Genomic DNA, 106160 nt, shown 5'->3' on the forward strand with positions numbered 1-106160 from the left:
CTGTATAACCTTCTGATTCATCCTTTCAGATATTCACATACACCAAAGGAGAAAGGGGTTAGTTTTTGTTTTTAAAGTCTTTTTATTTAAAAACAAAAACAAAAAAGAAAACCAAATCAAAATATTTCTCATTGGAGGCTATTTCTCTCTTTTTTTGTCTTTTAAAAATTTTATTACACAAATATCTCCCACTCCCAAGTGTCAGAAGAAAGACATCTTTGCTCTTTCTAAAACCAAGTGGGGAACTTTTAGAAAACAAAGCCCAACTAGCTTCCTTTCTTCCCTGACCCAAAATAATGCCAATGTGTCAGCTGGTAGCTAAGACTCGTTCCCTTAATGCTTACATTTAATTTAAAAATCTTAGCACAACATTGGAGATTGACTCTAAATAAGCAACAAAAAAATATATATTTACAATATTTCTCCCCCCAAAAAACAAACCCTTTAAACATAGTGACTTTAGGAGTTTTATTTATTGAGCAGTTATTTTTTAATCACCAAGTGATTTTATATTATATATATATAGTTATATATATATATATAATTTTCTTCCTTTCCTTTGTGGTTTTTTGCCCCAATATGTGGAAAGATGAAGGCAGAGGTCTGATCCTACAGTCTGAAGAGGCCAGGCTCTGGCAAGACCACAGCTAAGAGTAGATGCAGGACTATGAACGTACATGTTCTTGCCCCCAGAGACACTTCTCTCCTTTGCAAGGACCAACCCTCACCTCTAAAAGCCATTCTCCCTCATAGTTCTAAAGAAAAGAAAGACCCAACAGGGCATCAGTCCATCTGCTGCCATCCTGAGCTCCCTTTTCAGCTGACGAATTTCTGTGTGGTAAAACATTTGCTTTTTCCAAACCTAAATGCAAAGACCAAAACCCCAGACAAGCCATCAGCTTAGAAATTTCTGTGGATGAACTGTCCCAAAGGTCAGAGGCACTCTCCCGGCACAATCCCTGCTCTGAAGGGGTCTCTCCACCTCCCCTTTTATAAAAAGACGACAAACAAAACTTAGTAATTTTAGTATTTTCCACAGGAGCAACCAAAAAGAAAAAAAAAAAAAGAAAAAAAAAAGAGGCAGGAAGCTTCTAATTATAGGTCATTAATAATATTAATAAGGTTTTGCTCAACACCCAGGGTTCTTTACAGAAGTTCCCCTAATTGAGGCACTCTGGAATAAGTCACTGGCGTTTCCTCAACATTTCAGCCCCAGAATCCTGGGTCCTGAAGACCAATGGAATGGCAGAGGGTCATGGAGGCAGACTGCTGTTTTTTTAGGTGCAGCCAAGAGAATCAGCAGATTGGAAGAAACAATGCCACCCCTTGCCAGAACCCAGTTTTCCTGGAAAAACAACTGGTTAATACCAGGGTCAAAGCTCTGCTAAGTGGCAAAGGTGTGTGTGGGGGTGCTTCTGCCTCTATTGCTTTGGCAGTGGCAAGGGTGCAGTTAGCATCTCTCATTGGGCGGTTCACACTTCAGACTCATGGTGCCTGGGCTCTGTCCCCTCCTGATGGAGTTTAGGAAAGCCTGAGGCTGGATTACAGGAAATAGGGTGGGAAGGGGTATGGCTAGGGGAAGAGAAGGCGGGATAAGGCTGTGCTATCAATCTCCTACAGATGGGGAGCAGAGTGCAAATTTGCATGTATCACTGATAAACTCTGGCCACAGGCCTCTGCTGAGCATCTCCTCACACTCTAAATATTGACCCAGAATAATTCCGACCATTTTTTTTTCTTTTTTAAAGTGCAAAAAGCTCTCTGCTGCCCTAGAGAGAGGATCTTTGGACAGGCCGTTCAATGCAAAGTAAAAGGGGGCAGCTGATGGGGCTTGGAAAAGGGTGGTGGAGTGGGAGACACCATGCTCCCCTCCTTCCCTGCACACACGTGCAGCACACTCAGCCAGACACACAGAGGCACATGCACACACACTTCCAAGGCTGCAGGCAGAGGGCAGGAAACTGGCTTCCAATCAGGACTCCCCTTAAAAGGCATCAGGTCAGTGAGCTGCTAGGCTGTACACAGGCCTGGTCTCAGAGGGCTATACTAAACCAGAGGCCTAGAGGAACCTGGCCTGGAGGCAGGTGGGGACTTAACCAGTCCACTGTTTCCCAAACCTGAGGAAACAGGCTGCTCCTTCTGAGGACATGCATTCTAGGAAAGTCCTGTTTAGGCAGGAAAGAGGACAAGGGCAGTTGGTGGAGGGCTTTGGGAGTGGGGAGGGGAGATGATGCCTGTCTTAGAATATGCCTGGGTGGCAATGAAATGGAGGAGCATTTCTGGGGGTACAGTTCTAGCTCCTTGGAAGAGCTTTTAATAACCCCAGTAAGTGCAACAATAAACTCAGAGACTAGTGGGAAAGTTTAGGGGGTGGTGGCAGAATGGGGACTATATTATGTGAATGAGCATGAGTGTTGGACAGCATCAAGCCCAGGGAAAAGAAAAGGGGCTAGCACAGACATGGAACAACGCTTCAGACACCTCACAGCACCATTGAGACCTGCCAGGCCTGGTGTTCCTAGGGCTATTGGCCCCTCCTGCAGAAGCTGGGAGAGTATAACGGAGGAGAGACACGCAACGGACACCATGAGGAGAACCTGGCCAGGGAGACAAGGCCACCTTTCTCCCTGGAGTTTGCTCAGACCTTCCTCCTTAGAGTTTGCTCAGAACCAGGCACTGCTGGGGGACCATGGGTGAGAAGGAAGGGCTCTTGGCCCAGTGCAGGTGAAAATGCACAAATTCCCCCAAACTGAGAGTCCAGCTTCTCAGCTGGCAGACGAGCAAGCAAGCAGGCACTGGGACAGCACAGCCTGTGCTTTCTCCTTGATCGACCTCTCCTCTCTTTTCCTTGGGAGAAAGAGGAGCAAGCAAGTGACCTTGGTGTCCACCATCCTCTCTGCCCCACCTGTGGGAGAAGGGCTCAGAGAAAAGAGAGCAGAGAGGGAGTGTGTCATTGGCCTCAGAACCTGCGCAGGGAGAGACTCTCCTTGGTGGGAAGGCAGGGGAAGATTTTCCTGTTCAGTCCGGGCTGAGCATGTCTTAGCTAATCTTCTGTATCAGTTTCTCATCAGACAGGCAGTAGAGGCTGTTGATGGATAAGTCTGAGATGAAGTGCTCACAGGCTTTTCTAGTGATCTGTTTGCATCCTCGAAGGTCAATCAAGGTGACATTAGCAATTCGCCTTAGGAAGAACAGGGTCTGGTCTGTCAATTTATTGCAACCTGTGGGCAACATGTCCAAGAGAAGAAAGATCACAAACATGCAGCCGCAGATGCCCATCTCTGTCATTCAGTTCTACTTTTCTCCAAAATGCTAAATCAAAGTCCATTTTGTCACATGCTGAGAGAGCACAGGTGCCATAAGCACTGTGGCTCTTGCTGCCTTCCTGCAAGCACCATGGGCGAGTGAGCAACATAAGGGCCACTGGCTAACCAGACTACAGCTGGATGGCAGCCATACATGCAGGCATCTGAGTTTATTACCTGCCTTTGAGATCTTTTGGTTAAAAAGGAAAAGAAGTCTCTTGTTCTCCTGCAGATGCAAACCTTTTATTGTTGTTTTGAGACAGGGCTTCTCTGTGTAGACCTAGCCTAGCTGTTGTGGAACTCACTCTGTAGACCAAGCTGACTTCAAATTCAGAGATTTGCCTGCCTTGTCTCTGAAGAGCATTTTACCACCAAAACCTGGCCAAGATGTACATTCTCAAAATTTATTATTTATTTTTCTGAGAAAAGGTCTCATTATGTAAACCTCGATGACCTCACACTCAAGAAATATACCCTCCTCTGCTTCCCAAATACTGGGATTGAAGGTGTGTGCCACCATGCCCAGCTGTTTTTGTGTGTATGCCAATGTGTGTGTAGGTGCTCAAAGACTAGAAGGTGTCTGATCCTCAGAAGCTAGAGTTACAAGTGGTTGTGAACCACATGACATGGGGACCACTGAGGCACCTCTCTAACCCCATGCAGATATGAATCAATAAGCAAACATGGTTTTAGTTCAGAAAGCAAAGAAACCACCTAATATCCCAAGCATAAAGACCACAGCATACCTGCCATATTGAGCTCTGTGAGGGAGTATCGAGTGGAAGACCCGACAGCAGTGAGTAGGTTGGAGGACTGATCTGTAAGGTGGCTGCAGTGACTGAGGTCGAGTCTAGACAAGAGGGGCATGTGGCGAATGATGAGTCGGAGAGTGGCATCTGTGATGTCAAGGCCTGCCAGCCGGAAGTCAGTCATGTTCCGGAGCTTGCTTCGATTGTCCTGACCTGCACAGGCAAGAAAAGAAGTTTATGCCAGCCAGGCGGTGGTGGCGCACGCCTTTAATCCCAGCACTCGGGAGGCAGAGGCAGACGGATCTCTGTGAGTTCAAGGCTAGCCTGGTCTACAAGAGCTAGTTCCAGGACAGGAACCAAAAGCTACGGAGAAACCCTGTCTCGAAAATTAAAAAAAAAAAAAAAAAAGTTTATGCCAGGTGGTAGTGGCACACACCTTTAATCTCAGCATTTAGGAGGCAGACACAGGTGGATCTTTGTGAGTTCAAGGCGAGCCTAATCTACAGCATGAATTCCAGGACAGGCTCCAAAAAGCTACAGGGAAATCCTGTCTCAAAAATCAAACCAAACCAAACCAAAATCTTAGATCAAAACTTTTAATTCTCTACCAAAGCCCTAGGTAGCAGTAGCTATATGCTTGCTTGGACCCCCCTTGATAGGGTTAAGCAGAACTGCCACACTTAACCCTTCCCATAGGGAGTAAACAATGTTTCTAGAAAATAATGTTACGTTTTCTGTCTTCTCAGTGTCAGATTGTATGCCCCACTTCCAAGGTGATGTGTGAAATGGGCCTATGCTCTTCACAGTCCAGCATACAATTCAATTTCCTACTCTGACCCAGAAGACTTACAAGACTTTCTCAGATTTATGCTCTCTGGGTCTGAACTAAATGCATAGAATGAACTGCCTCCTGTTTGTGGGAGTTATCTGCTTGTATATAACCTCTGTATTTTAGCCTTAGTTTTAAGGTCTGTCCAAAAAGAAAGCTACACCAAGACAGATACAGATAGGCAGGCCCAAATCATACCTGGTTTATCTGTGGGTGGAGTCAGCAAGTCCCGAATTTGAGGGTCTTTAATTCCTACTGCCCACCGAAGATCAAGGGTCCTGAGAAGGGGGCAGCTGGAGCTGCTGAGGGCAGAGACTGCAGACCAGGAACAGCCTGCTAGGAGGAGGTCTTTCAGTCCTGCAACAAATGGAAACAGACACACAACATATTCTACATTTAGAGAATTCACAGTCTCAGTTACCAGCTGTTCTGGGCAAAAGAAATGGATCTCTAGTCTTAAAGGAAGGACTGTGTTCTAGCTCTAGTAACCAAGTCTAAAGATTGCCATGATGTCTAGGCCTCCAAGTTACAGCTTTTACTTTGGTGTTAAAATGAACTGATGGAAAGCTGGGTGGTGGTGGTGGTGAGTTCCTTTAATCCCAGCAAGGCAGGAGGATCTCTGAGTTCCAGGACAGCGAGGATTACAAAGAAAAACCTCGTCTTGAAGGAAAAAACAAACACAAAACAAAACAAACAATAATTGCTAGAGCGGGGTTAAGAGCATTGCCTGCTCTTCCAAAGGTCCTGCGTTCAATTCCCAGCAACCACATGGTGGCTCACAACCATCTGTAATGGGGTCTGGTGCCCTCTTCTGGCCTGCAGGCATACAGACAGAACATTGTATACATAATAAATAAATATTTAAAAAAAAATTGCTAGAGCGAGGTGTGGTAGCACACACTTTCAATCCCAGCACTTAGAGGCATAGGCAGACTGATCTCTGTTGAGTTCATCATAGGTTAAGAACACAAAGTGAGACCATCTCAAAATAAAACAAACAAATGAACACACAAACAAAAAACTCAATTGCTGGAGTGGGGTGAGGTTAGAGAGATGGCTAAGTACTTACCATTCAAATAAGACCAGAATTCATATTCCCAGAAACCACATAAATGCCAAGTGGACATGACAGTCTGCTAGTAATTACAGCATTGAAAAGAGATGGGATCTCCACAAACTGTATATCAAAAACTAGCTACATGACATGCAAGCTGCGGGATGTGACTGACAGATCCTGCCTCAAGTGGGAGAGTGATTCAAGGTTCCTGATATCAACTTCTAACATGTACGTACACACAAATGTACACCCACCCACATCCATATACAAGGAAAGTAAACACCCAACTGCTTAGTTTCTATTGGAGCAATAGATGCTGTGTGGCTTCTGTCCTTCTGGGATCTCAAAATGCTGAAGGGTTAACAAGGGCAAAATCAGACCCAAGTTTCTTCTTCTATGCTCAGGAAATGTGCTGGGCTGGCAGCAGCAACCCAATCATTCTCTGCATCTAGTGCAGTCACCAATCCAGCAATGCCTTAGAGACTAGCAGGCTCAGTCTCAAACTACACTGCATTAGTTTAAAGCAGTGCTGACAACAGCCTAATAACCCCTCTGCTGGTCCTCTGCTCACCTACCTGGCAGCCTATTGACCAGCCACGTCAGCTGCTTTTTGGAGATGTTAGTCCAACTAAGGTCGAGGCTTACTGGCTGGCGCTTGATGATGCCACTGAGAGCTTGGGGTACGATGGCCTTACACCTACTCAAGTCAATTTTTGTCCAAAGTCGTTTATCACAGCACCTGTAAGAGAGAAGAGAATTTAACCAACTTGATATTCCTGTCAAAGGCACTCTCTAGAAGGCTTCTGGTAAAGGCAGAATACCTGAAGGCCATTCCTCTACCTTCTATAGAAAACCAAGGATCACTCATTTTGTGCCACAGAATCAGGTAAAAACTGCCTTGTTTTTTTTTACAACTAGACATCTTGCAAATCAAGGTTAAGCTAGTCCCACAATAGTATACTGTGTTCCCTTCTTTTGTACTAAAACAGTATGACTTTTGTTGAAAGATGTACAGGAACATTTAATCAATTTTAAAAAATGCTTTAATTTTTAAAAATAATTTATTTAAATTTATTTTATGTGCATTGCTGTGAAGGTATCAGATCCCCTGAAACTCAAGTTACAGACAGTTGTGAGCTGCCATGTGGGTGCTGGGAATTGAACCTGGATCCTCTGGAAGAGCCGTGAGTGCTCTTAACCGCTGAGCCATTTCTCTAGCCCCCCAAAATACTTTAATTTTTAAATTTCTTAATTTCTTACTGCTCAGAATGCCTTGGCTTGCTTCTTTCCCTTGTTACTTACAGCTGAGGGAGATCAAGAATGCTACTGAGCAACACTACTTCGCATCTTGCTTTGAGCCTATTACTGTCTTGGGCCAAATAAGGCTCTCTATCAGTCTAGACAGACCTCTTCCATACTCAGGAATCTGCTTCCCTGCTACCTTGATATCTAGTCAGACCAGTCTAAAACTGAAAGGCAGAGGCCTTTCTACTGCAGTCTACAGATAGTCCTTAAATAAATAAATATGCAACATGTCAGAACACACTGCTAGACCTATCTGATTCAACAGGCATGGGAACTGTTTTCCTCCCCCAGACCACTTTTTTGCTTCTGTCTCCTGAATGCTGGGGTTACATGTATATACTACTGCACTCTAAAAAGCTCCCAGATATATACTTTAGTCAGAACACCAAATTTGGGAACAACAGTAATAGAGTGTGACCAAAATAAAAAATATACACCCATATGAAAAGCCTCACAATGTTCCATAGCAATTTAATCAATCATTAGCTCTAGAAATTGTCCCCACTAACTGTCTAACTGGAGACAGGGCCATTAGGAAGGATAATTAAGTATCAGCTTCAGAACTGGGTTCTGCTTGTTGAAGGAATAAGAATTCAAGTTTAGGGGAATAATTCAAACTGGAAGCTGAACTTAGAGGTGGAGACACTAATGAATACCAAAACTGGAAGATTTGAGCGCCTTCAAGTTCATTTTGCAAAGTCTGTCCATTCCTCCTGGTGCAATCCTGTCATTAAACACTGGCCCACTACCTAACATGTCATACTCCCAAGCAGCACATGGTTAAGTTAGGGGAGGGAAGACAGGCTTACAACCTCTATGGCCCTACATTTTAGAACAAGTCACCTCTTATCAGTTTGCCTTTCCCCAGCAGAGAGAGAAGGAAACAGGGTCAAATTCTACTAACATCTGCAGGTACAATGGACTACATCTTTAACAGCACCCACAAACTAGGTCCCTTTACTAATACAGAAGACCTGCCACCTACTCCCCTGCCCCTATTCCTGACCCCCTGTATCCCTGCTCACCATTTATACCACGTCTTGCACACTCGCATACATTCACAAAGTTCTCTGCGGCTGAGGTAGCGGAAGACAGACATCCAGACCTCCCGCTGCATCCAGCTTTCGTCTCCATCCTGAGCCCAACTGCCCCGGCCATTCAGCCTGGCTGCACCCCCCTCCTCTGCACTGTCATCTTCCTCCTCCTCCTCTTCCTCCTCCTCTCCCCCTAGCCCCTCCTCATCCCCATGCTGGGGGTTTCGGGCTCGGCAGTGCTGCATCAGCACACGGGGGTTTGGGCGAAGGTTGGCAGAGGAAGCTGTGATGGCCTGCAGCTTGGGCACAATGGAAGTCCCGTGGAGCTCTTTGGTGGGCCTCTGTAGCGTGACAGTGAGGTACGATCCCCGGATCTTGGCTTTCTCAACTTCAGACAGCTCCTTTTTGCCGCTGGGATTGTTCTCCTTTTCCCGTACCATGGTGCGCTCTGTGGCTTGCAGTCGCAGCAACTGCCGCCGTTTGAAGCGCTCATCACGGCTGGCACTGTGGTGGTCACTGGGGCCAGCCCCAGGGGATGACCGAGTCACCACACCCCGAGGAGAAACAGGGTCATGGATGAGCTGCAGCATGGAAGTAGGTGAGTGAGGCGGGGGTGTTAGGGGCTCCTCGCAGCTCCTCAGGGGCCGTAGGACTTTGGCTTGCACAGCTTCTTCATCACTCTCTTCTATTTTCCGCTTCTGTAAAATGCCCAGAAAAGAAATACCAGTGCTTCCTTTTTTCTAAACCTTCTAAAGTTAATAAGGAGAACCTAAGAGAAGCCAAGTCACTGCTGCCTAAGGGAGCCATTTCCTCAGAGCCTGTGATTCAGCCTACCAAGATCAGCAACTGAACTCACAATCAGGCCATAGAATGCTGATTTCAGAACACAAAATCCTTATATGGTCACTCAGGAAACAGATCTGTGAGAAAAGGTTTGTGTCAAGTACAGAGAACTAAAATCTAGAACACAAGGTTTCTTGATTCTCTACCCTACTTTATTCATTGCACCTCAACTTTTGGTTATGTCTTTGGGTAAAAAACTATTTTAGCATTACAACTCTACCTTTGTGTAACTTTGTGTCTCTAATTTAGCTCTTTCACAATCAAGTGACGCATCCATGTTGATAAGAGAAAAATTGCTCATCTAATCATGGACAAAGAAGTACCAGACTTTACTCCTTCTCAGCTGTCAACTCTACAGCACCTCAATTCAGCTGTCCATGAGGAAACCTGCCACTACAGAGATCTGCCTATGATTATGGTGAAGAATCCCGAATCCCACGAGGCCCAGATGTCATGCTGTAGTACCCGGGCTTTCCAGATGCCTGTCTGTTCCTACAATTATGGTTTCTATCATGGCTATGCTGTGACAAAAATCAGTCAAGATATGCCATTAAATACCCTATTAATAAATCGGATTTTCCATAAGGAGACACTATATTGCCAGCAAAAGTCCTGATCTATATTTCTTTTGCTCTTTACATTCTTGGTCACTAGGGGAGGAAATGACCACCTTTGTTCTGGAGCTATTTTTCACAAAAAATGCAATAGGAACAGCATTTGCCACCCTCAACTGCACTAGTGAAGACAAATTCAAAAGCTCCATGTTCAAGAACATGGAATGAGAACTTTAGGAGTAGTCAGCTCCACAAACCCTTACTCTTAAAAATATTTCAACTAGCCTGGCATGATATACACACCTTTAATCTCAGCACTGGAGAGGCAGATGGTTCTCTGTGAGTTCAAAGCCAGCCTGATCTACATTGTTGAGTTCCAGACCAGCAAAGGTTACACAGTGAAACCTTGTCTCAACATACCAAATCAACAAAAAATATTGACTAAAATTTCAACTGCCCCAGAGCCCAAGTGGAAGAAATAAAAAGGCAAGCAATTTCCTTCATGCTTCTTGCTCATGCCTGTGCAGGGTCCTTGAAGAACTGACAGTAAGTAGTCATCACCTGCAGTCTGTGCCCTCAACAGGTCCAGCCTTGCCAGTATGAATAACCAGAGTCCTTTTGGCTCTATGATGTTAGTGGTGACCATTAGGGCAACAACCTTAGCTGCCCTGGGCTAAGGTCATGAAGCTAGCTCCACTCTCTGTAGTGGAGTGGCTTTGGAATTGCTTCTGAAGTGCATGTTTGGGCACATGGGGCAGGTAAGAACAAAGAGGTAAAGATGAGGGGAAAAAAAAAGTAAACCTGCTTAACCGGAAACTCTAGTGTATGAATCTAGTATATAACAGCACCACAGGCCAGCCTGCCTCCTCCACTAGTTACATTCCTCAGGACAAAGTTGCATACCTAATTCTCCAACTCAATAACCCAGGGATGGTTCCTGCCTTTCTAGTACCCTACAGAATAAAAAGGACATCAGGAATCCCTACTGGAACAGTACCTAGTAATACAAAAAGCAAAAAACTAAAAGAAAAAACCCCAAGAACACTAGCAAAACCCCAAAACCAAAACAAAATAAAAACACAAACCAAAACAAAAAACAAACAAAAAAAGCAAAAACCAAACCAAACCAAAAACCCCCACAAACAAACAGGAAAAAAAAAGAAATTTTGAATCAGAGAAAGCCCATGCTAACTGTAAAGTCCAGCGAGTGCACAGCAACCTACCAGACTCAACATTTCCTTTACCTGGGCTTTCTCCGAGCTGTCTTCCTGGTAACACTTTGGACACTCCCAGCAATTTGGCAATTCCTCGTTAAGTAACCCCTCTCCATCCATCTACAGGCATATAGAGATGTTAAAAGAAAGTTAGTCTCCTCTGCCTTCTACTATTTCTATACATACTGGTCTACATGGGAATTAAAGACTAAGACTACTGAGCAACAAACAATACTAACACCCACTGCCAGTCACTGGTACACTGATTCTAGGCTCCCTGCAGAGATTTTTCAGGGACTGGGCCAGTTCGGAGTTAAGTTTCCTCTCCTAAACATCTCGTGTCAATGGCACCAGCCCTGACCGCTATCTGTGCAAACTAATGACTACTGAGATTCAGAGACCAATAGTTTAGTCTCTGTAACTCAGGGTTCTCCACTGTAAAATCTAGATACAATGCATCAACTTAATTGCTTGAGTTAAAATAAATCTTGGCTTGTGGTAAGAACTAAATTCAAAATGTTTATGGCTGGATATGGTGGCATTTGCCCGGATTTCAGCAATTGTGAGAGAGGCAGAGGCAGGATGATCTCAGAAAACACAAGGTCAGCCTAATCTACAAAGTAAACTCTGACCAAATATAACTACACAGTGAGGATGTCTCAAAACAAAAGGAAAGCTCTTCAGAGGTGCTTGGTACTCAACTCTCTACTAACGATTTGTCACAGGCAGGTACTACTTTACCATTTCTTTTCTTTTTTTCTCCCATGCCCTCTTGAGTCAGAGTCTCTATAGTAGTATAGTAGCTCAGGCTACCTTAAATTTAGAATATTTCTGCCTGAACCTACCAAATACAGGGATTGCAGGTATGTGCCACTTACATCTAGCTTTTAGCAATTCAACACACATATTTTTCTTTTCTTTTTTTGTTTTTCAAGACAGGGTTTCTCTGTGTAGCCCTAGCTGTCCTGGAACTCACAAAGTTCCACCTGCCTCTGCCTCCCAAGTGCTGGGATTAAAGGTGTAAGCCACCATCACCAAGTTATTTTTCACATTTTAATCTTTCTGAAATTGTGCAGATGACCATCACTGACAATGTCTCATAATCACTAAGTGGAAGTCCTTAATTGTTGATACTTTCTGTCAAACCCAATGCATATCCATCTACCCACCCACTTATCCACCTACCCAATTTTGACACGGGGGTCTGTGTTACCAAAAATGACCCCAAATTCATAGGCTAAAGTCATTTCTTCACCTCAGAGTAACTGAGACTATAGGTGTATGTTACCACACCAGTTACTCATAAACATGAAACCTACATTTGACAGATACAATTTCATAGACTTGTCATAAAGATTTAGGAAAAAAAAAAATCCATGTAAAGCATGCCTTCTCTTCTTTGGCTACATACCAGAACCACCCGGGGACACTCTGGGAATATAAAATTTAAGCTAGCTCAAATAATTCCATCTTTGAGACTGAGTTCTAACTAAATCTCCATTACCATGGGCTCCAAACAAGGGCACATCCAGAGATATAAAGGACATAGCAGAGATGTCTGGGGGATTGAAGCATCCTCAAACAAATCTGGTTTCACTGTTCACTGGGACATGAACTAGTCTACTTTGTATTCTATCCTCAAACTATCACACAGTCTGATACAAAGTAGACATACAAAGAACAAGGGGCTAATGTTAAATGATTCTCCTCTGTGACAGGGAGCTGAAAGTCCACAGTAGAGATGGTAACAGCCTCAACTGAGAGGTGTCTTACCCTTCTGTCAAGGGCCTTTAGGCATCTCTTTACCTGGAGGCAGCCAGGATGAACTATCTCATTGCAGATGCAGCATTCCATGAGTTTCTTTTCGAAGTCTTGTGTCTCTTCATTCTGATCCACTTCTCCACAGAGAGAACACGTAACTGAATGAGGCAGTCTGGGCTACAAGAGAACAAACATCAGGAGACCAGATTCAGAATTTTTAAATTTCATGTTTCCTTTAAATGAACATGGAGACTTGGTTCACCTGGGATGCACAGGGCAAGGTACTAAGAAAAGACCAGCAGAGGCAATTAATTCATTCTTTGGGGGCTTGCCTTTGGCCTCACAGGTCCTTTCTTATTAAGGAGGGGACAGAAAACAGTGAATTGTTCTTCAAATGCTGGGGCTGTTTCAACATTAGATGAGCACAGCCAAAATATTAGATTATTTTCCCTACTAGATACCTTCCTTCTGAACTCAGGGAGAGAGGAACTCCATCTCTATTGAGTCTCTCTGACTTTATGCATTACACAGTTCCTCTAGCACCAGCACCACTACTGAAAACTGTTTTACCCAGAAGATCACTTACTGCTAAGCACTGTCGGAGGACACAGGATTGCTTCATGCGTCCAGGCCCACCAAACTTCTTCATGTCCCTGCAGTAGTGGCAGACACCACATTCTCCTTGGACACATGCTTTGCATTTCCTACAGCGCACTCTTCTCCGCCTGGCTCCAGACACAATAGGGGAGGCAGCAGCAGGCCTCACAGGTGTTAAGCGTGGAGCTGGCTTCATGGTGTGAGGCTTTGTGATGGGAATGGTAGGAACCCTTACTTTTGGCCTGGTAGGGAATTTCAGCTGGAAAAAAAATGCTGGGAGGTTAACCATATTCAGACAGAATATTTACATGGCAGTGTACCTGGCCTAGGATTTGGCAAACTCTTTTCTGTAGGCAACTCTATTTTTAAAAATAAATTTTTACTGGAACACAGCTATATTCATTTATTTTTGTATATTTCCAAATGTTACAGAACTATGACATCATGACTGTTTGCTACATCAACCTACAGAATTTCAACATTGACAGAAAGATTTGTCAACCCCTGTCCTAATGCTCCGATACCCCTTTTCAATTTGGAGAGCCCTGCCCCTCTCTAAAGCTTTTGGGGTTAAGTGCCTTGTACTGAAGTCACCAAAAGACCCCAAATTCCCATAGTTCTTTATAACTCAGAATATGCTCAAACAGGGTGGCAAAGTCTGGAAGGTCAAACTAGTCTAATTTATCACTCCAAATGGCATCACACAACTTGTTATACTGCATCTAATAACATTTAAGAGTGGAATAAATGCCAATGTTTGTAATTTTAGCACTTGTGTTTAGTTACCTTGCTAGGGACCTTTCCAACGGTAAGAAGCATATCTTCTACATCAATTCTTAACAATTTTCTAACATTACTCCTATATTAAGAAAGAGATATCTTTCTCTCTTTTTGTTTTTTTCGAGACAGGGTTTCTTTGTAGCTTTGGAGCCTGTCCTGGAACTAGTTCTTGTAGACCAGGCTGGCCTCGAACTCACAGAGATCCACCTGCCTCTGCCTCCTAAGTGCTGGGATTAACGGCATGTGCCACCACCGCCGGGATGAGAGAGGTGTCTCTTTAACATTATTTAATCCCAGAGTTTTAACACTTTGCCTAAACACCCCTGGAATGTTATCTTTGCAACTGCCAGCTAGGAAACACTAAGAAGAGGCTTAATTTGGCTCATGGACAGACAGAATACGCCAACTCTATCACAGACATTAAGGTAAAAAAAAATTATGTAAGATGTAAGCTACAAGGGCACACACACACACGACAATTAACTGATGGAAATTCCTTTTAATCTTAGCTGGGTATAATGGTAACGTACCTGTAATCCCAGACCATAGGAGGCAGAGGCAGGCCATGAGTTCAAGGACAGCTTTGTATACTCTGTGAGACCCCCATTTGCAAAAAGAGGAAGATGGTAAATTGTTGGGGTCACGATCTTACCACAACAAAAAGAACCTTCTAGTCTGCCTGGCAGTGGTGGCACATACCAATTAATCCCAGCACTTGGGGAGGCAGAGGTAGGCGGATGTGAGTTTAAGGCCAGCCTCGTCTGTAGAGTTCCAGGATAGCCAGTGCTACACAAAAATACCCTGTCTCAAAACCAACCAACCAACCAACCAACCAACCAACCACTTTCCAGTGTTGGATACATATATACTGATTTAAATTAGTGTTAAACCATATTTAGCTGAATTTCTGGGTTTGAAGAATAGGAAATATCTACTGAAGTCAACCAATGTATACCAAAGTCTCTGAATCTGGAGAGAGGGCCAATTACCTTGAACTATGAGTCAGAACAGAACCAAGTAATGATTGACTACAAGTTATTTATTTATTTGCTCATTCATTAAGACAGGGTCTTGCTATGTAGCCCTGATTGGCCTAGAACTTACTGAACTCCTTTTCCCTCTATTTTCTGAGTGGGGGATCAAACAGGCCTATCAGGGTTTTGTTGTTTTTTTGTGAGAAAGGGTCTCACTATGTAGCTCTGGCTGTCCTAAAGTCACAACGCAGACCAGGTTGGCCTCAGACTCAGAGAGATCCACCAGTCAGTCTCTGTGCCACCTTGCCCAACTCTACCAAGGCATTGAATCCCATCTAGCTCTAGTTGTCTTTTCTTTTCAGAATGGATGGTAATGATCAAGACGCAATAAACTTAAGTGGCTTGAAGATCAAAAGGAAGTCTCTTACCTTATCCCTTTTTGGCCACTGCACTATAGGGACTCCAGTGAGGGCTAACTTGGGATCACTACTGGCAAGTTCCTCCAGCAAAATCTAAGGGTCAAAGAAAAGGAAAAAGCTGAGTATGGTGAACGCAAAGCCATGTGCTCTCAATAGCATTTAGATCCAGTCTTACCCCTGCCCCCTTCAGCACCACAAAGAAGAGGAGTAGGTTGGCTGCATTTTGCCTGCTACAGGCTATAGCAAATCAAGTAAACAACAATGAAAGAGAACCTCGGACTGCTATCAAGACTTTAACCTTGGTTGGCTGTACAGCCATGAGCCAGTAATTCTAGGTCTCAGGAAGTAGATCTACAGATCAAGTTCCAGAGAAGCAAGATAAAGACTTCTTTTGCTCAACACCACATCTTAATATTTTCTAATACACGGAAGCAAGTAGTTCCTACAGTGTTACAGTGCTACTTGTCAAGCAGTTCTATACAGGACAGTAAAACTTTACATTACCCCCCCCCCCCCCAAAGACAGGGTTTCTCAGAAGCTATGGAAGCCAGTACTGGAACTTGCTCTGTAAACCAGGCTGGCCTCAAACTCACTGAGATCCACCTGCCTCTGCACCCCCCACTGCCTGGCTATTTTTACACTTTTCTGTAGCAGCAATTATTACTAGTTTTGTCTTTAAATTGTAGATGTGAGGAAAGGGGCATCAAAATGAGTGGCTAATATTGAATTAGCAAGACAACATAACCTTAATGTACTAGTTCAATAGAAGACTTGTTTTTTTGGGTAGAAGAGGGAGTCGAAATGGAGATTGAACCCACAATTTCACACATGCACATTCTAGGCTGATTCTCAACCACTGAGCCATGTCCCCAGACACAGACTTGTTCTAAGACTGATTACAGCTGCATGTCCTCTGGGAGTTCACAGAGTGCACACACAGACACACAAACATGCAAGTAGAGTCTGCTTTGCATTTATTACTATTAAGGGGAAAGGAACAGTTTTAGACCAATGGTTTTTATGACTTTTAATAAAGTTTGGATGGCTCAGAAATAACTGACAGTAACAAACTGTCACTTATGTGAATAACACTGGTTGACTTCATTTTGAGACAAATCATTTATATCTTTGAAACAGACTCTGAATAACAACCCCCCCCCCAGCAGAATAGATACCCCTTTTGATGACATGAACCACAAAGCAATGCTATAGCAAAAGAATATAAGTCTAGGTTACCCTTGTCTTAAGTGCACATAGGCTGTTTCAGCAAAAATCAAACTTTGACCTAGAAGGATCAACATACTTGGATCATCTTGAACAAGCATTTTCATAATCAGAACTTTTAATTATTTTCATGCTTAACCTAAATATTAAGCTCCAAATTACAGAATTATGGCTCATAAAACCTGTTTATATTCTGAAAGGTTCCTCTACTAAGCTCTCCCTTTGCCATATCTCCAGATGCCTTACAGTAACCTTCCCCCAATCAGATCTCATTTTCAGACATTTTATTTACTTCAAGTTGCTATGGCACCCTATTCCAGAGCCTCATGTTAGCACCATACTGTGTGGGGGTGAAGAGGCAGGGTGTGGTACCACGTGGGACAAGGTTCTGGTCCCAGCTCCTAATCTCCCTAGGTTGAAAAATTCAGGTCCATTCAAAATGTGCACTGAGGAGTGCATGGCTCCCCTCCCCCACTTTGCATAGGGGAGGAGTAGGACTCTGCCCATTTCCTCTGCGGGAGAGAACTGAGCTGTCCACAAACAGGGACTTTCCACTTTCAGCAAAGCAGACTGCACAGAAAGACCTATGATTAAGAGAGTAGAAAAGGAACTTAAGTTCACTGAAACAGCCTAATTCTACCTGTGAGACTTTTGTGGGGGGCACAGGGAAGGCTCAAGAGACAAACTCTGTGGGCTGCACTGGGTGGGGGCAGTTAACAGACACACCACTCAATTACTGGGGTATGTGTGGGTGTGGAGGGAAATGCAGATTTCCTTCCCAGCTTAAATTTGCTGGGGCCAAGTCTGCAATGCTTTCATGAAAAAGAAAAAAAAAAAAGACTCTAGCTGAGGCCCTATGAGAAACCATAAAAAAGCCACCACCCCTGCCAGTGGGGATTTAGGATCAAGGAGCGGGGGTGGGGGTGGGTGGAGTGCGGAAAGACTGCTGCCTATCTAGGTTCCAGGCATTTGGGAAAACATTCAAATACAGGCCCACACCCCACAGAACACAGGAAGAGAAAGAAAACTGGGGGTTCCTTGTCAAGGAGTAAGTATCTCCCCCAAACCAAGCAACCCAGTTCCAAAGCACATCCCACCAGCTAGAGAACAAGTGTTAACAACGGCTCAAGAAACACAAGTAACACAAGCATTGTCCTGGACTCGCCCAGCAGGCAGTTCTGCCTCTTCCAAGAGACAAAGTCTCCACAGTTACACACACCCAAACCAGAAAGGGTTTGCCAACCGACCGCCTGACCTTGCATTTCTTGTCGCTCTGGAGCTGCAGAGGCTCTTGGGTGAAGTTTCCCCAGCGCCTTTGTTTTGTTTTCTGTGTTGGAAGTTGTGCGGAAGGAGTTAGCTTTTCTGTTTCTAGGAAAATCCTGATTTACTTGAAATCCTCAATCTCCCAGAGCAGGTAAAGCAGGGCAGTCCTGCTGTAACCCTTCAGGCTACCCAGAGCAGCGTGCAGCACTCTGAGATCCTTCTAAAGCCCTTCAGCTCAGCCGCGGCTTCCTGTGCCTGCGAACAATGCTGCTGCGTCACCCACATGCAGCTCCCAGAAATGCTTTGCAACGGAAGATGGCAGGAGGGGGAGCTTAGCTCGAGTGAGCCAGCCAGGCAGAGGGCCTGGCCGTTCTGCTGCAGCACCCGGAGGGGGTGTGTTTGGCAGCCACTCGCCTCCTTGTGATTGGAGGAAGCACAACCGGGGAGGGAACTCGGCCAGCCCCTGCCCCAGCTCCTTCCCTCCAACACTGCAACAGGAGAACCCAGAGCCAGCCCCCAGAGTGCTCTTGGTAGCTGACTTTGGGAGGCACCAGTGGAAGAGGACGCTTAAGGCAGCTTAACCCAGTGCGAGTGTACCATGCATGACCCCCACCATTCCCCTCGGGGTCACTTACTGTTCTAACTAGAGCTCTCACAATGGTACACAGATTTCTCTCCTCTATGGGATCCCATCAAGAGTCCAGCCTTTGAGGAGGAAGCTGGCAGGAGGTTATGATATTCCCCAGCTCTTCCTGAGTCACCGGTCTGCTTCACACCTGTCCACACTCACATAGCACTCCCCACCAGCAAGTATTACTATCAACACTTTCAGAAATTACAGGCAACACTGTTCCCATCAACCATACATATACCTACTTCCAGTTTGGGCAAGGTCACCACTAGCATACTAGAATTGTATATGCAGCAATCTTTTAGCAGTTCCACTGTGACCAAATCAAGGTACTCAGGTGCAATTTAAGATCAGAACACTTTATTCTCTTGCCTCTATACAAGGTACAGTGTCAGGAAATGGGTCCCCCCCCACCAACTGCAACAATTTCCTCTGCCTATCAGAATGCCTCATCCTCTAGATACCATTTTCAGATTTCTTCTAAATCAGCTCTGCCTGCCTCATTCACAAACCTACTGCCTCAGCTTTCCTACTGCTGGAATTATAGACATAACTATCCTCTTAATAGTCCATGAATCCAAACAGTCCTGCATCCTATTGATACTTCAATGACACCTTCTACACTGTCTAGGGGTCCTGGAGCCAGGGTGAAGCTCAAAATTTGTTCATATACTCTCACTGGGCTATGGCAGAAAGGGAAGGTTCACATAGGCCAGAGTCCTACACACTGTATATCAACATGGGAGGAGAAGCTGGGCAGGAAAAGAAGGCTAAGGAGCGGCCTTATTTGGATTTAAATTTGTGTTTCCCAGATCCTCGTAACTGTCATTGCTACTTTGACATAAACATCTAGCTCTCACTACCATCCCCCCCTTCAATTATATTTACTTATTTGTGTGTGTGTAGGTCAGAGGACAACTTCTATCATGTGGGTCTCTGAATGGATGTTGTTAGGCTTTGCAGTAAGCACTATCACCATGGAAATACTTTATTGTCCCCTCCTCAAGAATAGTTATTTTAGTGCTTTTCTGGAATAGATTTTTGGGGCCTAATAGGCTTCCTAGGATCTGGGCCGGTGTCAAAAGTTGTGTTTGTGAATACACTATTTTTCGAGACATGTTTTCTCTTTGTAGCCTGGCTGTCCTAGAACAACCTATTTAGAACAGGCTGGTCTCGAACTCACATAGATCTGCCTGCCTCCACCTTCCGAGTGCTGTTGTTTAAAGGCATGTGCCACCACTGCCAGCCTGCGAGTATACTTTCTGCCAGACAGTTTCCCTCTCTGTGTTGCCTGCCCAGAATCAGCTCCAGTCCTTGGGAACTCTAGTGATCATCCTAGATTCTCCCAGTAGCTGGGATCCGGCATATGCTGCATGTGCTTATTTTCACAGTAGCTTACAGAATGAAAGAGGCACTTCTGTGTTTTTCATTGAGTTCTTCCAGGAAATGCTTATATGGTCATCCTGAACTCACTTTTGAACTTCCATTTTAAGACTTAAAGACAAAGTACATGCAGTTTATTTCACAAGGAAGGTTTTTATAACAATAATCTAGCTACTCAGAGGTTTTCTTAGAAAATGCTTATCTAGCTATCCTAGAGAGATGATAAAGTACTTTAGAAAAACATATTTTGAGCTTCAAGAAAAACTGGCTATAGCAAAATCTACCAGAAAAGCTGAGAAACAAAAACGCCCCTAACAAATTCACTCCAAGTAAATTTTCAAATTACGTTTTTTTTTCTTTTCCCCTTCTTTCCTTCCTTCCCTCCTTCCTTTCTTCTTTGTTTTTTTGGGACAGGGTTTCTCTGTATAACAGATTTGGATGTCTTGGAAATAGTTTTGTAGACCAGGCTGGCCTCAAACTCACAGAGATCCGCCTGCCTCTGCCTCCCAAGTGCTCGGATTAAAGGCATGCGCCACCACCACCTGGCTCAAATGATATCTAACAGGCCCAATTTTCCCCTCCTCTGCAATTAACAATCAAAAATGGCCAACAAAGATTGCCTAAACTGGGCACGGTGGCACACATCTGTAACCCCAGCACTCAGGAAGGTAAAGTAAAAGGATGCAACTTCAGGACCAACTCAGGCTGGACAGGGAGACCCCCATCTCCAGGGGCCAAGGAGGACAAACACGGCCTTTTATGACACAGGAAACTTGAAAAAACTTATACTTTTTTCCCCCCCAAGACAGGGTTTCTCTATAGTTTTGGGGCCTGTTCTGGAACTAGCTCTTGTAGATCAGGCTGGCTTTGAACTCACAAGTCTTAGTATTTTTGTGTGCTACCACTGCCTGGATGAAAAAACTTGTACTTTCAAATGCAACCATATTTGACTTAAAACTGAGTTATTTAAAATTTTCTATCATGCAGTAAGAATGTGTAAATTATTAAATTCTGGAGAAATGAGTGAGCAACCGAGAATACTATTCAGAGGACTAAGCCTGATTAGCAGCTTGCAACTACTTGTAGTAACCCTAGTTCCAGCTGGTTATGGTACCCTCTTTTGATTTTTGAGAGTACCCTTAGACATACAGGAGATACATACATAAACACAAACACACAAGCATAAGTAAAAATAAAAAGAAGACAGGCACAGAGGTGTACACCTTTGATTTTAGCATTCAGAAAGCAAAGACAGATCAGTCTTTATGATCTGCATGGACAGCCTGGTTTACATAGCAAGTTTCAGGACAGTCAACAAGACCCGGACTCAACAGCTAAACAAAATAAATAAGTAACAAAATAACCTAATAATACTAGAGACGGGGCAATAAAGTGTCTGCCTTGCAAGTATTAACACTCAATTTCCGTTTCCAGTACCCATGTGGAGTAGCTTACTCCAGTTCCAGAGGACCTGATGCCTCTGGCTGTTCTCCCATTACAACATAGCCACACACATACACTTACTTTAAAAAATAATCTTTGCTGGGTGGTGGCAATGCTCACTTTTAATCCCAGCACTCAGGAGGTAGAGGCAGGAAGATCTCTGGGAGGTCAAGGTCAGCTTGGTCTACAGAGCAAGTTCTAGAACAGTCGGGGCTACACAGACAAACCCTGTCTCAAAAAACCCAAAACAAACAAACAAACAGAAAACAAAGTTTTAACAATTTCAGAAAGCTATTTTATAAAGAAAGAACTAGTTTTCATGTCTCTAGTAACTTAATGCCACGAAGTATGATTGGCAAGTTGATCAAAAAGCTTCTTTCATATATACATTGGAAATTCTTTTTCAGTAAAATAGACCAAAATAGATACAGACAAAGCAATAAAGTTCAATTAAATTCTTCCAGTTGACAGTCATCACGTACAGATTTTCCTATTTAAAACAGCTTAGGGTGTACCTCTCAAGAACCCTTTGCAGTTAGCATACTTTGCTTCTATTAATGGACCTATACCATACACACTGCATCATGTTCTGCCTTTCATTCAATATATATTAAGTTGCAACTCTTCTACTTTAGAAACTAAGGGTATCTTACAGTAGAAGAGCTTCTTTCTACCTTTATTACATTTCCTCAAGCAGTCGAGGTAACTCACACATTCTCCAGTTTTATCCGTGTTGATTTACTTTATCAATAAGTCAATATTCTTTTTTTTCCGAGACAGGGTTTCTCTGTAGCTTTGAAGCCTATCCTGGAACTAGCTCTTGTATGATGTGGGAGTGTCATATATCAATCTGTTGATTTCATTGGCTAAGCAATAAAGAAACTGCTAGGCCCATTGGATAGGCCCACCCTTAGGTGGGTGGAGTAAACAGAACAGAATGCCGGGAGGAAGAGGAAGTGAGGTCAGACTCCACAGCTCTCCTCTCCGGAGCAGACACAGCAGTGACGCCATGCTACCTGCTCCAGGGAAGACGCACACTATGAAGCTCCGACCCAGGATGGACTTAGGCTAGAATCTTCCCAGTAAGCGCACCTAGGGGCGCTACACAGATGATTAGAAATGGGCCAGAGCAGTGTTTAAAAGAATACAGTGTCCGTGTAATTATTTGGGGCATAAGCTAGCCGAGCCAGGCAGGTGGCTGGGGTGTTTGGGGACGCAACCCTGCCGCCGCTCCATATTACTACACTTGTAGACCAGGCTGGCCTCGGACTCACAGAGATCCACCTGCCTCTATCTCTCGAGTTGGGATTAAAAGTGTGCACCACGATCGCCGGGTCCGTCAATATTCTCTAAATGCTCTTTTTCGCCCATGTAATCCCATTCTAATTCTGTATTCTATGATTTTCTTCAACACTGTAAAACTTAACATTTCAGAGCACTTTATCGCAGGCCGAAAATGGACTTTTCTTCGAGGAAATATATAATTATGGCTATCCTATCTCATCATTTTTCCGTTTTTCTCTCCTACTCCCTGTATTTCTGATAAGCAGATGGACTATAACAGGATATAATTCCTTTCTGAATAAAGAGTAAGAGTATGCTGCTTCCTTTTGTCCCTCCCACTATAACCAGCTATGCTGTCACAGAGTCCCCAAGTGTCTTAATAATTTGACACCTACCAAACCTAATTTTTCTAATGGTTTTTGCTTTTTTGTTTGTTTTTAAGACAGGGTCTCTCACTCCATAGCCCAGGCTGGCCTCAAACTCAGCCTTGTTTCAGCTTTCTGTGAGCCACTGCTTAGCCTTAAAAAAAAAAAGAAAAAGAAAAAAAAAAGTATGGACATGAGAGCAGGTATTACAGAGTCCAGCCCAGATCTGCTGGAGCTAGTCAGGATGTGGAGCAAGCCAAACAACATGGTTGTTAACAACCCAATATTTGGATTGTCTTGCAAAAGTAGCAAAGTAGCAAGTGCTCTTAACTGCTGGGCCACCACTCCAGCCACTTATAATGCCTTAACAACAATTGGTAGAGTCTTACTTTGTAGCCCTGACTGGACTGAATTCTGCAATGAAGAATGGGCCAGTCTTGAACTCAAAGAAATTGATCTGGCTCAATACTTTTTTAGGTGATGCTCAGAGCCCTGAACTTAGTAAATTTCTCATTACACATAACTCATAGAATACAGGATTAACCCATTTCCTTCTCTTAAATGAAACTACCACTTTCTGAACTCTAAATCTGCCATTTTCTGACACGGCTTAAGTATTTTCTTTTTACTTTTGAAAGGGGCCCTGTTGTCTTGCCAGGCCTGAAACGCCTAGGCTTAACTGGTCCCTTTACCTCTATCTCTTGAGTAGCTGTTATTACAGAGAAACAATAATGTCCAGCACTAGAGGCTGCATTCTGACATCTCTTGTTAGACATAAACAAGAGACAGTGTAGACGAAATTCTGAAAGAATCCAAACACTATCAGTCTAATTAGTCTTCTCATAGGCCACTAGAATCCTCATGTTCCAACGTGTACCACCATGTTTTAGCCAGTGTCGATAGCTATACTTCCTAGTGATCCTTGATAAACAGAAAGAAGCTCTGCATTTTTCACATGGTTGAAGACCTTTGGATGTCAACCCTTAACTTATTCACCTGCCTTTCTGCTGCTTCAAATTTATTTTTTCTGCATTCTCACCTGGTATACTACTGGACCATTATTTCCTTCATTCTCTGTACTTAAGCTGGTATATACTTGTAATCAATCCTAGTACCTGGGAGGCCCAAGTAGGAAGATTTCTAATTTGAGGTCAGTCTGGGCTCTCCAGCAAGACTCTGCCTAAAAACCAAACCAAACCAAATCAATTTTTCGTATTTAGCTACTTTAAATACTTGTTTAAGCCAATCAAGACCTGTGACCTTGAATAATAGAATGCTAGAGTATAATATAGCTTTCTATAACTGGATTTAGTAAAATTAGAATATAGTAGAGTCAAAATGATTCACTCTTTTTTGTTTTGTTTTTTTTTTGAGATTGGGTTTTTTCTTTGTAGCTTTGTAGCTTGTCCTTGAACTCACTCTGTAGAGCAGGCTGGTCTCGAACTCTCAGAGAGTAGGATGCAAGGCCTGCACCAGGACCACCCGGCCTAAGATATTTTATAAACGAGAAATACATACACCAAAAGAATGTTATAAGACAATCTTAGGAATTGTTTCTTGCACTTATGATGGAATAGCTATATAAAATGAGGATGTTGTAGAAAACAATAATGTTATGTTATAGTCAATCACCACAAAGGAAAATAAAGCTGGACCTGGTGACACACTTTTAATCCCTGACTGGTAGAGACAGGCTCTCTCCGAGTTCCATGATAACCTGGTCTATATAGTGAGTTCTAGACCAGCTAGGGTTACAGAGACCCTGCCCAAAAAACTAGATAGGTAGATAAGCAGACAGATAGATAGGCAGACTCGCCACAATGGAAAATAAAAAATCCAAATTGCCTTTGCTTACTCAAGGTATAAAGTGAATTGCAATTTGAGAGCCAATAAAAGGATGTCTATATTTCCTTTGCTATACACTAGCAATTTTAGAAATAGGATCACACCAACTTGAAAGCCTCGTTATTTTACTTCCTTATATATGAGCCGCAATAGCACCTCCTTTTCCTAAACAACAATATTTTTTAATTCCTATTTGAAACATAGTGTTATTCTATAGCCCAGGCCTGAAATCTATTTTGTAGCCTAAATTAGTACTAAATTTGCAGCATTCCTCTTACCTTAGCCTCCCGAATGTTGGATTACAGCCATATACCGCCATGTCTAGCTTAAAAGGAAATCCCCCCACCCCCTGCGCTTTGGTTTTTCAAGACAGGGTTTCTTTATATACTTGGGATGCAGAGGCAGGCATGATCCCTGTGAGTTCCAGGACAGCCTGGGCTATATAAAGAGACCCTGTGTCCCCCCCCCCCCAAAAAAAAAGGAAAAAAGAAAAGAAACATGGGATGAAAGAGATTTACTATTTATAGTAACAACAAAAAAACTGGATGGTCCTAGCATAAAAACTGACCCATAGACCAATGATATAAATCCATACAGGTACGGTACGATGCCCTAATTATTGACAAAGATACCAAAACATGGGAAAAGGGCCAGTAAGATGGCTCAATGGAAAAAGGGCACCTGCTGCTAAACCTGGGGATCTGAGTTTGATCCCTGGAATTCATGTGGTAGAAACAGAAAACCGATTCCTACTAGTTGTCTTTGGATCTCTACATGTGTGCAGTGACACATTTGACCACACTCCCACCCACCCACCAAACAGTATGCTTAAAAAAAAAAAAAAAGAACTTAGAGGGCTGCAGAGATGGCTCAGAGGTTAAGAGCACTGGTTTTTCTTCCAGAGATCCTGAGTTCAAGTCCCAGCAACCAAACACATGGTGGCTCATAATCATCTATAATGAGATCTGGTGCCCTCTTCTGGCATGTAAGCATACATGCACGCAGAATACTGCATGTATAACAAAAGAACAAACAAAGAAATAGAGCTTGGAAGCTGAGTGTAGTGGCACATACCTTTAATTCCAGCACTCAGAAGAAAGAGGTAGTGTGGCTATCAGTGAATTTGAGGCCAGTCTGGTATATATAATGAGTTCTAGGAGAGTCAGGGCTACATAGAGATCCTTTCTCAAAACAAAACAAAAGGCATCAATGGTGAGGCGGGGGTGACTGGGGCTGGTGAAATGGCTCAGTGGTTAGGAGCACCTGTGGCTCTTTCAGAGGACTGCAGTACACTGACTGGACAACTCAGAAACACCTGTAACTCTATTTTCTTTTCTTTTTTTTTTAATATTTATTTACTTATTATGTATACAATAGTCTGTCTGCAGGCCAGAAGAGGGCACCAGACCTCATTACAGATGGTTGTGAGCCACCATGTGGTTGCTGGGATTTGAACTCAGGACCTTTGGAAGAACAAGTAATGCTCTTAACCACTGAGCCATCTCTCCAGCCCTACCTGTAACTCTAGCTCCAGGGATCTAACACTTTCCTCTGGCTTCAAAAGGCACACACGTGTACAATAAATAAAATTTTATAAAAAATTTAAAAATAAAAAAATATACAACACTACAAGATATATTGATATGCCATTTTCTAGCATACCTGGCATAAGAGTACCTTTAATCCCAACAACTCAAGAGGCAAAGGAAGAAGTGTATTTGTGAGTTTGAGGCCAGCTTGGTTTACATAGGGAGTTCCAGGACAGCCAGGGCTATATAAAAAACCTTTGTCTCAAATAACAAAGAGGTAGAGAGAGATGGTTCATTGGCTAAGAGCATGTACCGCTCTTCCAGAGAACCAGAGTACAATTCTCAGCACCTTTATCAGACAGCACACAAACACAAAAACTTCGTTTCTAAGAGAATCTGACATCTTTGTGCGCGCGTGTGCGTGCGCGCACACACACACACGCTATTTATTAAAAAAAAAAAATCAAGCAGTGGTGGCATACACCTTTAATCCCAGAACTAGGGAGGCAGAGGGAAGTGATTATTTGTGAGTTCAAAGTCAGTCTGGTATACAGAACAGGATCTAGGACAGCCAGGGCTACATACAGAATCTTGTCTCAATAAAACAAACCAACAAAAATCTAAAAAAACTAAAACAACAGCAACAACAACAACAAAACCAAACAAAAAAACCCCCCAAACAAACAAAATAACAAAACAAAACAAACCCAACAAAACAAAACAAAAGAATATAGGCAAGGACTTTTTGAAGAGGACTCAAATAACAAAGGAAATAATCCTACAAAATAACAAATGAAAGTTTATAAGAAATTAAAAAGTTTCTATACAGCAAAGGAAACATGCACCTAGAATAAAAAAGCAGCTTACAAAGTGGGAAATTGACACATCAAACAGGATTAATATAAAAAATACGTATTAAGAGCTATAAAAATTAAACAAAGGAAATAGAAATGGCTGGGTATGGTGATGCATAGCTTTAATCTCAGCACTTGGGAGGCAGAGGCAGGAAGATCTCTGTGAGTGTCAGTCAGTCTGGTCTACACAGAGAATTCCAGAAAGTCATAACCACATAGAGACCCAGTCACAAAAAACAAAACAAAAATAAATACAAATGAGTTCAATGAATATCTGAAAAGTTGTCCAAATTCTCAGTCATCAATACAAAGTAAATTAAAGCTGCTCTGAGATTTTATCTCAACCCAGTCAAAATAGTTACCAAAAACAAAACAACCCCCCCAAAACCCCAAGAGAACAACAACAAAAAAAAACTACCCAATGACCAGAGCTGACTGCAGAAAAGTGCCTATCATGAATCCAATTCCTACTTCACAGCCACGCATGTGCTCCCCTCCTACAACAAATCATCCAAAAAAGCAAAACCAAAAACCAAACCAAATCAAACAAAAAAACCAATGACAATATATGCCAGTGAGGACCTATGAAAAAGTAATTCTTATATGTTGTTGGTGGGACTGTAAATTGGCACAGCTATTATGGACGTCAGTATGGGAGTTCCTCAGAAGCTAAAAATAGAGGTATTATATAACCCAGCTATTTCACTGAGTGTATACCTGAAAGGCTCCAAGTCACCATAGCATAGATACTTAGATATATATTTTTATTGTGGTACTATTCACAATAGCTAAAAAAAAATGAAACCAGCTTAGATACCTATCAAGAGGTAAATGGATAATGAAAATGTGGCACATAATTACATAATGAAGTTTTACCAACTGTAATGAAAAATAAAATCATGGCATTTCAGAAAAATCGATAGAACTGCAGAATATTATGTGGAATCTATATTTGTGTGGGAAGATGAGGTAGAAAGGTAACCATGAGAGGGGAGGAAAAGAGAAAGGGGAAAAAAAACACAGGGTAGTGAAATATATGTGACATGAAAGCAGAAAGGTAGGAAGGAAAACACAGGATATGGTGAGAAGGAAGAAATCAGTTTCTGGCCAGTTTGCCTATGTCTGCCTCCCATTTCACCATAGGCATGTACAAGTACAAATGGGCTCTAGGAATTGAACCAAGGTCCTCACACTTGTGAATTTACCTGCTGCACCATCTCCTCAGGTCCCAGATGACCTTATGTTCACTACATTTTTGTTTATCTACTGTGTGTGAAACAACAGTTTGCAAGAGCTGATTCACCCCTTTCACCATGTAGGTTCTAGGAATTATATTCAGGTCATTGGTTCTACTCACTGAGCCAACTCACCTGGCTCTCTACAGTATCTCTAATAAGCCTCAAGTTTTTAACACTAAATTTAAGTCAACATTGAAAACACAAATGTTCTCATGTTCAAAATGGTGACTTCCTATCACTCTAGAAATAGAAACACTGAGCAGCATTAACACTGGCACACATTAACTTCCCAGTACTTGAGGCATCCTTAATCCTAATACTTTCTCCCTCCAAATCCAGAAAGAACTCTCCTAGACAGGTCAAAAGCTGCTTACCTTTACGTCAGCAATCAGAGCATCTTCGTCTTCTATCCCTGTGGGGACGCACTTCTTGTGCAGTGGCAGTGACTCTAGCTTATCTACAAGACAGCGAAGACCTTCAAGCTCAAAGTGGGTCAGATGCACTTGCCTATCCTTTCTAGGGCTACCCTGGGGATCCCAAACTTGGCCATTTTGGGATCCTCGGCTAGAGTCTGAGGATGAGTCTCCTGACAAAGTTTTCTTCAGACTTGGAAGACTTCGGCAGGTTTTGCCCAGTCCATCATAATCCAGGTTGACTCCATTAGCAACAGGACTGGTAAGCACAGATCGCTTACTGTTCAAGCGTCGGGCTTCTCTGTCCACCCCTTCCTCGTCACCATTTCCAGACTCCAACTCATTTAATTCCATATCTACCGATGCAAAGGAAACAAATGCCAGTTGGCTAGATGATTAACAAGAAAAATTACACAGTACACCCAAGTTATAAATGACAAAGTCACTGCTGAAACCACAGTTACAAATAGAAAAACCCTGTAGCAGTTTACAAGTGGTAATGTACGCCTTTATTCCCAGTGTACTAAAAAGCAGAAGCAGGAGGATCTCTGTGAGTTCCAGGCTACCCTGATCTACATAGTGATTCCCAGGCCAGTTAGAATGAGTCCCTGCCTCAAAAATACAAAACAAAATGAAAATTAAAAATGTATACGGAAACTACCATGCCGGGGCTAGAGAGGTGGCTCAGCAATTAAGAGAACTTGTGGCTATTACAAAGGCTCCAGGTTCAATTCTCAGTACCCACATAATGGTTTATAACTATTTAGAACTCTAGTTCCATGAGATCTGATACTATCTTCTGACCACTACAAGCACCAACCAACCACTTATATGGTACAAATACATACACTCACACATAAATCTAATAATGTTTTGTAAAAAAAAGCCAAGTAAAAAAGAAACTACCATTCATCCAATTAAGCATTTCTCTTGATATTGAGAAAATGTTAAAGCACAGGGGTTAAAAATAAAGATATTAGAGTCTTATCAGTCTAGTTCAAGGTATGGCTATTCTACTTATTAACTGTAGTATCATAAAAAGTATAAAAATCTTGAGAGTTAAAATTCTAATTTATGCTGGGTGGTGGTGGTACACACCTTTAGTCCCAGCACTCAGGAGGCAGAGGCAGGAAGATCTCTGAATTCAAAGCCAATCTGTTCTACAGAGTGAGTTTCATAACAGCTAGGACTACAGAGAAACTTGTATCTCGAAATAAAGCAAAACTCCAAAACAAATTAAATAACCCCCCCCCCCCAATTCTTATTTGTAAAACCAGGTTAATTATACCTACCACACAGGTATATACTTATATTACATACACATATAATATATAATAAGAATTTAAACTATAAAAGTGACAAGAATAGACTGTGACCATCTATATGTAATAAATATATTTAACTAGTCAAAGGGTTGAATGTTCAACCCTATGGGACATCTATTTATCACTTCCTCCAAAAGAATAAAATGGCTAGAGAAAGGGATGGTGTGTTATTAAATAATACATTCCAGAACTGACATGATATCTTGAACTGTCAGTGGCTGTGATTATTATACACAATAACTATACAAGACTAGGCCACCAACTTCCATCATGGGTAGGAGGAGATCACAAGGCCCCATCCTCCCATAAGATCTACAGACAGTCAAGTATTGCTAGGGGCTCATAAGCCCCTTTCCTCCCTGAAGATCTTTTGGTAATTTGGTAGTTCATGGTTGTGGGGGAAAGGAGAGACATTTTCTTGATTGGTTCCCCAAGCATCTGTAACTAATCCTTCACACCGGCTTCTACAGTAAGTCTAATCATATTAGTTAGTACTCCCTACTCCACCCAGGGGCTGAAGATTGACTCGGCTGTTAAAAACACTGGATGCTCTTTCAGAGTATCCAGGGTCAATACCCACAAGGCAGCTGAGAGGTCTTAAATCCAGTTCCAAGATCTCCAATACCCGTACATACACATACATGCAGGCAAAACACCAGTGCATATAAAATAAAAAAATAATTAAACTCTCTTTAAAAAAGAAAAGAAAAGGGGGCTGGAGAGATGGCTCAGTGGTTAAGAGCATTGCCTGCTCTTCCAAAGGTCCTGAGTTCAATTCCCGGCAACCACTTGGTGGCTCACAACCATCTGTAAAGAGGTCTGGTGCCCTCTTCTGGCACCAGAATATTGTATATAATAAATAAATAAATATAAAAAAAAAAGAAAAGAAAAATCCCCTTTAAAAAATTATAGTAGAAGGGGACTAGCTAGGAAGAGGAAAGTAGATCTGTAGGTGGAGGAAACAAGACATGGGGGTAATGAGGGACAGCACATGCATGAAGACATCATAATGAAACCCATTAGTATAACTAATATATTTTAATAAAAACAAAACCAGACAATGTATCACTTATCTTAAGAAGATGAATATAGCAACTCAGGCAAAGTGCAGACCCACAATATTTCATTCAGTCTGGTAATTCATATGTAGTTGTGTATTTAGTGCTCAAATGCAGCAATTTGGAATTTTCAAACTGACAAATACAAAAGTCAATCCCTGCCAGCCCCCTAAACTGTAACTACTAAGTGACAGTATATTTCTCAGCTCAAGTGTGTCTTTAGTGCTCACAGGGTCAACACTTACCCATGTTGAGGGATTCTTTCTGAAATTCCTTAGTTAGGTGGGAGCGGTTGGTTATGCAGTATACATATCGTTCCAACACATACCAACACATTTCGTAGTAAAATGGGTAACGGAATTTATTTGGAACCTATACAGGAAAAGAACCATGAGAAAAGGCAGTGACAATTTTCAAGGTAAGAAAATAAGAAAGACAATCTTGATCTCTGCAGTAATTATTAGCCCAGGAAAAATTCTTGCCAACCTATAAATTTAAGCTGGCATCTGAAGTAAGAACTTAAGTCAATTTTCAGAATGTTGATTTAGAACTAGGCAAGCAGGCCAGGTGGTGGTGACACATGCCTTTAATCCCAACAGAGGCAGGCAGATCTCTGTGAATTTGAGGCCAGCCTGGTCTACAAGAGCTAGTTCCAGGACAGGCCCCAAAGCTACACAGACAAACCCTGTTTCGAAAAACCAAAAACCAAACCAAACCAACAAACGAAAAAGGCAAGGTAGTTTGTATCTGCAACCCCAGTACTCAAGAGGTTGAGACAAAAAAAAAAAAAAGTTCAGGGCCAGCCTGGACTACAGAGTGAGACTCTGTCAAAATAGAAAAAAATCGAGGGTAGAGGAGGTTAAGGGTATGTGAATAAATAAAAATAAGGACTAAGGATGTAGATTAGTTGGCAGATTGTGTGCCTAACATACATAAAGGCCTGGGTTGGAAGGAACTATATAGGACTGTATAAAACTGGGTACCACGATCTACACTTATATGCTCACCACTTTGAAAGTAGGAGGAGGATCAGAAATTAAAGGCCAGCCTGGGCTACATAAAACCCTATCTTAAAACCTGACACCAAACAAAAACAAAACACAATTTAAAAAAAAAATGCTGTTTTACAGAAACAATCACTAGAGACAAAAAGGATTTGCAAAAAACCATTTAGAATCACTAAGAAGCTAACATGGCTAAGTGGGAAATAAAAAAAGGAATTCTAAGGTTTGATTCAAGGGATGCTATAATAAGACACAATAACTAGGTGTTGGGCACAGCCATCTGTAATTTCTGCTCTCAGGAGATAAGAGGCGAGTGAAAAAGAAGAAAGGTATAGGAGCATGAAGAGATGGTAAAAGGTGCTATTATTTGCAAAATTATTTTAGGCCAGTATAGTGATCCATGCCTTTAATCCTAGCACTCAAGAGGCAGAGGCAGGCCAGCCTGGCCTACACAGAGAGTTCCAAGATAGTCAAGGCTACACAGAAAGACCCTGTCTCATAACTAACACACGCACATGCGCACACATACACAAAACACCCTGATTTAGAGTATAAAGGTATTCCAAGCATTTTTGTTTGGCCCCAGTTTTTTGTTTGTTTTCCTGAATCTGAAGCGCATAGGACAAAGAATCTAATGAAAGCTAGGCAGAAGTTATACACTTATAGTAAGACATTATACGCATAAAAGTATAATTTTAAACTTATTCTCAAGCTCTGTATTGTTTAGAAGGCAAGATTGAGCCTCTGTCCAACATCTACCCTCAGCTTTCCTGTCTTGCGCTTTGTAGTATACCCACCTATAAGATTAATAATTTGTGTGGTTTTATTGGTCGCTATTTTGGTAGCATTCATCGTTTTTACATTCAGAGCATTTCAAAAATTATTTCAGAAATATAATGGTATATCCTTAGGTATACCGTTGTCAAGAAAAAGATGAATTAAAATTACTATCAATCAATGAACAAGGAAGATAAGTGTCAGGTACCATTCTAAATGTATCTGCTGTTTAATCCCAGTACCCAGGAGGCAGTGACAGATAATCTTTGTGAATTTGAGGCCAGCCTGGTCTACATACTGAGTTTCAGAACAGCCAGAGCTAGATAGTGAGTGAGACCCTATCTAAAAAAATAAAATTAAAGCCAGGCGTGGTGATACATGCCTTTAATCCCAGCACTTGGGAGGCAGAGACAGGCAGATTCTAGTCCAGCCTGGTCTACAAAGCAAGTTTCAGGACAGCCAGGGATACACAGAGAAGCCCTGTCTCAAAAACCCAACAAATAAGTAGATAAATAAAATTGAGCCAGATGTGGTGGCACACACCTTTAATCCCAGCACTCAGGAGGTGAGGCAGTGTATCTCTGTGAGTTCTACGCCAGTCTGGTCTACAGAGAGAGAGTTCTAAGATAGCTAGGATTGGATCCCCCTACCCCCCAGACAGGGTTTCTCTGCGTAGTTTTGGCTGTCCTGGAACTCGATCTGTAGACCAGGCTGGATATACAGAGAAACTCTATCTCACAAAACAAAAACTTAAATTAATATATATAACACCTTCTTTATAGAAGTTGCAATTCAAGGCCAAATAGCCCACCTATGATGTCCAGATGTCTTCATAATTGAAAATGAAAAGAGAATTCCTTTTCAAAGCTTTCATCAGGTCACAGGTATTATTATAAAATAAGGAAATCACTTTCTGGTCATCAGACAAGAGGCATACAACTAATGAAGAATATAACAAGATTGAAACCTACATCTTTTATGTGATTATGGAGTTAACCAGAAGTTTCTTCTCTCTCACTTAAAAGCCAATTTATTTCTGGCAAGAAGAAAGAGCAGGGAGCTAAGAACTAATAGGTATTATGTCTTTTTAAACTAAGTACAACACCCTTATGCTTCTCTATTAGTATTTGAAGTGCATTAATATTTTTTGGGAAAGTTCTTCAGTTCAGGACAAGTATAAATTCTAAAACTGTCAATAAATTTGATGAGAGCTGACTAATACTGACATTTTTTGATGGAGAGGGAAGGGCCCAATAAGATGGGTAAAGGTACTTGCTGCCAAGCCAGATGACCTCAATTAGTTTTCTGGGACATAGTGACAATAAAGAGCTGACTTCTATAAGTTGCCTTTTGACCTTCACTCATATGTCTTGGCATAGGAACCCAACATACATGACAAAATAAATAAAATTTAATTTTAAAAAGGTATTTATAAGCTAGGCAATGGTGGTGCATACCTTTAATCCTAGCATTTGAAAGGCAGAGGTAGGTAGATTTCTGTGAGTTCGAAGCCAGCCTGGTTTACAGAGCTAGATCCAGGAAAGCTAGGGCTGTAACACAGAGAAACCCTCCCTGTCTGGGGGTAGTGGGTGTTAAAATGGGAAAGGGAAAGAGGGGAGAGCTGGTAGTAAAAGTAAAGTCAGATTGAGTGGTGGTGGCACACACCTTTAATTCCAGCACTCGAGAGGCAGAGGCATGCAGATCTCTGAGTCTGAGGCCAGAACAGGCTTCAAAGCTTCAAAGACAGTGAAACTCCGTCTTGAAAAACCAAAAAGAAAAACTCAAAGTTGTAAAATTTGAATCGATCATCCCATTCCATAAATTATTCATGAGCATAAAAATGAAAAACATGGCTCAAAAGATTAGGACAAATATCCATATGAAGAACTTTAGAGTTAAAAGTCCTACAAAAAACAAAAGACCAGTAAAATCTGATATATCCTCAAAGTATGTTGAAACTTCTTTTTAATGCAAAGAAAATCTAAAAAATTGACAAATTATCCAGGAATCCCTTTCTGGTTCATTTACTGTATTGGGGGAAAGAGGATGGCAGTATATGCAGATGAAGGTTAGAAGGCAACATGCAGTTGTTGGTTCTAGCTTTGTATTGTATGTGTTCTGGGTTTGTTATCAAGCTTAGTATTGAGTATCTTTACCTGATAAGCCATCTCACCCCATAAATCTCTTTTCATTTGTCTTTTTCTTTGATACACGGTCTTGCTACACAGTCCAAGCTGGCCTCAAACTCACAATCTTCCTGTCCCTGAGTGCTACAAAGATTAGAGGCAGTCGGGCATTGGTGGCACATGCCTTTAATTCTAGCACTTGGGAGGTATAGGCAGGTGGATCTCTGTGAGTTTGAGGTCAGTCTGGTCTACAGAGCAAGTGCCAAGACAGGTTCCAAAATACACAGGGCAAAAAAGAGACATGTGTTACCATGCTCACCAAACATCTGTCACATATAATTGTTAATATGATTAACTATTAATAATGATCAAATTACTCACCCGTGTCCGATCTTCAATGCTGTATATTTTTAATTGCATGGGGATATTGAAGCTATGTAAAAAATTGCCTCCAAACACTAATGTGTCTGTAGGAGTATACACAGCATGAATCCAACCTGGAAGATAAAAAATGGAGGCAGGACTGAATGCACATACTATAATATGGTTTCTGGTTTATATTCTTCTCTCTTTTTGGAAACAAGACCTTGATGCATAACCCAGGCTTCTTTAATAATTGGTCAATTTACTTATCTCTCAAAGCATCAATATTCTATTTAAAACTAGAACATATTTTACTTCATATGGCGGTGAGTATTAAATGAGAATATGTATCTAAGAAACAGGTTTTACTTATTTTAAAGATAAGGTCTTAAATGCTGCTCTTGCTAGTTACAAACACACAAATAGCTAGGACTACGGGGTGTGATCCAATACTCAGCATAAGATGTGTTTTTGTTTTTGTTTTTTTTAATTCCTAGAGATATAACACAGGGTATTATGCAAGTTAAGTACTCTACCATTAAGTTATTTCCCCAGTGCAAGAAACCTTTAATAAATACTGCTTCCATTTATAAACCACCAACTATGCATCAGCTATGTGTAAGATAGTTTATTAATAATCTCATGTATTCTTCTCAACAAAAACCAAACTTAAGTATTTGCCAAAGTAGTACTGAGTCTCAAACAGATCAGGGACCCCAAAATTTGTACTCTTTATATGCATTTATTTTAGAATAAGTAATACAATTAAAATACCCCACTCAGGTAGGGAAAGGTGGCTCTTCACTAGAGAGGACACTCCATGTGTAAAGATTCTGAATTACTGGGCTTAATATGTAATCTAAACATGTATATCTTTTGGGAAGCCACCACTGGCTTTAATCACTGCTTTTATTTTATTTATTTATTTGTTTTAAAATACATTCTCTCTGCCAGGCAGTGGTGGCACCCTTTTTTAATTCCAGCACCTGGAAGGCAGAGGCAGGCGATCTCTGTGAGTTCAAGGCCAGCCTGATCTTCAAAGTGAGTTCTAGGACACGCTCCAAAACTACAGAGAAACCCTGTCTCTAAAAACCAAAAAACCCCACAAAAAACGAAAAACAACATTCTATGTATTCCATAAAAACAGACAAGCACTCTATTGTTTGCTGCTGACTGTACAAAGGGGCTAAGTGCTAGAAAACAACATACTTTCCCCACTTTGCTTACCTGAGGGAATGACGAAGGTATAGCCCTGCTTGAGCTCAATTCGTTGGCAATCTGACACCCGGTCACCCAGAAAGATGTCTCCCTGTTTCCCTGACAGCAGCCAATTCTCGTACAGCTCCAGGTTGTGGGCTGTAGGGGGGATGAGCCAGAAGACCTGTGAGTTAAAAAACTTCAGTCTGTTAACAGCCATTGACATGATCCAGTCGTCTCCCTCAAATGATAAACAGAGACAAAGAAGACTGGAAGGTAGAAGACAGACAAACAATTCTCCCAGCCTATAGACTCAACTATCTGGGTAACTCAGGACCTAACCAAACAGATCTGGTCTGACACCATCTGGATTTCCTGGGATTATGGCTATAGAAGTAAGAATGCAGAACCTATCTACAATGCCAAGAGAAAAGGAAAAATGGGCTTATTACCTCGGTAATTTCTTAAAAACTCTGGCTATAAGGCTTAAGCAGCCCCATTCTTTAGGTGTAATTAATAACTCTAAGAGACCGACCCGACACTGCCCTATCCCAATATAGTAATTAAAATCAACAGAACAAAACTTACGACCCATCTACACAAATGTAAATAAACAAAAGGATTTTGGATATAGACCCAGATGTCCTAGGTTAAATTCTTGTATACTTTTTTAAATTCCAGTTCTGCTAATAAATGAATGAAGTCACTCCAACTGGAAGAAAGGCTAATACTACAAACCTCAGCTATTAACTCTAGATTTCAATTCTGAAATTAACATTTAGAAAAACTTGTGAAAAGATATATTTTATTATTATTAGAATAAAAGACTTAATATTTCCTTTGGTCACATTTCAGACCAATATCTTTAGATAGGGAGAGCTGGCTGAATCCTAACTTACTGGATTTTTTTTTGCCAATATATCTAAAATTTATGTTCCCTTTCTCTACACTACTTTTCTTCTAGGTAAAAAAATGATATTGTCCTCCAAGAATTACCTTTTTAATTTCACCTGGGGAATTCTGCTCTGCAGTCTAGAAATAGTACTACTGAGATTTCTCCAAGTACTGTGCAAATACTGGTGGAATGACACTGGCCTACATAAATACTAAAACTCCAATGGACTAGCCACCAAAGGAAACTGTATCTATAATTCTCTTCCAATATGAATGGGAATGTTTCCTAATAGACTGATTCCCAGATTATATATATTAAGCATGCAAGTCATATAGTCTGTTTCTAATTCCAATCCCAACCATGACCATACCTTTCCACCTTGGTGGATGTGATACCAAACAGAAGTACCACCAAAGTCCACATGGAAGTCAGTATAGCAGCCTCGAACACTCATTAGACAGTACCTGCCCCCAAAGAGAAGGAGCAATATTAGTATCCTGATAAAGAGAAACCAGTCACCAAAATGACATTCTCCTTCCTAATGAATTCTACTTTGCATCCAATAAACTACTAGTAGGTTTTCTTTCTTTTCATTTTTGTTTTAAGGTCTTTATGCTTCTTGGCTGTCCTGGAACTTGCTACTTAGACCAGGCTGGCCTTGAAACTCAGGAGCTCTAGCTGACTCTGCCTCAGGGCATGAGCCATGATATTCTGTTAAAGAAATGCAGTTCAAAGTCACATTTCTAGGACATACAGCTTTTCCCATTATTCATGAGATCATGTGCTATGTAATTCCTCACATACTCTTGATACTATAAAGTCCACTGTTTAAATAATCTACTGATTTGATGATTTAGCACAGAGCAAAGCTTGAAAGGGACAGACTATCTTCCTTGCTATCAACACTTAAGAAAGTACACAAGAGTGAATAACTTACTTTTGCACCTTAGGGTACTGCATCTCTAAAATGGCATTTGTTGATTCAGTCTGACTTTCTTTCAAGTGCCTTGGCCACATGTTATCTACCCAGTCAATGAAATCCACCTTTAAAAAGGAAGAAACATTTAAGAGGTGGGGTTACAGAGAATGTTAAAGTCAAGGAAAAAAACTCCTTTAAATATACAGAGCACAAAAGAATATTTAAACATCTGTGACCCTTAGAGACAAAAGACAGACGTTCTGGAAATACATAAAGAAGAGAACAAAGACTAATGGTTCCATTACTGTGACTGTAAAGCAAGCATTGGACAAAATGGATTTAAAACAATAGATTATAACTTCTGTCAATACTGGTATAGCAGGTTGAAACTGTGAATTATAAACTTTTTAAAGGGTAGTCTTTGATGGTAACTGTACACTCACTGTTACAGTAGCTAAAATATAAAAAGATCTGGGCTGGAGAAGTTGGTGTAGAAATAAAAGCACATGCCACCAAGCAGAATAGCATCAGTTTGACCCTGGGTCTCACACAGTGGAAAGAGACAACCAAGTCCCTTATATGTGTACCACGATGTGCACGTGCACACACTTATATAAAAATGTTTTTTTGTTTTGTTCTTGGCATTCCTAAAACTCAATTTGTAGATGTGACTGGCCTTAAAAATCCTGGAACTCACTCTGAAGATTTGACTGGCCTTGGGCGGGGTGTGTGTGTGTGTGTGTGTGTGTGTATATGTGTGTATCACTAGGCAGTGGTGGCACGTGCTTTTTTTTTTTAAATAATTTATTTAACTTTATCTTATGCGCATTGGTGTGAAGGTATCATATCCCCTGGAACTGGAGCTACAGACCGCTGTGAACTACTATGTGGGTGCTGAGAATTGAACCCAGGTCTATCTGGAAGAGCAGCCAGTGCTCTTAACCACTGAGCCATCTCTCCAGCCCGGTGGCACGTGCTTTTAATCCCAGCATCTGGAAAGGTAGAAGCAAGTAGATCTCTGAGCTCAAGGCCAGCCTGGTCTACAGAGCATGTTCCAGGACAGCTAGGGCTATACAGAGAAACCCCGTTTCAAAAAACAAACAACATAAAAACTAATAATAATAATAGAATATAAAAAAGAAAAAAATTCAGTATGTGATATAGAAACTATTGGGTTAGCAAGTTAGCAATAAACTCCTAATTTAACTAAGTTTTGATATCAAAGCGAGAGTGTGATGATTAACTGTAGACAAATATTAAAATCTTTGAAATAGTTAGGCATGTTAGCGCACGCCTTTAATCCCAGTGCTTGTGAGGCAGAGGCAGGCATGTTTCTGGGAGTTCGAGGCCAAGCCTGGTGGTCTACAGGTCAAGTTCCAGGATAGCCAGGACTACACAAAGAAATCCTGTCTCATACATGCATCCCTTAAGGAAGGGGAAGTAAACAAGATCTCTTTAGTAATGTGGCAGGAGAGGGTGGTAAGGGAGTGGGAAGGGAAGAAGGGGACAGGGGAGGGGAGAAGGGGAACAGGGAGGAGAACATGAGGGATTGGGAAGATTGAGCTCTGAGAGGACAGAGAGGGAAAGCATGTAAAGAGGTATCTTGAAAGAGTGAGTCATTATGGGGTTAGCAAGAAACCAGGCACTGGGTAAAATCCCCAGGAATCCACAGGATAAACCCAGCTAAGAATCTAAGCAATACTTTTTTTCTTTCTATGTCGATATTGCACCCGCCAACATGGTGATTGTTCCTAAGGCCCGCCGGACATTCTGCAAGAAATGTGGCAAGCGCCAACCCCACAAAGTGACACGATACAAGGTCAAAGACAGGAAACAGAGTGGCTATGGTGGGCAGACTAAGCCTATTTTCCGCAAAAAGGCTAAAACTACAAAAAAGATTGTGCTGAGACTGGAATGTGTTGAGCCCAACGGCAGATCTAAGAGGATGCTAGCTATTAAGAGATGCAAGCATTTGAACTGGGAGGTGGTAAGAAGAGATAGGGCCAAGTGATCCAGTTCTAAGCTTATCTTGTTATGAAGACAATAAAATCATGAGCTTTCACTCAAAAAAAAAAAAAAAGATTCTAAGCAATAGTGGGAAGGGTACCGAAAATGCCTTTCCCATGTAATCAGATTGATGACAAACTTACTTGTCATCATAGAACTTCATCCAGTAACTGACGGAAGTAGACACAAAGATCCACAGCTAAGCACTGGGCCAAACTCCTAGAGTCCAGTTACAGACAGGGAGGAGTGTTATTACAAGCAAAGGGTTTGCCAAGACCATGAAGGGCAAACCCACAGAAACAGCTGACCTGAGCTAGTGGGACTGACAGCTAGAGAACCTGCGTAAGACCGAACCAGGTCCTCTGAATATGGCTGACAGTTGTGTGGCTTGGGCAGTTTGTGGGGCCACTAGCAGTGGAACCAATATTTATCCCTAGTGCATGACCTGGCTCTTTGGAGCCCATTCCCTATGGAGGGATACCTTGCTCAGCCTAGATACAGGGGGTAGGGCCTTGGTCCTGCCTCAAGTGATGTGACAGACTTTGTTGACTCCTTAGTAGAGGCCTCATCCTTTCTGAGGAGTGGATGTGGGTGGGAATAGGGGGAGTGTGAGGACAGGAGTGAGATGGAACTGAAATTGGTATGTAAAATAAGATTGTTTTAAAAATAAAATTAAAAAAAAAGAAAAGAAATCCCGTCTTGAAAAAAACTGAAAGACAAAATAAAAAAATTAAAACTAGGGACAAAACACCCAGGATACTACAAAGCAGGCTTCGTGTATAAAGGTTTCTAATTCTAGCTGGGCAGGAGCTAATTCTAGCGCGTGCAGGAGGCAGAGGAAGGAGGATCTCTGTGAGTTCAAGGCCAGCCTGGTCTACAAGAGCTAATTCCAGGACAGGCTCCAAAGCTACAGAAAAACCCTGTCTCAAAACAAAAAACAAACAAGCAAACAAAACAACAACAACAAAAAACAAAAAAAACCCCACCAAAACAATTGTTTCTAATTCTAACAATCAAGTTTTATATTTAAAACCATAATCTTTAAATCACAATTCTAGAAGTATTAAAGAAATACATTTATAAGCAATGCTACTATAATTCTCAACATTGTTTTCTATTGTTTTTGAGATAGAAGCTTACTCTGTAGCCCAGGCAACCCTCCTGTCTCCACCTAAATGCTAGGATTACAGGCATGGACCACCATGCTTTGGTTTCATGCTTCCTTTTTACTGAATGCTTTATTAAAAATGATTAGTAGAACACACCATTAATCTGAGCACTTGGGGGCAAAGGCAGGTGTTAAGCCAGGCTATACAGTGGAACCCAACCTCAAAAATAAATGAATGAATGGTAAGAGGTTGATTCCACTGCTGATAGCCTATTCATCAAAGAAGTTTTCTTTGTCAATCTTCTTTCAAACCCAAACAGGACAGCCAGGACTACATAAAGAACTGTCATAGGGCTACATAGACCCTAGCACCAATAAAACTACAGTGATAATACTGCAAATTATTAGAAAGTATGTATCTATATAAAGACATTACATGTTTTTAACAAAATCTCAATTGTTTGATCTTACCAATATAGACCTGGGAACCAGATGCTGGGGTGAAAACCTGCTAACTCAGAGGCAGAGAAAGCACACAGCTGACATCCAAGAAGCCTGTCTTCAACAAGCCCCCTCAAACTGGATATTCCTCCCTTCTCCCCGTCTATTTCTCTCTCTCCCTGACTCCTTACTCTATTTTTTTTCTTAATAATTCTTGTTTATTTCCTGTCAACTGGTTCCTTGCTCTGTCTCTTGACCTGTGGTTGACTTTATTTAATATTATTTATAATATTCAAGCAGAAAACTCTTGGATTAAAGGTACAATGTACTAGGGCAGAACCACACAACTAGAAACAGGTTTTTCCAGTAAGTAACACAATATTGGGATTCACAGTGTGATCAAATATTCTGTAACAATTTTTGTTTGTTTGTTTTTGAGAAGGGGTCTCATCCAGCTGAAGATGACCTTGAACCCCTGATCCTCCTGCCTCCAGCTCATGCTGGGATTGGACTACAAGTTTGCATCCCTCTGCCCAGCTATTTTTGTTTTTTAGTCAAAGGCCTACAAATAGCTACATTCTAAAAGTGAAGTCAATTCCACTTCTTATACAGTTTTCCCAATAGTGAATAGATAGCCACTATTTTACCAAAAGATAGGTAAAATAAAAATTAACTTCAGGGGCTGGAGAGATGGCTCAGTGGTTAGGAACACTGGCTGCTCTTCCAGAGGTCCTGAGTTCAATTCCCAACAACCACATGGTGGCTTACAAACATCTGTAATAAGATCTGGTGCCCTCTGTGTGCAGGCATATATGCAGGCAGAACACTATATACATAATAAATAAACCTTTAAAAATTAACTTCAGGAAAGTAGAATATCAAAAACAAATGAAAGCAACTCATGTATCACTACCAGTTTACTACTTGAACAACTTGTTACTTACCTGGAGAAGTGGATAGTTTGGGGGTACAAAATTTACCTTGCTCTAAACCAGTTTTCCCTTAGCTGCTCTTTTTATGGAGACAGATTCTATATTATGCAGCACATGCTATCCTAGAATTTCCAATGCAGACCAGACTGGACTCAAACCCACAGAGATTCACCTGCCTCTGTTTCTTGTGCACTATGACTGAAGGCTTATGCCACCACACATGGCACAACCCCTACCCCCAACCCAATAATTTCCTTAAGTTTCTTAGCAAACACAAGACAGAAATTCCTTAGGCAGATTTTCCAGTAACATTTTAAGATTCTTCTTATCACGGAAAGGACAAGTTCCCAAATTAATTTCTTGGGGATATAAATAAGAATGATTCTAATAAAAATTAATTGATTTTGGAAAATGAAGTCTTTTAAAAATGAAAGTTACTATTATCCAATACTCTTTTCCACATTTAGCTTAATCTTGGCATGTGCAAAGTTATAAAAATTCTCCCACTATCAAGACCTTCTGGTGAAAATGAGAATGTGGGAAAATGATAATTGTTGGGGAATATTTTCAGGTGTGTGCCTTTGGTTTATGCTTTACTTAACTCTGTGAAGCTGTTACTGTGCCTGTCTAAAACACCGGATGGTCCTAATAAAGAGATGAATAGACAATAGTGAGGCAGGAGGAAGGATGGAGGGGAAAACAGGCAAAGAGTATAAACAGGAGGAGAAATCTGAGAGGAGGGAGAACAGGAGCAAAAGAACAAGGAGGAGAGGACATCAGGGGCCAGCCAGTCACCCAGCCAGTCACAGACTAAGAAGGAAAGAAAGGTATACAAAAAAAAAGATAAAAGTCCATAGGCAAAGGTAGCCAGGAAAATTTAAGAAAAGTTGACAAGAAACAAGCCAAGCTAAGGCCAGGCACTCATTATTAAGAATAAGCCTCTGTATGTGATTTATCTGGGAGCTGGTTGGTGGGCCCCTCAAAAACCTGAAAGAGAAAATATCACACAACAGATAATGACTAACCGTGGAAGGTCGCTGTACCATGTTCTCAAGCCTGGTGTGGCTAAACTCTAGGCTAATGACATTATAGAGCTTCTCTCGCTCCTCCTCTGGGGTCTCATAGTATCGTGTCCATTGAGCCATGGTCATTTCAATGCCCTTCTGTGTGTTCACATCCATGACATCAACCATCCGACGACTCCCTACATGAAAGAAACCCTATTAAGTTAAAATTACTCTGAAGTATAGTAAGCATACAATACATACATCAAAATAAACTATGCTTTCTTACTTAAGGTAATTAGTAATACACAAGGAGATTACTTGGTCACAACCACAGAAATTGAAAAGGACAATGGGCACAGCTAAAAATACCCATCATTCCCTATGCCACTGTCAAGTGCTAAATCTTTTATTCAATATCTCACATAACCCTAAAATTATACATGAAAAATGTCAATATTTATTTCATAAAAGATAAAACGGGGATTGGGTAACTTTCAAGACAAAAGATTTATTAAAATACACTGTTTCAATGAAGGTTTAAAGACTGACTTAATCTGTCTCAAGAATGTCAGTTAAGAGCTAGGTGTAGTGGTCTTTAATCCTAGTATTCAGTCAGCAGGCAGAGGCAGGTTGATCTCTGAGTTCCAGGCCAGCCTGGTCTACAAAGCGAAGTCCCAAGACAGCCAGGATTGTTACACAGAAAAACCTTGGCTCAAAACCCCCAAAAAGAATGAAGTACTAATCCACCCTATCAAACAAATAAACCTGGCAAGTACACCACGTGAGAAGTCATAGATGAAAGGCTACATATCATATAATTCCACTTATATGAAATACACATATTAGATAAACCCAGATCTAGAAAGCATCAGATCAGTAGTTGTCCAGGAGCCTCAGGGAAGAGAACGAGAAATGATTGCTTAACGGACTTTTATTTTAGGCAATGAGAACGTTCTGCAAGGAAATAGTGATAGTAGCTGCTCAATGAATAGATACAATGACACTGACTGTACTTTAGTGATTACAATGGCAATTTTCATGCTATACTTAATCACAATAAAAAAAAATCAGATGGGAGAGATGGCGCAGAGGTCAAGAGAGTGTACTGCTCTTGCAGAGACCTAAATTCAAATTCCAACACCTTCTATCAAGGGTAGCTCACAGATGCCTGTACCTCCAGTTCAAGGGGATCTGATGTCTCTAGCCTTCTTGGGCGCATACATTTTCTCTCTCTCTCTCTTTTAAAGATAAAAGTGAACGTCTTCCTTCAAGAACTCTCTGGGCACAACAAAAACAGTTTTATTTTTTCAGTGTTACCAGAGCAAAACAGTTTTATTCTCTGTGCTACCAGAGCATTCAGAACTATGATGTATGATCATTTAGGTGAAGAATAGGAATCGTGAACGAAGTCATCTTAGAATGCGGTGTTTTGACAGATACTGTTTCTGTTTCTTTCTTCCCCCAACCCCAATTTATATATTTTATTTTATGTGTATGAGCATTTGCCTGTATGTGTCTGTGTACTACATGTGTTTGATGCTTTTGACCTTGTCTGATGCTTGTGGAAGTCAGAACAGGGTGTCAAATGACCTGGTACTGGAGTTACAGATGGTTATGTGCTGCCATACAGGTGCTGGGAACCAAACCCAGATTCTTTGCAAGAGCAGCAAGTGCTTTTAAACAAAATGAGATATCACTCAAGCCCCAGACACTGTTTCTATGTATTTTACATTTAAGATACATGAACCACCACAACATTTTTAACTTATTTGAATCTGTGGAAATTCAACGAGTTTCTTGAAAGCATATAGAACTGTTTTGTTTGTTTTTAAAATCTACTCTGCCAATATTTACCTTCTAATTCAAGATTTTGATTCATTAAACTTCAAAGGAAGAATATATTGTCATTCTAATTTATGGCATATGCCTTAGAGCATTTTTTTTTTTGGTATTCTCTTTCTAGACAAGGTTTTTCTGTGTATCTCTGGCTACCCTAGAACTCTATCTATAGACCAGGCTGGCCTTGAACTCACAGATATCCACCTGCCTCTGCCTCCGGAGTGTTGGGATTAAAGACATGTTGGCACTGGCTCACATCTCACTGAGGAACAACTTTGCATGAAGAGCAACATTGATGGAGGAAGGTCATTGGTTAATTGACTTGGCCCTGATAGGTTAGAACATAGGTGGGTGGAGTAAACAGAACAGAATGCTGGGAGGAAGAGGAAGTGAGAGAGATGCCAGGCTGCTCCCCTCTCCAAGGCAGATGCGATGAAGCTCCAACCCAGGATGGATGTAGGCTAGAATCTTCCTGGTAAGCGTACCTTGGTGCTACACACATTAATAGAAATGGGCCAGGCAGTGTTTAAATGAATACAGTTTGTGTGTTGTTATTTCGGGGTATAAGCTAGCCAGGCGGCTGGGAGCAGGCCAGCAGGAATGCAACCTGCAGCTCTTACTACAAGAGTTTTGTCTTTAGCTTTTACAATGTTTGATTTTAACATGTCTCTGTGAGGGTCTTTGAGATCACTGTGCATTTTGGATACTTTTAATCATGTCTTTCAAAAATATAAAGTTTTCAGGATTTCTTCAAATATTTTTTGTCCCTTTCTCTTCTAATATTACCACAGTATACAGCTGTCTGCTTGATGCTGTCCTACATGCTTCATCTTTATCTGTTTTATACTGCTATAACAGAATATTTGATAGTCATGTAGCCCAGGTTGCCTGGAACTCATGTTCATTTTGCCTCTCAAATGCTGGAATTACAAGTGTGCAAACCACAATTGGTTTGCGCATATTTAAGACAACTGTTTTTTTATCTTATTATTTTCTGTGTATGGATGTTTTCCTTACATGTATATCGGTGTGCCATGTATACTATTTTTGTTTTTAATTCTTGAAAGCGCTTTACAAAGTCTAAACTTATGTTTTTGTTTTTTTGAGCTTGCATTTCCTTCTAAACATGTGTGGTCAACATGTAACTTTCTCCATGAATACAACTGCTTTTGAGTATCTAGTCTTGAATGTTTGCTTAGGGGAAGGCATCTATCAGCCTTTTTTCTTCTTTTTGTTTTGTTTTTGTTTGAGACTGGGTTTCTCTGTATAGACCTGGCTGTCCTGGAACTCCCTTTGTTGACCAGTCTTGTCTCAGAGATCTGCCTGCCTCTGCCTCCTAAGCGCTGGGATTAAAGGTGTGCAGCGCCACCACCACAACAGTTTTGAGACAGGGTCTCTCTATTATGTCCTCTTTGTGCCATCACACCTGGCCTTCTATCAGCCTTTTAAATCCTATAGAAGTAACCGGGGTCAAACATAAGGGTATTGTAACAGTTTAGAGGTAGACAAACAGCAATCTGTGACAACAGCACAAGTTTCCAATATTTCAATGACAAGACCTTTCTTACCCATCCTGGCTCCTATAAATCTTTATGCTGTGCTTTTTGAAAATATGCATAATTGCTTCATGGGTTATGGCTGGTGAGGATTGGGGGATGTGCAAATGCAGAAATTAACCTTACCGTCTAAATCTTTCCCTGGAAGTTGTAAGCCTTCAACCAAATTCCAAAATAGTTAAAACAGATGGACACACTCTATCAAGGCAATAATCACGTAGGTGGAGAAGGCTCTTGCCATATTCCCAGAAACCTCCCTAAGCTTGTACTTTATCCCAGATGATTTTTTTTTAAAGATTTATTTATTTATTATGCCTCGATGTATGCCCGCACGCCAGAGCAGGGCACCAGATCTCAGTACAGATGGTTGTGAGCCACCATGTTGCTGGGATTGAACTCAGGACCTCTGGAAGAGCAGCCAGTGTTCTTAACCTCTGAGCCATCTCTCCAGCCCTCCCAGATGATTCTTGTGGAGGTCATTTGTGAAGGACAACCATGAGAATATCTATGCAAGGGGCTAGAGAGTTTCAGCAGTAAAGAGCAGGGGCTACATTTCAAAAGACCCTAGTACTATTCTCAGTACCCATGTTAGGTGGCTCACAACTACCTGCATCTCCAGAGGATTCAGTGCCTCTTACCTCTGTGAGCACCTGCACTAATGGACACCACACACATATACACCACTAAAAAATAACAATCAGCTAGGTTGGTGGAACATGCCTTTAGTCCTATCACTTGGGAGGCAGAGGTAGGCAGATCTCTGAGTTTGACGTCAGTCTGCCAAGACAGCTAGGGCTACTTTTGAGAGACCCTGACTTAAATAAATAAACAGAAATCTTAAAAGTCAACACAGAAAAACTATGGATGCCTATTGCCTTACTTTCCTAAAGGTTGACTAAGAAAGAAATAAGATGAGCTGGAGAGATAACTCAGTGGTTAAGAGCACTGGCTGTTCTTCCAGAGGACCCAGGTTCAATTCCTAGCACCCACATAGCACCTTAGAACAGTCTGTAACTCCAGTTCCAGGGTGCTTGACACCCTTATGCAGGCAAAACACTAATGCACATGAATTGAAAGAAAGAAAGAAAGAAAGAAAGAAAGAAAGAAAGAAAGAGAAAGGAAGGAAGGAAGGAAGGCAGGAAGGAAGGCAGGAAGGAAGGAAAGGCTGAAGATACTCAGTTGCTGAAAGAATGCTCATCTAGCATGAACAAAGCCCTGAATTTGATCCCCAGCTCCAAATAATCTGGGTAAGGTAGCAAATGCCTATAACTGCAGCACTCAAAAGGTAGGATAGGTAGGTAATTAGTTTAAGGCCATCCGTGGCTACATGGTGACTCTGAGATTAGCCTAGTATACATAAACCACTCTGCCTAAGATAACAAAAATAAAAAGAGATAATGGTGAGTATTCACACAGAGTATATAAGCCTTCTAAAGGAGCTGTGTTTGAAAGGAATGGTAAGAATATTGATCACTCAACAGATTTAATGAGCACTTGGTCCACAAGTTCTGCTAGGTACCAGGAAATGCATGGGTGACAGATGCTTAGAATAACACAGAGCATTAGGACACGAATAATGCAGGGATCAAAGAAATTTGGGCTGTGACTTTCACCTCTCAGATGAAGCAAGTTTACCTAGCAGTCTAACAAGAGTCTAAGTGGCTATAGGTACTGCTAAAATATTTAATTTCCAAACTAAGAAATAGCACTATCATATACCACAAAATAGCAAGAGTCAGAAGAATTCCATTTTCCATCTATGTTAGTTGGAAATATGAAAGACTTTATACCGTTTTATTGCCTTATCACAGAATATAACAGTTATCATCCATGTCTAGATTTTAGAAGAACTAAATTTAAAAACTTTTGTCTTTGAAGAAAAGTTCCCCTAAATATGTATATTTACTTTCTAACTTTCTCCATTTATACTTGTTTTATTATTATTATTTTTTAAATAAACTTTGGTATTCCTTTGAGAGAATAGTTCTTTTTTTCTTTTTGGTTTTTTAAGACAGGGTTTCTCTGTGGAACCTTGGCTGTCTTGAAACTCTAGTCTGTTTAGACCAGGCTGGCCTTCAACTCACAGGGATCTGTTTGCCTCTGCTTCCCCAAGTGCTGGGATTAAAGGCATGTGCCACCACTGCCCAGCTCAAATAGTTCTTTCTAATGAAATATATACTTTGATATTCCTAAACCTCAAAGATGAAGAGGCCAAAAGTTTGTCACTTACCCACACACATTTTGACATCATTCACTGTGAAGTCTGGATCTGGCATCCTAAGAAATAAACACCAGTAAATGGGAAGCACTACTTCTCTAATCAGTATGGATCTGTTCTTAAAAGAATGGAGAACTCTACAAAAATATCAATCTTCATATTTAGTATTAAAACATAAACAAATATATATTTATATAGAAAGAAAAACGAAAATGTTAGCAGCAATTATTTAAAAGTTATGGAGTCAAGAGACTTAAGTTTCTTTAAGCTCATCTACACTTTTCATTTCCAGGTATATTACTTTTGAAACAAGAGACATACTTCACAAAGCAACTGATAAGTTACTTTGAAATACCTACTGCTCTGGGTTCTCAACATTGCCACTGTCTGAATTCCTGGGTTTAACAGTCATTTTGTGGCCATCTCAGGCCAACAACAGAGCACTTACTTTATTCCAAGTCCATCAGAATTCTTGAAAATCAGAGGGTCTCTCAAGCCACCCCGCTGGATATACTCTACATTAAAATCTGAAAGCATATAGGGGAAAACCATTAGAGAGGAATCACTGAAAAGAGGAAAAAAGAGTATAAAATAATTTTTTTGTTATTTGTTTTTTTGAGACAGAGTTTCTCTGTGTAACAGTCCTGGCTGTCTGGAACTTGCTTTGGAGACTAGGCTCCCTCTGACTACCAAGTGCTGGGATTAAAGGCATGTACCACCACATCCGGTTTATAAGAGAAATTTTTAGCCAAGCAGTAGTGGTGCACGCCTTTAATTTCAGTACTTGAGAGGCAGGCAGATCTCTTCTGATCTATAAGAGCTGTACCTTTCTCCCTCTCACCAAGGTTTCATGTAAACCAAGCTAGCCTTTAACCATTCCTGATCCTTCTGTCTCTACCTCACAAGTGTTAGGATTATAGGCATGTGCCACCACGTCTGTACTATTTTTAATTAAACTCAAGCCAAAGGGGGAGGGGGGGAGAGAGGGGAGAGGAGAGAGAGAGAGGAGAGAGTGGAGAGAGAGAAAGGCCTTGTCCCCGGAAGCATTCTAATTCTAGTAGGCACGCCTTTAATCCCAGCACTCAGGAGGCAGAGGCAGGCGGATCTCTGAATTCGAGGCCAGCCTGGTCTACAAGAGCTAGTTCCAGGACAGGCTCTAAAGCTACACAGAGAAACCCTGTCTCGAAAAAACAAAAAACAAAACAAACAAACAAAAAAACCTACTTCAAATCTAGCAGAATGAGCACTCAGACAAAATAAATATATACTCAACAGGCAGTATTTTTAAAGTTGTACAGATGTTAAAGCCACAGTTCTTAGAGTCAATGACTTCCCATCAAGGGGCTCTAGATCCGAACCAAAATGATACTGACCTTTTCCCTCCATAAAAGTAACAAAATTGGCATTGTATTTGTTAGTGTGGAGCTTCTCTTCCAAGTCAAAAGTTCTTTTCCCTTCAATTTCATCATCTGAAATGCCATCATCTTCATAGCGACGTCGCATGGTACCACGCTGTAAAAGGAAGGATACAAAGATGAAATTATGTACTTTTCCTTCCTCTCTACCAAGCAGTCACTGCTCCCTAGATGTAGAGTACGACTTCCAGTTTTAGTTGTTAGTTTAAATCATCCACTTTTCTTTCTCCAAGCTCAAGATTAACGGATATTCTCAGAATGCACAAAATAGAATAAGGTTTTAATCAGGCACTGGGTTTCCAACCTGTGAAATTTACATTTTGTTTTAAGACAGGATTTCTCTGTGTAGTCCAGTCTATCCTGCACTCACTCTGAAGTCCACAGTGGTCTCAAACTCAAAGGTCAGCCTCCCTCTGCCTCTGAGATCAAAGGTGTGAGCCATGACATCCAGTTGAATTTTATTTCTGCTATCTCTTTAAGCCTAAAGAAGTAAATTCACTAAAAAAACAACCAATTCAGACCTAATATCTATCATGGCTTTTGAGAGTGTGAACATTTAAAGACATTCAAACAAGGGCTGCAGAGATGACTCAATGCTTAGCTGCATACTACTTTCAGAGGACGTTAATTCAGTTCCTACTACTTATGTCTGACAGCTCAATTCCAGCTCCAGAGGATCTAATACCTGTTTGTCTGTCCTCATTCACCAGCACTCACATGCACAAATTCATATGCAGACACACAAACCTCCATAATTAAAAATAAATGAATACACGATTTAAAAGACATTAAAATATACAGACAAAATTTTTCACTGACAATAAATTTACCTAAAATTAAATTTGTAAAACAATCTAATTAGGGGCAAGAAGGATGGCTCAACAGTTAAGAGGAATCACTGTTATTTTTTTTTTTTGTCCAGAGGATACAAATTCAGTTCCCAGCACCCCAACAGGAAGCTAACAACTACCTGTGTAACTCTAGTAGCCAGGGTATTCTAATGGCATGTGCCAAAACGCATGCACATATATACTTAATTAAAAATAAAACCTTTTGCCTGGTGGTGTTGGCGCATGCCATTAACTCAACAGGCAGTTCAATCAGCCAGCCTGGTGTACAAAGCAAATTCTAGAACAGCCAGAGCTGTTACACAGAGAAACTCTGTTATCAGAAAAACCAACCAACCAACCAAACAAACGAACAATCCCTGAGATTTCTGAAATTTTATGTCCAGAAGTAGAAGCCTTAGAAGGAAATGATGTAAGATCAAGATCTGCATTTAAAATATACCTCCAAACCCACATACTCCTATACCTCTCACCTCTCATCAGGGTTCTAGTCAAGCTCAGTCTCCTTCCAAGCATTTATGTCACCCCATTTATACCACCTAAAGCAAAAATGGAGAAAAACCTATGGCTAAACGGACCTAAGAACTTTTTAAATTTTTGTTTTGTCTCTGAAATAAGGTTTCATCTGGCTGGCCTACAACTCCTGGAACCTAAAATCCTAGATTCTGTCTCTTACTGTCAGTAAGATACTTAATAATCATGATTAAATGAGGGAAACCAATGTAAAAAAAAAGCAAAACATATATGGGCTAGAGATTGGTTCAGTTAGGAAAGTACTTGCCTAGCATGATTGAAACATGGGTTCCATCTCCAGAACCAAGTAAAACCAATCCAGAACTTGGGAGGTAGAGAAAGGAGAATCAGGATTCTTGGCTACAGAGAACAAGGTTATATAAAACCTTATTCCCAACGTTCAAATATATTAGCAACTGTTGTTCTAAACATGAGTCAATACTGTACCTCACTTCTATTTGCAAAAATAACAGCTTAAGGGGGAGGGAAATGGGAGGCGGCAGAAATTAAAAAACAAACAAACAAAAAACAGCTTACCTGTCTAAAGACAAGACCTACATTATCTTTTCTTTAAATAGCAGGAAAGTTTCCCATTCTCCCAGTAGGCCTCTGATATTTCTAAGTTGAAGCCTTACCTTCTGTGAAGGGCCTTTTTATATTTTTACTTTATGCGCATTGGTGTTTTGCCTGCATGTATGTCTGTGTGATGGTGTTGGATCCCCTGGAACTAGAGTTACAGTTGTGAGCTGCCAAGTGGGTGCTGGGAATTGAACCTTGGTCATCTGGAAGAACAGCCAGTGCTCTTAGCTATTGAACCATTTCTCCAGCCCCATGAAGCTGCAACTTAAAAGTATCCTTATACCATGTCTAATCATAAAATCTACCAAATGCAATTTAATATGAAGTGGTCATTCTGATAAGGTGTTTAAAAAGCCTTTGCTTTATGGGGTAGAATTGCTGAAGAAGAAGAGGTATACCTAACAAAAATGAAAAGATTCAAACATTTTATAACCCACCTTTAAAGATAATTGATATATGCTTGCACATGCTGCTGTAAATCTCAGAAATTATTTCAGAAGTAATAACGCCTTTAATCCTAGCAGTCAGGAGGCAGAGGCAGGCAGATTCCTGTGAGTTCAAGGATAGCCTGGTCTACAAGAGCTAGTTTCGGGACAGGTTCCAAAACTACAGAGAAACCCTGTCTCGAAAAACCAAACAACAAAACAACAACAACAAAACAACGAAACCAGGAAACGGTATAGGTAAACACTATTTCTGGAAATTTTTATTACAGCTAAGTCTATCTATGTGTTATGAATGTTAAATGCATTTCCAGGCTGGGTGTGACTCAATGCTAGAGTAGAGAGTTCCTCTAACTTGGGCATGGTCCTGAGTTCCATCCTAAGCACCACTTGGGGACAAAAAAAGCTTTTGTTACTACAAATCAGTAAAAAACACTGTAATGCAACATACTAATCTTCCTAATCTATAACCTATGTAAAAATTACATACAATCTATAATCTACAGACTGAAAACTAAGCATTGAAGGAGTCAATTCAACTTATCATATTATCATGCTGTTACTACAGTGAGCACTGAATCTTTTCTGCCACCATCTCACCTACAGCCAATTCAGGCATAAAGAAAGGCAAATGAGAAGCTGGGTGATGGTGGCCCTTTAATCCCAACACTCGGGAGGCAGAGGCAGGCAGATCTCTGTGAGTTCGAGAAGTTCCAGGACAGGCTCCAAAGCCACAGAGAAACCATCTCGAAAAAACCAAAAACCAAACCAAAAGAAAAACAAAAAACAAAAACAAAAAAAACCCCAAAACCCAAAATAGGCAAATGAGGTCATCCAAACCACCACCTACAGACACAGGTATTCATTCTTCCCCTCCAAACAGATCACCATAATGCTCATTCCATACATGAAGCGCCTGCCTTACCAGCAAACTGGTCAACTATTCATTTTGGAGTTGTCATTAGGATTACTGTTTCCATCCTGATCTTACAGAATTTCCTGGGTCAAAGCAACAATTAAGTAAGGCCAGGCCTGGCATAACATGTGAATAATCAACCCCCAGCCTTTTGTAGAGAGAGCATATCAAGTTTGAGGACAACCTGGACAACATGATACTAGGATAGCCAGATATACATAATAAGACCCCTGCCTCCTCTTTTTTTTTTTTTTAAGGTAACATTTAAACAGTGGTTCAAGTAAGTTGTAGATCTGTTACTCTCTTGTCAGAAATAAGTAAGCCCACATCAGGAGAAAACTGCAACAAACAGAAACTGTACATGGTCTAAGGCAAAGCCTGTCTTCACCAGCAGTTGAATCTTCACAAATAGCTTTGGGCATAATTTATGATACTACGAGAACTCAACAACAGTCTCCCTTTGAGACTAACAAAACAGATTCTACTGGTGGAAAAAGGCTGATAAAAACCTGAGAAAAGACAGTGAGACAGGATCATAGTTAGCAATACACCACAGAGGCAAACATTTGTTATGTGGACAATTCAACAGTATTTGGTACACTCACACTGTAATGCAACCACCACCACCACCCACATCCACAGCTTTTCATGCAAGACATGGTAGTTGCAAGCCTATAATGGTAGTAAAGCCACAGCACTGGGACTCAAATTTGAATCCAGCTGGGCTAAGTAGTGAGAATCTCTCAAAAACCTAAATATAACCTAAAAATATTTGTATCACCCCACATTGAAAATTGTACTAACATGTATGTTTTCACTTTCATTTTATTATTTACTTAGTTTTTTTTTTTTTTCAAGACAGGGTTTCTCTGTATAACAGCCCTAGCTGTCCTGGAACTCCTCTGCAGACAAGGCTGCCTACGGATTCACAAAGATCTGCCTGCCTCTGCCTCCCGAGTGCTGGGATTAAAGTTATGTGCCACCACTGCCCAGCCAATCTTTTTATTTTTATATTGTGTGTATGTGCAGGAGCATACTGCATAGCATGAGAGTGAGAGAGAAAGAGTGTGAGTGTGTGCGTGTGCATGTGCGCACGCCTGTCATTCAACTTATGGAAGTCAGAGGACAACTAGCAAAACTGGTTCCTTCTTCTACCCTATAGGTTTCCAAGATGGAATTCAGGTGGTCAGGCTTGGCAGCATGTTCCCTTAAGTGTTGAACCATCTTACCAGTCCTTCATAGCTCCTCTTCTGATAACATAATCTAAAATGCACATGTTCAACCCTTAAGGATAAACACATACTCAAAACTGACTTCAATGAAGGAAAGGGGCACGTTCTATGAGAACAAAAATACATTTTTCATCTCAGTCTCTTCTGGACTCAACTTTGAATTTAAAAGGAAACTATCAGAAAATGGTGAGCTCTTCAATGAGGAAATGAGAATGTGTAAAGTAATTATCACCCATGCAAGGACAGTCTACTGATCTTTGGCAAATAGCCAAAGGAAATTCAATACAGAAAGGCCAGTGTTTTCAACAAATGGTGCAAGAAAAATTCAAAATTTATATGCAAACAAATAAAGATACACTAACTGTATGTTATCTGGAAGCAATGGTTCATAAACCTAAATGTATACTATAAAAATATGCAACTTTTTTTAGCCAGGCTTAGGTGGCACACACCTTTAATCCCAACACTCCGGGAGGCAGAGGCAGGCAAATCTCTGTGAGTTGGAGGCCAGATTAGTCAACAGAGTGAGTTCCAGGACAGCTAGAGATACATATAGAAGCCATGTCTCGAAAAAGCAATAAATAAATAAAATGGGACTTTTAAAAGATAATATAGGAGAAAACCTATGTTTGGCAGTGAGGAATTTGGGTTTTACTTGTGAGAAAGGTATCACGTAACCCACTGTCTCACACCTGTTTTGTATCCGTCCAAGGGTCACCTTGAACTCCTGATTCTTCTGTCTCTACCTCCTTCAGTGCTCTAATTACAGATGTACCACCATTTTTTTTCAAGACAGGGTTTCTCTGTAGCTTTGGAGACTGTCCTGGAACTCACTTGGTAGACCAGGCTGGCCTCGAACTTACAGAGATTCACCTGTCTCTGTCCCCCAAATGCTGGGATTAAAGGCGTGAGCCACCACCATACTCTCAATTCCAATACTTGGAAAGCAAAAGGAGGTGGATTTTAGTGAGTTAGAGGCCACCCTGGTCTACAGAGGAAGCTCAAGGCCATTTAGAACTACGTGAGACCCTTTGTCTAGAAGGGAGGGAGGGAGGAAGAAATGAAGGAAAAGAAAAGAAAAACTATAGATTTAAAAAGACACATAGTTGCTGATAGAAAAAGGAAGGGAAATGCATAGCAGATTTGTAGGGAGTGAAATGCATTGTACTATAGTAATACATTTGTCAAATGCCACAGAACTGTAGAACAGAGTGAATACTTACTGTGAACTTGAGTTAGCAGGGTGGGGGAGATAGTCCAGCTGGTAAAATGTGTACTGCTTAATGAAGACTGAAGTCAAAAATACACAGAGAGAGAGGCAGAGTGGTGTAAACTTGTAATTTCAGCAACATGGAAGTCAGTGACAGGTGGATCCCTGGAGCTATTCACCTAGTCAGTCCAGGCCAGTGAGGAACTCTTGTCTCAAATAACAAAATGGATGACCCTGAAGAGTAACAACCAGGGGAAATTTCTGACCTCTACACATAAGCATATACCATCCCACACAAATGGGAACACACACACACACACAAACACACACACAAGTTATCCTTATTGACCCACTGATTCTAACACACATACCACACTAACTCAAGAATGTTACTTGGGAAAACAGAGTGGAAAAACTGTACTTCCCACTCCATTATTCAACATACCTATAATTCCAGCATTTAGAGGCTAAAGCAGGAAGATTAAGAGTTCAAAGCCAGAGGCTGTCATCTAGAGGACCTGGGTTTAAATCCCAGCACCTACATGCCAGTTAACAATTGTCTATAACTCCAGTTCCAGGAAATGTGACACCCTCTTCTAGCCTCCTCAGGTATCATATATGCAGAATATATAGATACGTAAAAGCAAGCAAAATAGCCATAAATATAAAAAAAATTTAATTAAAAAAAGTAAGTTACACTAAAAATCAGAAACCAATTTAAGAGCTTGAAGAAATGAGTTGATGGTATACTAACTTGCATACCATGCACAAGGCCCTGGGTTCCATTACAAACAACACAAAAAAGAGTTAATTAATTTGAAAAAGTCAATGCCACCAGATGGTGGTACATCTTTAATCCCAGCACTTGGAGGCAGAGCTCTGTGAGTTCAAGGTCAGCCTGGTCTACAGACCAAGTTCCAGGACAGGTTCCAAAGCTACAGAGAAACCCTGTCTCAATGATCCTCTCCCTTCCTCCAAAAAAGTCAATGCCAAGGGAAGGAGACACAAGTAGAAAACATTTTAAACTTAACAGCCTATGTACTATCTATCATAATACTGCAATTCAGTCACTGAACCAAGAAAGTAAAGCAGCACAGACAACATATAAATGAAAGAGCATAGTTTTTATTTACGGCTGTTGAAATTTCAATCTTGGTTAGTTTTCATGCCACAATACTGATCTTTTCTTTCCAACCATTTCAAAACCTAAAAAAGGATTCAAATACATATTCACACACATTCATGGTGGCATTAAACACAATCAAAAAGTAAACCATTCAAACGTCCACCAATGTATACACGAATAAACAAGATGTGGTTTAGCTGTATAGAAAGTGTTTAGTCACCAAAAAAGGAACGAAACTCAGACATGAACCACAAACTCCTGCTATGTCAAAGAATCCAGACACTAAAGATAATATATGATCCTACTGATAAGAAACATCCACAATGAGTAAAATCCTTACAGACACAGAAATTAATCAAAATAGGTTTCAGAGGCTAGGGAGTTATGGGGAGCAAGTCCTTAATGAATACTAAGTTTCTTTTTAAGATGCTTAAAAATTTGGAAAATTCAGACCATTTGTCATTAAAAAATGACAATTTCCTTGGTTATGAAAATATATTTCTGGTAAGATCATGTTCTTATTCTCTGGCAAGATAGCCAGGCATAGTGGTATACATCTGTAACACCACCCCTTGGGAGGCTAAGGGATGGGATCAAAAGCTATCAGGCAGGGCCAGATGGCGGTTGCACAAACCTTTAATCCCAATTTACAGGAGGCAGAAGTAGGTGAATCTCTGTGAGTTCAAGGCCAGACTGCTCTAAAACAGCCAGAGCAGTTACACAGGGAATCTTGTCTATTTAAAAAAAAGTTAGCAGGTGGAAACTTGAGAAATGGCTCAGTGGTTAAAGGGGGGGGGGGTTGTTGCTGCTTTGCTGAGGACCTGAGTTTGGTCCCCACACCAACGTGGAAGCTTACAGTCATCTGTAACTATAGTTCCAGGTGACCCAGAACATTAAGCATGGACAAAGTGCACTTACAAACATGTAGACAAAACATTCATATACATAAATAAAAAACAAAGACTTCCAGTCATGTTATGATACTACCTCAAAATTTTAATAAGTAAATAAAACCTAGAGAAATTTATTTTTCATTTTATGTGTATGAATGTTTTGCCTACATATATATCTTTACATAACGTTTGTACCTTGTGTCTGTAGAGGTCAGAAGAAGGGACAAATGGTTTTGAGGCACTATGTGGGAACTAGAAACTGAACCCCAGGTCTTAGACAAAAGCAAAAGTGCTCTTAACTGCTGAACCATCTCTCCAACCCCCAATCTACAGAAATTTTAAGTGCTAAAATAATTAGAGACACTGTATCATGATGTTAAAATTAGAAGCAAATAATTCAGTCAACAGTAATATGCCAGGTGGTGGTGATGCATGCCTTTAATTCCGGTAATTGGGAGGCAGAGGCAGATGGATCTCTGCGAGTCTGAGGCCAGCCTGGTCCACAGAGTTCCAGGACAGGCTCCAAAGCTACAGAGAACTCCTGTCTTGAAAAACAAAAAACCAAACAAACAAACAAAAAAGAAACAAAAAGAAAAACAAAAAAAGTAATATATAGTTAGTTAGGTGTGGTGGTACATACCTTTAATCATACAACTTGGGAAGCAGACAGACAGACAGACTAAGGTATTTATCAACCACACAGGATAAGTACATCCTTGATCCCTGATCTGAACCAACAAAAGCAGCAATTGGAGAGATGTGAGCAACGTAAATATTTTAAACTATTCTTTGTTTTTCAGTAAGAATTGTTTAAAAATAAATTTTTAATTTTTTTTTAATGTGTATGAGTGCTTCACTGCATGTATACCATGTGTGCTCTGGGTACCCTGCCCTGGAACCATAGTTACAGGTGGTTGTGAGCCACTGTGTGGGTTCTAGAAATAGAGCCCAGGTCCTCTGCAAGAGCAGTCAAGAGCTCTTAACTTCTAAGCCATCCCTACAGCCTTTTGTTTTGCTTTGTTTTTCTAGTCAGGGTTTCTCTCTGTAGCTCTGACTGTCCTGGAACTCCCTCTGTAGATGAGACCTTCCTCTGCTCCTTGAGTGCTGAATTGTACTTTTTTTTTTCCCCAGTAAAGCAGAGAGGGGTTTATTTGAAGAGCTTAAAAAAGATTTAAGCACAAGAATCAACAGAGTGCTTAGTGTGGGTAAAGTCATCTCAGAATAGTTATTTGATTATGCTATTAACTTACCCCCACATACACCATTTTTTTTCTTTTGATTAAAAACCAGAAATGGAGATGGCTCAATGGCTAAGAGCTAGCTGTGCAATCATGAGGACCAGTGTGGATTGCAGCAATTTTGGCTGGATGTGATGGCACCACCTGTAATCACAGCACTGGTGAGACAGAGACAGAAGGATGAGAAGTTGTAGGCCAGCCTAGGTTACATGAGATCCTATCTCAAAAAGAAAAAAAATAAAAATAAAAAACTAATTCTATATTACTACTGGTTAATATATAGTCTTTAAAATTTAGCAATAAACAAAAAGAATTGTATCTAAACTAAAGGAATTTTCCTCAGAAACTGAACAGTGGCTAACACACCTAAGACAGTGCTACTTATTTTCAATCTGATGACAAAGAACCTATCTCTTGTGTAATCAAGAGATTTTTATTTCAAAGGGACATATATCAGAGGTCACCATTCTATACATAAAAATCAATGAATTTCATTAATAGGCTAGGCACACAAAAACCATTCAAATGATTATTAGATCAGAATGAGACCAAAAAAAAAATTTAGACACTAGTTCTGCTTTAAGATGTTTCTAAAATTGTCTCTTCCCAAGTGAAGGGTATGAAGAAACACAATTTAGAAAAGAAAAAAAATTCTATGAAAAAGGAAGATGTCTATTTTTTTGTAGATATTTAAAATTTTTATGCATATGTATGTCTGTGTGGTTATGTGGTCATGAATGTGCAGAGGGATTGTGGTGTCCATGAGCTCATCAGGCTTTACTCCCACCCCTATACCACCCCCAGGCACACCCTGCAAAGATGTAGTTATAGCCTTATCTACTGTGCTGGGAACTTAACTTAGGTCCTCTACAATAGCAGTAAATGCTCTTAACCACTGAACAACTCTCCAGCCAAGGCTCCTATGCATACACAGGACAGACAGACTGATAGCTTCTGAGATCTAAACCATCAACATGCTGCAGTTATTAACAGTACCCAAGACATGGAAGCAGCTGAAGTTATCTATCAACACATGAACAAACAAGAAAATGAGACATATAAACATCTCTTTCAGCTATAAAACAATAAATTATAATACTGACAGGAAAAGAAAATAAGACTCAGAAAGACAAAAATCTCATGTTTTCTCTCATTTCTGGGATTTAATATTTACATTAGAGGCAAGATAAAACAGCATAAAAGTAGAAAGACAACCAGGTGTACACCTTTATCCTTTAATCTCAGCACTTGGAAGGTAGAGGCAGGTGCATCTCTGAGTTGCAGCACAGCCAGGACTATTAAGCTAGGCAGAGAAACCCTATTTTGAAAAATCATAAAAAAAAAAAAGAGCAAGTAAGCATATCTTGAAAAGATATGAGCAAATACATGCATGAAAATTTCACAAGGAAAGTCACTTCTTTATGGAAAACAAAAAATAAAAGGGATGGATATGGTGATTCATGTTTTAATTCCAGCACCTAGAAGGTAAAGGCAGGCCGATCTCTGAGTTCATGACCAGCCTGGTTAACAGAAAAGTTTCCCAACAGCCAAGGCTAAACAAAAAACCCTGTCTCAGCTGGGCAAGGTGGTGCAGGACTTTAATCCCAGCACTCAGGGAGGCGGAGGCAGAGGCAGGTGGATCTTTATGAGTTTAAGGCCAGCCTGATCTACAAGAGCTAGTTCCAGGACAGGCTCCAAAGCTACAGAGAAACAGCCTCGAAAAACAAAACAAACAAACAAAAACCTGTCTCAAACAACAATAAATAATAATAAAAAGCACAACCAGTAAAATAATAAAACCAACAATAACACTTGACTTAATTTTTTTTTTTTGAGTCAGAGTTTCACATATCCCAAACTGGTCTTGAAATCACTATTTAGCCAAGGATACCCTGAACTCCTGCTCCTATGGCCTTCATCTCCCAATTACTGAGATTACAGGCTGTATTATATTCCCTGTTCCAAAACTTTTGTTTTGAGATTTGTATTGCTAAAAACACATCAGGCTGGCCTCACAAGGAACTCAGGTAATGAAGTTTGGTGGCAAGTACCTGTTGAACCATCTAACTGGCTTTTGTTTTTTAAAATCCCCCCTCTTCTTTTTTTCTCCCTTCTCATAGCATCTCCACAAATTCATATGGCCTAGATAGGCCTCAAATATTGTTCTTTGGCCTCTACCTACTCCCAGGGGCTAGGACTATAAGTATGTGACATTATACTCAGCTATTTTCAATATGTGGTCCCTGACCCCATTATCTGGGAAATAGGTAGAAATAGAATGCTCAAATCTTGTGCTAGACTTAATCAGAAATTCTGGGAATGGGGATCCAGCAATCTGGCTCAGGTTGCTTATAGATGGTTGGGTTTTTTTTATAATTATATATAAGTTATATCACCTAAATATTTCCCTTATTATAGAATTATGCTAATAATATATTCAAAAAAGTCTCTACTTATGTCTGTGCTATCCTGGGTTAAACTGGAACTTTCAAGAACTCACAGTGGTAATGAACCAAGGAACTCCACAATGTGGCCCAAAACTAGCTGTTAACTCCAATTCCAGCGTATCCAACACCCTCTTCTGGCCTCTACAAGCATATGGAGGCAAAATACCACATACTTTAAATACTTTTTAAAATGTTTATTGAAGGCAAGGTCAGGCAGTGATGGTCTACAGAGTGAGTTCCAGGATAGCCAAGGCTACAAAGAGAAACCCTGTCTAGAAAAACAAAACAAAACAAAACAAAACGTTTATTAATGTAGAATTCAGGCAGGCATGGTAGCTCATGCCTATGATTCTAGCACCAAGGAAGTTAAAACAGGAAAATTACCACGAGTTTTAGGCCAGCTTGTGCTATTGAGAGAGCTCTTATTTTAAGACTGAAAAAAGGCAATTAGGTGTGATGGTGCTGAGTGCCTTTAATCCCAGAACTCCTTAGAGCTGGAGAGAAAACAATGTTAAAAGCACTGTTCTGGCAGATGACCTTAGTTTGTTTATCAGCACCCATGTTGAGTGGCTCACAAGCACCTGTAACTTCAGCTCCAGAGGGATTTGACACCTCTGGATGATGGCTTCATCTATGGGCTCCTGAAGTCACATGCACATATACATAATTAAAAATAAATTTTCTAAACAAAAGCAATCTGCAGATTCAACTTAATGCCCATCAAAATCCCAGCAAAATTCTTCAAAGACCTTGAAATAATGGTTCTCAACTTCATTTGGAAAAGCAAAAAACCCAGGATAGCCAAAACAATCCTGGACAATAAAAAAACTTCTGGAGGCATCACAATCCCTGACTTCAAACTCTACTACAGAGCTACAGTACTGAAAACAGCCTGGTACTGGTATAAGAACAGACAGGAGGACCAATGGAACCAAATACAAGACTCGGATATCAATCCACACATCTTCGAACACCTGATCTTTGATAAAACAAAAAATATCAAATGGAAAAAAGAAAGCATATTTTAGAAGTGGTGCTGGCATAACTGGATATCAACATGTAGATGACTGAAAATAGACCCATATCTATCACCATGCACAAAACTCAAGTCCAAATGGATCAAACACCTCAACATAAAGCCAGCCACACCGCACCTTATAGAAGAGAAAGTGGAAAGTACACTTGAACGCATGGCACAGGGAACCACTTCCTAAATAGAACCCCAGCAGCACAGACACTGAAACAATTAATAAATTGGACCTCCTGAAACTGAAAGCTTCTGTAAAGCAAAGGACACAGTCAACAAGACAAAAAGACTGCCTACAGAATGTGAAAAGATCTTCACTAACCTCACATCAGACAGAGAGGGCTGATATACAAAATATACAAAGAATTCAAGAAATTGGACATCAAAAGATCACATAATCCAATAAAAAATGGAGTACACACCTAAACAGAGAACTCTCAACAGAGGAATCTAAAATGGCTGAAAGACACTTAAGGAAATGTTCAACATCCTTAGTCATCAGAGAAATGCAAATCAAAACAACTCTGAGATTCCATCTTACACCTGTAAGAATGGCCAAAATCAAAATCATGATGACAACTTATGCTGGAGAGGTTGTGGGGAAAAGAAATTGATTTCTGCATTGCTGGTGGGAATGCAAGCTGGTACAGCCCCTTTGGATGTCAGTGTGGTGATTTCTCAGAAAATTAGGAAACAACCTTCCTCAAGACCCAGTAATACCACTTTTGGGTGTATATCCAAAGGATGCTCAATTGTGCCACAAGGACATGTGCTCAACTATGTTCATAGCAGCATTGTTTGTCATAGCCAGAACCTGGAAACAACCTAAATGCCCCTCGATCAAAGAATGGATAAGGAAAATGTGGTACACATTTACACAATGGAGTACTACACAGCAGAAAAAGTAACATCTTGAATTTTGTAGAAAAAATGGATGGAGCTCGAAAACATTATTTTGAGCAAAGTAACCCAGACACAGAAAGACAATTATCACATGTACTCACTCATAGGTGGTTTTTAAACATAAAGTAAAGAAAACCAGCCTATAAACCACAATTCCAGAGAACTTAGACAACAATGTGGACACTAAGAGATACTTACATAGATATAATTTACATGGGAAGTAGAAAGTATAAAAAGACAAGATCTCCTGAGTCAATTGGGAGCATGGGGACCTTGGGGGAGGATTAAAAGGGGGAGGGGAACAGAGAAAAATGTAGATCTCAATAAATAAATAAATTTTCTAAAAAGCCAGGTGGCTGGTTTGAGATAGGTCTCACTATCTAGCTTGACTATCCTGGAACTCTATGTAAACTAAGGGGGCCTCAAACTCATAGAGATCTACCTGTTTCTGCCTCTGCCTCCCCAGTGCTGAGACAAAAGATATGAAGCACCCACCACACTTGGTTTAAAATGCCAATTCTTGTTAATTTACCAAACATGTCAAAAGATATATACCACCACACTTGGTTTAAAAATGCCAGTTCTTGTCAGTTTACCAAGCATGTAACACTTCATTATGTTCTTTTATATCTGTTAAAAAGTAAGGGTCGGGAGCCTGGTAGTGGTGGCACACGCTTTTAATCCTGGCACTCGGGAGGCAGAGGCAGGTGGATCTTTGTGAGTTTGAGGCCAGCCTGGTCTACAAGAGCTAGTTCCAGGACAGAATCCAAAGTTACAGAGAAACACTGTCTTGAAAAAACAAAACAAAACAAAAAGGTTGGAGAGATGGCTCAGTGGTTAAGAGCACTGGTTGCTCTTCCAGAGGTCCTGAGTTCAATTCCCAGCAACCACATGGCGGCTCACAACCATCTATAATGAGATTTGGTGCCCTCTTCTAGCCTGCAAGCATACATGCAGGCAGAATACTGTATACTAAATAAATAAAATCTAAAAAAAAAAAAAGGCACCTGCACATTAAAAAAAAAAACTAAGAAATAAAATGCAGATTCTAGTAAGTACTAAACATAAAAGAAATTCTATGCTGTAAGAACTTAATAGGGGGCTAGAGAGATGCCTCAGCAGTTAAGAGCACTGGCTGTTATTCCAGAGGCCCTGAGGTCAGTTCCCAGCAATCACAGGGTGGCTCAGAACCATCTGTAATGAAATCTGGTGCCCAATTCTGGCCTGCAGGCATACATGCCAGCAGAACACCGTTTTCTTAATAAATTAATTAATTTAAAAAATAACTTAATAGGAAGCTCTGACCCGGAGGAAGACACTTCATAGGGCTGGAGAGGAGAGGCAGCTTGCTTAGTAATGTGTGGGGAAGTGGAGGAAGACCTGAGTGAATGTACAGAAACAGGCAAATCCTGAATGAATATATATTCTCGACATGTCAAGGACCCAATGACTCAGATCCATGGAAGAAGGCAAAGCTCCTCCCCACTCCCCGTTAAGGCTCAGAGGGATGATAAAGTCTTCCTCTGGTCAAGTTTCAATGTTGCAAAAACTAAAAAACTCAGTTCCTTACTCCAAATTTTACAGTACTGAGACTGCTCCCCCTATAGACATCTCCTTCTAAGACTGGTTAATTCACCCTGTTCTGTACATAATAAAGGTGCTAAGGTTCTGGGTTGCTGCGTAGTTGGTGCCACTCCATCACAGCCCACCTGACTACAGTTGTTCTGTACAAGTGTCTGTCCTTTCTTTATGACCTGGTAGTTCCAGCCAGGGTTCCAGGACCCAAGGCATACTGGTATTATTGGTGGTCAACAGTACTTGCTGCTCCTTTAGCAGACCTGAGTTCAGTTCCTAATATAGCTCATAAGCACCTTTAATCCAGCACCATGGAATCTAATACCTACCCTTTCCTGACCTCTGAAAGCACATGCTCCCATGCATACACACACGAATAAATAATATTAAAATAAATCTTAAAAATAATATGTTGGGGGCTAGAGTGATGGCTCAGCAGTTAGGAGCACTGGCTGTAGGGACCAGAGAGACGGCTCAGAGGTTAAGAGCACACTGGCTATTCTTCCAGAGGTCCTGAGTTAAATACCCAGAAACCACATGGTGGCTCACAACCAACTATAATGAGTTCTGGTGCCCTCTTCTGGTGCCCAGGTAGAACACTGTATACATAGTAAATAAATAAATCTAAAAAGAAAAAAAAAAGCTTAGTGGGCTTGGTGGCACACCCCTTTAATCCCAGCAGAGGCAGAGGCAGGCAGATTGACGACACCCTGGCTCACAAAGTGAGTTCCAGGACAGCCAGGGCTGTTACACAGAGAAACCCTGTCTTGAAAAACCCATAAATAAATAATAAACAAATAAATAGATGAACAAATAGATAAATAAATAAAATGCTTATGGGGAATAGTGATATACACTTTTAATCCCAACGCTGGGGAGGCAGAGGCAGGTGGATCTCTGCAACTTCAAGGCCAGCCTGGTCTACATAGTAAGTTCCATGACAGCCATAACTATGTAGTAAGGTTTTGTCTTGGAAAAAAAAAATAATTAAAATAAAATAGTAGTAAAATGAAACGCTTTCCAGAGAAAAAGTTGATTAAGCATAAAGGATAATCCCACAGCAGTTCATATACAAATTCAAATAGTCTTTGTATAATTAGGAGAATTCTTGCAGGTAGGAGAAGTGTTTAAGGATTAAATTACTGCAAAACTGACATTGTTTTCTCCTTAAAAGTACAAAGGAAAGATCTTGGTAGACTAGCATTCAGTTTTACAAGACCAAAAGACTGCCAAATTAATGTCTTCAGGATGTCTTATACTTCAGTCATGCCTGCTGCTACCCAGGGAAACCATTTCCCGGTATCAAGAAACCAGGGTAAACCAAACTAATTATTACAGCAAACTGGAGAACATATAACAGAGCAAAAGTAACTCAATGGTTCAAGGAACATAAATAGTCTCTATCTTTCTCTAATGACCAGAAATGAAGCAAAAAGACATAACAAATTATTATTCCTTGGCACTTCCCTTCCTTTTGACTCTTTCCTAACCACCCCTCTCTTGATAATTATAGCACTGCCACCAGTATTTTACCCCAGAACAGATTAAATTGTGTTACATTCTAGTTTGTTCTTGGTGTACTCAGTTAATCAAGTCAGTAATATGAGAGTTTCAATGATATAATGGTACCACACTATGTATATGCCATGAAAAAGAATCATGCTTGGCTGCAAAACATACTACACAGATAAAACTGAACTTCCCATCTTATATTCAGTTAGATATCATGAGTCACAGAAAAAATGAGGATCCAAAAGGTTTCCTTCAATATACAATTACTGAAAATTGACTTTAGAGAATAAAACTGGGCCTAGTGTTAGTGGCACACACTTTTAAACCCAGCACTTAGGAGATAGAAGCAGACGGATCTCTGTGAGTTCAAGGCCAGTCTGGTCTACAATGTGAGTTCCAGGATAGCCAGGGCTACACAGAGAAACCCTGTCTCAGAAAACAAACAAAAGTTAAAAAAGTGTGCCCTATCTTAATGAATGTAGTACACTACAAGATACAAAGTCACATCTACACCTCCTTTACATTCATTCTCAAAACATCTAATAAATGAAAAGCCTATGGTTTCTCTAAGTATTTTTCTAATCATTCCCTTTAATTCTCCCATCAGCTCTCAATAATCCCATACCAACCTACTACTTGAATTACCAGTGTCCTAACTGGTCACAAATCCATTCCTGCACTCTCCCTGGGTTTGTCTAAGGATAGCAATTCCAATCCTTTCTGCAATTCAGTCACAGATATTAAACATACTACCACTCTGTTGAGTCTCTGTCTTCCCAGCACATTCATAATATTTTGTCAATATTCTAACTTCTTCACTTACATAGTTATACTGACCTTTTTAGTTAGTGTTTTAATTGCTTGAGAGGTTTCTCAAAAAGTCAAATCCTGTGAGGTGGCGATAGTGCACACCTTTAATTTCACCACTCAGGAGTTCAAGACCAATCTGGTCTACAGAGTGAGTTCCATGACAGGCTCCAAAGCTACACAGAGAAACCCCCGTCTCAAAAAACAAACAAGCAAGCACATAACCAATCAAACAAACAAAAAACATAAAAAAGTATCACCAACAAAGCTGAACAACCTAGTAGACCTTAACTAGACTGTCAACTTTGAATCTTAGCTCTGACCCTTCTTAGCTAGATAACTAACCCAGGACAAATTACTTAAGGCATTATGCTTGTTTCCAAATATATAAAAGGAATCATAGAATCCACCTTTGCTGGGCAATCATGGTGCACACCTTCAATGTGTAGGAGGGTGGGGGAGGGTGCAGGCAGGTCTTTTTAGTTTGAGGCCAGCCTGATCTACAGAGCAACAACACAGAGAAATCCTATCTTTTGTTTGTTTTTTTCAAGACAAGTTTTCTCTGTTTAAAAGACCTGGCTGTCCCGGAACTTGCTTTGTAGACCAGGCTGTCCTCAAACTCAGAGATTCACCTTCCTCTGTCTCCCGAAAGCTGGGATTAAAGGCATGTGCTACCACTGTCCGGCTGGAGAAATCCTGTCTTAAAAAACAAAAAACCAACCAAACAAAAATTAACCTTAAAGGTTGTTGAAAAACAAATTAGCAAATGGTTTCGCATCACTTAAAGACAGAGATACACTCTTAAAACTGAATTATACTGCAAATGCACCCTTATAACATCATAGAGCATACTTACACACATAGTATATCTGTCCTCAATGTCATTATGACACATCACTGTAATCATTAACTGTATTGTATGAGAATAATAACAAAGATGCCTGTACATGGTCAACAAAGACACATTCTGTTTTCAAGTGTTAGTGGATCATGGCTGATTGGATTAGGAATTTTAAGGACCAATTGCACATTCAACTTATGTGTGTTATTATCCAGTAACAATGAGCTATTTTTCCTATCACAGTGTGATACTTCTTTTATCTTTATCTATAACTCTTTAAGGACAAGAAAAAAATAGAATCAGTATTTTCATTTTTTTTAACATTTATTTATTGTGTGTATATAGCATGTAGTATGTAGCGTGTGCCCTTGCAGATCTTAAAAGTGCATCAGACCACCTGGAACTAGAGTTACAAGCAATTTTGAGGCATCATGGGGGTGGGGGTTGACTAGGAATTGAACCTTCATGTAAGTCTTAAAACTCACTTTAAAATATAGTATATCTTACTTAAGACCCAGGTATAGTGTATGCGATCCAATACATGATAGAGGGAGAAGCAAGCAGGATCACTAGAAACTTGAGGCCAGCCTTATTTGCATAGAAAACCCTAGTTTTATTTTTAAGACAAATGCTTAAAAAAAAGTGTGTGTGTGTGTGTGCGCGCATTAATTTTTAAAAGTTACATTATAAGGGCCTGGAGAGATGGCTCAGTTGGTAAAGTGTTTGCCCTGCAATCATGAGGACCTCAGTTTGATCTTCTGCAGTCTGGTAAAAGCTGAGTGAACATGGTGAATCATGCCTATAATTCCAGCAATCAGAGGTGGAAGCAGAAGGATCGGTTCAAGGTCATCCTCAGACAACGAGGTCTCTGTGAGACCCTATCTTCAAAAACAAAACAAAACAATGGCACCAACATGAAAGCTGGCCAATCGGTTTAGCCTAAATATCTTTTCTAAAAAATACAGTGAGAGTAGTAAAGGAAGACATAACATCTGGCCTCCATACTAACACTCCATACTAACAGGTGAGCACAACAGCACAAATATGGGCATGGGCACACACAAAATAGACAAAGTGAAGTGACCAAGGCCCCCACATGCAAGCATATACATATACACAAGGACAAATGTACACATATACAAAAATACAACATATTATTTTACACGACACTGTGCAATAGCTCATTAACTAAGAAGAAATATGCTAGTAAGGGTGGCATGACACAGGAAGAAATTACCTTACATAAGTTAAAAAAAAACAGGACAAAAGTCTCACAGAATCTCTAGATATCCTTACTTCAAGACTTCTCTACTTTGTTAAAAATGTGAGATGTTTTGTTTGCTGAAAAGGCTTTTCCTTTAAACACCAGACTTTAAAATCCTTTTTAGGTAGCTATCAAACAGTTCAACAATTCTATAAACTTGAAAAGTTAATTCCAGAGGCTAGAGAGATGGCTCAGCAGTTAAGACCACTTGCTCTTGAAGGAGACCCAAGATTAGTAATCCTGCACCCACACAGTGGCTCACAATTGTATTCCAATTCCAAGGGATCTGGCCTCTGTGGCATTTGTATGCATGTGGTAACAATACATACATACATACATGTAGGTAGACATATACATAAAACAAATCTTTAAATTTATTTTAACTATATGTATTTGTATTTATAAATAAATATTTGAGGGGCTGGAGAGATGGCTCAGTGGTTAAGAGCATTGCCTGCTCTTCCAAAGGTCCTGAGTTCAATTCCCAGCAACCACATGGTGGCTCACAACCATCTGTAATGAGGTCTGGCACCCTCTTCTGGCCTTCAGGCATACAGACAGAATATTGTATACATAATAAATAAATAAATAAACAAATAAACAAATATTTGATTGGGTGTGGTGGCACACGCCATTAATCCCAGTACTTGGGAGGCAGAGACAGGTAGATCCCTGAGTTCAAGGCCAGCCTGGCCTATAGAGTTGTACAGGACAGCCAGGGCTACATAGAGAAATCCTGTCAGGAAACAAACAAAACAAAAAACAAACAAAAAAAAGATTTTATTTATATACTACACAAATATTTATATAGGTATCTAGATATATATAAGAGAGACAATTTTTTTTCTCTGTATAGCCCTGGCCATCCTGGAACTCACTCTTGTAGACCAAGGCTGGACTCTAACTCAGAGATCCACCTCTCTCTGCCTCACAAGTGCTAAAGGTGTGTGCCACCACCACCCAGAATAAAATCTTATAAATGGATATGGATTCAGGGATATAAGATAAATCCCTGAAATACAGCTGACTAGAACATATGCACATCAGATATACTTGCTGATACATGTCAAAGCATTAAAAATTAGTTTATGTGTTTTCTATGTCTGTGCATGTGTGTGCTTGGTACCCAGGTGGTCAGAAGAGGGTATCAGATCCTCTGGAACCGGAATTAGTTACTTGTGAGCCTCCATGTGGTACTGGGAACTAAACCAGGTCCTCTGCAAGAGCAGCAGAGTGCTCTTTAGAGTGCTCTTAACCACTGAGCCATCTCTCTAGCCTTCCATACCAAATCTTTTTTTTTTTTTTTAACAAGCACATTAAAAGAAAAAGAAAAAAGAAAGCAGGCAAGGTAGTTCACACTTGAAATACCAGCATTCATGAGGTTGAGGCAGGAGGACTGCCACAAATTCCAGGCTACCATAGGCTATAGTGTGAGAAAGTATCTCAAAAAAGCAAACAAAAGAAACCTGTAGCCTTTTCTCTAAGAGTGAAGATCACCAGAAAATGGATTAGGGAACTATTTACTTACTTTTCTTCCAAACAGTCTAAACACAGAACCCAATAAAATCACATAAGTTCTTCAGTAATATTCTAAGCCTTTGAGTTCACCAGATCTCACATACAATTTTGTGGTTCTCCTACCCCACTCTACAAACTCAAATTCAAGTGTTTAAAATAACTGCACGGGGAATAATGCTAACAAAGGTCTCTATGACTAAGGAGAGACAACAACTCCTAGACTGCAGCAGAGAGATCCTGAGAGGGAAGCAGACTAAAAACACCCAAATGCACATACAAGCTAATCCCTCCAAACTACAAGAGTTCTTTCAGTAACATGCCTCATAAATTCCTTCCAAAATATGACACAGAACTTAAGCAGCATCCAGTATTGCCCTCAATCAATCACCTCAATAATCCTCCAAACTCACCAAACTGTTAACTTATTAAAAAAACCAGTTAACTTACCCCCCAAAAATCCATAGCTTATTAATGCCCTAGCTCAAAACTTAAAATTTTAAATAGTCAAATAATGTTAATTTATTGAATAAAACTATGCTTCCTTGATTTTTCCCAAAATTTACATTCTAATATAATGTATTCAGTTAGATTTACAACAGTATTGCTAAGTTAAGAATCTTAGTCCGGTTGCAATCCACAAAAACCTTTCATTTGCAGTTTGCAATGATTTCTATAAAAGTTTAGGCTGTAATTCCATTTCAACACAGGATGAATTAAGTATTTAACTATTTGACAAAAAAAAAAACAACAGTAGGATATTATTATACCTTCACCCCTCCTCTGGTACATGGAAAAGCCATTTAAATAATTACTTTCAAAAAAAGGGAGTTGAAAATACTAACCAATCTCTGGCTGTACCGAATCCTTTCTTCTTCAGGTTCCATCTCTTACTCTTCTGATGAAAATACTGTGAAGAAACCACTCTGGGGCTGCCTTCCTCTTCCTCCTTAGGAACCAAACTGCAAAGGAAATGAACAGATATAAGAATTCATTCTCAAACTTAAACATTCCTCATTAAGTTGAAAGTTAAGAATCCTTTCACGAATTTGGAGCCTTGACCCACATGGGCAAATGGTGTCACATCTTGTCAACATTAATCACATCACAACCATAGAACCCGGTCACATCGTTTGTTTCTGCCCATAGGATTGCAGTTAGCAAAACTTCCCGGCAACATTAGCAATAAATAGGTTAGACAGATTAGACAGACAGACAGACAGAGGAAAAGCCTCAGGACTTACTCCCCCAATCCCAATTTTTTTGAAATGGGGTCTCTCTACATAGCCTGGCTGTCTTAGAACTCACTATGTAAATCAGGCTGGCCTCAAACTCAAACGAGATCCGACTGCCTCTGCTTTCCGAGTGCTGGGATCAAAGGCGCGCGTGCCACCAAACCCAGCAAGAACTTTTATTTCTAGAGCCTGAATGACCAGTTGGAAGTACGCGCAAAAATAATCCAGATGCTAAACAAATGAGTTCTCCAACAAGTAATGAAAAACTATCAGCAAAAAGGGCAGATTACTTTCATCAAAAAGAGGGCAAGAAAAAACAGTTTTTACAGAAAGACTCCAAACCAATGCCCCATAGCCTTCTAGTAAGACTGCGCACAGTTGTTGCCTTCCCAGAACTACCCTCCACAACACAAGGTGTACAACTCGGAAACAAATTTGAGAGTTGCAATACGGAGGCAAAAATACCATCTGATTCAGATGGGTAAATAATAAATGAAACGACTATTAAATAAAGACAGGTTGGGTCGTCAATCAATCCATAACACCAAGAAAGGGTTTTGATTTTTCTAGATATTCTTTTTGCTGGATAATGGCTTCCATTGGGAATGCAAATGTTTTTCTCTCTTGTAAATATATTACGGCCACGTTAACGGAATCCTTTCAGGGGACCCGATGACATAGTTTGAGAGAGCAGTCCGTGGCACTGCCCTCCTCTGCCTCGGTGGTGAGGGCCATAGCCTGACCCCGCCAGGGCTGGACAGGAAAGCGGCAAACCTCGACTGCTCCCCCAGGGAAAAGGCGTTTCTATGGTTCACCCCTTGCAACGAAATAAAAACTTTACATCAAGTCTTTAGATCAGACAGGGAACCAAACTTCCCAGGGCGGGGGAGGGGGAGGGGGAATCTCACCGGGGATTTTGTTCTTGAGTTCTTGTCCAAGAGAGAAGATTCCAAAAACAGAAAAAAAAAATTAAATCCCTAACGTCGTCTTCGGTTTTTCTGTGTATTAACCCAGTATCCAAACACGGGTCAGAGCGACCCGGAAAAGAGGAAACAGTTACTGAATCAAGCCTCCTCTTCGGGCTTTACAGACTCGGAGTCCGAGGCGTTAGGAGAGGAGAGCAAGACACTCGGCGACTCCCCCGGGCCGGCAGTCAGCAGCCCCAGCCCGAGACCTGGGCACCCGGCCGCGAGGAGCACCCTCCTCGGTACCCTCGGCAGAGCGCAGACGCTTCCGAAGCCCAGGAGCCACGGCCGATCAGCTGAGATCCACCCGGCCGACGCTCCCCGCGCCGCCCGGCCCCCCGGAACGCGGGCCCCGGCCCCGGGGGGCGGAGGGGGCGGGAGGAGCGAAGCGCTCTGACTGGGGGCCCCCGGCTGCCTTTGCGTCGTCCCCTAAGCCGGGGCTCCGCGCTGCGGGACGATCCCCCCACCCCCCGGCTACTCCCCAGTCGCAGAGGAGGGACTCCGGGGGATGGGCCCCCTGTCGTTGCCCTTCCACCAGAGGAGCCCCCTGCCCGGGAGAGGAACAGCCGCGACAGGCCCGGGAGCTGGAAAGGTGCTCCGCGACCCGCCGCTACCGCCGCTGCTGCTGGGGAGGGGTGTTGTTTCCCTCACACAGGAGGATCCGCTGAAGCAGCCGCCGCCATTTTGAACCCGTCAGATTCTCACATACACACAGCTCCTCCGGGCTCACTGCGCAGGCGCCGTCTCCTCACCCCCCCCCCCCCGTCGTCTCTCCACCCCCACCTCCTTCAAGCCTCCCTGCGCTCCTTACCGCTCTCCCGGACACACGTGAACGCGCACGCGTCACTCCCCTCGAACGCGGACACGCCGCCGGCGCGCGCACGCGCGGAAGCGTCGGCCTCGAATCGCCCGCGCCCCGCGACGCCGACGCGGTTCCCCGCCCTCCCCACCTCGCGTCAGCCCGCAAGCCCTCTGGCCGGCCTACCGCCCCCGCTCCCTGCCCGCCTCCTTCCAGGGCACCGGCGCGGCGGGAGGCCTGCGCCTGCGCGCAAGCTGCGAGCCTCCTCCGCGGGCTCCCTCCCCCACGCCGCACTCTCGACACACACACACACACACACACACGCACACACATGCACACACGCGCGGGCACACACGCACACACACAACTTCGCCTGTGACCCCGCCCACCGCCGGCCAGCTCCGCCAGCCGCCCTCCCCCACTGCTCTAGGCAGGGCTGTGACCCCCGACCCCCACAAAACACAACGTCCCCCCACACGCAGTAGGGAAGCATCTCCCCTTCCCCTACTGGCATCTCTGCCCTAGGCGCCCAGACAGCCAGACGACGTAGGGCCAGGCGGCCTGTGCTAGGGCAGCCGTTGGCCGCCTCAGCGCGGGGTCCCCCGGGGTCATGCCATGGGAATGGGCCAGACCCGGGCGCCGCGCTCGGGCCTGCTCAGCCCGAGGGGGCGCAGAGAGGCGGCGTCTTCCCGCCGGGCGCTCTCGCGCGCGCGCCGGCCGGTGGACCGAGGCCCACCTGCTCGCCATCCCGGAGTAGGCCCCAGCACCCCCGCTGCAGGGCCTGGCTGCCGTTAGCACGGGGGGTTCCTCTGTGCAGCGACCCGGTTCCGCCTCACCCACTCCTTGCCGCTCCGAAGGGGCAGGAAACGGGAGTAGTAGCATGTCTGTCCTAGGCTCTGCTCCCTCAGGGGAGCTCCAGACGCTTGACAAGGGCGTCCACAGGTGCTGTGCGCGACAGTGGGATCCACGACGGCTCGGGGGCGGCGGCGGCCAGCGCACCCACCGCGGGCCACAGGCACCCGGGGAGGTGGCCCAGGAAGCCCCTGCTGTTGGCCACGCTCAGGTTTCCGTCGCGCCGGTGCCCTCGGCGGCCCGGGTGGGACGTGACCCCGCCCCCGGCGAGTCGGGGCGCCCCCCACTGAGAGGGGCGCGGGCCGCCCCTAACCCCAGGGCCGTGGCGTGTAAGGGAGGCCCAGCCGGGAAAATGTCTCCGGTCTATGTGCGCAGCTTCGCGCAAGGGTCAGCGATGGGGCAGCGGCGGCCCAAGCTGCCCGGCCCTGCCCACGAACGGGCTCCCACGGCTCGACAGCTGCCCGACGGGCTAGCAGGCTCCGGACGTCGACGGAGCCCAGCCAGAGGTAACAGAGCAATGCCATGCGAGCAGCCCAACTGCGCTCAAGGCAGTTCCCCAGCCAATCTCGTGCTTTGAGGCCCGTTTAAATTGTAAATCCCACAAAGGACGGTGGCCTGGACGCTACACATCCAAGTGCTTGAGGTTGGCACCTTCCCCTTGCTGAGTGGTGTCACACAAATCTTTTTCTCCCTGCCTTGATTTCCAACTCTTCAGCTTGATCCTGTAGAGTGTGGAATGGAAGAGGAAGAGGGCGGTGTAGCTATCAAAAAACGTCCATAAGCAGCCTTCTAGATCTTTTAGGAAGACGTTAGTGATTGACAGTTGGAAAAATGATACTTTTTCTATCACACTTTGAACTGGCGTAAAGACTCTCCTTAAACACAAAGTATTATTTAATAAAGCAGAAGCTTTTTGCTAAGGCACACGGGATTTTTACAGACATTCTCTGCTTTGTTTCACATCTTTAGTAGACAAGAGAAAGAACTTTGTGTTTTTAAACTTGTTTTAAAGATAGACAATTGGATTATAAAGTAAACCGTCAGTGTAATTACTGGGAGAAAGAGATCCACAGTTGTGCAACTGTCAACAGAAACATCTCACAACAATGGTTGGTTAGTCATCATCCTGCAGCCAGTGAGCACTTCAGCAGTTGAGCCATTTTGCCAGCTCCAGTGTCTATCTTTTTTTTTTCTTTGCTTGCTTGTTTGTTTTTTGAGACAGGGTTTCTCTGTATAACAGAGCCCTGGTTGTCCTGGAACTCCTCTGTAGATCAGACTGACCCCGAACTCAGAGATCTGCCTGCCTCTGCCTCCTAAGTGCTGGAATTAAAGTTGTGTGCCACCAGGTCTGGTTGGCGTCTATCTTTCTCTCTGTTTTTGGTTTTGTTTTGTTTTTTTCATTTGAGACAAGGTCTCCCTGAGTAGTCCTGGCTGGTCAAGAAGTTGCTATGTAGACTAAGGTGACCTAAACTCAAAGAGACCTGCCTATCTCTGCCTCTGAAGTGCTGGGATTACAGATGTATACCACCACACAGTTTTTTTCACCAAAGTGTCACACCATAACTGCTGGTAAGAATATGTACCGCTCTTGCAGAGGAGCTAAGTTTGGTTCCCAACACTACAGCTTCAGACTGTCTAGACTCCCACTGTTGGCCTCTACCAGTAATTACACTCATATACATATACCACTCCCAAGACACGGGTATCCAGAGAATTTTTAAATCTATTTTTAAAATCATTTAAAAAATATCCAGGCCACCCACTTTTTAGTGTGTGTTTGGGGAAATAGAGGGTTTACAGTTGAAACAAAAGCTGTGTTTTTAACTATATTAAACTATTTCAACTTATTTTTAAATTTTAAAGAGAAAACAAGGCTGCCCCAAAACAGTAGATCTGAACCAAAACAGAGAAGTTTGTCTTGAGGATTCCCCAAGAGGCAACACAGTCATCAGTGACTCAAGAGAGCAGAGACAGAGTGGCCACCCTGTGGATTTATGACACTCCTCATGAGCTTCTCTATGTCTCAGTTGTGAAATGAATAAGCTCAAAGTTAGTGTCTATCACATGATAGCTACTGTTCATGACCACTCTATGTCAGCTAGAGGTTAGCCCCAAAGTCCTGGGTTCAAACATCTTCCTGCCTCAGCCTCCTAAGCAACTAGGATAATGAGCAACTACTTTTAAGTTAGATTTTATTTGTGTATGTCAAGGCTTGCCTATGGAGACAAGAAGACAGCCTGTTGAAGAGGATCCTCTGCTTTCCTACTATGTGAGTCCCATATCAGATAGAATTCAGGTTGATAGGCTTGACACCAAGCCTTACCTGCTCAGCCTTCTCAGTGGTCACAGGCATGCACTTCCTGTCTTTGTTGTTATTGTTTTGTTTTGAGACAGGATCTTACCTTGGCTGGCCTAGCACTTATTATGTAGACTAGGCTGGCCTGGAACTTCTAGAGATCTCACTACATAACCCTCTTGAGTGCTGGGTTAAAGGCATGCACCATCACACTCAGCTTTTTCCCCCCCTTTTGGGGGTGAAAAGGTCTTGTATGTCATGGGTGTGTGTGCAAGTGTATGTTAGTGTATGTGTGTAGATCAAAAAGTAACTTAAAGAGTCACTTCTCTCCTTCTGTCATGTGGGTCCCAGGTATGGAACTCAGGTTGTCAAGCTTGGCAGCAAACACCTTTACCCACTTTGCCATCTTGTAAGCCCTATACTTAAAGTAATTTGGGAATTGTTGGCAGAGTACTTGTCTAGTAAGCACAAAGTTCAAGGTTCCATACTAGCATTTTATAGAACAGGGCAAGGTGTTACACACCTATAATCCCAGCACTCAGGAGATAGAAGCAGAAAAGATCAGAAATCTCAGAGTTCTATCTAGAGAATTCAAGGCCAGCATAGGCTACAGGAGACCCTATCTCAAAACAACAAAGCAAACAGAAAACCAGCATTGAGTAAAGATGTTTGGTGTGTAACAACTTGAAGAGGGTTCATATGATGCGCCAGCTGCTCTCCAGTCTGCTCTCTCTTTCCTCCCCACACTTTGTGTCTGAGCTCCATTTTTTCCCCGCTTCCCTTCCATCCTCCTTTCCCTCATTCTGTACTATCCCTACCTTCCCTGTCCATGATCAGACAGACCTGTCTATATGCCTACCCTCTTTTGCGATCTGGCCCACTTAACCAAGTGTTGTTTAGATTTGTTATGTAGTGAGCATCTCCCTCTTCTCTTTTTCCACCAGACAAGCAAGCTCTTTTTGGAAGTGAACTGAGTCACATGATTATCATTCAAAGGCATCTAAAACCAATATTGCTATTAACACTAGGAATAAAATCTGGATGCTGATGATCATGACCTAAAGGGATTGTGGGTAATTTTCTTTTGCATCTGGAGAAAGAACCTAAAAGGATTGGGGAGGAAAAAAAGGCAAAAATGCCCTGTATCATTGAACATGGATGACATACTGTGGTGGTTTGACTGGCCCCTTAGTTCCAGTTGGTAAATTGTCTGAGAAGGACTAGGAGGCAGCCATGGGCTTACTGAAAGAGGTGTATCACTAGGAGTAGGCTTTGAGGTTTCAAAAGCCCTTATCGGGCCCAGAGTTCCTCTCTTTGCCTGCCAATCAGGATGTAACTCTCTGCTGCTTCTCCAGTACCGTGTGCTTGCCATCATGGCCATGTTCCCCACCAAAAAGGTAATGAACTAACTCTGAAACTGTAAACAAACTCCCAATTAAATGCTTTTTTTTCTAAGAGCTGCCTTGGTCATGTTATCTCTTCACAGCAATTATAACCCTAACTAGGACATACATGAAACTCATAAATTACATGAGATGTAGTTGACCTTTTCCTTAAGATCATGAGACTTCAACTTCCCCTGGCCCAGTGCCTCTCTGCTACCATCTCCTGGCATTTGACCTTTCCTACAGATGAGCCTCTCTCTGGTTCTTGGGACAACTGGGCCAGCATCTGAGATTCACCTATTATTTCTACAGTCTTAGCATTGCTTTGGAAGTAGGCTACCCTTACTTCCCATTTCTAAAAGAAACGTGCTGCCCTGCCACAGACCAGAACTGAGAAATTTCTGTTTGAGCCATATCCCCTAAAGGCTCCTTGTGCTGGCGCTTATCTGTTTGCAGACCCTCCTAGCAGGGTCAGATCTGCAGGTCAGATCTCCTAGCAGGTCAGATTGTGCCCTCAAACCATCTCTCCTTAGCTTCTGCTGCAGCTGCTTGGCTGCTTTTCAGAGAGTGCCTACCAGTTTGTTTTTATCCTCCTGCCTTAGTCTCAGTTCTCTTGAGTAAAACAGGTTCTAATGCTTGCCCTGTTTCCTTTTAGTATCATTATAGAATCAATAGACAAAGACATGACTGTCCCTTGGAATCTGGGAGACGACATGTTTAAAAGAATTGCTGGTTCTTTTGTATTCTTTTCCTTTTTTGGGTGCTAGGGATCAAACCTAGGAACTCCTACATGCTCGGCAACTGTGAAGCACCCCGCCTGCGTGTGACACACACCCAGCCCTATCCTCTAACATTTTATTTATTTATTTTTGAACAGAAGTGGAAATCTAAGGAGATGCAACTCACCAATAGGACATCTAGGGCAGCAGAAGCAGATCTAAAAAGAAGGCCAAATCAAAATATGAGCTCCAAGCTGCAGCAAATCACATTTAATTGCAAAACTGTAATATAAAAATCTCCCCTTAAACACAGTCAATACTGTCTTGCAGTCACTCGCAGCCCCACTCCAGAGAGTAGGAAAGACAGACGAAGCAAAAAACTGAAGACTTAAAACATTTTAAAGTTGGATCATTTAGCAAGCAGTTTTGTGTGTCTGTGAGGGAGGTGTTATTTAAATTTTATAAACTTCACCGGGCAGTGGTGGCACACACCTTTAATCTCAGCATCGGGAGGCAGAGACAGGCAGATCTCTGTGAGTTCAAGGCCAGCCTGGTCTACAGAGAGAGTTCCAGGACAGCCAAGGCTACACAGAGAAACCCTGTCTGGAAAAAAAACCTAAATAAATAAATAAATAAATTTTATAAACCTCAAATATAATGAATATTATTAAAGAGGCATTTTTTGGGGAAAATGATTATAGAAATATTAAGTCTCTGCTACCATGACAAGAGCCATGTTCTGGGCTAGGGATGGAGCTCAGTTGGGAAGAATGCTTATCTGGCATGCACAAAGCTCTCTGTTCCATCCCTGACATTTCATGAAACTCAGATTGTTAGCATGTACCTGTAATTCCTACACTCAGGACATAGAGGCAGGAGGGTTAGAAGTTCAAGTTCATTCTCAACTATGTGTTGAGTTTGAGACCCTATCTCACAAAACAAAGTTCAGTGATATAGGAAGTCCTTCTGTATATGTGCTGCTTTTATTGGTTAATGAATAAAGAAATTGCCTTGGCCCATTGATATGGCAGAGTAGAACTAGGCAGGGCAGGGTGGGGTACTAAACTGAATGCTGGCAGAAAGAAGACACAGTTAAGGAGAAGCCATGTAGCCCCACAGAGACAGATGCTGGAACTTTACCCAGTAAGCCACAGCCTCATGGTGATACACAGATTAATGGAGATGGGTTAATTTAAGATATGAGCTAAGAAGCTAGAGCTAATGAGCCAAGCAGTGATTTAATTAATACAGTTTCAGAGTGGTTATTTTGGGAGTCTGGGCAGCCGGGAACACACAAGCGGCCTCCCTACTACAGTTGAACATAGTGGGACATACCTTAATCCCAGTACTAAGGAGGCAGAAGCAAGGGTCTCTGAGGTTCATGGCCAGTATGGTCTACAGAACCAGTTACTTACCAACCAGGGCTACATAATGAGATCCTGTCTCAAACAAAACAACAGAAGCTGTGCTCTGGGGTGTAGCTCAGTGGTAGAGCTCTGGCTTGTATATTTGAGGCAGTACATAAACTGAGTGGCCTACACCTGTAATCCTAGCAGAAACGTTTAAATTCAAGGCTGTCCTCATTCACAAACCAGTCTGAGGACAACCTGACTCACTTGAGATCCAATTTTAAAACTCAGAAATGACAAAGTTGAGTCTTTGGGCTAGGGACTAGCTCAGTAGTTGAGCACTGATGTGGGAGTGTCATATATCAATCTGTTGATTTCATTAGCTAAGCAATAAAGAAACTGCTAGGCCCATTGGATAGGCCCACCCTTAGGTGGGTGGAGTAAACAGAACAGAATGCCGGGAGGAAGAGGAAGTGAGGTCAGACTCCACAGCTCTCCTCTCCGGAGCAGACGCCTCAGGAGAGACGCCATGCTACCTGCTCCAGGGAAGACGCACGCTGTGAAGCTCCGACCCAGGATGGACTTAGGCTAGAATCTTCCCGGTAAGCGCACCTAGGGGCGCTACACAGATGATTAGAAATGGGCCAGAGCAGTGTTTAAAAGAATACAGTGTCCGTGTAATTATTTGGGGCATAAGCTCGCCGAGTCAGGCGGCTGGGGATTTGGGGACGCAGCCCCGCTGCCGCTCCTTATTACTACAGAGCACCTGCTTTGCATGCCTGAGAGCTTCGGTTTATTCCCTGGTACATAAAATGAAGAAGGGCTTTGGTGTAGACTTTATATTTTTTTATTTTTTATTATTTATTTATCTTTATTTTATGTGCATTGGTGTGAAGGTGTCAGATCCCCTGGAACTGGATTTTCAGACAGTTGTGTGCTGTCATTTGGGTGCTAGGATTTGAACCTGGGTCCTCTGGAAGAGCAGTCAGTGCTCTTAACCGCTGAGCCATTTCTCCAACCCTGGTGTAGACTTTAAAGATTGACATTTTAAGACTAAATCAGGAGAGAAGCTGAGATAGACTAATAGTGAACTTGGCCTGGGGCTAGAGAGATGGCATAGTGGTTAAGAGTAGTGTTCTTGCAGAGGACCCAGATTTGGTTACCAGCACCCATGTAATGACTAACAACCATCCTTAACTACAGTTCCGGGGCATTCAACACCAACTTCTGACCTCCAAGGGCACCTGGCAAACATGTGGTGTGCAGACATACATGCAAGGAAAACAAACACGTAAAAAATATTTTTAATTAAAAAAAAACTTGGCTGACCCAAGAGTCACAGCCCACCTCTTGACTTGGTTTACAGGAGTAGGGCTTTTGGTTGCTGACAGCTCTCCTCCTGCAGTGGCAGCTGAGTGAGTGACGGTTTCCTTGGAGAAATAGTAGTGGATAAGCCCTGTGCTCTAGAACACAAGAGCCTGACTTACTACATCAGATCCACACAACCTCGCAGGTAGGCATTCCAATCCTTCATGCTCCTTTCTTACTGCTCCTTTATCCATTTGTTCACTATTGAGTCAGGAGTAAGTGCTCGCTGCCTGGCACTGGTAACAGGTACTGGGAATGCATCCATGAGCAAAATGTCTTCCTCTGCGTGAGGCTTTCATTCAGTTCACTTCCTTGACTAGTTTTGCTCAGTGGTTAAGAGCACTGACTGTTCTTCCAGAGGACCCAGATTGAGTTCCCAGCACCCACATGGCAGCTCACAAATGTCTGTAACTTCAGTTCCACGTGACCCAACACCCTCATACAGTTATACATACCCTAATACACAAGAATTTTTTTTTTAAAAAAAAGTAAGCCTTAAGCAGAACATGGCGGTGCACACCTTTAGTCCCAGGACTTGGAAGGTCTCAGGAGGTGTATCTGTGAGTTCAAGGCCAGTCAAAGCTACACAATAAGATCTTGTTTAAAAACAAAACATAAAAAAGCAAACAACATCCCCACCACCAAACCAAACAAAAAGTTCTCCCCCAAGCCCAAAACCATGCAAGCCTTCTGCTAGGTGGTATACATATTTATGATCCTATTAGTACTACAGAGGCTGAGGCAGAAGGATCTAGAGTTCTAGACCACGGCTGGCTCCATGACACCTGTCGTAGTTTGAATGTAATTGGCCCCTGTAAGCCTATAGGGAATGGCACTATTAGGTCTGGCTTTGCTGGAGAAGATGTGGCATTGTTGGATGAAGTATGTCACTGTGGGAGTGGCCTTTGAGGTCTCCTTTGCTCAAGCTTAACTCAGTGTGACACTCAGACCACTTCCTGTTGTCTATAAGCCAAGATGTTGGACAGCTTGACTACTTCTCCAGCACCATGTCTGCCTGCATGCCATCACGTCACACTTTGATGTTAATGGACTAAACCTCTGAAAATGTAAGCCACCCCAAGTAAGTGTAATCCCAGCACTTGCGAAGCAGAGGTAGGCAGATCTCTGTGAGTTTGAGGCCAGCCTTGGCTACAGAGTGAGTTCCAGGACAAGCTCCAAAGCTACACAGAGAAACCCTGTCTCAAAAAACAAAAAACAAAACAAAAAGCGTGCACCACCACCACCCAGCACACCTCACTTTTTTATTTTTGGAGCTGATTACAAGATTGACCCATTTATTTTGGGACTATATATGAATATATGAATGAAATGTATGCTTTACATAAATATTGATTTCCATAATATATCTTATTACCTAATTCATATTAGGTATTTTTACTAAAATATATATATTTCTTAAATATTTATTTGTTATGCATACAGTGTTCTGCCAGGCACCAGACCTCATTACAGATGGTTCTGAGCCACTGTGTGGTTGCTGGGAATTGAACTCAGAACCTCTGGAAAAGTAGCCAGTTCTCTTAACCTCTGAGCCATCTTTACAGCCCTCCCTAAATTATATTTTAAGAGTTTTTATTATTAATGAATTCAGAAAAGTATGTGCTGAGTGTGGTAGTGTATATCTATAATCCCAGCTACTCCAGAGGCTGAAGCAAGAAGACTGCAGTTTCAAAGCCAACCTCGAAAAACCTCGTCTCCAAATAAAATAAAAATAGGCTTGAGGCCTGGCGGTGGTGGCGCACACCTTTAATCCCAGCATTTGGGAGGCAGAGGCAGGCAGTTCTCCAAGTTCAGGATCAGACTGATCTACAGAGCAAGTTCCAGAATAGCCAGGGCTACACACAAAGAAACCCTGTCTCAAAAAACTAAAGCAAAAATTAAATGGAAAAAGCGGTCTGGAGATGTTAGCTCAGTGGTAGAGCACTTGCTCAACATGTGTGAAGGACTGGATGCAACTCCCAATTCTCTTCCTTCACCCCACCCCCAATTTTTATCAGAAAAGTAGACAAAATTCATAGATCAGTTACTGAGCAAGAATATGTGGAACTTCTCTTTTCTGAATTCAAGTCACTTCTGGAGACGGTTTCTTCCTATCCATGCACTTAAATTGCTCCTTAGTGCAGGCACTTGCTCTGGATGCAGCAGATGGCATAGTGATGCCCAGTTCCCAGGGCTGACTGTTTTTCCAGAGTACCTCATTAAACCTGCTGGTTGCGGCCTGCCATTTCACCTCTTGTTTTCCTTTTTTTCTCTTCTCTTCTTTTTCTTCTCCTTCCTTCCTTCTTTCCTTCCTTCCTTCCTTCCTTCCTTCCTTCCTTCCTTCCTTCCTTTCTTTCCAAGACAGGGTTTCTCTGTGTAACAGCCTAGCTGTTCTGGAACTTGCTCTGTAGACCAGGCTGGCTTTGAATTCACAGAGATCTGCTTGCCTCTGGCTCCCAAATATTAGGATTAAAGGCATGCACCACCCCCACCCAACCTCGATTGATTTCTAATGACTATTAGCATCAGGATATACCAATATCTGAGTGCCTACTGGATGCCTAAGATTTAAAATATAAGACATAACATGTGGACATTGTCTTTAAGGAACATACATTTATCTTGCAGAGAGAGGCAAAAAGACATTTCACAAAATGCCAGCCTAGGTCTGGTGAGGTGACTTATTGGTAAATGTGCCTGATGACTGATTTTATTTAATTAATTAATTTATTTATTTATTTGGTTTTCCAAGACAGGGTTTCTCTGTGGCTTTGGAGCCTGTCCTGGAACTAGCTCTGTAGACCAGGCTGGTCTCGAACTCACAGAGATCCGCCTGTCTCTGCCTCCCGAGTGCTGGGATTAAAGGCATGCGCCACCATCGCCCGGCTTGATGACTGATTTTAATCCCTAGAAACCACATGATAGAATCGTGTCCTCTGACCTCCACATGAGCACCATGGCATACATACCCCCTCCCATCTCCTACTTATAAAATAAACACAATAAAAGGCTAATTTTTAAAATATCAGCCAATATGTACACAAATTCGCACCATTCACAGGGGAAAATGGGGAGGTCAAACTCCACATCAAGCCTGGAGACAACACTTGACAGGAAGGACACGGTTCCTGGCCAACTTCAGAAGGAGCTACATCAGTGCTCTTGCTCTCCAGGACTTCCTGTGCTGCGGTAACTTCTTCCAAAGAGTGTCTGCTCGCTCCACACCTTCCAATGGGACGTTAGCGCTGTGGTCTTTTGGTTTGATTTGTTTAGTTTGTTTTTTTAGAGACAGGGTTTCTCTGTGTACCCCTGACTGTCCTGGAACTTGCTCTATAGACCAGGCTAGCCTTAAACTCAGAGATCTGCCTGCCTCTGCCTCCCCAATGCTGGGATTAAAGAAAGGCACGTGTAGTGCTGGGCGGTGGTGGCGCACGCCTTTAATCCCAGCACTTGGGAGGCAGAGGCAGGCGGATCTCTGTGAGTTTGAGGCCAGCCTGGTCTACAAGAGCTAGTTCCAGGACAGGCTCCAAAAGCTACAGAAAAACCCTGTCTCAAAAATCAAAAAAAAAAAAGGAAGGAAGGAGGGAGAGAGGGAGGGAGGGAGGGAGAGAGAGAGAGAGAGAGAGAGAGAGAAAGGCACATGCCGCCGCCACCACCAGGTCAATTTGCTCATTTTTAAAATTTACAGTCTGAGGCCCATGATGTTAAGAATCCTGCTGAGGACATGCAGCTCGGTTAGTGATACAGTTGTAACCACAAACCTTGTCTTGATAGCTGGTCCATTGCTGATATCAAACTGATATCATTTTCTTACCTACAGCTCAAATGTTCATTTATTTGGGCCAGAAATGATGGCACAAGACTTTTGATCCCAGTACTTAGGATATAAAGGCAGAGGGATTTCTGGGAGTTTGAATCTAGCCTAGTGTACAAAGCGAGTTCCAGGCCAGCCAGATCTGCATGGTGAGACCTTGTCTCTGAAAGAAAAAAAAAGCCAGGTGGTACATACCTTTATTCCCAGCACTGGGGAGACAGAGGCAGGCAGATCCCTGAGCTGAGGCCACCCCTGTCTACAGATCGAATTCCAGGACTACCAGGACTACCAGGACTACACAGAGGAACCTTGTCTCAAAAACAAACAAACCAAACAAAATAAACAAACAAAAAAACTGAGCTTAGTTAACTTGGAGAAACTTACAGCAAAGAATTGGATCTGCCAGGAAACTGACAGTTATCTGAGGCAGAGACATCTGGAGTTGAAACTATGACCAAAAGGAACATTCCAGGTAGAGAAAGGCACTGGTCTACCCCAAGAGGAACATTCCAGATAGAGAAAGGCACTGGTCTACCCCAAGAGGAACATTCCAGGTAGAGAAAGGCACTGGTCTAACCCAAGAGGAACATTCCAGGTAGAGAAAGGCGCTGGTCTAACCCAAGAGGAACATTCCAGGTAGAGAAAGGCGCTGGTCTAACCCAAGAGGAACATTCCAGATAGAGAAAGGCACTGGTCTACCCCAAGAGGAACATTCCAGGTAGAGAAAGGCACTGGTCTAACCCAAGAGGAACATTCCAGGTAGAGAAAGGCGCTGGTCTACCCCAAGAGGAACATTCCAGGTAGAGAATGGCACTGGTCTACCCCAAGAGGAACATTCCAGGTAGAAAAAGGCGCTGGTCTACCCGAAGAGCAGCAGGCTAGTGCAGTGGGAGTAAAACACCAGAGGAATAATCCTGCAAGTTGCCGTGTGGCCTGACCAGGAGCCCAGGAGGCTCAGAGGCTTGAAGCTGGCTAAAAGTGAACCCTCAAGGCAGAACAACCCATGCTCTTAGACAGGAGGAAATGACAAGGTCAAGTTTGTGCCCCAGAACTCTGATACAAAAGCAGTATACTAGCAAGAAGAGTCTTCTGTTCTTCCCATGAAGGAAGCAAGAAAGTGGCCCCACACAGGAGCGTAAGAGGAGAAGGGAAGAAATAAGAGCCTGACATAGACCGGTGCCAGGAGGATCATTGAGCCCAGGAGTTTAGGGTCAGCCTAGGCAACGTAGTGTGGTTCTTTTTTTTTTTTTTTTTTTTTTGTGGGGAGAGAGAAGAGAAAAGGAAGAGGGCCCAACAAGATTTGTCCACATAGCCAGGCAGTGGTTGCACATGCATTGAGGATCTCTGTGAGTTTGAGACCAGCCTAATCTACAAAGTGAGTTCCAGGGACAGCCATGGCTACACACAGAGAAACCCTGTCTTGAAAACAACAAAAAAAAGAAGAAGAGGAAGGAGGAAGAGAAGGAAAGAAAAAAATTCATCCACACATTTGTTGTATAGAATGTGAAAGACAGGGAGGGGACATGGGTGTCAGTTTCTACCCAAAGGACAAGGTCACATATATGTGTCTGAGGGACTCTGAAACACCTGCTGGATTTACAAGGATTGGAATGGAAGAGAATAGTCTGTGATAGAGTAGGAGGTTGGAGATAACCTCAGAGGATCAAAATCACAGGAGAAATATGGCTGGCCTATGTGGATGGAGGAAGGAGGCCAGAATCCTTGGGACTTCGGGCGGGACTGTAGAACCCATTGTGAATGCCCTGTAACTGTTTGAGGAATTGGTGGATATGCACAATGACCGTCAGAGGAAGAGGAGACTGAGAAACAGCTAAGAAGCAATGACCAGAGAGGTAGAAGAGACAAAAGTACCTAGAAGACAGTGGGAGGAAGAGGGAAGTCAGGGTCGGGAAGGGGACCAAGTCTGGGTATAACTATTGTGGCATTACAAGTGAAATTTCCCCAAGCTGGAGGAGCAGGGTGCGGTGGGTGGCACACTCCTTTAATCCCAACAGAGGCAAATAGATCTCTGTGTTCAAGGTCGACCTGGTCTACAGATTGAATTCCAGGACACCTGGGGCTACTTACTTAGACCCTTTCCCAAAAGAAGAGAAGGAAGAAAAAAAAGAAAAGAGGGGAGAGAGAGGGGGAGCAGGAGCAAGAGGAAGTCTGAATAGAATGAGTGGGGACAGGAGGAATGCGAACTTCCTTTTGAGGAGTTTGGCTGCAAAGGGTAGAGGGAAGCAAAGTGTGAGCCAAGGGTCAGGGATAGGGCAGGAGATGTTCACTGTTGTAGCATACAGAAAAGTTGGGGGCCCTGAGATCCAAGAGTAACATCAGCTAAGAATGGGCAAATTGTCCTAGCTTGGGAGGAAATTACCATGGTCTAGGACAAGGAGTTTATTTTGAAGATAATGGCATGGGAGACTGAACTCAGAAGCCTATCTGGAATATTCCTAGATCAGTGTCAGAAAAAGGGAGTGAACTTACCACTTTGCTCTGTTCTGCTATGAAAAGACGTGTCAAGAAGGCCGTCAGGTGCTGGCACCTTGATCCCGGATTTCCTGTCCTCTGGGGCTGTGGGGAAATAACTTTACAAATTTTCTGTAAGCAGAGACTGCTCGTTCATATCCCAGCCGCCCAAACCTGAATAATAACACAGAAGCTATATTAATTACAGTACTGTTTGGCCTGTTAGTTCAGGCTTCTTATTAACAAACTTTTACATCCTCAATTAACCCATTTCTATTAATCTGTGTATCTCCACTAGGCTGTGGTTTACTGGATAAAGGCTCTGGGCATATTTCTCCTTCAGCAGCTACATAGTGTCTCTTTGACTCTGCCTACTCTGTCTCTCTCTCTTCCAGCCTGGCTATATTCTGCCCTGCCATAGGCCAAAAAACCTTTATTTATTAACCAATAAGAACAGCACATATACAGAAGGATGTTGTAGGGAAAGGGCCTGCTTGTTCTTCCTGGCTGCCCAGCTAACTTAGCCCCGGAATAACCACACAGAAATTGGATTAAATTAGATCACTGCTTGGCCCATTGTCTCTAGCCTCTTATTGGCTAACTCTCACATTTTAATTTAACCCATTTCTATTAATCTGTATATCACCACATGGCAGTAGCTTACCAGGAAAGATTTGGCATGTCTGTCTCTGGAGGCTCCATAGCATCTTTCCCCTATTTTACCTTTCTTCCCCCCAGCATTCAGTTCTGTCTTCTCTGCCTACCTAAGTTCTGCCCTATCAACTAGGCCAATGCAGTTTCTTTATTCATTAACCAATGAAAGAAACACATGGAGAGAAAGACTTCCTACACCAGAAGGACATACCACATCATATCCCCTTTTCTGTCTAAATAAGAAGGAAGGTTTTAACTTTAACATAGCAAAATTACATATACAAAATGGTTATCAAACAAGAATTATAGTTACAATATTTAATCTATTTGTATCTGGAAAGTTTCATATCAAATTTATCTTTTATCATAACTAAGGAAAACTACCTGTTTTCAACTCTTCAAAGACCCCAGAAGTATATAATATTACCTAATTAAACAGGAAGTACATTGTAAGCAATTTCCAAAACTCTAGAATTTACAGAGTCATCTCATTGTCTGGACAGTCACCCAAAGTTCTTCTGTAACATTGGGGCATCCATATTCAGCCTACAGGCCCATAGTATCTGGCAGACTTTTTCATGAAGCAGGAAATTTGAAAGGCTGTTTCACCTATATTGGCAGTTTGTCAGTCACTTCCTTCTGTGTCCTGCAGAATGTCTGGCAGCCTCTTTCATGAAGCAAGAACCCTGAAGTGCAAGCTCACCTTCTTTAGGCACGTTCAGCAGCCGTTTCTCTGTGGTTCCTGCCTGTCCAGTTCATACAGCACACCATCAATCAGTCCAGACAACAGCAGTTATCTGCCCAAATGGCTACCCTTGCCACATTGAAGTCAAATTCCATAATGAGTTTCTTAAATGCCCATCAACCCCTCTGAAGTAATTGATGCTACCAAAAATAGTCATGTCTCACTGTTGAGAAAAGTCTAAGTTCTTAAAACTTTTAAATGCCATATTCTGTAGGTCTTGAAAGATTTGAAGAATACCTATCTAACTGAAATATATCTCTGTAAATCTAGAAAACCTAACATGACTACAAGTTTGACTATTACAGATAACTATATATTAATCTGTATTTCTTAACTATACATTACATTTTTAGATGAGCTACACAATACCTTAAACAAGAGCAGAAATACATATACACAATATAACAAAATCAACAACAAATTTGTATCAATAGACCAAGATCCATACCAATACAATATATTAATTTCTATACTGTATCTCCCCCCCTTTTATTCAAAGAGATTGACTGTGACCATTTAACCATTTATACACAATCCTTTTTAAGTGAAAACAAACATTTATAAACAATCATTTTGAGAATTTGGGTGTTATTCTCTCTAAACTGCTTCCTGTTTGCTGGGAAAAGTATTTTTAGGGTTCATGGAGATCTTTGGGGGGAATCTTGTTCCATCAAATCACATTAGCCTGGAGGGAATCCACAGGTTCTCATCTTCTGTGGAAACAAAAGCAGAACCTCTTTTCCATAGTAACATAGCCTTAGACTCAAATTTTGAAGTCAAGCTACCTCAAAATGTATATGTTGGATTGGGCAGTGGTGATACATACCTTTAATCCCAGCACTCAGGAGGCAGAGGCAGGCATATCTCTGTGAGTTTGAGGCCAGTTTGGTTTACAAGAGCTAGCCTGGTCTACAAGAGCTAGTTCCAGGACAGGCTCTAAAGCTACCTGTCTACAAAATAAAAATAAAAATAAAAAAATTCAAAGAAAATACAATAATATGCATAATGTAGACCTCTGTGTATTTTCCATCTTTACATGGCTTATTTTTCTTTACTCCTTTAATCTATGACTGTCTGTACTCTTTAATATTACTTTTACTCTCTCTTTAAAGACTTTACTTCTTTTTATAACTATCAATACTCTTTTCCTCTCTCTCCCAAGCCTACGTACATTTTAAAACACACTGTGTCTTGTGTAGAGGTCTTTTATGTCTGAATCTGTCCTATTGTGTATCTGAAATCCTTTTCTGATAAGGAGCATTTTTAATGGTAAGTAGCATGATTATGGCAGCTCCAGATGCTGGCTCCACCTCTCTTGCTCTTTCAATATGGTAGAGGTATGTTTACCACCAGCTCTGGGACTGCTGGGTGGGAACCATGCTCACCACCTCAAATCTGGGGAGCACTGTCTACATAAATGCTTTTTGTCTGAGTAAAAGCTAAATCTGCCATGCAGCATGCTACATGGACTGGAAATGTCTCCATGTATGGCAGCAGGAATCCACCATGTTTTCCTGCCTGTGCATACCTAAGAGACCTGATCCAACTGCTTCCCAGGTGAGGGTGTTGAACAGCTACTTTCCTCCAAACCCTGAGTGGGTATACAAGCACCCAGACCAAAGTGAGTGGCTGGCCACACAGGTTAGCCCCAAATGTATGATTGCCGTTTTGTAAATGGAGGCTACTTGTTCATTCCTGGCCACATAGACTGGAATAATTGCACAGAAAATACATTAATTAAAAGACTGTTTGGCCTGTACATTAGGCTTCTTATTAACTAACTCTTACATCTTAAATTAACCCATTGCTATTAATCCATGTATCACCACGAGACTGTGTCTTACCAGGAAGTTTTTAGGCATCTCTCTCCTTTGGCAGCTACATGGCATCTCTTTGACTCCACCTACTCTCTCTATATATCTCTTCCAGCCTGGCTATATTTTGCCCTGCCATAGGCCAAAGCAACTTTATTATTAACCAATAAGAGCAGCACATATACAGAAGAATATCACTCTTCCCTCTCCCTCTCCCTCTCCCTCCCTCTCTCCCTTCCTTTCTCTCTCTCTCTCTCTCTCTCTCTCTCTCTCTCTCTCTCTCTCTCTCTCTCTCTCACACACACACACACACACACACACACTTGTGTATGCCTGAGTGTGTATGCACCATGTTTCTATAGTTATCCCAAGGTGAGAAGAAAGCCTCAGATCTCCTAGAACTCTAGTTACAGGAAATTGTGAGCCATTGTGTGGGTGCTGGGAATCAAGTTCAGACCTCTGCAACAGTAGTAAATACTTAACTGCTAAGCCATTTCCCCAGCTCTGGCAATTCTATATTCTACAGCCATGTCATCACATTTGGTAGCTTCTCTCTTTCTGTCCATAGTCTGTGGCCCCTGCTGAGGGGAAAAGCATGGGGAGGTTCGAAACTCAGTGTAAGGGTCTCAGGAAGCTGCCTTACTGGCTCTTCTGCTCATGTCAGAGGTTCATGAAGACTTGGGCAGGTCCAGGTGGTCTAGAAGAACCCCAAACAGGAAGGGGAGCTGAGTTCAAAGCAGAATTCCCTAGGTCATAGCAGTGGATGAAGAGGAATTTATGTCTCCTTCTGGCCCAGCCTGTACTTAGACTTTCTACACAATCTGTTTCTCATGCCTGCTGTAGGAAATCCCACAGCCAGCAGCCTTTAAGTTACCTGCCCACTTGGGCATGCCCTCTTATACTATAAATACTGATGTAAAGCATGCATACCCTCTCTCTTATGGCTGCTGGATTTGGTTCCTGTTCCCCATTTGTGCAAAGGGCTGTGAACTGTGAGTCTACCCCTAAATAAATAACCCTTTATTAAACTCGATTCTGAGCTAGTGTGGAATTTCCTTTTAGCGTCTGTCTTCATCTGGCACCCCACGTGGATCTGAACTCCACACCTACTGGGTAGACCATCCTAAAAGGCCCAAGGGGTCCACAGCCCAAAAGGTCTTCCACCCCCACCCGCTTGGCTTGCTTTCACCTACTAAGTGCATTGTTTTTTTTTAAACCTCCACCACAGTGGAGCTAAGTGCACGTGGGGACTTGGAAATTTCCCAAGCTCATGCACAGTCCCCCTCACACTGCCACATTCCCTGCTGCCCGGCGGTGACTTGCACAGCTTCCAGTTTGTGCTCCCTGCTCCTGAGTTCTGGCTCCTTGCTCCGTGTACAGAATTGATTTAATTACTTTTAATTTGTCAAGCAAAGCATATCTGTCAGTATTTAACCAGCACCAAGGTGGAAAACCAAAGCAGAGCTGGACTGTTTCTGGAGCCACTGGTTGTGCCGTCACCGATCACGACTCTGCAATCATGACACCTGTTGAACAATAAAGATTTATACGTCTAAAACAATTTACCAGACCTCATAACCCAGGTAAGTATTTATTAATAAATCATTAAACTTAAAAGTTATATGATGGCAGACACCATTACCTTGAGAATTTTAGTAACCTTTTTGCTGATACTATGGATTGTCTTCTGCAAGGCTTATATGGTTATTGTGATATATCCATTTATTGGATATTGGGACTCAGTTTTTTTCTTCATATTATATCCTTAAGAAAATAGTTTGATAACAGAGCCAAGAATGAGGCACTTTTAGAAATGACACCGTCTTTACAGACTAATAATGAACGGCTAGCTGACGGGATTGATACCATCGAAAATCAAAAGTTACCTGAAAAATTAATACTATTGAAAAGGGTAACTTTAATATGACAAAATTCAAACCATATCAAAGGGTACGGAGAAATTATCTGAAAGAATTCATACTGTTGAATTTGACAATCAAAATTTGTTTAAAAAGTTATGATAGAGCCGGGCGGTGGTGGCGCACGCCTTTAATCCCAGCACTTGGGAGGCAGAGGCATGCGGATCTCTGTGAGTTCGAGACCAGCCTGGTCTACAGACCTAGTTCCAGGACAGGCTCCAAAACCACAGAGAAACCCTGTCTCGAAAAATCCAAAAAAAAAAAAAAAAAGTTATGATAGGTTAGCAGATAGAATATCTCTCCAGGAAGGCAATCTACACACTATCCAAATAATGTCCAAGGATGAGATGTTCTCTTTCAAGGAAAAATTTCAGACCTTGGAATTACATGTGCAGAATGAAGACCAGAGGCTAGGTGCCTCAATGAAATCACTAGAAATATATACAGGCCAGGAGATTAAGGCTTTACAAAAGACAGTAGTAAAAAGATTGGAAACATTTGAGGAAATTATTAGAGCTGATGAACAGGGAAAGAAGGCACAAGGACAGGATTTAACATTGCCAATACCTGTCAGAGATAATTTACCTAGGGTTTTAGCTTCCTACCCTGTAATCAACTCTAAAAAAGCATCAAGTTCTAAAGGCCCCAAAGGATCCAAAGAAGGTAGATGGATACCTATAGGAATGAATGATCTAAAAGAAATTAAGCAAGCAGTAGTAACTTATGACTTGCATTCCACATCTGTTAGGAAGATGGCAAAGGACTGGCTTCAATTAGTTTCAGCAGTCCTGGATGATGGGCCCCAACTGATGTGGAAATGTTATTTTAGTGATGCCCTTGATCTTGGCATCATCTAGCTTCAGCCTCCTGAACGATGAGACGGTAAGTACAAGCCACCAAACCTGGCTTTTCCTTATTTTTGAGCCTAATGTTTTCCTCTGTCCTATCATTCAGTTCTGGTACCAATTCACTCTTGTCTGCATGTTTTGTTTGTTTAGGTTTTTTTGGGGGGGGGACTTTTTGTTTGTCACAGTTTCTCAGACTTGGGGTTTGTTGTTTCTTTCCCCGAGTTTGTCGGTGGTAGCCCGTGCTGTCCTTGAACACTGCTCCTCCCAAGTACTTCACTTAAAAGTACACACATCAGCCAGCTGGTTGGTGGTGGTGCATGCCTCTAATCCCAGCACTCGGGAGGTAGAGGCAGGCAGATCTCTGGGTTCGAAGCCAGCCTGGTCTACAAGAGCTGGTTCTAGGACAGGAACCAAAGCTACAGAGAAACTCTGCCTCGAAAAACAAAAACAAAACCCAAGGGAAACACACATACACAAGCACACAGGATACTCCTGGCTGACTTGGTTTGGATGACCTTGACAGTTCTGAAGAGGGCTGGATTTGTCTGAAGTTCTTTTTATAGCTGGACAAGACTCCTGGGTTTGGGGAGGGCGATTTTTTTCTTTTCTTTGTTTCCTTCCTTCCTTCCTTTCTTCCTTCCTTCCATCCTTTCTTTTTTTTTTTTTTTTTGTGGTGAAGTTGTCTTGGAACTAGCTCTGTAGACCAGGCTGTCCTTGAACTCAGAGACCCACCTGCCTCTGCCTCCTGAGTTCTGGGATTAAAGGCATGCACCACTGCAGCCTGGCAAGGAAAGAAGATTCTAACACACGTCAAGTGCTTTGATTAAATGAGTCAAGTTATTTACACAGTTGTTAATTCTCCCCTCCCCCTCTGTGATAGGGTGCCACTGTAACCTAGGCTGATCTGAAACTCACTTTCTTTCCCTTGCCTACACGCCCCTGCTCCGCCCACCACAGATGGTCAAGTGCCCATCAGGCTATTGGCTGATAGAGCACTAAAAGGCCAGCCCTGTAAATTCTGTCCCAAATAGGCTTCAAGGCTTGGCAGTGGTGGCACAGACCTTCCATCCCAGCACTGGAGAGGCAGAGACAGGCCTGATCTGAGTTCAAGGTCTAGTCTACACCCAGACAGCCAGAGTTACATAGAGAAACCCTGTCTTGAAAAACCAACCAACAAACACACCTACCAACCAACAAACAAAAAAACTAATAGGCTTCAAACATCCAATGTGGCAAGTTTCAGCAGACAGAAATCAGGTCTAACTGGGTGTAGTAGAATACACAGGTAATCAAAGTCGTCCTCTGGCTATATTCAAAGCCTGTCTGTCTCCAAAAGGGAAGGAATGACGGACCAAGCTGTCTGTGAATCTTCTGTTGTCTCCAGGATATTTTATCAACGCCTGGGATGGTCCAGGTGGGGCTCACAATGGTGTTTCACAGAGTCAGGAGCTGGTAACAGGGTAATAGGGGCTCTGCTGTGATCCTGCTAAAACCTCCTGAGATTTGAGCACAGGTTCAAACTCCTGGACCCTACAGGGGTGTGGGAACTTTATAAGAGATGACCTTGGGGATGTGACAGTGACAACAGTCCTCTGTCAAGCCCTTCTGTTCTGACTCTAGCAGGCAGGACATAGGCTGGTGAATGAACAGTGCTGGAGAACAGGAGGCTTCTGAAGCGGCCGACTGTGGTTCCGGCACGTGTTCTTTGCCACCACTGGTGGGTGTACAGGAAGAACAGTCATGGCCCAGCCCAGATTTTTTTCCAGCAGCTCATATAGGTTTATGTGGTGCTGGGACTTGAATCAAGGACTTTAATTCATAGTAGGTAAGCATTTTACCAGCCGAGCTACGTTCCCTGCCCAATAAACTGGGGTAGGTTGGGAGCGGGTAGGACTGGTGGCCCTCAGTCACTGCTCCCCCAGTTTGCATTGACAAAATCAGACTAGTCTGTGTTACCTGGGCTCTGTCTGTAGTAGCTAAAGGCAAGTTTAAATGCAGAGGCACTGTAGATTTAGGACAGCGTAATGTTCTATTTAGGTCACTCTAGACTGGCCAAATAGTCAACTCACAGGACCACCCTGGACCTTGGTAGTCGTCTAATAGAGAATTGGTGTGGTAAGCCTTACCCCTATGGTGACAACCAGGGGGAACAGTGTGCTATGAAAGGAACCGCTGGGAAAAGTCACACCTGTATACCTGACTTCCTGTAACCAGGAAACGCCACTCTTCCTGGGCCCTGCTGCCCCCTACTGGTCCAGGTTCAGCTCGAAGGAGCTGAGACTCCCTCCCTGTACAGAGCCCAAGCTCCCAGCTCTGACTGGCCCAACACTGCCTTTGATAGTGTTCTGGGTCTCCCCGAACCTTGGTTTCCTCATCTGGAAAGAACTGTGGGTCCCAATTTAGGCAGGAAGGCAAAATATCTCCAAGGTTACCCAGCCAGACATAACTAAAGTCACTCTTCTTGCCCTGTTGCAGATACAAGGGAAGAGGTATTTTATTCGGCAGCTGTGCTGTGGACTACAAAGCAACCGTCATGTCACAGGCCAATCCCCTGCCTGTTGTGATCTTGTCCACAAAAAACAAGGGAGCGCATGCTGCTGTCTGTACTGACAGCCCTGCCACGGTCAATGTTCAGTAGCCATCAGTGTCTACAGCTGGAAGGAAGGCTTGTGTTCTCATGTCCTCTCTTCCCAGAGGCTCCAGGAGGGTCGGAGTGCCCGCTCTCCTAAGTTGAGATGAGGAAACCAGCCCTGAACATATTCATATATTTGCATGCTATGATTTCTGGTTTACAGAGTCCACAGCAGCCTTGCACAATAAATAATTACATTTATACATTTATTTTTATATTTCATAACTAGTTAGCAATATATTCCAAGTGAATAAGTGAACATTAGCATAAACTTAGATTCTTTTGTTTTGTTTTGGTTTTGGTTTTCTGAGACAGGGTTTCTCTGTGTAGCTTTGGAGCCTGTTCTGGAACTCACTCTGTAGACCAAGCTGACCTCAAACTCACATAGGTCTGCCAGCCTCTGCCTCCCAAGTGCTGGGATTAAAAGCGTGCACCACCACAACCCAGCTAATTTTTTTGTTTTGTTTTGTTTTTCGAGACAGGGTTTCTCTGTAGTTTTTGGTGCCTGTCCTGGAACTAGCTCTTGTAGACCAGGCTGGTCTCAAACTCACAGAGATCCGCCTGCCTCTGCCTCCCAAGTGCCACCCAGCTAATTTAGATATTTTTAATGTGTATGGGTGATTTGCCTGCATTCAATTCTGTGCACCTCATGTATGTCTCGTGCTCCCTAAGTCCAGAAGAGGGTGTTTGATACTCTGGAACTGGAGTTACAGATGGCTGTGAGCCTCCAGTGGATGCTGGGAATTGATCCTGGGTTCTTTGGAAGAGCAACCAGTGTTCTGAACTGCTGGCCACTACCCAGTCCCACATTGACTTTTTTTGAGATGGGGTGTCTCTGTGAGTCAGACTGATATCGAACTCCAGATTCTCCTGACTCAGCCTACCAAGTGCTGGGCATTATAGATATATGTAGTCATGCTGTATTAACTCTTAATTCAACTAACCTTAAAAGAAAAAAAAAATCCACCAGGCGGTTGTGGCACACACCTTTAATCCCAGCACTTGGGAGGCAGAAGCAGGCAGATGTATGTGAGTTTGAGACCAGCCTGGTCTACAAGAGCTAGTTCCAGGATAGGCTCCAAAGCTACACAGAGAAACCCTGTCTCGAACCACCCCCACCCCAAAAAAAGAAGCTGGTGGTGGTAGTACACACCTTTAATCCCAGCACTCAGGAGGTAGAGACAGGTGGATCTCTGAGTTTGAGGCCCGCCTGGTCTACAAGAGTGAGTTCTAGAACAGCCAGGGCTACTGTCTCCTTAACCCTGCTAAAAGGTACGGTTCTAGCCTACAATTAAAAATAAGGGGGCTGGAGAGATGGCTCGGAGGTTAAGAGCATTGCCTGCTCTTCCAAAGGTCCTGAGTTCAATTCCCAGCAACCACATGGTGGTTCACAACCATCTGTAATGAGATCTGGTGCCCTCTTCTGGCCTGCAGGCATACACACAGACAGAACATTGTATACATAATAAATAGATAAATAGAAATAAGGGAACTGATAATTAAGAGATATACATAAGGAAACTGAGAGAACCCGAGTAGCTGCACATCAAGACCTAGGGGCAAGCATGGCTGCAAACATCTGTAATCCTGGTGCCTAGGAGGCTGGAGCAGGAGGAGGTTTTCCATTCAGGACCAGCCTGAGCTACACATCATGGTGAGACTGTATCTCTAAAAGATAGAGGGGCCAGAGAGATGAGTCTGCCGGTAAAAGCGTTTTCTGGGCAATGTCTCTCACACACCTGTGACCCCAGTTCCAGGAGGGGACAGAGGACTTGCTGACTTCCCACCTAGCTGAGAAAAAATGCAAGTCCCAGATTTAGGGAGAGGTGTTTCCTGAATGGAAGAGATGGGGAGTGATAGAGAAACCCTAACGTCCTCTTCTGGCCTCAGGCACACACCCCCAACACATGGGTACATACATAAGTAAATAAGTACATCTTTAAAAACACAGAAAAGCCCCAACAACAACAAAAACACAAGATAACACAACAAGATTACACATCTGGTCAGCTGTACATCCAGGCTTTTTTTAAATTTTTTTTTATTTTCTTTTATTGATAAAAGGAGAATAAAAAAAAATTTCCACCTCCTCCGAGCCTCCCATCTCCCTCCCCCTCCTCCCACTCCTCTCCCCCTCCTCCCACTCCTTTCCCCCTCCCCCCACTCCTCTCCCCCTCCCTCTCCAGTCCAAAGAGCAGTCAGGGTTCCCTGCCCAGTGGTAAGTCCTTTTAAAAATGCACATATATCGATCAGAGGACAACTTGAGTCTATTCCTCCGTGTGGGTTCTGGAAATCTGGGATTCTGGGATTCAGCCTTAGTGGCTACTGTCTTTACCATCTTTCTGGTCCTTCCTTTTCCTTTGAGACCGGGTGTCACTATGTAGCTCCAGTTAACCTCCAGTTTGCTACATAGATAAGCAGACTAGGCGGGATTTGAACTTGCAGCTGTGCTCCTGCCCCTGGCTCTCAGGTACTAAGATTCTATAAGATGATAGCCCTCTGTCACCATGCTTTGCTCCAGAGCCAGGATTTGAAGCTAGGAAAATTCCTTTCTTTCACCTGTCTAATCTATTCCTCAGGAGCATCTGCCTGGGGGGAGGGCAACACCCGCACCCCACACTCCCTGCTTAGAGGTGTGTAAGAGGTTGCTCGTGTTTTGGGTCTCCCTGTTCTCTGGCCTGGCTCCCTGGCCCTGGGCTCCAGAATGCCTTCCTGGGGCTGCGAGTGCTCATCCTGGGACTTAAAAGGCCAGAGAGCAAGGAGGGTGGCATGATCCGCAGTTACCACTCCCAGCCTGCGCAGAGAGCTTTATGACTCAGTGTTGGCTCCACCCTCTGCCCCGGAGAATGCCAGGGAGTGGTCTGTCCTGGAGGAGATCAGCAGACGACCCAAGGCTGGACTGAGGGACTGTGTTGTGTGTCTTCCCAGGTTGGGTCCCTCTGCCAGGCCCCACTTCCCCGCTGGTTGTAGGGAACTAACTGAAGTGCTGGCAGGAGGTGGGGGGAGAGGAGGGCTGTTGGGGGGCAAGCAGGGCTTCCATGATTCTGCAGGACACCCCTCCTGAGCTCTGCTTTCACACACGGGATGCCTGTGTGTGGCTGGAGACCTAGAATGCAGACCCGATGGAGCCATGTCCCGACACTGAGGTCATGGGGTATTTTATTTTGGTGTTTCTCACCTCAGGGAGAGGCCACACTCTCACCATCCCCACCCTTCTCACAGTCCACTGTCATACATGGCTTCCCAGGAGCCACCAAGCTTTGACTTGTGGTGACTTGTTCCTTGTGTCTGGCTGGTTGCAGTTGCCTGACTTGTCTCCTGGCATCTTCCTCCACCCTGCCAGACACTCACGCCTTGTCCCACTGCCAGAGCTGTCATTTTAGAGAATCCAGGATGGGAAGAAAGTCCCAGAATCCTTTTGCAAAGGGGTTTGCAGAGATCAGATCAAGTTTTGGCCTGTGAATGTGTGCTCAGAGAGGAGGGATTAAGAGGCAGGGCGATGATTTCTTGGAGAAGATGGTGTCTGAACTGGACCCTAAAGATTTGGTGATTGAGGGAACTTAGGACCACACTAACCTTGGTACTTCATGACAAGGAGGATGTGGGGGTAGCCTGGTCAAAGGCTTAGAGGCCAGTGCCCTGTGGGTGTGGCCCTGTGTGTGCAACTGGAGTGGGTGTGGTCAGGTGCTTGTGGGACAAGGCCAGAAGGAAGTGGGCTGGAGCCGGATCCAGGGTCTTTGGTTCTTCTCTGGATGGGGAGGCTGTGAACGACTTTCTGCATTGTGGTTTTCTGTCTGGATTTTGTGCTTCTGGTAGCTTTGCCTTTTTGAGGAAGATGAGACTGGTTAGAATCTGGAGGGTCTGGGCTTGGCGTGCCCCAGGTCATGGGAGGCGAGGGCTGGAGGAATGTGGCTCCACCGCATTCCTTTACTCTCACCATTGTCCTAGGAGGCATTAGCGATGGCCCAGCTGGGCATGGGCTGCACTTAGGAACACCTAGTGCTCTTCCAGAGGGCCCAGGTTTGATTCCCAGGGTCCATAGGACAACTCATAATTACCTGTAACTCCGGTTTCAGGGATTCAGTGCCCTCTTCTGGCTGCTGTGAGCATCAGGCATGCACATGGTACACAGTCATACATGCATGCAAAACACCCACACATAGAAATAATAATGAACTTTTTTATGTCTTAAAAACCAACCAACAGAGACTGAAGAGATGGCTCAAAGGTTAAGAGCACTGGTTGCTCTTCCAGAGGTCCTGAGTTCAACTCCCAGCAACCACATAGCAGCTCACAATTGTCTGTAACTCGAGGGATCAGGTACCCTTGAACAGACATACACTTAGGCAAAACATCAATACACATAAAAATAAATAAATTATAGGGGGGAAGCAACAAAAACTGGGAAGGTGATGCACCCATGTTTTCCCAACACTTTCTTTCTTTTTAATTTTTTTATGTATACAGTGTTCTGCTTGCATGTATGCCTGCAGGCCTGAAGAGGGCACCAGATCCCATTATAGATGGTTGTGAGCCACCATGTGGTTGCTGGGAATTGAACTCAAGCCCTTTGGAAGAACAGCCAGTGCTCTTAACCACTGAGCCATCTCTCCAGCCCCTTCCCATCACTTTCAAGGTAGAATAAGGAGGGCCAGAAGTTCAAGGTCATTCTAAACTACTTAAGTGATTTGGAATCAGCCCAGGACACTGTCAGAAAACAAAACACAAATCCCCAAAAGCTCAAGAGTTGGGGGTTGTAGTTACTGGTGGAGTGCTTATCTGGCGTACTAAAGGCCAGCAAAGCATAAAGCAGATGATAGTGGACATTTGCAGTCCCAGTATTTGGCTATAGAAACAGGAGGATAAGAACTTCAAGTAGCTGGAGAGGTGGCTCAGCAATTAAAAGCAGTGGTTGGTGGTGGCACATGTCTTTAATCTAGCACTTGGGAGGCAGAAACAGGTGGATCTCTGTGAGTTCGAGGCCAGCCTGGTCTTCAGAGCGAGTCCCAGGACAGACTCCAAAGCTACAGAGAAACGCTGTCTCATCCTCCCCCCACCAAAAAAAAAAAAAAAGAGCATTGGCTGCTCTTCCAGAGGTTCTCAGCACCCACAAGGCAGCTCACAACTGTCTGTAACTCCAGTTCTCAGAAATCTGAGACCAGGCTAGCCTCGAACTCACAGAGATCGCCTGTCTCTGGCTCCCTAAGTGCTGGGATTAATGGTGTACACCACCATCGCCTGGCTCTGGAACTCTCCTTGTAGACCAGGCTGTCTTTGAACTCACAGAGATTTGCTTGCCTTTGTCACCCCAGTGGCATGCTGGAATTAAAGGTTTGTGCTACCATGGCCTGGCTTGAGAGTTGAATTTAGAACTCAGGCATGCTATTTTCTAGGTTCCTATTTCCTGTTTTGCTCCTGTCCCAGACTTTCCAAACTGGCTAGATCTGGACCCAATCACCTGCTCTTTCCAACAGCCTTCGGAGCTGCTGTGGTGACAGCGGCGAGCAGCAGGAGGGAGGAGGCCCGTTGACAAAGGGCAGTTCTGGGATTTTTCTCCTAAACCGTGAGCTCCTTGGGTTCTAGACACATTAGTATAGACAGGGCTCAGGGTTGGGGTTCAGGGCAGACTGCTGAGAGCCAGGGCCCAGGGATGGAGCTGGCAGGGCTGATGCAAGTATACTAGACAATCCTGAGCTTAATCCTGGCCCAGCTCTGTCCCTCATCTGTGAGCTATGTGCAGTATGGGTTCTCTCTTATCTACCCAGGAACTTTATATGGGGTATATCATAGAAAATGACTGTATGTGTCTGGCACATGCTAAGGCCTTAAGTAAATATGAATTCAATTTTGTTTTTTACAACTGATTCTGCAAGAAAATGCTCTCCAAACAGCACTGAGATGCCTGCAAGGGCTGACGGGGACCTGGGGTCCAGCTGGGATGAGGTTTGAGCCCCTTACTGTCCACTTCTCTGACCTGTTGACGTGTTTGGTTTGAATGAGTGATTCTCATGCTTGAAGTCCTTCTCTGAATCAACGGTGAAACAGTAGCCAGAGCAACACCGGTCTGTTTTCTGTCCAGGTGCTCTGGCTGAAATCAGAGTTTCTTCTGTTGTAATTTGAATAAAGTCAAAGCTTTCAGTAACCCCCATCGACTAAATCCAAGCACGTATTTCTTAACCTTGCTGAGCCCCGAGCTGGAACAGACCCGGAACATCACATTATGTCGTGAACCTGAACCTTGGGTTGATGCATGTGATACTCAGTAAGAACAAGACACCCCCGTCCAGTTCAGCAGCTCCACTCAAAAGACCCCAGCTTGGGTGACAGGGCTGAGCCACAGCGGTGAGTAGTCTTGGGCTCATGTGGAAAAGTCCACTGGGGTAACAGGCTCCACTTTGGGTTTTGTTTTCTTGTTTGTTTGTTTTAAGACAGGGTTTCTCTGTGTAACAGCCCTGACTGTCCTGGAACTAGTTCTGTAGACCAGGCTGGTTTGAACTCACAGAGGTTCGCCTGCCTCTGCCTTCCGAATGCTGGAATTAAAGGTGTGCGCCACTGCCCGGCTCCACTTTGGGTTTTCAGCTCAGTCTTCAGGGCTGAGACTATAGCTCAATGGTAGAGCGATGCCTCACATGTGTGAAGACAAAAGTCCAGTTCTGAGCACCACACACAGAATCCTCCTCCAAAGCCCAGTGTGGGCTATGGATACAGCTCCTCCTTTCATGGCATTTCAGCCTCCCAAGTCACTGTGACCACAAGCATATGCCATCACGCCTGACAGAATTTAGTTGTAATAGAAGGGCTCTTGCTTTACAATGCGATCACCCGACACTGCTCTCCAGAACATACATAAAAGCAAAAGAGAATCATTTCCACCAAACTGACCTCTGACCTCCACACTTTTGCCATGGCAATATGTGTGCCCATATACACAATACTTCCACACAATGCTAACAGTTATCTCAATTAGCATATACAGAATAAAAAATAAAAACAAAACAAAAAAAAAGACGGGGGATTGGAGAGATGGCTCCGGGTTAAGAGCACTGGCTTCTCCCCGAGGACTGCGGTTTGCTTCCCAGCTCCCACGGGGGTGCAGCTTGTCACCTCTGGAACTTCAGCTCTGCAGTCTGCTGCCTTCTGTGGGCATCGGGCATGCACATGGCACACAAACATACCATACAGGCAAAACACTCACACATATAGTAAAATAATTAAAATTCAAAGCAGGGCAGTCTACAAAGTGGGTTCCAGAACAGTCAGAGCTACACAGAGAAACCCTGTCCCTCTGACCTGCTGAGAGCCTGCTGGGAGCTGAGCCCCTCAGTAGCAAAAAACAAACAAATTTTAATTTAAAAAGAAAATTAAATAAAACCCAATTATCTTAGAAAGAAAGAATAGATCTGATCATATTAAAATTGGTAGACTTTGGGAGCCAGTGAGATGGCTCAGCAGAAGGCACCTGCTACCGAGCCTGACAACCTGAGTTGATCTCAGGGACCCACGTCATGAGAGAACCGACCCTCGAGGGTTACCTTTTCACTTCCACAGGTGTGGCATGGTGCACTCCCCAGCCCCCGCAAATAAATACATGAGAAAATAAGTATAAATTGGTAGTCTTTGAATAAAGCAGGTGGCGCTCAGGATGTGTGGGCTTTGTGGTTTCCTGACAAATTCTGCCTTGAGTCAGCAATCCAGAAACCCTGCCTCAGCTTCCAGCCCACAGCCCTGCAAATCCAGACTCTGGATGTCAACCCTGACTCATTTGCCTGGCAAGCATCAGCGTTGCCAGCCCAGACCCCGCAGTCACACCAGCATGAGCAGGCTCCCTAAAGTATACTATGTGTGTGTAAGTGCATATGTGCACACATGCTCTACAGTACACATGTAGCCGTTTTTGGGAGGCAGTCTCCCTTGTTTCTGGGCTTCCCTATATACCCCTGCTAGTGAGCTTTGAACTTCCGAGGGATTTGGGACTTTCCTGTGTATGCCTCCCACCTTGACATAAGAGTGCTGGCATGCACACTCACATATGCAACTTACATTTTTTATTATTTATATTATTATTATGGACTTAGGGTTTCCCTGTGTAGCCCTGGCTGTCATGTAACTCGCTTTGTACACCAGGCTAGTCTTGAACTCAAGATATCTACCTGCCTCTGCCTCCCAAGTGCTGGGATTAAAGGGGTGAGCCACCACTGCCCAGCTTGATTTTATATTTTATGTTTGTTTATATTTTGCCTACTCATTTGTGCCTGGTGCCTACAGAAGCCAGAAGACAGCATTGAGTTCCCTGGAATTGGAATTACAGGTGGTTGTGATGCTGGA

General features: G+C 42.5%; 1 protein-coding gene across 4 annotated transcripts; it reads right to left on the reverse strand.

Annotated features, from left to right (window-relative positions):
- Positions 1-454: 454 nt before the first annotated feature.
- Kdm2a (lysine demethylase 2A) lies at positions 455-76177 on the reverse strand. 4 transcript variants are annotated; one of them, XM_075973037.1, is made up of 22 exons: positions 75705-76177; positions 72815-72931; positions 56835-57055; positions 51039-51177; positions 50114-50192; positions 49678-49724; positions 44071-44249; positions 38576-38682; positions 38009-38102; positions 36774-36927; positions 35565-35680; positions 31522-31648; positions 28855-29249; positions 15431-15514; positions 13238-13507; positions 12697-12828; positions 10921-11010; positions 8271-8977; positions 6516-6679; positions 5082-5240; positions 4052-4267; positions 455-3221 (listed from the first exon to the last, which is right to left on the reverse strand). In XM_075973037.1, exons 4-22 carry the CDS (start codon positions 51166-51168, stop codon positions 3040-3042), a joined length of 3432 nt encoding a protein of 1143 aa, XP_075829152.1. In that variant the 5' UTR covers positions 51169-51177; positions 56835-57055; positions 72815-72931; positions 75705-76177; the 3' UTR covers positions 455-3039. The 4 variants fall into 4 exon arrangements, with proteins under 4 accessions (XP_075829152.1, XP_075829151.1, XP_075829150.1 ...); XM_075973036.1 differs by lacking the exon at positions 56835-57055; XM_075973035.1 differs by lacking the exons at positions 56835-57055; positions 75705-76177 and adding an exon at positions 74113-74903 and having other exon boundaries at positions 72815-72918.
- Positions 76178-106160: the final 29983 nt, after the last annotated feature.

This window comes from Microtus pennsylvanicus, chromosome 5 (assembly GCF_037038515.1).
Source record: "Microtus pennsylvanicus isolate mMicPen1 chromosome 5, mMicPen1.hap1, whole genome shotgun sequence".
NCBI classification, from domain to species: Eukaryota; Metazoa; Chordata; class Mammalia; order Rodentia; family Cricetidae; genus Microtus; species Microtus pennsylvanicus.

What these genes read in the sequence shown, in the direction of transcription:
- Kdm2a (XM_075973036.1), bottom strand. Translation starts at nt 72,856, where the DNA reads ATGGAACCTGAAGAAGAAAGGATTCGGTACAGCCAGAGATTG. An exon ending in TCTGATGGACTTGGAATAAA is followed by an intron (nt 49,725 to 50,113) that starts GTAAGTGCTCTG and finishes TTTATTTCTTAG; the next exon opens with GATGCCAGATCCAGACTTCA. An exon ending in GAAAGAATCCCTCAACATGG is followed by an intron (nt 29,250 to 31,521) that starts GTAAGTGTTGAC and finishes TTGCATCGGTAG; the next exon opens with ATATGGAATTAAATGAGTTG.